The 144179-nt window shown below is 35.8% G+C and overlaps 7 protein-coding genes across 12 annotated transcripts in view; 1 reads left to right on the top strand and 6 right to left on the bottom strand.

Moving 5' to 3' along the window:
• The window catches only part of LOC125645609 (glycoprotein 3-alpha-L-fucosyltransferase A-like), an 11515-nt gene extending 8294 nt beyond the window's left edge, over positions 1-3221 (bottom strand). Inside the window, exon 1 of one of the 4 annotated variants that reach the window (XM_048871221.2) lies at positions 3088-3221. The gene's annotated coding sequence lies outside the window, so the exon portion shown is untranslated. Of the gene's footprint in view, positions 1-595; positions 949-3087 lie in introns of those variants that run through there. The other 3 variants (XM_048871222.2, XM_048871225.2, XM_048871223.2) reach the window with 3 other exon arrangements.
• Positions 3222-30637: 27416 nt separating this feature from the next.
• LOC125645601 (solute carrier organic anion transporter family member 1A5-like) lies at positions 30638-42531 on the top strand. Its single transcript, XM_048871197.2, has 10 exons — positions 30638-30978; positions 31084-31430; positions 31957-32043; positions 33568-33792; positions 34244-34408; positions 34796-34976; positions 37274-37397; positions 38147-38298; positions 38455-38519; positions 39055-42531. Exons 1-10 carry the CDS (start codon positions 30653-30655, stop codon positions 39345-39347), a joined length of 1965 nt encoding a protein of 654 aa, XP_048727154.2. The 5' UTR covers positions 30638-30652; the 3' UTR covers positions 39348-42531.
• Positions 40200-41543, bottom strand: LOC125645602 (uncharacterized). The gene has a single exon (XM_056141940.1). It carries the CDS (start codon positions 41541-41543, stop codon positions 40200-40202), a length of 1344 nt encoding a protein of 447 aa, XP_055997915.1.
• Positions 42532-47901: 5370 nt separating the features above from the next.
• Positions 47902-63946, bottom strand: LOC125647281 (protocadherin-like protein). Its single transcript, XM_048873967.2, has 13 exons — positions 63814-63946; positions 61783-61995; positions 61404-61526; positions 57827-58009; positions 56875-57065; positions 54389-54637; positions 53910-54155; positions 51859-52079; positions 51687-51761; positions 50892-50912; positions 50737-50780; positions 50623-50656; positions 47902-49522 (listed from the first exon to the last, which is right to left on the bottom strand). Exons 1-13 carry the CDS (start codon positions 63944-63946, stop codon positions 49375-49377), a joined length of 1881 nt encoding a protein of 626 aa, XP_048729924.2. The 3' UTR covers positions 47902-49374.
• Positions 63947-70036: 6090 nt separating this feature from the next.
• LOC125645604 (organic cation transporter protein-like) lies at positions 70037-85247 on the bottom strand. 2 transcript variants are annotated; one of them, XM_048871208.2, is made up of 11 exons: positions 85032-85247; positions 83388-83610; positions 82112-82215; positions 81778-81932; positions 79742-79910; positions 74219-74434; positions 72988-73214; positions 72601-72782; positions 71855-72006; positions 70662-70730; positions 70037-70544 (listed from the first exon to the last, which is right to left on the bottom strand). In XM_048871208.2, coding segments are annotated over exons 1-11 (1641 nt in total). In that variant the 5' UTR covers positions 85175-85247; the 3' UTR covers positions 70037-70543. The 2 variants fall into 2 exon arrangements, with proteins under 2 accessions (XP_048727165.2, XP_048727164.2); XM_048871207.2 differs by lacking the exon at positions 70662-70730 and having other exon boundaries at positions 85032-85244.
• A 10903-nt stretch (positions 85248-96150) lies between these two features.
• On the bottom strand, positions 96151-111550 carry LOC125645603 (organic cation transporter protein-like). The gene is made up of 10 exons (XM_048871206.2): positions 111360-111550; positions 107392-107614; positions 106662-106765; positions 106304-106458; positions 103565-103733; positions 100362-100577; positions 99369-99595; positions 98497-98678; positions 97645-97796; positions 96151-96695 (listed from the first exon to the last, which is right to left on the bottom strand). The coding sequence occupies exons 1-10, from the start codon at positions 111500-111502 to the stop codon at positions 96608-96610; spliced, it is 1659 nt and encodes a 552-aa protein (XP_048727163.2). The 5' UTR covers positions 111503-111550; the 3' UTR covers positions 96151-96607.
• A 31519-nt stretch (positions 111551-143069) lies between these two features.
• The window catches only part of LOC125645613 (E3 ubiquitin-protein ligase TRIM71-like), a 31912-nt gene continuing 30802 nt past the window's right edge, over positions 143070-144179 (bottom strand). For both annotated transcript variants that reach the window (XM_048871233.2, XM_048871232.2), the window contains one exon: positions 143070-144179. This exon is cut by the window's right edge and continues 390 nt beyond it. In XM_048871233.2, the coding sequence (XP_048727190.2) occupies positions 143776-144179 (404 nt within the window). In that variant the 3' untranslated portion in view covers positions 143070-143775.

Raw genomic sequence — 144179 nt, 5'->3', positions numbered from 1 at the left:
TCCGGAAGTGATAGGCACAAAAATGGCTATATTTAATGTTAAAGGACGCGAAAAAGAAGAAACAAAGTTAGAATAGTGATAGATGAGCAATACATTGACGGGAACGTGTACGCCCCACAATCCAATGAGTCGACATTGTACGAATGGAGAACCACTGCCAGCTACAAATTTGTGGCTGGGAAGTCCATATTCACATAATTATCTTTTCTAATATATCTGAATTCATTAGTACTAGATACATGTAATTGTGTTAAGACTTAGTATTAAAAAACCCGAAAGTATGTGGTTCGATGAATTGTTTCCGCACTTAAACATGATTGATTGATTGGATATTGTTTAACGTCCCCCTCGAGAATATTTCACTCAGACATAAGAAGATTAAACTAAAACAAAACGCACTTCATCTTCCATTTCATTTTTATTACTTAAATTACAAATTAGTTGAGACTGATCAAGAAACTATAAAAACAAAACCTATCAATCTAATCAAAATGGAAAACAATCCATTAAATGAAACAGGTAACACCACGCATCTCTAGGTTCGATTAGAAATAGACCAAATGCAACATATTTCGCCAAAATGTAGTTACATTACCTGAGAGTTATCAGTGTTCCATTTTGAAATGCATATTCGTCCACAATACTGATGGAAAAGGAACAGATGTTGTTTTGATTTCGAACAGAGCTCACTACTGCAGGTGAGATTTATAAAATGTCGCATTGTGAATACATTGAAAGTAAATGCCAAGACAACGCGTTTTATGCTTCTGATGCGAGCTTTCGTAAGTTGCTAGAAGAATGTCTGCGTTCCTCGACAGTACCAGGTGCACGCTCAGTGCGTCGCGTTACGGATACACAAATTAAAAAAAACGAGGGCAACAAGGTATCTTGTTTACGGAGTTCACCGACCTGTGAAGTCGATTGTAAATGGGCTGCCGAGAAAAACCTTAAATAAGTGAAAATTCAAGAACAACAGTGGGGTTGAGTCGTATTCACCTCACCCTGATTGTATATTGATAACTCTAGTGACAGGAACTACAAGTTTTTGCGTATTTTAGCATTATCTATGATTTGTTTTGTAACCCTACAGACACTGCTAGTTGTGTTACACCTGTCATACCTGTGGAATTTACGACTTCTTTACAAATTCTGAATTCAAATGTCAAAATTATATCTTGTCAATGGATATTTATAGAATACGTAAAATTGCTAAATTCAGAATGACAAATCACCGCTTACCAATAGAAACTGGGCTAGTATTCCCAGAGCAGATAGAAAGTGTAATTTGTGTTATTTTGAAATAGGCGACGAATCTCCTTATATTTTCATGTGAAAATTTAAAAAGATTTCAGAAAAATGTACTTACCGCAAAAATTTCATCAGACCAAACATTTTAAAATTTCACGATTAATTTTCTTTTACGAATTTCAAATTATTGTTGAATTTATCTAGATTTATTGAAACTATTGTAGCGGTCAGCCAGGTTTAATCGCCAGTGGCCAGATAGCTCAGTTGATAGAGCACCTGACTAGAGATTCTGGGGGCCCGGGTTCGAATCACGATCTGTTCCGTTGCATTTTCTCCCTTCCTGTTACATCTGATGCCGTAGACCAGCCCATGGAACTGACAGGTAAAAATGCCTGCCAGGGGATTAAGATCCTGGGTTGATGTCTTCAAGGGCGAAGACATTTAAGGAGGGAGGAATGTAGCGGTCAGCCGGTTTCGATCGCCGGTGACCAGATATCTAAGTTGGTAGAGCACGTGATTAGAGATTCAGTGGGGGTGGGGTTCAAATCCCGGTCTGGTCCGTTGCATTGCACTATAAATCAGGTGGTCAACCCTTAAAGTTGAAGTTGGTTTGCCGATTATATTCAGTAATCTTCATTACTGTATATGTATATGTACCTCAACACGCATGTATATATCAATTGTATTGTGATTATCTCTGTATGTTCTATGTCAGGTTTATGAATATAAATGAACTGAATTGGTACACCTGTTATACCTGTGCCAAGTAAGTGCACGAGTGTTCGATGTGTATTGCTGTGTGGTTTCTTTACCTAAATTACACAACCAAAATCCTTTTATAATTGTGGCGGTCAGTCGGGTTCGATCGCCAGTAGTACAGGTGAAGAAATATAAAAAAAAAATGCCCTCGTATAACAAAATTTCAAAGAGACAGTTTTGTTCATTCTAAAATTATTTTGTTTCACGAAGGCAGTTTGTCTGAAATTCAGGGATACCCCTGTACTTTAACGCTAAAAATCATATAAAATACGTATTGCTTTATCTAAAACTAAAATTATTTTAACTAATTCTTGTCAATACCCATCTTTTAGGCTTATTTTCAAAAATGTTTGAATCAAGACTTAAGTTCCAATTATTTTTATTATATATTGAAGGATTATTTACTGATCTTTCACGCAACTTAACATCAGAACGCAACACGTTCTCTATGATTCCCAGATTTATATTTATATTTTTTTCACGTCTTTTCCTTTGACTACTTTTATTTATCAATGTACATATGTTACTATTGTACCCCATGTACCAATAATTGTTTGAGAGAATATGCTGTACTTGAACTTGTTTCTTAAGGTTGGGTAGAAGTGTAAAACTAGTTACCATCGACCTTGCTTCTTGGACGGTGCCAGGCGAGTGCGTGCATTAAAGCGGATCAATGTGAAATTCAATGAATGGTGGAAATGCTTTTTAAAAGTAGGATTGCCTCAAACGACTCATTATACCAGATATTGAATAGTCCTTAGTGCTTCACACTTCAACCATTGCCGTCTTAATCAAAGTTCTCTAAAGCGCTTAACATTGATTAGAAGAAATCCAAGTCCGTGCTCTCCTACCAAAGCTGAACTGAAGGAAGGTCAAGTTCATTTATTTTCTCTAATTCACACTAGCGTGATAAAGGCCGGGACTGGGTATACTGTACTAATGATCTGCTTTTAAAAGTCAATGAACCTATCGGTAAATATCAGGGTTAAGGCCAGATGATATAAACACATTTTTCTACCTTAAGCACTGAAGAGTTCCCATAGTAAAAAATATTTTGGTTGGTAATAAATATTCACTTACCAAAAATGCTCTCAGATCTTCTCTACGTGTGACGACGTATTGCGAAATCTTGAAATATTCGTGTTTCGAAACATCCTATTCAATACTCAGACCAAGCTTACCTCCAGTCATTTAAATCGAACTACCCCATTGTTGACGTTAATTATCTCGAGGTAGGATGAATTTATAGACCGTGTGAAGGATTAGTATGGACAAAGTACAATTAATATCAAGAAAGATTTGTTACAGGAAGCCTGGAATGGAGTATTATGATGTCGATGACAATGGGTTCTTCATTCCTTTTGATTCGGACTTTTAAAAATTCACAATGATATATTAATATTTCGTATACCGCGTTCATAGATATAAATCTAAAATATTTAAGGTCTGGTTAGGCTGTAAACAAATACCGTATGTGTTTTGAGAAACTTTTTTCTCCGTTGATTTTATTGACTTGTATCCGAACAAGGTCTAATATTTAGTAAGAAGTCTCAATTAATAATCTGGAACTGGAGTCATAACCATTGAAAAAGTTTCAAGTTTCTTTATTCACTCAAACCAACAATACGTGGTACATGAGGTCAAGTACATGTGATACATTCCAATGGGAAAAGAGATAAAGGGAAAAGAGACACAAACATAATCATGTTCACATAAGGGCAGGACAGAAAAGAAGGAAGCGAGAAAAAAATAAATAGAATATATGTTTGAGTTATGGGGGACAGACTATATCGTATATTTTTGTTACAAACAAACATAGGTTTCTCAATTTTTAAACACTTGTAGTTTACATTATTTCAGAAAATTTAACCACATTTGGGTTTGTACAATACCTTGAATGTAAAAATTGTTTTCTTATGGCACACATTGATTTGCATTCTAAAATAAAATGAAACTCGTCTGCAATTTGACCTGAATTACAAAGTGTACAAACTCTTTGATTCAAAGGAATATTTGTCCAGCGACTTTCAATTCAAAATTGGGAATCTATATCAATTTTTGATTGAAGCATAATGAAAACAAATGTTATATGCAATTTCCGAGGTACTCAATAATTGTTTCCCTTTTGTTAGGTCATCTGAGTCACCCAGGTGACCTCCTATTGTCGTTGGACCTCATCCGTCGTCGTGTGTTGAGCGTCGTCCGTTAGGAATTTCCATTTTTAACTTCTTGAAAAAATACAAGGCTAATTGTTAACCTTTTTAGGGGATAAGAGAAATGTAAATTATGAAACTTATGATCTTAGCTCCCCAAGGGCCTCATGGGTTGGGGCCAAAACTGCAAAAAATGCCACGTTTTCAAAATCTTTATTCCCACATAAGTGGGAGAAAAACAAAGTCCATGAAGATCTCTTCCTAAATTGTGAAAATCACGATCCATGTGTTAGGGGTTTAGGCCCTAGAGAAATGGGCCAATATGGCTCTCATGTGAAGATGTATTAAATCTAAGAAAAATCTTCTTCACTATTCCTAGACATGTGTCAGAAAAACTAAATGCATGGTTATGATGTGCATGAAGCTCTCTATCTAACTTGTGTGGAATTCATTACCTCTGGGTCAGGGATTCACGCCCTGGGTGGGACCAATATAGCCTTAAATCTTAAAAACTCTTCTCTACTCTCATTTGTGCATGAGAAAAACTAAATGCATAGTAATGATGCCCATGAGGCTTTCTGTCTAAGTTGTGGAAATCATGGCACTTGGGTTGAAGGTTTAGGCCCTAGGGTTTCAAAAAATGCAATAAATCTTAGAAAATCTTTTTCTCTACTTCCTCAGCAAAACTCTCATATGTATTGTGACAATTGTTTTCTGTGCATAACGATTCTGACTATATCCATGGCCTTTATGGTCAGTTCAGTTGAGACTTGAGGGGAGGGGATAGCTGGACCATATCATAGTGAATATGTGCTCTGTTATTATAGAAAATCTACTTTGACTTACTGTGTATTGTAGATTTCACGGGTCTTTCGGACATGACCTTGAAAGCGGAGGTGGCGACAGGCGTTGGCATAATAAAGAGCCCTCACTGCTGCGGCCCTGAGCGCTAAGCATTGGTCTAAATTAGTGGTACTTCACCTACACCTGGTGACGTCTCAATATAAGTGAAAAATTCTCGAGGGGACGTAAAACAATCAATTAATCTATTCAACTACGTCTTGGAAATTTTACCTACAAAGCTAAGAAATAGGTCACGGTGAATTAGGTCACCGTGACGTCATGACAGTTTCCGAAACGGACTAGGCCTAAGTGTTTTTAGCTGACGAGAAAGGCCAGATGGTTGATAATACTACAGTAAAAAATATTACGCGTATTTAGTTCGATGTTGATTGATTATATTAACTGCATTGAATACACAGTCCAAGAAAACTACACATTCATGAAAGCAGATTATTTGTGCATCGCCCTGTTTGTTTACATGTGTATGAAAGGTGAAGATAACGAACAGTGATCAATCTCATAACTCCTACAAGCAATACAAAATAGAGATTTGGGCAAACACGGACCCCTGGACACACCAGAGGTAGGATCAGGTGCCTAGGAGGAGTAAGCATCCCTTGTCGACCGGTCACACCCGCCGTGAGCCCTATATCCTGATCAGGTAAACGTAGTTATCCGTAGTCAAAATCAGTGTGCCAAGAACGGCTTAACAATCGGTATGAAACACGTCAGACAGCATTTGACCTAATGATAGGTTGTATTGACGAACTAAATCGTTATAACGACTATAAAATTTGCGAAATGCTGACTTCAATCGAACAAATTCTAGACTGTTGAAGCTCTTGTGTCGATTTCGGAATGCAGATGATGATTTATATTGCATGATACAACATATTATATTATTTTTCATGATTATGAAACGGAATTATTAGTTATCGACTCTACAGCTGTACTAGAAAAACAGTGCAAGTCAGATGTGTATCAAATTTCCCCATAATCAGTTACTTCGTATGTAGATATATCGTAGAATAATGACCGCGGCATTCCTTTGATCTGACCAAAAACCGAGATAGAATCAAAAGGAATACATGTAAACCCTTATTATAACTAGAATAACAAATATCTGTCGTATACAAATTGATCCACGTCAATGCTCTTCTATACGGCCTACTAATATCAATTGCATATTTTGAAGTTTTTAGAGTATTCCTAGGTAAATATATCGGTGTAGTCAAGTAGTGTGAACTAAGCTTTCCAAGTGTAGATTTCTAAGTAAATCTATCGGTGTAGTCGAGTAGCGTGAATTAAGAACCCTGGCATAAACCTGTGCGTGTACATATTTTCAGTAATCGTTATACAAATAGTAGGTCTACCGGAGTTTTTTAGTTGAGAAAATCTCTCTTCAACACCAACAAAATTCTCTTGTCTGTTTAATCATTAGGCATTGGATTGGGTGTATAGGGATCTATTCAATAAGTCTATTTAAAGTGTAGCCGTGAAGCTATACACGATCCTTTACTCTGTTCGTTGAAATATGTCGATCATCATTCACTATTAAGACAAACAGTAGTATTAGTATAATTTTATTTGAAAAATTGACAAGACTAAATCTTTTTTTTTTTTTTTTTTTTGGTGTTTTATTAAATCTATCTAATTCTCGAGAGGAATCTTAAACAATATGTTTGTAATTGTTAATCTTCATTATTTCTCCACATGTACATACTATATACATTATTTACTAAGCATGGTATAAATGATACGATAGAGAGAACATATAACGAATATCAGCACTAATCCTGTACAAAACAATGAATTATTTACATCCATCTACAGGTGAACTGCGAAAACAGATATTAAATCACACGCGCTTCCTTCGACTAGCCTTGCACCCGAGACCTTCCGAGTGCAAGCACGAAGGCCTGGAATCCTCCCGTCCAATGGCTGAGCTCCATGTGAAAATCAACATGGCGGCTAGTAAGGTAAACAAACATAAACGCACTTAAGTTTTGACCAAATTGGCATTTTCTTGCTGGTTCACATGCAAATAAATTACATGAATACAATTTATGCCTCATATTCTACGCTGTAGAAGCATTATACGGCCTTGGACCAATGGTTAACAGCCAAACTTGAGTATTACAATATCACCATGACCACAACACGTTTGCGATTCATCTCCGTTTATGTTGAAACATGATCAATGCATACAGGCGTTATAAGTACGAGTAAATTATTCACTATGCTATATTGTGATTGTAAAGTTGTTTATGAGGTTTTCTTTCAAATAGTCCTCCAGATGGAGTGATGAGGAGAGAAAATACTACGCTAGTTTTATGCAGAAAAATATTCCTGAGTACTCATTTCCAATATTCCAATGAATGGAAACACTGTGCTCATGATGTGAATGCAGACTTAGGCACAAACCGAACTGGTGAGGTTAAAAACACATAACATAACGGTGTTAGAAATATGATTTAATAAAGATTAATATGACTTAAGGATTTCAAATGGAACATAAATTCTGTACTACCTCAGTTTAATTGCAATGATATATCTTTGATAATAAATATCAATTCTGGAAATTATTTACGGACAGTTCCAAAAATTGATTCTCTACTGTTGCCCTCTATAAGTTTTTTCTTTTCATATTTCATCATGAATACAATCTGTTATGAAAGGTACATCCTGTAAAATATTTTACCGGATATTTCTTGACCATGGCACCTTACATGCCAGTATGTTTGAGACAGAGAATGAAATTCTGGCTAAACCACTTGAACAAGAGACTGATCAATACTGTCAGACAGACCTATCATTTCCAGTAATGAGACATTTTTAAGGTCTTGTCTGTTGTGAAACAGTATAAAAGGCAGTAGAGTTGTTTTTACTTGTGGTTAAACATAGTACATTTACTTGCCTTTTGCTTGGCTGTATGATAAAAATACATTTGCAAGGAATATTATATTAAGGTTGATTGATCCTCATGTGCCTTGTCAATATGAATGGTTGAAAGTGGAAAAATTGTATTAATTTTCACTCAATATAGTTAAATTCAGTTAATGACCAACGAAAATGATGTCGGACATACAAAAACAGAAGTATACATTAATTACATAAAAAATCACACCGTTTCGGTATACAGTAAAATTAAAATAGATAAATACTTATTGAAATGACAAATTTTAAAAGTCAACAGTTTAAAAAAAATGCTAATTCATAAATATGTATAAATTAATTGTGGAGATTCGGAAAATCATGTATAATCGACATACAGTAGAGGGAATACCAGCATAGGAGTTATTGCCCTTGACAACATTTTTTTAAAATTATAAATAATTGATTATCTATGGAAAATATAAACTTTTCAGTATCAATAGTTTACTAGATTTTTTATTTGATGCAGTGAATAAAATTCCTATGAACGATATAATTCTATCATGCGCAAAGTTTAATTTAATAAAGAGTTTTGCAGAAACATATACATCACATGAGGATCGATCGACCTTAAGCAGTGAAACACCTTAATTGAGAATTTGTCGTATTTACGTGAAATTGCTGTCAGATATTAAACACGAATGAAATGTTCCCATTATTTATGTAACTTGACTTTTATAGAACTACCTGTACCATAACTTAGCTGACTGAAGCAGTTGACGACTGTGATCCTTGGTTAAAAGAAAGGAGTACACCGCAAAAATATTTAAATTATGCATTTAATCAGACAAAACATCCAAAAACAGAAATCGACTCAGACAATCAAGGGAAAGAAATTCTAAATCTCCTACCCTACTTTTTTGTAGTGGTAATGCATTGGACATTTGAAGGGCAATCAGATGGAAGTATTCCTTGGGGATCCGGGTTAGAATAGGTCCTCAGTACCCCTTGCTTGTCGTAAGAGGCGACTAAATGGGGCGGTCCTTCGGATGAGACCGGTAAAACCGAGATCCCTTGTCGCAGCAGGTGCGGCACGATAAAGATCACTCCCTGCTCAATGGCCATAAGCGCCGAACATAGGCCTAAATTTTGCATCCCTTCACCGGCAATGGTAACGTCTCCATTTGAGTGAAATATTCTAGAGAGGGAAGTTAAACAATATTCAATCGATCAATCAATCAGATAGAAGTCTTTATTAAGTGCTTATGGAGGCTCTTAGATTGATTGATTGAATATTGTTTAACATCCCTCTTAAGAATATTTCACTCGTATGGAGGTCTTGTTGACAGTTTGTACAAGCTCCAGCGAATCTGATGACGACCAACACTACTTACCTGTAGGCAAAGAATTAGGACATATATGGCATTCTCATGAAGAGGAGGTGCAACAAACTATCAAGAGTGCAACGCGTGATATCTATCTCCCCAGCAGATGAATGAGTACACTAAAAGGTGAAAAAAAAATTCATATGAATGAAAGGCGAAGATAACGAACAGTGATGAATCTCATAACTCCTACAAGCAATACAAAACAGACAGTTGGGCAAACACGGACACATGGACACACTAGAGGTGGGATCAGGTCCCTAGGAGGAGTAAGCATCCCCTGTCGACTGGTCACACCCGCCGTGAGCCTTATATCCTAATCAGGTAAACGGAGTTATCCGTAGTCAAAATCAGTCAGCCAAGAACGGCTTAACAATCGGTATGAAACACGTCAGACAGCATTTGACTCAATGATAGGTTGTATTGACGAACTAAATCGTTATAACGACCATAGAATTTGCGAAATGCTGACTTCAATCGAGACTGTTGAAACCCCTGTACCATCAACTTGTTTGTCAGTAGCTTACCTCGATTTAAAAACTGACTATACGCAGAACAAGCTCTTGCATATCGAATCAGTTGAGATACATAAATACCATATGCAGGTGATAATGGAATATTGCTACATAAATATGAGAAGTTGATGATGGAGAAGCTAAAATCATCCCGTTTGTTATGAATACTTCTTATCGTTTACAATTCTCATGTTTAACCAATTACTGTTGATAGTTTCTATGTTTTACATTGCTAAAAGTTCTCAAGTTTTGCAATTATTGTTTAAATTTCTTATATCTTGCTATTTCTGTTCTTTTCCCAACAGGTATTTTAAAGTACATTTTGGCTGAATTGATTTCTTTACATTTTGAAAAGTTTTTAGACAAATCCCGCTGTTTATCCTGTTGTTTTAAAGATCCATTCAATCATTTACTGTGCTTGCACTCGGAAGGCCTTGGGTACCAGGCTTGTCCTTCAACTTGAATGAAATAATAACATACCCGACTTCTATTCATAGGCGTAGCTTGGGTTCGACATTTTAACAACGTAAAAGGTGTTGTTGTTTTTTTTTTTTTTTACCGAGGCAGCTGCCTCGGTTGCCTCAATGGAAGCTACGCCGCTGCTATTACCATCTGGCCAAAGAGGAGTTCACGGGATATGTCGAGTATACCTTCATGTAAGCGAAATTTGTTTTTGAAAAACGTGAGGTTAACGCCAGGTTTTGCTGTACAGCTCAAAGTATAATCTTGAACCAATCGCAATTTCTCGGGTATTTCCAACGAACGTTCACCGGAAGTACGAAATTTGTACAAAATGTCAAATTATTGTCGATGTTTGGTTTGATAAAAAAAAATTCGATGCTATTTTTCCGCTTACTGCTTACCGAAAATAAGCAATTGGTCTTAGAACAGGAAGGCAATGGGCCGGAAATGGAGAACGGTGAGGGTCGATCAGCATCACACTAAGCAATGGTAGTTGCAAGGATAGTAATTATTTCTCTTTAATAAGGGGTATATGTGTCTCACTATTCGATATATTCAGAATTAATCTGAATAACTTATCGTAAAGGAAATGTTATATGAAGTAGCTGTCCTTGAAATTCAGACCTCTTGGGAAGGTAATCCAAAACAAAGAATTGTTTTAGTCAAGGTCAAGTAACTCCAGTGACCTTGACCTCTGCCCTTGAACATACAAACTGGTATAAGTTTAAAACCGGGACTAATAGCGACATGGAATCTTAAAAAATGGCAAGAGAATGACAGGACCTACAAACTAATTACATGTACTAGTATCAAGTTCAAGTGGCTCTAGCGACCTTGCCTTAGAACATGAATCTGGTATTACTCAACGACCCAATTTTAAGTTAACACCCCCAAATTTTACCTGTATGGTGATCAATGGTAAACCGCCTGTTAATCAAACATTTAACAATGGATCTCGGGTGGAGTGACATCTGCAGAGACTGTGGTCTGTAGGTACCCAATAGAAGTGTTTTGAGAACAATAACAGCCAATAATTACCGGCATTCTATAGATCTCGAGGAAGTCCAACACACCAAAGTTTTGGTAGCGTTGACCTGTCCACAATTGAGGGGAGGTGTAGACTGTGCGTCAGCTCATTATACAAACACTATGACCACAGAAACTCCGCAGACGGCCCTGAGACACTTCCTGTGTATATCAAAAGTATACACGGCACCCTGATCTATTGGCCAGGTAAATTCCAGGTTGATAATAAAGGTAATAGATAAGCTCTGCCCACATCCAATGATCTGTGAAGAAACCGTAGGGTATAATTTTTGGGCCTTTAAAAACAAGGTCTGATAGAGACATGGGGTCTTTAGAAATGAGGAAAGGATGATGAGATCTACAAATTTTTATCAAGGTCAAGTGACTCCAGTGACCTCTGACCTTAAACATACAAACTTGTATAATTTTAGAACTGGAATTGATAGAGACTTGGGACCTTTAGAGATGATAAGATCTACAAACTAGTATCATGGTCAAGTGACTCCAGCGACCTTGACCTTAGAACGTAAAATTGGTATTACTTAAGAATCAGGTCTGATAGAGATATGTGATCTTCAGAAATGATGACGAGATCTACAAATCAAGATCAAGTGACTCCAGTGACCTTGACCTCCGACCTTTGATCATAAACTTGGTATTACTTAAGAACTAGATATAATAAAGAGATGGAATCTTCAGAAATAATAAAAGGATGACGGCATATACAAATTGGTATCAAGGTCAAGTGACATCTGAACCTAAACATAAGCCAGGTATAACTTTAGAACTGGGAATGATAGAGACATAGAATCTTCAGAAATAACAAAAAGGTGTAGTGGTGACTACAAAGTAGTATCTCCATTGACCTTGACTTTAAAAACGTGTATGTATAACTTTAGAACAAGGACTGATACAGACATGGGATCATAAAAAATGATAAGAGGATGTTGGGACCTACAAATTAGGATCAAGGTCAAGAGACACCAGTTTTACTGAAGGAAAAAAGAGATTTGAAAATCAAAGCCGTCGTGATTTAGATCTTTTAAATGAAGTTAAAATTGGCATAGATTTTGTCAAGGGAGGAAAATACAAATGTAGTACTAACTCAGAAAGAGCCACTTTTATACAGCTACTACTTCGTTTGGGAGACTTTATAATCGGTAGATTATAATCATATATTGTTTTTCAGTAGCTTGCCTCGATTTAAAAATTGACCATTCCCAGATATGGCACGCCAAATTCACAAAAATGAGCTAAACATAGTTTCACAGTTGATAATCTAGGTTTATCGACTGTAAACTATAGTTTACGGACCGTAAACTATAGTTAACGACGTTAATCTATATTTCACATCTGTAAACCATAGTTAACAGATAATCTATGTTTCACAAGCGTAAACTATAATTAACAATGAAAACAATCATTAGCGATTGCAAAACATAGTTTATCTGATAAATACGGTTTCACGATTGTAAACTACGGTTTACAAGTCTAAACTATTATTAACGAATGTAAATGATAGTTTACGGTTTGTAAGATATAGTTTATAGTCATTTAATGTGCCGAATTCACAAAAAAGTGATAAACACAGTTTTGTTTAATATAGTTTATGAGTAAAAATGGCAGTTAGCTATAGTTTACGATCAAAAACTATAATTAACGAATGTTAAACATAGTTTATCTGATAAATTTGTGAAACTAGGATTAACAATTGTGAACTATAGTTAACGAATGTAAATTATAGTTTACAAATGTGAATCTGTATTTATCAGCAAAATCTATTGTTAACGTTTATTTAAAGACAGATAAACTTGGATTAGCATTTGTAAACTATAGTTTACAACCGTTAAATATAGTTTTACGGATGAAAACTATAGTTAACGAGTCGTTAACTATAGTTAACGGTCCGTAAACTATAGTTTACAGTCGATAAACCTAGTTCATCAACTGTGAAACTATGTTTAGCTCATTTTTGTGAATTTGGCGTGCCATACCCAGAACAAGCTTTTGCGTATCCGAATTTTTTTTTATGAAGGACAGTTAACTCTTCCAAAAAATAATTCAACTTCTACAAAGATTGGCTTCTAATCTTTTACTAGTAATGTGAATTATTTCACTTTCATTCTTATTAAACAGTAAACATTAATCTTGACTGCAACCAATCTCCTTCTGTTAAACATTGAGTAACTTAACATTCCTCATAACCTGTGCGATATTATTATTTGTGACAAGACCTCTCCCTTGTTGATGGGATTAACATTGACTGTCTTTGGCGGTTTTATCACCGGAGTATTTGTTTTTCACAAACACAATCATATTATGTCCCATAGAGTATAGATGGAATGGACACCCTCAAGTCACGCGATCCATTTACCGATCTTCCAACTAAACAGAACAGCGACAAGGACTTTGCTTTTTCTTTTTTTAAAAAAAAATCTGAATAGACATGAAATATGAGAAGGAAGTTTGCGTTACATTGTGTTTTTAAACGCCCTGAATTTATTTTGTATTTTGATAAAATGTTTTGAATGTGAAATATCTTATAATTCATTGTGTACATGTGTAACCAAACAACTTATTATATTCTTAATGTAGAAAGAAACTAGTTGAGTATATTCAATCGGCTTTGTGATATTTTTATTATAATCCTTGTTATACTAATGTAGCGGTCAGCCGGGTTCGATTGCCGATAACCAGTTAAGCTCAGTTGGTAGAGCACATGACTAGAGATTCTGGGGGCCCGTGTTCAACTCCCGGTCTGGTCCATTGCATTTTCTCCCTTCCTATTACATTTGGTGCCGTACACCAGCCCCTAGAACTGACAGGTGAAAATGTCTGCCAGGGGATCAAGATCCTGGGTTGATGTCTTCAAGTGTGAAGACATATAAGGAGGGAGGAATGTAGCGGTCAGCCGGGTTCGATCGCCGGTGGCCAGTTGGTAGAGCACCTGACTAGAGAAAATTCAGGGAGCCCGGGTTCGAATCCCGGTCTGGTCCGTTGCATTTTCTCCCTTCCTGTTGCACAACTATGGAATACTAACCGGTCACGATATCCCAGTGGTAGAGCGTTCGCTTTGTAACCGGGAGGTCGTGAGTTCGAGACCCGCTCGTGCCAAGGCCTCGTCAAACCTAAGACGTTAAAATGGGTAGTGATTGCTCATTCGCCATACGCTCGGCATTTAGAAGTGAGAATCACGGGTCTTTCGGATATGACCTTAAAAACGGAGGTCCCGTGTCGCGGCAGGCGTTGGCATGTTATAAAACCCTCACTCTCTGTCAGAAACATCCTCTAGAGACACAAATTATGAAACATGTGAGTTGGTTTTTCCAAAGCTAGCTTAGATAGACATAATGAACTTACAAACATTGTAGAAACAAACATTGTGTCTTCAATTTTTGCAAGTGCAAGGGGTGCAGAAAATTTGTACAGGCCATCAAGTTCCTCCATTTCCTTGTCAAAGGCATTTAATAAGTGATGTGAAAATTGTAATGAATTTGTAATCTAGAAATCGTTATCGTATTTTTTTCTGATGGCATTAATATTGGGGAGAATTTACATAAGGAGTGTGGTAATTGAGTTTTTCAACATATGCTGAATAAAAATCTGCTGATTTTCAACCGTAAACTATAACCTTTGACATATGTTACACGAAAGAGATATTTCCTGAAATTCTATATATATCCGAAGCGAGATCTCTTGAGACCCAACATTTGCATTCAGAGCCGTTTGAGCCGTTGGCAAAGATATACAACTCTCAATTATAAGTAAGGCACCTTGGTGTAATGCAGCAGGAGTGTTTAAAAAATATCTGACTCGTGTAACATTTACCACCTGCTGATTTTCAACCTTTGGCAAAAGTTGCACAAGAGAGATGTTGCTTAGAATGCTAGATATATTCTTAGCAACGAAAGTTTCAACTGAACTCGGTTTCATATGCTCGTCTTTAGACAGACGTATTAGGGTACAACGATGTATGACCGTCCGTTCAGGGTTTTCTGTTTCTAATTTCATTTACGTAACATATCAAGCTAAAACTTGCTATGTAGCTTCTCTCTGGATCACTCTAGATCATGTTGCAATTCTGATCCATTTTGAGTTTTGCCCCTTTATTTGAAAATCATTGTTATGTAGAGGGTACACAATTTGTCCGGCGAACTCCTCCTACAATTTTGAAGTGAGGACCATCTTGTTAAAACAGAGTGTATGTACGGATATTGAAGATGTACATGTGGAAAGGATTTTGATTTTCTTTGATTTTTGAGAAAAGTATTGTTTACTTAGTCAGTTTTGAGGAAATATTACACAGAGAGTACATGATTTGTCGGTGAACTCCATATCTCTTAGGACTAGTAATACTTTTAACTAATAGGTGCCCGATAATGCCTATGGGCCACTTATATTAGATGAATGCACGCTTTAAGGGGTTCCTGAAATTAAAACCAATTTTAACTAATTTTATTGTGGTTATTAATTAAGTGCACAACAGAGTGAAATATGGTTGAGGGGAAGTACGTGTAATTTTGATATATATATTATCTTACATAGCGAAGAAGTAAACAAGTGTATTACTGATTTCAGTAGTGAAAATAAATCCGGCGAACATAAAGTGGCAATATTGTATATTGTTTAACGTTCCTCTCGAGAATTTCTTACTCATATGAAGACGTCACCACTGCCGGTGAAATGAAATATACAGCATTCGTGATGTTCGTCCGTTACAGTCAAACCATTTGACGTCACAATGCAATGGGCAGATGGAGAAAATATCTAAGCTTATCGCCGCGCACGAGTTGAAACTTTTTTCAGCAGGGACTGGTGATTTTTAAAATTTAATTTTGTGTGTTATTTTCTTTTAATATAATGTTTATTACATATACAATATATACATATAATTTAACGCAGTCTTGTTCATAACGATGAAAGCACTGATATTAGGTCTAATTGTAATTATCGTTTTTTGCGATGACAATGTAGTATGCTTAAATATGCATAAAGAAATGGGGAAAGCTTTTTTCGTAAATCGAGTTTCATATACACATACAGCGTTTTCTTGAAATGTTAACCGTACAAATATGCTTTAATGAGTATGCAGATCACATGTGTGGTTGAATGAATGTTAAAAAGTTGATCTTGCATCAATATTTTGCCCCAGAAATGGAAACTACATGTTGATTGAAATCAGGGACTGCAATTATCGCGGGACTATTGCCCGCTCATTGTTCTGTGATCAGCTAAATTGATTATAAAAATTGAACTAATTATGTTCCTCTTGGTTTAAATCTCTTAAATAGGCCTCATACTTTCGTTTTATTAAATTACGATGATGGTAAAGATTTATTTACATGTAAGTGCAGACTGTCCAGTAGGGACGCTACACTAGGTTTGTTGCAGCAAGGCGACGATGGTGATCGACCCTCGGATCCCCTGGGAAGGGGGACGGGTCTTCTTGAAGATCCGGGGATGGCTAGGTCCTCCAGAAGGTGGTGGATGGGTCCATCTCCTCTTCCTCGAGTCGATCGCCCACGGATCCCCAAGGTATAGTCGGGGGAAGGGCCTCTTGAGGAATGCTTGCTATTCGTCATCTGTGGCTGATCGACCCTCAACTGATTCGATACGCAAGAGCTTGTTCTGCTTATGGTCAGTTTTTAAATCGAAGCAGGCTACTGACAAACAAGTTTACGGTGCAGGGGTTGCAACAGTCTCGCCTAAAGTCAGCATTTCGCAAATTCTATGGTCGTTATAACGATCTAGTTTGCCAATACAACCTATCATTGGGTCAAATGCTGTCTGACGTGTTTCATACAGATTATTAGGCCGTTCTTGGCACACTGATTTTGACTACGGATAACTCCGTTTACCTGATAAGATGTAGGGCTCACGGCGGGTGTGACCGGTCGATAGGGGATGCTTACTCCTCCTAGGCACCTGACCCCACCTCTGGTGTATCCCTAGGTCCGTGTTTGCCCAACTCTCTATTTTGTATTGCTTATAAGAGTTATGAGATTGATCACTGTTCGTTATTTTCACCTTTCATAAATGTGTTGAGAATAAAAAAAAAAAACATAAAAAAATCGTTGTTCTATAACGTATCTCAAAAAGATAGCAAACATTGATTAAGATGTTTCAAATATGTTTCATGCTATGAAACATAAGAAGAAATGAGCAGCACTGTTTTGACCCCCAAGACTTTCCCGTTCTCTTCGCAAAGTTTGAGTGGTGCACTCATTGCACCGTGTGTAATTTTTGCGTTATATTCTGGTGATCGTTAATGCACATGTGTCTTAAGTTATATTTCGTAATAAAGTTGTTTTTGTTTATTTTACGTTCCTTTCGAGACTTTTTCACTCATATTGAGACGTTGCCAACTGTAGTGTTGTTTATAATTTTAAAACAATGAAAGAAAGCAAACGTGAGCAAGCTCACATACCCCACACTCCAACATTGCTTGACAATGCCTCACATAATGAATGGTAATGCTATGCATTACTGCAAGAACAGGACAGATGGTCTCAAATTCTTAAGTTGAAAAGAGGCATAACTCCCAGAAAAATTATTGAATCAGAATTTCCTGGGAATATGCACATTACACAGTGTAAAACTTATACGGTATAAGTTTATCCTTATTAACTACAAAGTTTCACGAAATTCACGATCTCAGAGGAGTTGCACTGACAAGAACATGACAGACGGCTCGAAATTCTAAGTTCAAACGGGGCTTAAATCCCAGAAAAATTATTGAATCTCATAATTTATGATACAAGTACTTGAGACTTGGAGTTAGTTCAAATGTTGTAATTCATTGATTTGGTTGATATATTTTTCCAAACATAACACCAATTCTTAAAAATGTCTAGAAATTTTTGCTCGGAATTTTGTATAAAAATTCAGTATTTTTGCCAATAATTTGATCTCTTAACACCCACCTTTTTTTTAGTTCCATTTTAGATTTTTAGACATGGTCTTCAAAATTATGTGAAATTTTAGAAATTGACATTACTCCTAATATGTCTTAAACTCTCATATTTGATATCATGAATTTTTTCGTATACAAAAATGTATCGAGTGCAAAAAGGCCATTATTCATTTCCATTACTAGTAATAAACTTGCGTTTTTATCTGTATTGTTAGAAGACATGATAATGCATTTATTTTTATGTAACAATTGATTTGTCTTATAGTGTGATGCGCTAGAAGCTAACAGAATTTGCAAATGTCTTAAATTTCTTTTCTCTAGGATGAAAACCCATGCCAGTTATCAAGTTGGCATCTCCTGGTGTAGAGCAGGATGATACAGTAAATATATGGGTGATTTTTGGGAAGCAGATGATATGAGACCTATTCATGTTAAAGGAAGGAGATGCTTTATTGAAGGTTCTGAAGGAAGTAGAAAACAAACTGAAAAACCACAGGGTTGATACTTATGTAGACAACAAAGCTCTTATTTCAGTTTTGGATAAACAAGGTCGTAAAGACCCATAGTTAAATAGAGTAGCCAAGGAATTATATAAAATGACATATGAGAGTAATATTGACCTCAAGTTGATATACATGTACATCCCATCAAAACAGAATCCAGCAGATAGCCCTCAAGGTAACTACCTCGCGCCGACTGCACATTGTCAGAGAAAACTTGGGCCACTGTTCAAGAAATATATGGACCACATTCGATGGATCTTGTGTTACTAGATTCTAGCGCAATGTTAGTAGAAATGGTACATTGTAAGCGATTGCGCCATGTTCGAATCCCGCTCGCGCCGGTAAGTGAGAAAGTTTCCCAGTTTACTTTCGGAAGGTCGTTGGTCTCTTCCCAGGTACATTGTATCTGGGTTCTCTCTTCCACCAATAAAAACTGGAAACCATCAGATAACTGAAAAATTGTTGAGTGTGGCGGAAAACATCAATCAATCAATCATTCACCAAAGTCAGATGGTGTCAATGTATTAAGATATAGAGAAAGAAGAAAACCCTTACGTTTTTGCACGTTTTCTACTCATTTTACGATTGCTGAATTACTTGAATTTGAGAAAAGTTCATAGGTGTACAGATTGTACCTGTTCTCTATCCTGGGCCAGTTTGGCGCCCTGTTCTAAAAGCCCACCCAGTCACAAGTTGTAAATTGTGGGAGAATCAGGAGGTATTCTAATGTCCTCTAAAAGAGGTCTTGTGCCAGCAGATTTAAAATGGTCTTTAGCCGCTTTTAGATTACAGTTTTAAAATTTTCAGATAAATGATAAAGAATGGAGTGAATTTCAGTAGATCGAAGGGCGGCTGAAGTATTTGGGCGATTTAGTTACTGAATCAACGTATGAAAAACAGAAGCGATCATTAGAAAGGGATTTTGTCGAATTCTTACATAAATTTTCTTGAAAAGATGCAACCTCAAATGATGTAAAGCGTTTCTTAGAATATAGGGGTGGGAAAACTTGTTTTCATTGACTGTCCATGGATGGGTCAACTTAAAAGGGGTTGAAGTTGCTCAAACCGCTTAGCTGTAAGAACAGTTAGATCTACGTTGGGAAAACTTTCTTGTGTTTTTGATGGGATAGATAAGTGATTTTTTAAGGCCCATTTTGGGTCCGAATTTCGGCCCTTTCCCCTCCTAAAAATTGTCAATTGTTTCCCAATTTAGCTTGCATTTTCCCCAATAATAAAATTATGATAGAAAAATGTATTTGAAAAATATAAACATTCGGTGTTAGTTATGTACATACCACTTAACAAAGAGTTATGGAAATTATGATTTAAATCTTTGGCCCTTTTTGTTCGCCATCTTTTTGCTTGTTGTACACTTTGGAACAAGTTTCCAAGGTCTGTATTTTAACTAGTCATTGTTTGTTATTTGTGATAATCATGTATGGGGAAAATCAGGACAGATGTGTTGAAATCCTATGTAATTACATTGTATGTATCTACTGATTTTCCCCTATTTGAACTGGTCAGTACCATATTTATTTGTGAAATTATCTATATGGGGGAAATCAGAAATGATGGGTTGATATATTGTGCAAGATTATGACAGTGTTCGTGGATCACTGATTTCCCCCCTTCTTTGTATGAACCTTTATCTTCGTCATTTTGTTGTCTAAAATAAATGACATATTTCATTCTCATACATCTTTACAGTGTTGATTTTTAAAGCAAAAAACAAGCTTCGGTGAGCTGTCCTCTTGAAAAGGAAATAGTATGAGACATAAACTATGATTTAGATCTATAGAATATTTGAAAATTTTAAAAGGTTAAAGAAAATTAGATGTGTAAAATAAAGATAATATAATGTTTGATATGATTTTAAAACTTATTTACGATAAAATTGATTTTTCCCAATTTGACTGAAATGTCGACAATTTTTCCCAAGAAAGCCACAGAACCCTTGTAAAAATGTAGAAAAATCACTGACTTTATGGTACTCCTGTGGATGGCGAGGAAATTAAACTCTATATCAAATCTATTCAAAAGGCACAATCAGCTTCACATGTAAACACAAAACAGGCAGTCCAAATTTTCATTCAAAATCTCTGATTGATTGTACATTGTTTAAAATTCTCTAGTGGGGCGTTGAATAATATACAATCAATCAAAGTGAAAGGAAATTTCAGTACATATTTTACAAACTTTGGACAGTTCAGATATGAAATCAGTTGACATTTTTGTGGGTCTCAGAGCTCGGGTTTTCATTTTCTTTTTGCAGTATTTTGCAGGCGATAATGGTGCTGGTGATTTGGGGCGAATCGTCACCCAGGAAGTAAGACGAGAGATTATTTTTAAGCATATGATGAAAATCCCTTAGTAACGGCAGAGTAAATATATTTGCTGTCAAAAAAATAAAGATAATATATTTTGCCCGGTAAAATCCCTTGAAGTTGAGGACTGTATGGTGCAAAAAAAAATTGGGGATAAATTTGTCTGATGGGTATTTATTTAGACCTGTGAGTGCATCAAAGAAGGAAATCTTACATCATGATTCACTGAGTTATAGAGTAATGTCTGAAAGATTAAAGCACTACTATACCTTCCAATCTTGGATATAGGTGAGGGAGAAACTCCTTGCAGTCTTAGAAGTGGTTGTGCAATTACACTCTCTTTGTCAGGATTGCTTGATTTATATTGTTTAACGTTCCTCGAGAGAATTTTTCACTCATTGCCGGTGATGGGCTGCGAAATTTAGGCCTAAGCTCAGCGCTTACGGCCTTTGAGCACGGAGGGATCTTTATCGTGCCACACCTGCTGTGACACGGGACCTCGGATTTTGTGGTCTCATTCGAAGGACCACCCCGTTTAGTCGCCTCTTACGACAAGCAAGGGGTTCAGATATGGAAACACAAAACAGGGCACTGAGGACCTATTCTAACCCGGATCCCCACGGGGTCTTTATGAATAATCTTCATGTTCTGCATATCTAAGCTAAATTCTAATATTCAGAAGGAGTAGAAATCATGATGTGTACATGTACTTAGAACACAAACCCGAAAATATCCATACTAATGAATTGAATATTGTTTTATGTCCCTCTCGATAATATTTCACTTGTATGGAGACGTCACCACTGCAGGTGAAGGGCTGCAAAATTTAGGCCTATACTCGGCGCTTATGGACATTGAGCAGGGAGGGATCTTTATCGGGATGTTGCTTCAACGCGGAACGGAAGACAAAACGTAATCTAAGAAATAGAATGATTAATGTAGATAAGATAACACCAAAAATGGGGGGGGGGGGGGGGGGGGATCATTCATTTTGATTAAAATCAACAATCTGGGAATTGTTTACAAGCTTTAAAACAACTTTATCTTAAAATTTTGCATCATAAATTGATTAAGCGAATTAAGTTTTAACGTTTGTTTAAGAATTTACGAAGCGTTTTACAAGAATTTTGAAATTTCGGCATTGACAGGTGTTAGCGAACAGTGACACCTATGGGTAGAGAATGAAAAGAACACACGTGGTTTATATGCCCATCCCCACCCCCGTGGCAAAACGTCATTAACGAACATGTACATGTATTTACACATAATACCGTGTATGTGTGCGCTTGCAACAGGGAGTGTGATATGTATAAAACAACGATAACTCATGATCTTATTAAGTCAACAAGTTAAACATCTTGTGTTTGATTTATTGTTTTTTAACTAACAGAGACTTGGTGACCGCAGCACTCCAATCCTAAATAGGGAGGACTTCTGGCAGTTCATTTCTAAAATAGATACTTGTACAGTAACATTTAGATTAACAATGAGATGACTTTTAATTCCATTCAAGCATAAATTCTGTGTTGGCCTTTTAGCTATTTCATATATTACGAAATAAATATGTTGATTCCTTTTACTTTGGGTCGTAAACTTCACCCTAGTTTACATTGATTCTGTTTCAATTTTTCTTTCCGTTGTATCTCTTCAGTTTCAACACTAATCCGCAGGATATCGGTAAATGTACAAACTTTCACATAGGTTCACCCCAAATAAGGCAAACCTTTTTTCCACACCGAACCCGTTTGCTTTATTTGCTTTATGACAATTTATATTACATGTAGAAAGAAATTTATTTCAAGGCAGGGGGGTGTTTTAAAAATATTTTCTGTTTTCCATTGATTTCTATCGTGAAATACGCGATTTTAACCAAAATTATAGACTTATCTCTTTGTTTTGTCGAATAAATCAACTTTTATGAAAATTCATATAAAAATTTATTATGTCATAAAAATCATAACTTTTAAAAATTGGCCAGAAGGTAGGCGGCGAAACAATGTTATCGTTCGCAGTTCTTTACAACTTTCGGTAAAGGTGCAGGAATCCTGAAAACCATTTATGCCTCCCTTGATCCAAAGATACTCCATACCATTTGAAAAGAATTGGTAGAGAAGTTACCAAGAAGTTAAAAATGTTGAAACGTTAACACACTCGTGTAATCACTATCATGACCATTTTGGTCCCACCCCGGTACCAAAACCCCTATCCTTGGAATCATGAAATTTATAATTGTGGATAAGAGCCACATGTACTTGCGCCTTCTAAATATCCATTTAGTTTCAATTTATTAGCGTCAAATGTTTTGCACATATCAATATATAACTTTGGCCCTGTCCTGGAGTCAAAAACTCTACCCCGGAGACATTTACACTGTTGTTAGAGGTCTGTCTCCCTGCACTATGTGTACATGACTATGCATTTAATTTTCTTACAGATGTAAAACTTGTACGGTACCAATTTTGATGCACCAGATGCGAATTTCGACAAATAATGTCTCTTCAGTGATGCTCAACCGAAATTTTTGAAATCTGAAATAACAACATACTTGTTAGAGCTAATTTAGGGGAAAACAGAGTGCCAAAAAGTGGAGCCAAATTCGTCGAAGGATAAGAACTATGGATGAGGGAGATAATCCTTAATTTTGAAATGAATTTCTATATTTTATCACAGGAATTAAATATACATCCGTATTTTCAAGCTAGTAACGAAGTACTTAGCTACTGGAGATGTGTAGTTTTACAGAATATTTTTGAAACCTTGCCAAGTTTTAGCTCCGCCCCTAAGCCCCAAGGGGTGCAGGAGTCCTAAAATTAACAATTCCCTTGTTTCAAAGATGCTTCATACCAAATTTGAAAAGAATTGGAAGGGTTGTTATCAAGAAGATGGTAAGGGGCGAGATCAAAAGTTCAATGTCTGACAAAAAACTAAATGAAGATAATTTTCACCAAAAACCCCCACTCCTTAAAACTAAATATGCTGAATGTTGAGACTAATTGATTAACAAGTAAAGTATCAATAACACTCGGTATACCTTTTGTTCTATTTATACACAAATGAAAGTGTACACATTAAAACTATTAAATATTCATTAAAATGTAATGTTCTTATGTGTTTTTTAACAGTCACTTGTCTTTTTTTCTCTTTCCACTAAAGTTTAATCAATGTCGGATGAAAGAAACTTAAGGGAGTTTTTACTCCCCCTTTCCCTAACTATTTGAATTTAGATTTTCATCCGACATTGATCTTTTGATTTCGCCCCTGAAAATGTTCAATTGTTAACGCACGACGACGAACGCATATAGGTCACCTACGACCCTTTGGTTATGATTGCTGAATTCTCTAAATGAATAAAACATTCAAACAGAAGAAATACAGTTTATGCAAGCCTGTGGAGAATATAGTTACTGTTTGTCCTAAAGCATAAAACTCAAAACAAGCAAATGTTTATATGTTACAATATCGACTCGTCAGCTGCAGTACTGTTTGTTAATGTACAACCATGTGTGAATATCTTCTTCTACGCATACAGTGTACATTGTCTTACAGACGACCTTCCATTTTAAAATAGAAGCTTGGGCGTCAGATATACGACGACTAACTGTTCTGATGTTATTAGTGAATATCACAGATCATTCGGTCAAAACCAACAAACGTACATGTAGGCCCCATGTCATGGTAGGCGTGGCATGCTAAAGAACTGTCACTGTTAGGTCAAATTTATGGCTCTTCATCGAAAGCTGGTGACGTCTCTACGCGAGTGAAAATGGAACATAAAACAAATTCAAACGAATAAAAACAAACATAAGGAGGGGATGCGCATAGAATACAATCCACGGCGGGTTTTTTTTAATCGGGCGCCGATGTATTTGCATTACCAATCTCTACCCAGAGTTATCGTTCCTGACTCTCACTTACACCTCTGTCAACGTCTCAAGGGTTTTACAAGATTTTTGTGAAATGGCACGTATGCTCAAATAAAGTATGGTTTTGACTTCAGTTACAAAAATATACGTAAATAAATAAATATTGAGCAGATGTCAAGTCTATTTGTGACACAAGAAGCATTGATTTGGGTTGAAACGTGGATATTGGATAGTTTAGTTCTATTGCATCAGGCCTATACATAGGTACATGAAGAATATATAGTAATGGAAAAAAAATCTACAAATAGTTGTTTGTCCTACATTTTCCCAATATTTTATAACATAGTTCTTAGTTTTATTAGCCGAAAAAAAGTGGATTTGCATGTGGATTAACATTGCTTATTTTGAGACGTTAACAGAGGTGCAAGTGAGAGCAAGGAACGACAACTCTGGGTAGAGATTGTTTGCATTACATGTAACATTGATCCTAGAAAATGACGATACCATGCGCCATGTACATTGGATGTTTCAATATAGCAGTAGACAAGTCGTTGATGTACAAGAGATGTACTACAGATTACGTTCATTGATTTAAAGATGATTTAGATTTATAGACACACTGCAGCACGCTTTCATTCCAAAACAGTGTTTTCGAAATATGCTACTTTGATGTCGCCTTACGAAATTCATTTATACTTCAATGCTCAATAGAGGCTATTTTTGTGAACTAGAACTTGAACGCACTACTAAGCACCGGAACGCACACGGTATTATCCCCTCTGTCACCTGTAAATAAATTATGTAATATGATAGATTAACGTGTTCCGGTAGAGTTATTCCCCCATTCCATAACAAATTGACAGTTTGCACATTGCTAGTCAAATTCGCTCCAAGCAGTGATGGGGCGTTAACGCAATATACATAAACTGTTTAGTTCAAAGGTTACAAACGCAATTGTCGCTTTTTATGGTCTGACGAGTAGATTAAAGAGTTTCCTTCTTCACTTAGTACCGATTTTTTATTTGAACTTCTTTTTCATAAGCATCGTTTCCCTATGTTCATGACAAATTGATGGTCCCCAAGGACGTATACATTTTGTTGACAATTAACACTCGACAACACAAATTCAAAAGGTCCTGTGGAGATCCGGGTTAGAATAGGTCCTCAGTACCCCTTGCTTGTCGTAGAAGGCGACTAAATGGGGCGGTTTTTTGGATGAAACCGCAAAAACCGGGGTCCCATGTCGCAGCAGGTGTGGCACAATAAAGATCCCTCCCTGCTCAAAGGCCATGAGCGCCGATCATAGGCCTAAATTTTGCAGCCCTTCACCGGCAATGCTGAAGTCTCCATATGAGTGAAATAATCTTGAGAGGGACGTTAAACAATATTCAATCAATCAAATTCAAAAGTAGGCGTGACCGTAAGATGCAGTGTTTACAAGCAATTATGACTGGTAATTTTGACACTTTATAGTAACCGATAAATTAGGCTGACCTCTCTGGCTTAAAATGAATTTTGGTAATTAGTAAGAGGAAATTACAGTCAACTGGTGAAGACAGTTGAGAAACTACACCATCTTATTAAGAAAGGGGACACAACCCCCGAGTCACTGAGCAATATTAAATATGTCAAATGACTGAAGAGTTGTTGGGTTTTATTGACTTTCAGTCATAGAATAGTCTTTATTCTTGAGAAATAGGGAACCTAAAGAAATAGCATTCCAAAGACGTTGATGGATGACCTTTTTATGCTTCCCGAAAAATTTCGGGGGAGCATATACATGTAGTCGCCGTCATGTCTGTTCGTCCGAGATCACATCTCCTAAACCTATATCAGAAATTGATATAATTCATCACAAATGCTCCTTGGGACAAGGACTTTTGGATTGGACCAAGGTCTTTCAAGGTAATTTTGGAAAGGTCAAGGTCACTCAGAATATATAAAAATTCCTTATTTCAGCAGTGTTTGATATTAAAGTTCCCGTCTTTTTAACCTTCCATCATCATAATTTATCACAAATATTTCTTGAGACAAGGACTTTTGGACCAAGATCATTTTGTCAAGGTCACTCAAAACATATAACTTATGTACCGTAAGTAAAAAAGTTCTTTATTTTAACAGTTTTTGAAAAAGGGATAAATCATATATCACACAAATAAGTAATAGGCAAATGGCGTTCAGATAAAGGTCACTCAATGTCATTTTGTAAAGGTCAAAGTCACTCAGAACATATACTTTATGTAAGAAAAAAAATGCTTTATTTCAAAAAGATTTCAACAATCTGAGTTAGTAAATATAACTTTCAGCATATAAATTACTGTCCACATTTCTATGTCTTTCATTTCTGATATAAAAATATCAGCCTGATTTAAAGATTATTTTTCAGAATGTTGTAAGCTAATATCAGAGTACCAACAATGCGAGTTCTTAGATTGAATTTCTGATGTTTGGTTGCGGAGGGCAACACAGAAAAACATTTACAGTACCAGTTATTTTAACTCCTTATACAGTATTTGGATGTTTACTCAGTTGTCAGATTATCTCAAGTCATTAAATTATAACAACGGACCCGATATACAATGATATCGCAAAGCGTCAATCTCCAGGCACGTAGCAACGTAGCAACGGAGGGAGAGGGAAGCCCCCCCCCCCCCTTCTGCATTTTTTAAAACGCAAAGATCGATTTCATGGCTGGTGATTTTTTTGTAAAGTTACGGTTAATGATAGTGGAAACGAATGGTTAGATATGATTTGAGCTCATGCACTGAAGGAGATACACCCACCCCCTTACATACAAGTCACGATTTTGAGGTAGGGGCAGAAGTACTTTTTTGCTCGTCAGGAATTTTCAGGCAATTGTAAAGTCAACTTTTTCTCGTGGCGTTTTTGAAAAAAAAACTTATCTTTATTATACACACACTGCCAAATATGTTTCATACGCATTATTATTCCTTCACTTGAAATTATGTTGATGTAAATTAATAACTACAATTGTTTAACATATACTGTATCTATTTTGATTTCATGGTAAAATAATAACCATATCTTATACACATTGTATCTTATACATGTATTTCATTTATTTTGTATATTTGTATATGTTTTGTCTTGTTTCATTAAAAAAAACTTTTTCTCCATCTGCCACCCTACCCCCTCTCACAGACAAACACGACACTACATGCCTGTTTTGTCCAAGTTAACGCAGAAAATTTAGTTCTCGTCGGACTAAATGATTTACATTTATTTACCTACTTTATTCTACCCAAAAACAAGTACAATGTATATATACAAACCAGTTTTGTAAAGTAAAGATTTGTTTGGATATCATACACTTTATAATACCTACATTGAAAACAATTTTGTTGACATATTCAGATTAGCTGGATTTATTCTTCACTCTTTTCCTCTTCATAGAAGTTATAAAAAGTAAAATTTCAGTACATGTGTTGTACTCGTTTTCTTTCTTTCCCTTCTTCTGTTTTTTTCTCAAACAATAATGATAATAATAGTAATAATAATTGTCGTTATCGTATTATACATAGGTGTTGGACTCGTTAGATAAAACGTTCACCCTCCACAATAATATTTGAACAGCAAGAAATAATTTTTTGTTTTCAATTTCTGACAGGTCTACTGAGTTCTGTAACAAAAGGTTTAAAGATATTTGATAATGTAGATTACACATTGTGTGATTACGTTCTCGGATGTATTGTGGACAATTCAACAATTATGTCTTTTCTCCACAGGCATAGCTTCAAAATGGCGAACAGCGTGCATTTCTATCCAATAGATGTGAATGAAGGTTAATGCATTCGAATCTGAACTTCTATGTAAAAATTGAGCTAATCTTGTTACCTTTGTAAAATTATTTGGCTCTTGAGGGGGATTAAATGTGAGAAACGTTCGAAAGGATGGTAACGATCAATTTATTTTGTTGTGATGGTGGTAATTTGTCCTCTTTGTAAATAGTTGAAGGAACGAAAGATTTGTGGTGAGTCCGTGTTCTTTTTGGATTTCTTGCAATGTGTTTGTCTTTTAATATAGTTACATGTACAGTATGTGCTGCCATTGATAATATTTGATACATGTAAATAATTGGGTGAATAAGCGCATTTGTTGAATTGAATGAACCTTTAGTTTTCACGACGCTTACCTGTAGTTTGGGTATCCTACCCTGTTTCATCTATTATCATTTGCAACTATTCTTACAGCCTCTAATTTTATCTCACATATATTCGGGAAGGTTTGTCCCCATAATATCGGTATATTCGAACTTTTGTTTTGTAACTGTCAACACACGTACGACCTGAAGCGTAACGGAATACACGTGGGATTTCACGTGTGACTAGAGTGTACATTATATTGTATAACAAGAGAAGAGCTGCAGCTTGTTAACAAATTCTATATCCTGGCAGTCGGGCATTCTACAATTGGAAGTAAGTTTTTTTTTAATATATATGAATAGTTGAAGTTTAATTTCAAGAGCTGAAAAACAAAATTACGATTCATGAAACATGAATATCAGAGAATGCTGAATGTGGAGATTTTTAGATATTTTTTATTTATATATATAGAATTGTACAATCATTTTCAGTCAAGAATTGGACAATTGTAATGAAGCAGAAATCACTTTAATTTTTTTTATATCAATCGTTTGATTTCAAATATTGAGAGTATTTCACAATTCTTAATTTTACATGTATTTTCATGAAGCGGGACATTTTTTGTTCATCATTATTAAGATCAACATGCATTTCTCCCCAGTAATTACTTATAAGCTTGTTCCTACATTTTGACCTCTTACATGCTACTTGTTACCGTCCCCTAAGGCTAACTCTGACATCAAACCACAAAAACATATAAAGATCGACGATTCATACATTGACGTACTTGCAGTTCTGTACGAAATGCCTACTTTATTTTGAAACTGTTCACATCGCCACCTATTTGAACGATACGTAATTGTGAGTATTTCATAGTGACTTGTTTTCCAACATTTACGGTCGTTTAGTTGGTACAGTATCTCCTGAAACTACTAGTTCACCAACGCTATGATCTACATTTCGTGTAAACTGTTAACAGATTTGTTGTCATTATGATAACACATATAGAATTGCTATTTTGTTTGCCCCAGCAAAACACAGATTTAGACATGTAAATCATGAAAACTGCATTAAAAATTCAACAACTAATATGATCCTAGATTCATTGACCTCTAGTTCCAATTGTTTTTATAATGATGATTAATAATAATTAATTTTGTCCCAGTGAGAGAATAAAGGTAAATCGGGAACTAATTAGCTTCACTTAATCAAAACGCTATATAAACCTGGACTGTGACGGATGTAATGGTTAATTAATTGATCAGGAAATCAACAAGCCACCATTATATGTATTTCTGCAATAGATTTTGGGCCCCCGTTTCGGACTTTTTTCGCATGTGAAATTAGTTCGAATTCATTTTGAATTGATCAATAAATATAATTTTTTGCATTAAGAAATACATATGGCACATTTTTAAATACGAATCCTGAAATAATTTTACATGTAAAGTTATGAACAAAATTAAAGTTCTTGCGAGACGTAGTCTGGTGGACCAACTGACGATCTCATGTGCATGTGTTTTAATCTACATGTATTTTTGTAGAATTTATGTCTACAAAGTATTGGTCTCACTGACACGCGCAATACGTTATAGGGCTCTACTGATATGATTTCACATCATTGCAAGGATACAAATTACCTATTATTTCAGGGAGTACGTCTTGACCTTTAACCTAGAGCATGAAGGCGACAACCACCAACGATAATCACTTCCCTTCACAGGAGGGAAACAGATCTAAAGACCCCGCCATTCCAAAGGACAGCTCCTGTGGGGTCGGGTTTTATCGCCCAAGATATCTCCAATGCTGCGCCCATCTATTACCGTTTTCGTTTATTTTTGGATTCCAGACGATGTTAACACAATCTCTGTCATTTTACCTGTCTTCCCAAATTACAACGATGGAGAAACAATTCGATATTTCCAGTACAGACAGTGGAATCATTCTCTCGGGAAATGACATAGGATTTCTTGTTTCAGTTCTCTTCGTGAGCTACTTAGGTCGTAGGTAATATTTTATTATGAAATGTTCGATATATTTGCTGTGTGTAGTAAACGTCTTTCCTGTAGATCATCACTTATTATTACGCACAATTATATATTTATATTTCAGAGGCAACATACCTCGGATATTATCAGCTTGCGGCATAATGTTTGGTATTTCAGGACTTCTATGCAGCCTTCCCCATTTTCTCTTTGATGGTCGTTCCACTGTCGAGGCACCAAGGATAGAAACCAATACAAGCAACGGAGGTTTTCTTTGCAACTCCGAAAATCAGAATATGACATCAAACTGCGATGACGCTGACCAGCAAAGATACGTCCCGCAGTCAAAATGGGTTGTGCTATTTATCACAATATGTTACGTCATTCAAGGGGTTGCTAAGTCCCCGAGATCCTCCTTAGGAACGGTCTATTTAGACAGCTCATCCGACAAAACCAAAACTGGACTATATCTAGGTACGGTATAGATGCCAAAAATTAAGTTTTAAAAAAGTAAACGGTGATGTCGATTGAATACTAAAACGTCAAATTTCAGAGCCTATTAAAATCGGCTTGATATACTCAGAATTCTATTTGTTGTGATTCCCAAGTTTGGTCGCATATTTTGTCAAATCTACAGGAATGGTTCTTTAGAGATGTATCTAGTTGATGGTTTCTGATAAATTGTCTTAATCCATTTCCATTCATTCCATAAAGGTGTGCACATTTAAAGAATGCAGACAATTTTAAACTATTTTCTTTGTTTGCTACGCTTCACGTCCACTCCTGTTTCGACCTCTTTCACAGAAATAAATGTTTTTATATCTTATCATCCGTTGAAATTATTAAAGATATATATAAAGATATATATAAAAATGCATATTAAAGATATGTATTATTCTAATCACTTTTGAAACATTATGTCTTGGTTGCAATTTAGATTATTGTGTTTAAAACGGTTTAATATCGTAAACTCCATTCTTTCCTTTCATATTCTTTTCAGCTATATCCACATCATTTGGAATTTTTGGTCCCTTTGTGGCACTGATTATTGGAGGTGTCTTCGGAAAGATACCTGTTAACTTACAAGGTATGGAAGAGCACCTGTAAACTTACAAGGTATGGAAGAGAACCTGTGCTTTGAGAGATACAATGTATAAACATTACACTTTGCGTCATCTTCACAGTATAAAATGTACAGACCAGCTAGCAATAAATCATAAACGTATCGGACAGAAACAAACTGGTCAACTAGGGCTTCTTGAGACCCCGATTTTCAACCATACCGCATAATGTCATGTACCCCCCCCCCCCCCCCCCGAATCCGAATATTTCAACAAGTTCTCTGATGAATATGGTAAATTGGCACTCATCCATTTATCCTTTGGTTGAGTAAAAAAATTCACTATTGATAGAGCGCAAAAATCTTTTTTTGGGTAATTTTAAAATTCTGGTAGGATTTTGTTAAATGACATTCACTTGCCTCTGGGGGAAGTTTGTTTTCATTCGTAAATTTCTAACTAATTTTGTGAAATTCTACAGTGAAAAATACCTTTGAAGTCTGTAAACAATGACGAATTAAATGACACCTTTGAGAAATAAAAGAAGGATGGGTAACGATGAATTGCCATAATTTTATCAAAGAACATTATTGTCCAAAAATCAAATCACTTGCATGTCGATGCCTGTCAAGATATTCTTGGTTAAACTCTGACGAAAATCCATAAGTTTGCAAAGTCTTGTTTTCAGATAGATAGAAAAACGGGGATAATTCAAATAAAGACACATCTTTGGATCAGCTCTTTGGACGAATAAGGCATGCCCTAATTCACTCCACTTTTAACATTGATTGGCAAGCCTAAAGACCAAAACACATGTAATCTGCGTTGTAAATACGTTTGTAGATTAGTGTAGTTGTAGTGCTAGATGTATTTATATGTAGTTTTTGTTATTATTCTCTGTTGATATTGGCCACATTATGTAATTCTTTTCGTTTGTCCTGAAGAAGGGAGGGTCGTCCCGAAAATTTGACAATCTGGTTGTTCGTGTCGTTGGTCATTTTAGTGCTTTGTATAATTTTTTGTATTTGACCTTGTATCCATGTTGTGGATCCGACACTTTGAGGTATCGGGTGTTGTTGGAACTTTATTGTTTATATATATATATATATATATATATATATATACATTGTGTGTATATATATATATATATATATATATATATATATATATATATATATATACACCAACATGACTGGAGTGGCATCTCTCAATTCTTGTTACCTGTGCAGACACTTCTGTCTGTAATGTTTTGTTTGGTTTCTATGTGTCTTCTTTCATACCTCTTTGCTTGCTCTTTCCATGAAGATAGCTAGCAATATGGATACGTACTTTCATTAAGTAAATAATTATGTCGTTGTTGGTATATCCGATAAATCATTTTTGTGTAGACTGCGTGGATTGTTGTTTTGCGACCGACAGACAGGAAAACAACAATATTGTGAGAGATGTAGAGTGGTGTGTTACCATAAAAAGTCCATATTTATTCATATTCTTGAATATGAAAAATCCGAATTTTTTCTTCACTTATAAGCAATTTTGACCTAATTTGGCAGAAACATCAATGACCCCGGATGACCCCCGTTGGATCGGCGCCTGGTGGGTAGGGTTCCTGGTATTTGGTTCATTGGCTCTTATTCCGTCTATCTTGGTCCTCTTCTTTCCTAGAACCATGCCTAAACCGGAAGAGAAAGAATCGGAAGACCAAGAATCGGAAGACCAATCGCACGACAAAGAATCGAAATCTACTACAGATAATTCTATTCGTGAACTAATCAGAGGTAAATTTGACATTTAGGTACAGAAGTATATTTCTAAAGTACTCCCAGCTAATTGGAATACTATTTTCTGTTTTCCCCATACAGTATTTAGAATACATGTATTATGAAAGGATTTGACAAAATATAATATACACTTTTATGAAGAAATCGCGATACACATGATCAGTAAAGGTTAAATATAAAGCTCACGATCAACAGGGGATATTTACTCCTCCTAGGCACCTGATCCCCCTCTGGTATATCCAGGGGTCCGTGTTTGCCTAACTCTTTAATTTTGTTTTCTTTATAGGAGTTATGAGATTGATCATTGTTCGTTATCATTACAATAAAGAGTTGCAACTTAACTGAGTTTAATTTCTGTCATTTTAATTCTTGCATTCTAGACTGATGCTAAATGCGTAATAGATGTCACGTTTTAACAATATACAAGTGTTTATGATCAAATTTGCAGATTTTCCACATGTCTTTAAGAGGCTATTGAAAAACAAAGTGTATTGGTTATGTGTCGCTGCTAATTCATTTCTACTGTTTGGATCCATTGGTACTGGTTCATTTGGACCTAAGTATATGGAAAATGTCTTCAACATTCCATCTTGGAAGGCGAACACCATTCTAGGTAAGATTCAATTGGTGTTTGGAACTTGTATGATGTAAGTAAATCAGTTTCTTCAACATAGTTTTGTATGTTCCATATGCACCATGTTTCAAAGTTATACATAATACTGAGACCACTAGACCGTGTATCTTTAAAGAAATCATCCTTTATGAAATTGATTTCTTTCTTGAATGCAATGATGGATCCAAAATAAGATAATGTATTGAGCTATGTTATCACGTGGTTCAAATTAAGCGCAATCCTGAAACGATATTATTATTATTATTGAATATTTAATAGATTATAATTACATGCAGATGTAGTGAGTCTATCAGCGACATCGGTACGTCATCAATCTAATTTTGCTTTCTAATAAAGGTTGTATTGAAAAGATTTCTCTAATAACAGGTGGTCAGATTTTGGTGACTGGTTGTATAGGAACACTGCTTGGAGGGTACATCGTGTCACGCCTCAAACTTACCAGGAGCAAGTGTTTGAAAATGATTCTTATTCTGATGGGTATCTCTGCAATTTGCCAAATGTTGAACATCTTCATGGGATGCGATAACTATACAATAAACAGAAACAGGTAACTGAAAGCATGAATATCTGTTTGAAAGGTGACCTGATTCATAGTATTCCATTTGCCCAAAAAAATGGGCAGGTCTCGTAAATTTCACTGCATTTTTCAGGATTTCAATGAATCATACACTTACTAAATACATCTGTAATCTAAAAATAAATTCTCACGTATAATGTAGTACATGGATTAATTTTATGGCGGAGGTATATTTTCCTACATTCATTTCTTTTTCATAGCGCGTTCTGTTTGTGATTTATCTTTCTATCACATACAAAATATAAACTTCAAAGTTAATATTGGATATTCTGTTTTCAATTTTGTCCGACAAGTGAAATATAGTTATACTATGGAATAAGGTTTAGTTATGCAAAGAAATTTTCTATAAAATTAATGCTGTGAGAATTTTATCTAACCAATAACACTAATACTAGTATGGAACTCCATGTTTTCTTTTCAATATTATTGAATTTCAGGATATAACTATGTAAATTAGACGAATTGAAAAATGAATAAAACTAGGTAAAAACGATACCATGAAACAAAATTTATATGCATAGAAACTAACTTTCAAATTCAGGAACCAACAGTGCAAAATACTAGGTCGAAAACTAATTATTGTAAATTTTTAGCGATAAAAGGTCGATAGATTTCTTCTTGTGCTATTTTCCCAATGATCTCTTCAAAGAATGATAAAAATTAGTGTTTTATATATTATAGATCATTTGTATTCCGCGAGAATTTATTTTGCTTTTCGCGTGGATACAATGAGGTATTTATTCATGAGACTTAACTTTCGCGATTTTTATTACTAGTCTTCTATGCATAAGAGTATATTTGCGAGAACTAAATTTTCACCAATGGATAGTCTCTCGAAATTATTCGTAAATAACGTTCTAGCGAATAAAATGTAATTTACAATCATGTATTTTGAATGCAGTAATTTTATATTCGTACATGTAAATGTATCTTTAGTTTTATTTTAGTTCCAATTTAATTGTCATTTCGATACCCTCTTACTAACGAATCCGTTATAGATTTCAATGTTTCTTTACATTATGGTTCTCTCTTATTTCAATGATATCAAAACATGCAAAGAATATTATTTTCATTTCATTACATACATGTAATACCTTAAGTTTTATACTTTTCACTGCATAATTAGTGGATTTTCTCCACGTATGCAAGTACGAGTACTTATTTTATTCGTAGCGATTAGCAGACGTGCATTTGCTTGGATATTTTATGTTCGAATTTTTTTATGTCTAATATTGTAGATGCATTGCAAATCATAAGGTTCCAAAAACAGGAACAAAAATACCTGTAATGATAATAATAGAATCTTTGTTGTGTGCATATCAGAATACCTTTACAACATAATTTTATCAACGTTGTTTAACATAATTAACTTGATTTATTTTACAACCTTTTCAAATTTGAGACTAAACATCACATGTTCTGATTCAAATACAGTGAAACTTCTCCAAACCGGCTCATTACAAAACCGGTTCTCCGTCAATATCGGCCAAGAAATCTTAAGATTTCCTTACCGGATATCGGGCACTTTTTATAGAACGTTTGTTTCAAATCAGATGTAGATGATTTCAGCGAGAATATTTCTGGTACAAGCGGATTAATTTGATCTCCATCGATAATTGATTGATTGATGTTTTCCGCCACACTCAACAATTTTTCAGTTATCTGGTGGCGCCCAGTTTTTATTGGTGGAAGAGAGAACCCAGATACAATGTACCTGGGAAGAGACCACCGACTTTCCGAAAGTAAACTTGGAAACTTTCTCACTTACGGGCGCGAACGTGATTCGAACCCGCGCCGACAGAGGTGAGAGGCCGTGTGATTTTGAGCGCGATGCTCTAACCACTCGGCCACGGAGGCCCCTCCCATCGATAATTAACTAGATCACAAGTTAACTAGATCATAAATATTTACTTTTTGAATTAATTACAGTATCCATACAGCTGAAGGGTGTTGGATATAAACATGTTAGTCTTTTTTTTTTAAATTTCCAAGAGGAGATAATATTCCTTAAACACAATATCATATGGTTTGTGTTATGAAGAAGACTTATATAATGAAAATTTAGATAAAATGTCTCTAAATGCAAGTTCTTGGTAAGCCGACCATCCCTCTAAACTGGCAATTTGGTTTTCATTTTTTTTTTTGGTCCGAGTGCTGACCGGTTTAAAGAAATTTCACTGTACATAGATATATGAATAAAAATTTCAACCTAAACGTTTCTCTTATCCAGTAGCCTTATGTTTATACAGATAAAACTTGATTTCCAGATCAGATGATATACCGAAGAAGGATTGCAATTGTGACATGACGGAGTTTTTATCTGTTTGCTCGGAAAGGGGGGATACCTTTTACTCACCATGCCATGCTGGTTGTACAAATATGACCGAAAATGCGAGTATAAATTAACGTAGATCAGTTTGTTTTCTTGATGTGTTTGTGATTCTTGGTGCATATTCTTTAGCTAGTTGTCCTAGGATTTATTTATATTTCCAATTTCTAATCTTGCACTATAAACCCTAGTTTTATACTGACCATAAACGCATATGTCCGCTTCATTTCATAGAATTACGCAATGCAATTACAGGACAACCATAACTGCTATCAGTTTTACCCAATCTAGACATTTGAAAATGATCGTCTATTCAAACAGTCGGTTTGTAACATGTACACACAAAATCTGATTGGTCGGCCTTTCACTTACTACATGTACATGTAAGCATCATGTATATGCATAATTATTCATATTAATGAGGCCGAAGCAGGAATTCGTTAGATTTATGGCAAAGATACGAATAATTTTGTGGGCTGATTACTTGAGTATATTCATACTATATACAGCTTTTTGTTTATATTTTGAAATATATCATGTATTATGCTTGATAAGCCGTAAGGCTTAAAGCCAATAAACAATACAATGAAACTCTAATATATGTACATGCGCGCCAGAACACAATGAAAAAGTGAAGTTAACGAACAGCAATCAATATGTATGTACATAAACTGGAACAATAACTGTCAATAGCGATGAATTACTGTTAATGAGAAGAGCAATAGTAATTCTCAATCATGCCAAGCTGTAATGAAATAGGTATATATCAAGAAATGAGAAATATTAGATTTTATATTATGTGCGATTTTAGGTGTTTTCCAACTGTCAAGCAACCGAAGGCAGTCTTTCCCCAGGAATCTGCGATACTGGGTGTCAGTATTTGGTTCCCTACCTGATAGTCTCAACAATAGGAATACTGTGTGCAACTCTGAGACTTGTTCCTATGTTTACAGTTCTTCTAAGGTACAATTCAATTCTATTCTCAGTAGATAATAATACTGACCGATATATAAATTGATACACATGACAATATTTTCCAGATGAATAACTTAAGGGACAGTATCGTATACATGCAGTTATTCCTCCACAGTGCAATATAATTTTGATATTTTTGTGTAGATCTCTGGATGAGGAAGACAGATCAATAGGCATGGGCTTGCATTCCTTTTTGTTGTCTCTATTAGGTAAGATATGCTTGGTAACAAGCCTAGAATCGCTCTAAACCGACAGTTGTACATGTTTGATTGATTGTTTTACTTTCCGTCGAGAATTTGTCACTCATAGTCAGACGTCACCAGATGTAGATGAAGTACCACAAATTTAGAACTATGCTTAGCGCTCAGGGCCGTATCAGTGAGGGTTCTTTTATCGTGTCAACGTCTGCCGCTAAACGGGACCTCCGTTGTTAAGGTCATATCCGAAAGACGCGTGATTCTCACTAATAAATGCCGAGCGTTTGGCGAAGGAGTAAGCACACTCTCAGTTTTGACGCGAACATTGCACGCGCCGGACTCGAACTCACGTTTATGAAGCGAACGCTCTACCACTGAGCTACCGCGTCCAGTTCAGTTATACATGTGAATACAGGACAAAGTCTGATGTGCTCTAGAAATACCTTTCGTTGTTATTGCTCTAATATAACATAATGGTACATGTTCTTGTTCATTTTCACTGTTTCTTCATTTGACTGATTGTCAAACATACATTTCTTGATTTTAGTTTTCCTGCCAGCTCCAATTGTTTATGGAAAGCTGTTTGACAGTACCTGCATAATTTGGAAAGAAACGTGCGGATCTACAGGAGCGTGCCAGTTGTATGATATCGAAAACATGCGTTTTACGTTAAAGAGTACAGATTCGTTGCTTGCGGCTATTTCTTTTCTTATGAATATACCAGCCTTAATAATTTCACAGAAGGAAGGGGAGAAGGGCGATAAGAAAGACATCAATCTAGAGGAGATTGAATCAACGAATGGGGAATCAAAAACCGGAGTTATGAATCCAGAAAAATAACGACCACATTTTCGATTCCTGTAGCATTGAAGAAGCTCTTCGGCCATTGAAGCTGAAAATAATCGAACCTTAACTCGAGTTGATATATATACGATCAGTGTGATGTAGAACAGATGCAATGTGAGAATTAAAGCACTATATAACATTGTAACATTAAAAGACAAATGACTAACGGGATCGGCGGAGGACTATATGTCATACAGTACCAAAAATAGGGTCCAGTGCAAGCAAGCATTAATTTTTATATAAACACAGTCAATTCTCCTTTGAAATATCTTTCTAAAGATTGCATTTTGGTTGTTGTGTGCTTACCTGTATCGTGAAGAGTCTGAACATGATCATTTTCCAAAGTACTAATGTCCTCTATTATAACAACAAAAAGTTAGATCAAAATGTTACTTGCATTTTTGTGTGGTTTAATGAGTGAAATATTGCAAAACGTAATCCGCTCAGCGACTTATCTACATTCACATAATGCATTTTATATCAGCCTGTGATATTTTCGCATTCTTGGAATATAATATACATTGTCTGCATATTACATCCCTGTATACAGTGAACTGTTACAAACATGCATATTACATCCCTGTATATAGTGAATTGTAACAAACATGCTCAAAATATCGTAATGTTTGATAGTTTTTGCTTTTATTTCATAAAATGTTTGGTGTAAAATATTAAATAACAGTCTCAAATGAGTCACATAGTACAAGCATCGACGACACGGGTACCACAATAACGATTGTTTCTGGAGAATCCGGATCCTTAGTATAAAGTTCGAATATTTTATACATGGTACATGCATAACGAAACAAAGGTCTAAATGGTAATTACAAACATTACATCCTTTTTTTATTTCATGTACTTGATCACTTTTACCCTTCCTGACTTTGCTACCAACCATAATTTGTTTTCATTGTCAATGCTTATCCCTCGAGGATCCTCTAACTCAGGGTGTTGAAGGACTGAAAGCAATTCCCCATCCATGTTAAGGACGTGAACGCAGTTATTTCCCTTATCAGACACGAGGATATTACCATTTATGTCTGTTGCGACGTATTGCGGATCAAATTTGTGGCAAAAGTTTTCAGCTCCACCGTATCGACTTCGAAGACGACCATCTTGGGTGAAAATTACCACGGCTTTAGCGTTTAAGTCTGCAATGCATAAATCGCCATTTATGTTTTCTGCCAAATACAAGGATAAAAAACGACCACCCTGCAACTGCAACAAGTTAAATTTTCTTACAGCCCTTCCGCTCTTTCCATCAAATACCTCGATTTGAAATATTCTTTCACTTCTTAAGCAGGTAATCGCTAGAACATTGCCAGTCGCACTGAAACACATTCCGGAGGGTATCCACTGTGTTTTTATCATAGCTCTGGGTTTCCCGTGCTTTACCAAGTATATTGTGTTCTCCTCAGAATCGGAGTACAGTAATTCTTCATCGTTGATGACCGTCAGGCCACGAGCAGGTAAATTATTTGCTGTGTTGATTTTATCAAAAATATTTCCTTTTACGTCAAATCGCGTCATCACGCCCTCACCATTCACCCATGCTTGAGTTCTGCCAAGACAAGCGATGTCATAAAGCGAGTTACATCCTGTTGAAATATCAGCAACAATCTCTAGGTTTTTCGAGATTTCTTTCATGGATAATCGCTGCAGAGACTGACCGATTTCTGTGGACACATTCATATCGAAGCGTACATCTCTTGAAAAACTGAGATCCCCGAATATTTTGGAGATCATCCACTCCTCAGTATTGTTTGGGACGAATGCGATGTCGGAGATATGAAGAGGGGGTACACTCCTGTATTGCTGAACGGTTGAGCGATAGTGAAGGAGATTAGAGTCCCATGATAGTAACAGAGCAGTATTTTCTTGAATCGTCTGACGAACGGTGTCTAGATTGTTTCTGAACGTTTTTAAGCTTTCCTTCAACTCGTCAAGATTCTTTTGTTTCACACTGTCAATTTTATTAATGAACTCTCCGACAACTTTCTGGACTGATTCGCACAATTTCTTGCCTCTTGACTGTATCTGTGATTTCAGAATTGAGTTACTGTTGGGCAAAATTTTGATCCACTCCTCAAGTTGCTGTATGACATTTCCATATTCCGGAGCAATGGTTTCTTCTAAAATCTTTGTATCTTGTGCGATTATTTCTTTTCTTGCACGATATACATCCTTCATTTCCAAAAAATCGTGGTTTTTGTGGGACGTCGATACAACACATTTATCGCATACTGGGGTATCACACTGCTTGCAGTAAATTCCACATTTTTGATGAATGTGCGCTTGGCACGGTGGATTCTGGATAGTGTCGTACTTTTGGGAGTATCTCACTATGTTATGCTTCTGTGATGAGCTTGTTAGCATATGTTTTCCTACGCAATCACCACAAAGACTAACACCGCACGAGTTGCAGGAAAAATCAACCTGATTTTGACACAAGCTACAGCAAATCAAATCCTGCGCAAATGCACGATCTGTCTCGATATTATGACAAGCCATGGCAGACAAAGTATATGAAGAATCCTTTTTTCCTCAGTAGAAGATAAAGATAACCATACACCCACAGTACAAACTGTCTTCCAAAAATATATGTCATTAGTTTGCAAACATCATTTAGCATTCATAACACATGTATAGTGTAACACTGTGCGATCTGCCTTGTTGCAATATATTAACGACCTACTTCCTGGGGTCGGCATTTTAAAGTATCAAAGATATATGTAACTTTCATTAAAACGGAAGAAATGCATATGACTCATTTCCGCGATTTTCTGGAGAGCTTAGTAAACAATCAGTTTGTATCATAAGAAAAAGAAAGAGGAAAAAGAAAGTGAAAGGGGAACAATATGAAAAAAGTCTTGAAGAAACATTAATTTCGTATTCAAAGGCATATCAAGAGCGAAATTGGATCAGATCACAACACCTCATTACGTAATTTTTTAGAGCAGTGAAAACATTGACCCCGATTGTACAATGAACTGACTTTAAACAACCTACGTTGTCTGTTGTAAAAAAAAAAAATTCACAGAATGATAAACAAAATTGATATATTCTTTGTATTTTAATTTATTTCTAGCATTTATAATTAATAACATAAAACTCTAACAATGTGTTTTTAACAACCATAACCACAAGAACTAATTGTTTCATAAACATGATGAATACTTGTAGTTTATTTGTTGTAAATACTAACAACATAGTTACTAGTTGTTAAGTTGAAATTGGTGTACATGTGCTACATGTATTTGACTTGGTACAATTAATATTGACATTATTCATGTAAGAAGTACTTAGGTGTCTTTTGATTACATGTGCTTTATTGTTTTTGACTCGTATTTTCTACATTTTTTAAAACTCTCAAAGCAAATGTTGCTTCCAACGTTATTTTATTTTCATTGAAGTGGTCTGGTAAATCCTTCCTTTTTTATCATCTTATTGTCTGAATCCCGTGGGGGATACGGGTTAGAATAGGACCTCAGTACCTCTTGCTTGTCGTAAGAAGCGACTAAATGGAGCGGTCCTTCGGATGAGACCGCAAAAACCGAGGCCCAGTGTCACAGCAGGTGTGGCACGATAAAGATCCCTGCTCAAAGGTTGTAAGTGCCGAGCATATGCCTAAATTTTGCAGCCTTCACGGGCATTAGTGACGTCTCCAAATAAGTGAAATATTCTTAAGAGGGACGTTAAGCGATACTCAATCAGTCAATCTTATTGTCTGAAACACACACACGCGCGCGCGCACGCACACTTTTATTTAAATCAACGAAACATAATTCTGTGAAGTAAAAGTTCATAGTCCCGACACTCGGCATAACAGTGACCGGGCACTATCACTTATAGAATAGACGACGTTATCCAATGAAATTCTCTGGATTTATCATGTGATGCACTAATTATTTATTCATTTATTTTTGTAAATCTACGAGTATACTTTGGACTACATGTACAATGTAGGTGCTTTTGCCGACTCAGTTCTAAATGTGTTTGGAAATCTAAATTACATGGACACCATTCACACCCCACATGTAGCATGAATATATAGTGTAATATAAAGTTTCATTATTTTGATAACATGCGTTTGTACACACACACACGCACGCACGCACGCACGCACGCACGCACGCGCGCGCGCGCGCGTACATACCAGAACAGATGAAAAATAGCTAAAATTGCGAAAACATCTTGTTGATTGTTCAGGAACATTTTTACGGTTATGGACGGCTTGTACGAGACGAAACTTCATGCAACAATTTCCTAGGCTTTTCATTCTTGTCACAGATATATGATACATGTACATGTAATTCAATTACAGATGTATTTCAGCAACAGTAACCTAAATATTTGCAATCAGTACATTCGAATTAGATCAGTGCATAGTTGGGTACTTTGGGTTTTTTATTATCATGGGCGCCTCTAGGAAAACGGGGGGAAATGAGAAGACCGAAAGGATGGGCGTCCCTGTAATAGAGTACCAACTTTGTGTAATCAATTCTTCTCTCTTCTAACTTGACATTCTTCAAACTTTGTACAGTTATTATGGACACATTGATGTGTATGTATCTTTTTGAAAGTGATAAGACAGTTTTCGAAAAATGTACATGTAATCGAACTTTGTCATTTTTATAAGCATGGTACTTTGTGTAACCAACTCCTCTCACAGCTTTTAGTTGACATTTTGTAGACCTTGTGTATGCACATTATAGTTGTTATAAACACATTGAAGATATACATGTGACATTATAAAAGTGCTTCTGTTTTTTCAAAACTTCTACATTTAATGTCTTTTTTCCTGTATGTTTTCTACTGCTGTCTCTATGATAGATAACATATTTTAAAGCTACCCGGCCATTTCTGTTCTTGAATCGATTTTTATAGTTTCTATGAGGCAGAATTATTCAAAAGCTAAAGATCTTGAACTGGGGATTTATGTTTCCCCCTTTCTTCTATGTCCCTTCAAGAATATTTCATTTATATTGAGACATCACCACCTGTAGGTGAAGTACCAGAACTTTAGACCCATGCGTAGCGCTCAAGGCTATTGCAATGAGGATTCTTTATCGTGCCAAAGCCTGCCGCGACGCGGGACCTCCGTTTTATGGTTATATCCGAAAGACTTCTAAATGCCGAGCGTTTGGTGAAGGAGCAATCATTACCTGTTTACGTGTTAGGTTTGGCCCGCTATCTAGATCTATCGACGACATTTTATATATTCACAGTCTATGTCGATTCGATATCCCCCGTGAAGACACAACAGTCTTCCATATCACTGGCTTGAATGTTTTCTGACGTTTTTCATGCCGATTGTTAGGTCTTTCTTTACATACTGAATTTGACTACGGATTACTCCGTTTACCTGAAGAAGATACAGGCCTCACAGCGGGTGGGACCGGTCAACAAGGGATGCTTACTCTGCCTAATCAACTGTATCACTACTGGTGTGTCCAGGAATCCGTGTTTGTCATACTCCTAATTTCGTATTCTTTCTGGTATTTATAAGATCGTTGTCTTCAGTTTTCATAAATTGTATGTAATGTATGATTAGACCAAGTCACCTTTTTAAAGTCAATATTGCTCAGCGATTTGTAGAATAGTTAATTGACTTACTAAGTACTGATACGGTAGAGGCAACTTGTCGTCGTGAGCGTTGATGTGCATAGATTTGACGAGTCCCTTTTACAGAGAACTAAGGTTACTTCGGGCGCTTTGTGGGATCGCTTTAGAGCGACCGTGGTGGAAGCGCCAATGGCTTCAGTGATATTCTTGTATATTATCAGTTGTAAGCGCCCTGATGATAATTTTGATGTTCATTTAATAGTTTATAAGGTACTAGTTAATTGCTAAGAATATATGTATATATTGGAAAATTAAGTATCTACGACAATCAAATACCCTAGCAAGCTATCCGGGGGAATCCAAGACCCGAGATATATAAGTGTCAAGTAGACACGTTACATTATTTTGAATTCCTGAACAGATACGTATAATCATAGACATAATACATACATCTGTACCTGGAAATTAGCATTGATTTTATCTATATGGCGACCATGAACATTAACGCTAAGTCGAATTACGTCTAGGGCATGCTTCACATAAAAAGCTAGCTTTGAATACTATTTTGTTCAATTTGTATAAATGAAATGTTTCTTCATGCAGAAAATGTAGCTGAGCGCTTAATAAAAATGTTGATATACAACATGTAGGCATCACCATGATTCCTAGCATATAGATGGGTGCAAATACGAAACTAAGACACGTGGTCAGTTGCTGAAGAAATTCCGGTGAAAACATGCATGGTCCAGCCAAAGGTCTGTAGCTGAGAGGGAAGGTGGGTGGCCCCATATGAAAGGTAGATTTTTAAGAAGGGCAGACAGGGTTTTTGATTGTGCACAGTGTGTAAATCCCCACGCTTGGTACTGTGACGGTATGGGGATGGTGCAGATTAGCCCAAATGAGAGAAAAGCAAACAAGAGGCCCACAGGCCTTATCGGTCACCTGAATACTAGTGAAAAAGTATCACTACTTCCATGGGCTATGAAATCTAGAAAAAAATTCCTGTTCTGAATATCTAAGCTAAATTCTAATGTTCAGCAACAGTATAAAACAAGATGTGTTCTTAAAACTTCACTGTCCTCAAAAGTGCATACACTGACGAAAGGCTTTAAATAATATGTGTATTAACATTAACACATCAAAAGATATGACTAATTTGGACTCATCATAAAGTCATAACCCTGGGTTGTGAAATTAACCATTTTTTGTACATCCTTTTCTGCTATTCCTAAGTATGCATTTATATTTTATACAGTAACAGCACTTACACATAAATACTATATACTAAGTTTGGCCCCACCCTGGGGTCAAAACCCTTACTCTGGGGAAAATCAAATTTATAATTTTGGTAAAAGACTACCTGCTTTATCCATTTAGTTTCAATTTAGTATCAAAAGCACTAAAGAAAATGTCATTTAAGTGTTTTACATATAAACACTATATAATAAGTTTGGCCCCGCCCTGGGGTCGGAAACCCTATCCCGGGGATCATGAAATTTACAATTTTGGTAGAGACCTTCCTGCTCTACATCAATATGCATTTAGTTTTTCTTACATGTGTGTGGTTCTTGAGAGGAAGAGTTTTGAAAATCGGTCATTTTGGACAGTTTTTGCCCTGCCCCTAAGGCCCCAGGGGTGCAGGAATCCTGAAATTTACAATTTATGTCCCCCTTGTCCCAATAATGCTTCATAACAAATTTGAATTGGACTGGTAATTATTAAGAAGAAGTTAAAAACGTTCAATTGTTAACGGACGACGGACGAAAACCAATTGCAATAGGTCATCTGAGTTTACTCAGGTGACCTAAAAAGGGACACCTGCTCAGAGCATGTTTTGTGCACCAGCTCCAGTATGCATAAATTACATGTAATTAAAGGTCTTAATTTATCAACTACACCAATATGAAATACAAGTATTGACATAAAAGGGAAAATGTCTGTCATAATCTGACTTTGATGTATACCCCCTACCCTCACTATATATATATATAAGCACGAAAACCCAACAACACCCTAGATTCTTAAAGTGTCGGATCTGAGAAGATAAAAGGCCAGTAAAGAAATTTATAAAAGCACTGAAAAGGCCACGACACTGTTGGTTATTTTTTTTAAAAACTCAAATTTTCGACGCAACCCGCGTCTTTATCAAGAGACATATATTACATAAACAAATAACACACCACGAAAAAACGACAAGTATAAATAATCTACATTGGTAACAAGAATGATACACTGTATCAACAATCGAGTTTTTAAGAGTAAAAAATGATGGTCTAAATTATCTGTTAACAATATTCAATTTTTTATCAAATATATTTCAGCCGGTATACATATGAATATTTCAATATTAAATCGGGTTTGCAATTCAATTTTACCGATAAACAATAGATTAGTTAAATTGAAAGAATTAGTTAGCGGTATGTAAATAATTTTCAAAATAAATAATATACACTTAACTAGATAAAAATATCAAAATATGTAAATACTTGTACTTTATACATAATTTTAAAATACATAAACAATACGATATGTCTAGATATTTGTGAACAATCATTTGTGTGGTAGTCCATGGTAATCGTCGGAGTTGTTAAGAAAAACACTACATTACGCCGCCCAGAAAAATACCAATCTTCTTAGGACACGCCTATAAGTCGGACATAGAGTTTTGGACCAAAAATTGACTCCCAAAAATCCTAATTATAGGCGAGTATATACGGTATTATATTCAAATGATAACAAAATGTGTACACTGTATGAATATAAAAATCTAAGAAACCCTTTTCTTCTCAAAATCAAGATATTGTGATGGGAAAGTCCTCTCCCCACAGTAGCACTGCCACCAGCTGGATGTCCCCCACCAGTAAGGGAAAATAAATACTAAACACCTATCTGCCCTACTCAACCTCAACCTATACTTAAACCTGGGTTGTGACTAAGCGACACGCCTAAACAGTGTCTTAACAAGTCAGAAATAATACTCGAATTCAAAAGTCAATTATTTATTCATTTCAAAGATAATCAACATAAGCAACATGAAGTTAACACACCAGAGGACTTCACTCTTTCGCGTTGAAGCTAAACAATCAGTGCAATATTCACAATAACCAGTTAAAAGAAAAGCGGATGACAAACGAGTCAATAAACGAGATCGACATGCGCACGAAAATATTACTTAAAACAATTCTATAATTCATCTTCCGAAAACACATTCAAGGGGAATCTCTCGGGACAAAATCAGATATGAATAATGAACGAAATACTCATATCAAGGGTATTCACTCTCGTGAGTTACTCATAATGAAAACAATAGCTTACTCACAAGTAAAAATGTGCTATAACTAGAATCTTTAATCTGTAGATTTCTCGGAGGACAATCACTCTTGAGAAATACCCTACCATAAGCCTTAAATAAATATCAAACTTCAATCTCAAATAAGAAAACAATCCTATGCTGCATTCAATACTAAAATGAATCTACATCACAAGTTAAATTGTGAAATCTGTCACAGATTGAATTACTATACTCTAGATAAGCAATAAATCAATTATATATTCCCAAAGAAGAATTTCCCCCAAACATTCCCTAAGATAAATCTATTACACTTATGAGAATCAATTTAATAACTAACTTACTCTATAACACAAATAATAATCCAAATGATTTCTAAAGTTACCCAAAACAATAGAAAAATAGAGGAGACTCAAAAATAATTAAATTAACATATAACTTCTTTCAGAAATAAATCCTATTCTTGCTCAAATAATAATAATAAAACAAACAGACGACTTACGTCGCTTCCAAATACAGAACCAAAAGAGAGCGAGTCTGCGCAAGTACAGCCTTTTATACTAAAAAAATACAGAATTCTATATTCCACACGAGCAAATCATAGAAAAATACAGAAAAACACCGAAATCTGTATATGACACGCGCTTGACACAGAAACTCTCAACATAAAATTCTATACCAAATAACGTAGAATCTCGTCCTTACATAATGAAACAATAAAGAGTTAGGATTGAACATTAAAACATTTACAATAAAAAAAAATTTATCAATACACATCGTATGTACAGTGGTAAACCTTTCATATTTCCCGCATTTAAACAGATCGATAATTCTGACATACGGAACTCCTCAGTATGCTTCATACAGTCAAATGTAAACACCAAATCGACAGGAAATTGACATATCAAAGTGAAAGTAGCTGTAATGTTTAAACACGTGTGAAAATTCATCCGTAGAGCAATATACAAGTAAGATATTCAATAATATATAGCAGCAAGTCAATTCCTTAATCACATGAGAACTATCGATAACGTATGTACAGCAATAATACAAAAAAAACAAAAACACAAAAAAAAACCCGATCGATACGGGGTGAAATCCTCACAATATGTTGTAAAAGTGAACCAACATGATTGTATATACTAATCCCAAACAATTGAGTACGGATTAATAATAACTAAGTGGTAGTGGTGGTCTTGTGATTGGATATATCCGTCCTCGTGATCCAAAGTCGACAGGAATGCTAGATGGAGAGATCCGGTCCATTTGTGACCCAGAGGCGTGTGGAAAATCGGGATACTCTCGTCTACCATATCTATCAAGAGGTGTGTTTTCCTCACATATAATAAACTGTTGCATGTTGTTATACGTATACACATGATTTACAGAAAATTCTTAATTGAATATTAGCAAGCCTAAATAGCACAGACACGTCCCTGGTACTAGTCTTTACATGCTACACATCTGTGTTAAAAAGCATATAGCTTATGGTTTCACTATTAAATATTGTGTGTTATCTATATCTCTAAAACGATAGTCATGTACTAGTAGCTGACCTGCTTTTATATTCATATGAAGCAGAATTTATTAAAAAACTTCTACGTGAGAAGAAAAAAAACATCTCTTGCTGTGGCCTTTCAATTCGACATTTAGATATATCGACGACGTTTTATCTATTAACAATAATAACTTTCATTCATATATCGATTCGATATATCCCTGTGAACTCGAAATAAAAGACACCACAGAGTCGTGCACTTCTACTTCATAGTTAGATATTTTAGTGAAAGTAGATATTAACGGCAAACTAACAACTCAACTTTATGACAAACGGGATGAATTCAGCTTCGCTATCGTCGACTTCCCATATTTATGTAGCAATATTCCTTTATCACCTGCATATGGTGTTTATATCTCTCAACTGATTCGATACGAAAGAGCTTGTTCTGCGTATGGTCAGTTTTTAAATAGAGGCAAGCTACTGACAAACAAGTTGATGGTTCAGGGATTTTAAGAGTCTCGTTTAATGTCAGCATTTCGTAAATTCTATGGTCATTATAACGATCTAGTATTGCAAATACAACCTATCATTGGGTCAAATGCTGTCTGGCGTGTTTCATACCGATTGTTAGACCGTTCTTGATACACTGATTTTGACTACGGTTAACTCCGTTTACCTGTTCAAGATATAGGGCTCACGGCGGGTGTGACCGGTCGACAGGGGATGCTTGCTCCTCCTAGGCACCTGATCCCACCTCTGGAGTGTCCAGGCGTCCGTGTTTGCCCAACTATCTATTTTGTATTGCTTATAGGAGTATGAGAATGATCACTGTTCGTTATCTTCACCTTTCATTCTTAATACATGGATTATTTTTCATGTATATCATTTTTATACCGTTATTATAATCAACTAACCTTGGTGGGATTTCTTTTTGGTAGTCATTGTTCTCTACAAAGTAGAGAAAGTTTAGATAAGGTTTCGTGTTGAAAATTTTAACATTCATTCAGAACAACGTTTTGTGTACCTACCATTTTTCCAATAACTCATCTCTTCAGCAGAATCAATTTGGATCCTATTGAAGAAAAAAACTCAATGAAAACAAAACATTTTCCGTTTCCAATCCACCTATGCTCTATCATGATTGAGGCTAATTAATTGATGAATATATTTCAATAATACTTACCTCTTCAATGGGTATTTTCCCCTGAAAAATTAGAAATCAATTTTGAAGAATATATATTGAAGTGAGTTCCCCAACTTACAGTTAAATAAAATGATGTAATGTAAAATGCAGTTCATTAAAAATACATATTTATAAAAGTATTTTCTAAAGTCATCTCTTCTTCAATATTGCTGGTATAAAAGCACTGCTAAGAAATCTTCAGAGTATCCAGTAATGATTCTAGAATAATTCTATTCTCACCTATTGCAAGATACCATTACAATTCTAAAGCTTTAATGCTAGAATACTTTCTTTAAGTAAGAATTTCAAGATTTAGAATAAGTACGAACTTTTTGATTAGATTTTTATTAGTAGAACCTACTAATAAAGACATCAGATTTTTCAAAAACATGACATAGACTGCTGACATTTCTAAAATTTGAGTTTAATTAAAATGGAAGGAAAATTGCTTTATGGGGAAACTTTAGATTTTGGAAATAAATGATTTTATGTGACATATAATGAGAAAATTTTCGTTGGGAACAACTGTATATAAGTATGAGGGCGATTTTCACTTATGATTTTCAAGTAAGACAATTAATGTGTATTACACGTACCTCAATTTAGAAAGGGTGTCATAGATAAAAAACAAAATATATGTTAATCTTTTCTATGTTTAAAACATTTTGAAATTTCCTTGTATGAACCATTCTGTAAAATCTACTCATAAGTCAGTGATTACTATCAAGGGACTATTTACATTAACATGGAACAAGGGAGATAATAAAAACAAGACACCTGTGTAAGAGTACTTACGCTTTACTTCTGTTTTTGCAGCAGTTCATGAAATCACAACGCGCAGATCCTAAACACGCACCGGTGTAACACAACCTTGTATTAAAAGAAAGTGATAGTGACTACCATCTCCACACTATCGCTACATGATTATATCCATTCCTCAATCTGTTATTACATGTTCAATGTATACCTCATGAAAAAGTACAACAAGATTCCCAAGATAACAGCACCGAGAAGAGATCCAAGCACAACGGCAGCAATGGCTCCATCGTCCAGAGCCCCACTGGTGGCAGCTGTGGTGGTTGTGGTTGAAGTAGTGGTGGTTGTGGTCTCTATATAAATCATATTGACCGTCGTGGTGGAACTTAAAGCTGGAGTTCCTTTGTCTGTAGCTGTTACCAGATACTGAATCTATAAATGAACGTGACATTTTACACTAACCATAACTTAACTGTTCAAAAGGTAAATAATTCGCAATGGAATTTGAATAGGTATTTGGCAAGTAACATATAACTGCGACTATTTCACAAACACAACACACAGGTGTATATAATTACATGTATATATTTGTATGAAATATATTGTGGATATTTTCTTTGAGAAAATACTTATGGCCAAGTGGGTGCTATATTTTTCTGCATACGTGTATGTTGCATGATATACATCTATTCTAAAACAAAAATATATACATATTCTTATGTGAAAATATTATAGCATTGAACTGAATGAAATTTGCTTTGAATAAGTTTTTTCTTAAATTGATGGGGGGGGGGGGGGGGGGTATTTCAAAGTTTGCACTAAACCATCGGTTATTTGAGCCATTGATTACAAGACAAAACTAGATGCTGTCACAAGACAGTAATACCCGCACACAAGTGTTTGCCTTTAAATATACTCTTCGTCATATTGGTGTTACTGGCAAAGAAGCCACAATCGCTATTATATAATTAATTAATGCATAAATTGTAAGAGGAGTTCTGGGAACCAAGGTTTTTTGTACAAAAAGCATCATTTTCGACCCCCATTTGGCCCCCAGGGCAAAAATAAAAATTCCAAAACCTTATTGCGCATCTACAGGACACAAGCAACCAATTTCCTAAAGATTATTAGGATACTGCTTAAAACGTAAACAGAGTTCTGGGGACCTGAGTGTCCTTTTGTGCAAAACTGTCATTTTTCAACCCTCATTTGACCCCAGGGGTGAAAATAAAAATTCCAAAACCTTATTGCACATCTACAGGACACCAGCAATCATCATCCAAAAGATTATTAGGATACTGCTTAAAACGTAAGAGGAGTTCTGGGAACAAGGGTTTTTTTGGTACAAAATCGTCATTTTTCGACCCCCACTTGGCCTCCAGGGCAAAAATAAAAATTCCGAAACCCTATTGTGCATCTAAAGGACACCAGCAACCATCTCCCTAAAGATTATTAGGATACTGCTTAAAATGTAAGAGGAGTTCTGGGAACCAGGGTTCTTTTGTGCAAAAAATGTCATTTTTCGACCCTCATCTGACTCCAGGGGTGAAAATGAAGATTCCAAAACCTTATTGCACATCTACAGGACACCAGCAATCATCTTCCAAAAGATTAGTAGGCTACTGTGTAAAATGTAAGAGGAGTTCTGGGAACCAGGGTTCTTTTGTGCAAAAAATGTCATTTTTCGACCCTCATCTGACTCCAGGGGTGAAAATGAAGATTCCAAAACCTTATTGCACATCTACAGGACACCAGCAATCATTTTCCAAAACATTATTAGGCTACTGTGTAAATTGTAAGAGGAGTTCTGGCAACCAGGGTTGTGTTAAAAAGCATCATTTTCGACCCCCATTTGGCCCCCAGGATGAAAATGAAAATTCCGAAACCTTATTGCACATCTACAGGACCCAACCAATCATCTTCCAAAAGATGATTGGGCTACTGCATGAAATGTAGGAGGAGTTCTGGGAACCAGGTTTTTGTTGAAAAAACGTCTTTTTTAAACCCCCGTTTTGCCCCCAGGGTAAAATTGAATATTCTAAAACCTTATCATATATCTACAGTACACCACCTATCATATTCCAAAAGATCAATCGGTTACCACTTGAAATAAAAGAGCAGTTTGAGGAAGAAGAAAGTGTGACAGACGGACGGACGGACCAGGGTAACAACAATATACCCGAACTTTATTTAGAAAGTGCGGGTATAATAACATTTTAAAGGTAATCGTAATTCCCCCTCATTTTACATGGATACACTCACCGCAGTTCCGTACGAAAGACCAGACCGGGACAGGAAGTAGACCCCGCAAGCTGTGCCCACCGTATAGTAAGTGTTGGTTTGGGCGACGCTACTGGTCAGAGTTCCACCACAGGAAAATTCGGCGTTACTGCCCGCGTCTTTGTCCGTTACCGGCATCTGACCAATAGTGCTTCCTAAACCCGTATATTGATCGGCATAAAATGTGTAAGTGCCTTGAGAGAAAACCGGTGCGTTATCATTTGCGTCCTAATAATTAAAAAGCAGTATGAGTGATCAATGTGATAAAACAGCGAAGAGTAGGACTACTTGATTCAGTACTGATCTTGATTAAAAAATATACAGTGTAGTTACATCGTAGATTCATATAGAAAAATGATCAAATGCATGTTGATGTATAATAAAATTTGGGGATTTTTTTCTAATGGCAAAAATGTTAATAATGGAACCATCTTCATCATAATTGAGAAAACAGGGTTTACCCGAATCGTAATGATAAGTAAAGTAGTTCCAGTTTTGCCAAGTGAATCTATGCATCGAACTGTCAGCTGAACAGTGGAGGGCATGGTGTTCTGATCTACGTCATAATCCACAGCATACGTCATAATGCCAGATGTGCTGTCGAGATGAAATCTCTCACTGTTGTTTCCATTCACTAACGATAGAGAATACGGCTGTACTCCGTCATAATCCCGAACAACAAAGTTAGGATTGAAGGATTGACTTCCGGTCTTTTATAAGAAAAATAACATATTGAAATATGATACATATATACAATGTTAGTACCATGTTCATCAACGGAACTGTTATGATATTAATGTATTTTGATATGAAACGATAGAAGAATGAAGCATAATTATCAATTAAATTGTAAAATGTGTAATCATTGGTCAATTACAACATCTGAGGCCAAGTCTTATTGAATTGATTCTGAACATTTTATCCATTAAAGTTTAATCACTATAAATTATATAGGTATTAGAAATTAGAAATTTAGCATCCTCTAAATATTCAACCTGGTCACTCATCCAGAAAATACAGGTAAACTGTAGCATCTGAAGCAAGTCTGATTGAATATATCCTTATAGATGTCACGCAGCAACGTACCACTACTGTAGATAATTAAGCTATTGGGATCAGAAATTGCTCACAAAATGTTAACATGGTCACGTGAAAGATAGTTCATTTGCAGCATCTGAAGCGATTGTGATTGGGTATATATTTACAGTTATCATTCATGCGAGTTTCATCAGTGTAGAATAAAGTAACAAGGAATTCAACTGTCCTGATATTATCAAATCCAGAAAATGTAAGTTGTAGCATCTGAAAAACTACTTTTGAATGAAAGGTGAAAATAACACACAGTGATCAATGTCATAACTTCTATAAGTTATACAAAATAGAGAGTTGGGCAAGTACTGACCCCTGGATATACCAGGGATGTGATCAGGTGCCTAGGAGGAGTAAGCATCCTCTGTCGACCGGTCACACCCGCCGTGAGCCATATATTTTCAACAAGTATAAATGGAGTTATCCGTAGTCAAAATCAGTGTTCCAACAACGGCCTAACAATCGGTATGAAACACGCCAGACAGCATTTGACCAAATGATAGGTAGTATTGGCAAAATAAATTGTTATAACGACCCTAGAGTTTTGCGAAATGATGACTTTAAACGAGAGTGTTAAAACCCCTGCACCATCAACTTGTTTGTCAGTAGCCTGCCTTGATTTAAAAACTGATCTAACGCAGAACAAGTTTTTGTGTATCGAATCAGTTGAGAGATATAAATAACATAGGCAGTTGATAATGAAATATTGCTACATAAATATGGGAAGTTGACGATGGAGAACCTGAATTCATTCCGTTGAGTTGTTAGTTTGCCGTTAATATCTGCTTTCAATAAAATATTTAGGTATGAAGCAGAAGTGGACGACTCATTGGTGTCTTTTATCTCGGAGTTCACAGAGATATATCGAATCGACATATGAATAAACATGTGTCCTTCCAAGTATCATAATGCATGCAAGTATAATCATTGTAGAATACTGGGTTGTTTTGTTTTTTTTAAATTTGGGCATTATTTTTCGTGAAATAGTTAAAGAATAACAGTAGGTTTTGAGCCAAATATATACTTTTTCGTATGGTGGTACACTAAATAATCGAGATTTCCCAGCCTGGTGAAATAAAGGTATGATCATTGTAGAATACTGTAAATTTCTTATTTTACACTAATACTTAATATCGCAAAATGGCTCGTAGATGTCAAATCCTGTGAACATGAATTCGCGAGTGGTCTGTTGATCAAAAGATTTTACATGAACATATATTGCAGCAATTTACAAATAAAAGCAAATAATTTTATTTCGTGAGTGATGCTTCTAGCTAAATTGCAAAAGTATAATAATAATAAATGAATTCCTCGCATATGTTTAGGACTCTACACTATACAAGGAAAATTAAATCTGTAAATGGAAAATATGGTTCAATTACAGCGTATGAAGCTGGTTGAATATCATGGATCTTCACAGATGTTATTCTGGTATTTTTGATTATTCAAAAACAAAATAACAAGAAAAAATAAAAATAATAATAATAAAAAAATCATCAGGCACTTGCATTCAAAAATTCAATTTCTTTATTCATCCGGAAAATATAGGTCAATTTCAGGATCCATAACGCACCTTATTGCACATTTACAGACTTAACATCACTGCTCCATCACCGAGTTGGAAAAAGTTACAAAGATAAGCATCCATGACAATTCGATCCGTTTTTAAATATTTACAAACTATGCCCAATCATGTATTAAGATATTTAGTTGCTACATGTACCTCTTGAAATGTAACAAGAGTTACAATGACAAGAATGTTTCACATACCGACGGATGGACATGAATAACGACAGCATACCCGAACATTCCATGGAAGTTCCGGGTATAAGGAAGGGTAACTATACCGGTCACTAACCGTGCCTTCCAGGACGCTGACGTAGTAGGCTTGTCTGTCAAAGTAACAATCCTCGTTAACGTTGACGACATTGACAGTCAGTAAGTAGAGCCCATTAGTGCTCTTTCCATCGGATATCGTGAATGATATGTTGTAGCGAGACAAAGTTTCGTAGTCTAATTTTCCTGTAGAAGACAGTGTAATCTGCCCACCTAAAATGTATTATATAATTCAGGAATTATGCGTAAAAATTATGGCAGCTTTATCTTGTTTACATTTATACATTATCACTGGTTTGTCTGCAATAAGCATTTGCTGTTTTATTATTCTCATTTCTCAATATAGGCACTGTAACACACAAGTGCACTTTCGCCAAAAGTCTGTATGTTTTACCACACAAATTGTAAATGTAAGAAATATATGTATGGGTTCTTTGCATTTGAGGGGGTACCTGTAATATGCGAAACGAAACAAAACGGAATCTGCCGAAACGAAACCTACCGAAACGAACCAGATTGTATAACCGAACTGTGTGATCATTTCTGGATCCGAAACTATTAATGGTATAATTGAATTAACTTCGGATATGTACTTTGTGCTTACTCATCCCCCTTTCCAACTTTTAAAACTTTGTAGCAGTCAAACCGAAAGACTACATAATTTCATTTATATGTGGTAACTTACACAGGGGCCTGGTATTACGATTTTTAATTACAGTTACTATAATTAAAAGTGTTCGGTTATACAATCTGTTTAGTTTCGTTACCGTTACGGTAGATTTCGTATTGATTTTGTTTCGCATTTTACAGGGACCCATTTTAGGAGATGTAAAAACATGAGACAGTTTCTGCAAATTTCAAATTACTCCGTGATTCCATTATATATATATATATATATATATATATATATATATATATATATATATATATACACTAAGTATCTTCTTTGTAACATGTTTAAATAATCTACTTACTTGTTGAGTCAAATGAAAATAGTCCTTGAGCAGTGATTGGGCTAACTGTGAACGTGTAGGTCAAAGAATCTGTGAGGTCAAGGTCCTGTGATGTCACAGTAAAAATGACGGTGCCTCCTGCGATGTCTTCATCAACAGATACAGAAGCTGGGAGGTTGGTAATGTTTGGTTGGTTGTTTAAATCTGATAGATTTAGAAGAAATGTTGAGTTACATTTGAGATAGATTTGATTTAATCAATGAAATTATAAAATAACATTTTGCAGAAATCAGTTCAGGATATGATATTTTGTATTGTGTTTCTTGTTAGATGATTGACTAATATCTGAAAAGTACTTAGATATCGTCACTGTAAGCTCGAGGAAATTGTAGTAACATGAAATGTTTATGGTTTAAAGATACACGAACTTACAAATAATATTAACGTTAAGATTTGATTGTTTTTAAGATCATATCCGAAAGACCCATGGTTCTCACTTCTAAATGCAAAGCGTTTGTCGTAGGAGAAATCACTACCTATCTTTACGTCTTAGGTTTGACACGGCCATGGCACTAGCGGGGCTCAAACCCACGACCTCCCGATTACGAAGCGAACGCTCTACCACTGAGCTACCACGACGTTAAGTGAAAATGAACTTGTACAGAATATTAACGCTGAGAAGAAATTAGTCTTTAATTACATAACACTGTGGTTTCATAATTTTTTGTGGGCATTAATTTTCGGGAAATAGTTAAAGAATACAGTTGCTTATGTGCAAGATATGTACTTTTTCGTATGGTGGCACACTGAATAGTCGATACACGATAAATCTCTCTCTTTTTGGTCGATATTTTGAAGTCTAGTAAATTAATAATATCAGCAATTCAACTACATCGAGAAATGTATATATTGTGGAAATGTTTTGGCATTTCCACAGAATCATGAGACATAATCATTAACAAATATCGGAGATATTCTAAATTCAGTGAAATATCGATAGTATTAACTTCCACACAATCGAATTAAATGATGTGCCCTAAGGTTTTGTAAAATAGAAAATATTTTCCTTCAGTAAACTGGTTTGTGAAGATTTTACATCGAATACATAATATACGAGTCCGCAGTGGGGCCCCACCAAGACACCGTTGTATATCTACTGAATGATTCGAAAAATCATTATAATTCAAAGGTGATGTTAATGATAACAAACTAGCCATCTAATGTTTCCCATATCGGTCTTTGCTTACTTCGGTACACAGTGTACCTGTGAGCCACAGAGCTCCTTTGGTCAATAAACAATTCACGGATCCTAGGTCTCGGAGACCAAGCCATTTATGTTTGTGTCATGCATTAGCAAAACATTATATAAAATCCAGCTCCCAAAATTTTGTTTGTCAACACAGTACTTTACATAGCCAGGAAACCAAAGCTGAGGTGAGAACACCAATATTTCTGAAAAACAGTTCGACGAGTCAATTTACATGTAAGGGAACTCCATACTCGCAGTATTATCTGATAAAGTATAGAAAGTGTTTTTATTTCCATTTATTAGAGTTAAAACTAATAAATTGTCAAATGAAATATACAGGTCATCGCACTTTTTAAGATGCGAGACATGCATAAACAGAGTTATATATCAACATCAGAAATTTGCATTTTCCGTAAACAACATCATCAAAATTCCACAAAAACTGGTGGCAACAATATGATATTATTTAAAACAATTTCATGAAACTGTTTCTTTATAAAAATATACAAACTTTCCGTGAAAAATAACGGAAATATATCGCATAATGGACTATGTGAAGAAATCAATGTAATATACAATTATTGCTGTTTTTGAGGTGAATACGATGATTTAGACACCTGAGGAGTACAATATTCACCTCGTCCTTCGGGCTCGGTGAATATTGTACTTCGAAGGTGGCTAAATCATCGTATTGATCTAAAAACAGCAATAATTGTTTTATTATATGATTAAAAAACCCTTGAAGATTGTTCTTTGCTTTAATTGTAAGTTTCTTAGCCGAACCCAGTGAGAAACGCGGAATTTCATTGGACGGCAAAAATAAGTATAATCGATCGCGTCAAATTGGAAGTTTCCGACCTATTTTTGGTCCTATGTGGAAAAAATAATTCCTTATGTTCACCTGGAAGGTCACGTGCAGGTAAACATAACGTAGTATGATTTCTACATTGTTGGATCTCAGCCAATTAGAGAGCAATTATTCAATCATATAATAAACAGAGTTGTTGCCCATTTTGAAACGTATCATTGATTTTTCACATATAACTTAGACTTTTGAAACAATTTATGTTGAACAATTTTTTTCCCCAACAACTATCTGAAAAAATCTTTGTCTCTATCATACATACATGTAAATCTAAATAAATCAATGATTTTGCAAAATCTTATGACATCACATGAGGATGGAATTACTTTAAAGGGACTGATTCACGATTTTACCCAAAATTTTGTTTTCACTTTTAATGATCAAAATCTACTGTCTAATGTGTTTGAAAGATTTCACATGAAAATTAAGGTTATACATCATCACAGAAGCTCATTTTAGAGAGTTTATTATTTGTTTTGTAAACAAAGATTGCGGTATGCTATTGTTTACGAAATTTTCAAACGAAATAAATATCGATCTAAGTATTATTATATCTTTCACATTTCAAGCATTTTTGGGGTGAAATGTGTCATCTAAAAGTTAAAATTTGTGACTATGCAAAATTAAGATGCATTATATTACAAAATCAATATTTCACTTGTTTGTTTGTTTATATAAAAAGACTCGAGTCTTTGTTTACATAACACATATTTAAGGCTAAAATATTGCTTTTATTCTTGCATTCAAAAGGTCAAAATTTTGGCTGTCAACATTAAATAAGTTATATTTCTAATATTTAACATAAAAAATAAAAAAATATTTTTATCAAAAATCGTGAACCAGTCCCTTTAAGGAGCAAGCACAAAGAAGAAAGAACAGAAAAAAATTGTTGTAAAAGCTTTTTCCATCGAAGCCATCAACTTTGGGCCCGTGTTGATAGTTGAGTCAAGTGACATGTAAACATAAACAGGGTTCGGGCCTTCTTTTGAAAATGAAAAAAATACATATACATGTATGTACATCTTTGCGTCAGATTATGAAATTTAGGTTTGTTGTTATGTATTACACGAGTCAAATACTATCATATATTACATGTATTAATGAAATATCCAAGTATGTTTTGGTAACAAAATCGTGTCCATGCCCATTTAACGTTGAAAGTGATTTTTGTATGATATTGTGAAAATTGATAAGTGGTTATAACCTCATACAATCAGTGCAATGGTGTGTGTATGTAAGCCTAGTTTGAACACGACCATGATGAGCGGTTGGGAATTACATGGACTCCCCTGCACGATGACAAGTGGAAATGTCCTTACTTTCGAACATATTATTACTGCTTAGAGTATCGATACTGAGAAGTGAACATTTGCTTACTTTGCATGTGAACTTTGATAAGTCAACATTTTACAGCCAGGATGAGAAAAGAACAACTACTTCAATGAACCTAGGATGTGAGGATGTGAATACATGTATATACTTACTCAGGATATCAACGCTAAGCAGTGTTTGGACAGAGATAAGTCCATCGGTAACAGAAATATACAGGTCTACAGGACTTTGCGTCTCGTCCAATAAAGTTCGGGTGGTCCTCACCTGTCCGCTACCTGTCAAGTTTTATTCGTGGTTCCAATCATTACTTACATCAGCATATATTGTAACAGTTCTTTTTCAAACAAAAAATAGATATCGTACTAATTTTCTCTCTCTAATCCTTTGACCAAAAATGACATACTGGATGTTGTGCATATTATATACATGTATGTTAATAAGGAAATAAAAACCAAACAAGAGACTGTCAAAATAATCTTTCTCCAGTATGATTATCAAATACATATTCAAAATCAGGACTTTAATACTTACTTGAGTCGATCGCAAAACTACTCGTACTTGGGACAGACTTCAGAGTATACGTCAGTGGTGAGTGATTCAACAGGTCACGTGATGAAACTGTATAAACAAGCTGATTGGCAGTCGCTGTTTTAGCATCCACAGACACGACATCTATTTTAAAGGAACAACCAAGCTGGGTGTACTTTTCAGCGAGTATCTTGCAGCGTGCATATGGGGCGAAGACATTTCAATTTTTTAACAAAACCCCACAATGTTCAACCTCATCCAAAGCAGAAACTTATGGTAAATGGTGAAATCATGGAATAGAAGCATTGTTTACTTATCTAATGCGATATTAAGAAGTTGAGACATTTTATGCTTTTATAACTGCACATTTGTCACTTGTAAAGAAAATATAGGTCAATTGCAGCATCTGAATTATATCTGGTTAAATATACTCATACAGGTATCATGAAAGTTTCTTCTTTGTTTTGTATTCCTTATAGGGGTTATGAGATTGATCACTGTTGTTATTTTCACCTTTCATAGACTTGAGCAGAGACGCTTGATAAGTCGGAACTTTTGAAACATCGTCATTGCAGGGGCATCAGCAAGTATTTGACATTGGGGAGGCGAATTGGATCGAAAGGGGGTCTAACTAACGTGTTTTTACTTAAATTGAGATTTCCACTCGAATCTTGATTTTTTTTCTATTTCCTATATTTGAACCTTCCCCCAAAATGAAAGTCACTCATTCGGATAATATAGGTCAATTGAAGCAAGTGTTCTTGTATATGTAATGGTATCTATTATGAATTATGCATACAACCTTCGTCACTGTAGTGAAGCGAAAGTATAAATCGGAATCACGATATCCATTCTTTTTGTTGGAGATGCATTCGGATTTTAGAATCTCTAAAAGGTCACATGAATAGAGAGTTTATAAGCTGAAGAATCTGAGTTCTCAGCGAGTTCAATGTTGGCTGTCGACCGGTTCAGGGTTCAGGGTTCCTTACCTGAGTATTTCTCAGAGTTAATGGTTATATATTTAGGCTATCACAGTGTTTATATTTAATTTAGCCTTGTACTGTGTTACTTTGAGGTATGTGGGGGCCTGTGGGTGTTAGTAACACTGTTTGTTTTTGACAGTGTATAGAAGCTCGTTAGATTAAGATTTTTCTTATTTCAATATACATTTCTCGTAATTCTGGTGATTTATTTTGGGTGAATTTTACGTTCCTCTCTGGTTATATTCATTCATTTTTTTTGGGAAAACTTATTATTTGTTATCAACTATTCTTAAACCATATTTACTTATGCTATGATAAATTTGTAAGCTTTACAGGGCTTTTCTTTTCAAACCAGGTGTTGAACATAATCTAAGAATCACAACCGAACCCGGGTACAAACGGAAACAGTGTTTCATAATTGATTTAGCATAAGTCTTTCTGATCCTAAGTACTATTGACAGTGAGTTCTTTTTATTTGACAAATAGAACTTGTACTTTGGGAGAAGATAGATTTGTACTTTGGGAGAAGCTAGACTTATTTCAGTCCCAGCATACAAACAGGATTCCAGTTACGGTACAAAACTATTGTAGCACAGAGTTAAAAATGTAGACCGAGTTCCAATGAAATGCAAAAACAGAAATTCAACCCCCTTTGACACTTTGACCCCCTGGTCCCAAATCGAAATTCTCTAAAATGATCGCGCAGATACAAGTTATGAATTATGTACAAAACGAAAGTTTGCCACCTTTCAGAATGGAAGAGGATTTCCGACAAGAATTTGTCCGACAGACAGCTGATTGACAATTATAATAACAATATAAAGGCGAGCTTTCTTACACAAGAAAGTCCTACTAGTTTACTCTACAAATCAGTTTCTATATTGTTTACAAGATTGAAGGGGTATTGTTTCAATTTTTCAATTGTTAACTGAACATTGATCAAATATTACTTGCACACAACGGTTATACACGTGTATCGTTAGATTACCCGCGAATATTAGGCTGTTTAATTAACAGAAGAGTTTGGTGGTTTGTTATCTCCCTTTTTTACCAGAAGAGTGAGTAAACTCTAAGCGATCCCCTGAGATAATGTCGACCTCCAGCTTGTCCTCTCTGAATTCTCCATTGGAGTCCGTACATCTTATAGTTATCTGGTAGGAAGACTGAGTGGCGAAGTCAAACATGGCGTTAGGGGAGGCCGCTGTGCCGGGGGACGCGTTATGGGCGTAAATACCGTAACCTATAAAATTGTTAACAGAAATTGAATCCCACGTTAGTCTCATCGGCTATTTAAAAAATATGCTATCAAATATTAAGGACATACGCGAAGTTTCTGATAATTTCTCTAAAGTTATTTTTTCATCTCCTCGATATGAGGAGCTCTTGTATGATTTCCGAAGTAATTTTACCATAGCTTGCATAGCAACCTGGGTAGCTCAATGATTAGTTCACCTAACTATTAATGCAACGGGTCCCGACTTCCGGGTTAAATACCAGATTTTTCCATACCACTTACATAACAGCAAACTTTATATTTTTATTTACAACAACCAGAAACTATCAAAATATTCTAACTTTAACACAGACATGGTAATATATCCAAAGAATTTTCTTTATAGAAACGAGATAGAATGCAAGTGAATTATACGTGAAAAGTCACGAAAAATTATAAATTATTGAGAATCTTCGCGCATGTCCTTAACTAACACATCAAAGTTGATGTTACCTGTATTGTTTTGCAAGGGTTCATATAGTCTTCAAATCTATGAATTTAAAGATAGCTTTAATTGCTTACTTCCCGTTTTGGGATCAATTAACACTCTGAACTGTGTCTCCGTGCGCGCAGGGGTCGGCGTTGTTCCGGCCGAGTTGCAGACATAAGCGTCATTGTTGACGTCACTGACAGTGAGGGTATAGATCAGACGGTTTTCGTATTCTTGTTCACCAACGTTCACAGACGTAGGCAACCCACTAAAAATTGGAGGCTGCAAAAGTCATGGAAGCAATGAACCTTTATATCTACGGAAAGACGACTGTTATCACTTTTTTTGTATATTTGAAAAGTTTTTCATCCAGGTTTGTAAAGATAATTAATGATTATACCAAATACTGAATACGTTTTATTATTCACTCGGCACGTAATTCTGATGAATAACATTGAAATAATAACTACCAAAACTTGTTCTTGACATGTTTTGCTTTACAGATTTGATACTGATTATCATATAATACACTGTAGATTCCTAATTTTATGTGAGTACTTTTTAAATATGGTAAATGACTCGTAAACGTCAAATCGCGTGTACATGAATTCGCGTGTCGTCTGTTAATCAAGAGTTCTTGCATGTATTTTAACAACAACAAATTAAAAGCGAGTAATGTTATTTCGCGACTGACGCCTCGATCGCGAAATTACGCGATAATAGATTCCTCGCGTATGTTTAGGAATCTACAGTATATCACTATTCTACAGTAGTGCATTTGGAAAAATGAAGTTTTTTAGATAGAGGATTCTAAGCATACTTACCGTTGCAATGCAAGGAATTGTGCAACACAAAATCAAAAATAAAACTGAAATTTCCATATTTTCTCTTCACCGGATTTTTCCTATTTGCTAATTTTCCTAAATCTGTTTACTTTTATATTTTCAACAACATAGACACGACATTAATTCATTTCTGCTTATTCAAAGAAATTGGCTTAATGCGTTAATACTTTCAACATATCTTAACAATATTTACAATTTTGTTTTATTTGCCAAAAAGACCATAAGAAATAAATCAACTCCAGTCACTATATTTAGGAAACGCATTTAATGAAAAGGGGATCTTTTTAAACCTTTATGATTTTCTAGTCATGAAGATGTAATTTTAAAAAAACACGTTTGAATCCTATTTATGTGAATCGATTTTGCAAAGGCACAGGGGAGTCTTCTATATTTTCTCCTTGATTGAATTAGTTCTATGGTGCGAAACTGTTTTGTTGCAAATAGCAGGTTGAACGAGGAGCGGAAATATCGAGTTAGAGACATTATATTTAGAAGTAATAAGTCTGCATCGCTGCTTACATTAATATCAAATACTTTGAAAATGTTTGCATGATTTTTCTTTTCTTTTTAAATTGAAAAATACAAACATTCTAATCTTATCAAAATATCATAAATGTTCTTTTGGGTGATTTTGATTTGACTTGAGCATTTATTTATGGATATCAATATATACATAAATGTACATTTAGTTTGTATTTATGTAGACATTTTATCAAAATTCACTATAGAGATTGTTGTTAATTATTACAACTAATTGGATTTAAAAAGGTGTAAGGAACTGTGAATAGACAATTTAATCTCGCAGTATAAAACAACAATGTGATGAAACATTGTGAATGCATATCCCCTCGCATTGAGTGTCTGCAAGCTTTTTCTATGAAGTCTCGTTGTGACCTTGATCTTTGGATCCCAAAATCAATATGGTGCTCCCTCTCTTGGTAGCAAAGCTACATATCAAGTATCAAATCACTCGAGCAAAAAATGTGGCCCGTAGAGTGTCTACAAACTCAGTGTTAGACACATGTGTGTACACACTCACACACGAACGGCCCCGTTACTACATCCTACTTCCTGATGAATAGCGAGGGGATAATTAACATATCAACTCAACCAAAGCAGTTTCACTTTTAGTAATCTTAGGCATGCAATTAAAAAGTACTTGAATGCGGGATTTTCGAGATACGGATCCACTCTGACTCTTACTCTTATCGCGCGTTGAACGTAATTTGTAGGACATGTCACTTCCGGATACAATAACAACTAAGTAAACAAGCATGGGATACTTCAATTGCTATCAAATTCCTGCATTCAAATGTTATCTTTGAAAGAAAGGAATTACTACAACCATTTTACAGGAAAATGCATAAGATTAAATTGTGTGCGTTGGCGAGGGAAACAAATCTTGAAGATATCAGTAAAACTTCACGCCTTGCATCAAATGATACGCGTTTAAATACGCCTTTTCCCTTCCGTCTAATTTACACCCAGATACAAATCACTAATAGTGACTTGCATCGTCATCGCAGGACTGCGCATAGCTCTTTACGGACCGTCTGCTAGCGAAACACCATTTGTATTAATGTCAGCTTTACCCTACAACTGGTTATTATCACGTGTCCGTGGTGTATATACGTTAAATATAATCGGTCGTTCCGGCACATCGCGAAAGTTCCGTATTAAACACGTTATTTGATGTGTTTAAATATGTTCTATGTACATGAAAGGGAAGAATTACATTCGATGACTTTGAAAAAAGGTAATTATACAGAAAAAATACAGTTACTTATTCCATTCGATCCCTGATCCATACGGTACATAAAATCAATATTATGGAACATAATAACATTTATGTTTAAAGCGTATATATGTGTCATTTACCATATTGGGGACCTCGCAGAACTTTACCCCGTTGGGGGCCTCAAGTTTGGTAGCCAATCACTGGCTTGGATAGGCACGCAATAGTTTGTGTTTTGCACACGTTAGCCTTTCCATATACATGGGATTCAGTGAATACAAATTGTAAATTGGGTCAAAGTTTTTTCATTTTGTTCAAAATTGAAGGATCCAATTTCTATAACAACAAGTAAGTTGAATTTTTTCGCCATCTTTTTGCTCTGGGTTTGTTTTGATGAATTTTTTTGTGTCATCTTATAGAGTAGCATTATTTAAGTTATTTTGTCTTCTTTGGGGGAAATCAGACTTTGAGTAATTTAGCTTTGCAGGTACTTTGATTTAGAATGTATTATCTGATTTCCCCCAAAATCTTATGTTGAAGATTGCTTTCGTCATTTGGTATGGTAATAAATGACAATTTTTCAATCTCAATCATTCTTTTGTTCAGATTTTTAATGACGGCAAAAACGAGCTACGATGAGCAGAGTTTGGGTAATAGAAGCTGATAAACATAAAAAGAAATACTTTAAGAAAAACGCCTTGACTGGAAAGAAGAGACTACAACCTCGTCATTGGGAGATAAATGTCATTATGTTGATTGGGAACATTCCCATAACTTAAATGTTACTCTGACCTATAACGCTACAATGTATCAATTTTATAACGCACCAATGTATCAATTTTATAACGCACGGATTTTCCCCAAACCATTTGATATCACATGCTTATTCTTTTAAATAATTGCCATATGAACATTTCATTTCAACAATATACTATCATTCCAAAAACAGTGTGTCTGTTCGTGGTGAGAAGTATATAAAAATGGCACTCGTGAACTGTCATCTCACTCACTAACTGGTCGTATAGTTTCATTAAAAGAGAGTTTGGATGTCCATGATATGTCATCCTTTCACCGTGATTGGTTAATGAGAAGAAATGCTAAACCTGTTCAATAAAACCTCGCCCCAAAATATATAAGCTCGATAAAAGCGAAGTGTAATGTTTTTATTATTGCAACGATAGTTATATCAAATTGCATTTATTTACCTTAGCTGGATTCAAAAACTCATATTCCCGTAGGGATCCGGGTTAGAATAAGTTCCCAGTGCCCCTTGCTTGTCGTAAGAGGTAACTAAATGGGTGGGCCTTCGGATGAGACCACAAAAACCAAGGTCCCATGTCACAGCAATGTGGCACGATAAAGATCCCTCCCTGCCTAAAGGCCGCAAGTGCCAAGCATATACACAATGTAAACCTAAATTTTGCAGCGCTTCATCGGCAACGTACTGTGCCACAAAATATGCCAGAAGTAGTGTACCTCAAAATTATTAATGTGGATTTTAAAAAGTCCAATTTGAAATTGAAAAACTTTTCTGAAATCAACATCAAAATGTATGACTTTTCAACACTTTATACGACCATTCTTCACGATAAATTAAAGATTAGACTTTTTGACATCATAGACAGTTGCTTTTTCAACAAAAATGGAAAAAGGGAATATTCATATCTAGTGATCAGTCATCAAAATATTACTTTGTTAAACACCACTCTGATTCCACGTATAAGTACTCTGATCTCAGATCTTCCAACAGTCAGATGGAATTCCCATGGGTATGAATTGTGCTCCCTTATTAGCTGACCTGTTTTTATATTCTAATGAAGCAAAATTTATTCAAAAGCTTCTACATGAGAAGAAAAAATCTCTTGCTGTGGCCTTCATTTAGACATTTAGATATATCAACGACGTTTTAACAATAACCATTTTCATTCATATGTCGATTCGATATATTCCTGTGAACTCGAGATAAAAGACACCACAAAGTCCTCCACATCAGCTTCGTACTTAGATATATTTTTAAAAATAGATATTAACGGCAAACTAGCAATTCAACTTTATGACAAACGTGGTTATTTAAGTTTCTCCGTCTTCAACTTCCCATATCTATGTAGCAATATTCCTTTATCACCTGCATGTGTAGTTTACATCTCCCAACTGATTAGATACACAAGAGCTTGTTCTGCGCATGATCAGTTTTTAATTCGAGGCAGGCTACTGACAAACAAGTTAATATTACAGGGGTTTCAACAGTCTCCTTTAAAGTCAGCATTTCGTATATTCTATGGTCGTTAAAACGATTTAGTTTGCCAAATACAACCTATCATTAGGTCAAATGCCGTGTGACGTGTTTTATATCGATTGTAAGGCCGTTCTTGGCACACCAATTTTGACAACGGATGACTCCGTTTATCTGATTAAGATATAGGGCACACGGCGGGTGTGACCAGTCGACAGGGGATGCTTACGCCTCCTGGGCACCTTATAGCTCCTCTGGTATATCCAGAGGTCCTTGTTTTCCCCGACCCCCTATTTTGTATTCCTTATAGGAGTTATGAGATTGATCACTTTTCGTTATCTTCACATTTCATCTAAATGTTTTTGAATATTTTATCGTTACAGATATCTTCTTCCTACAATTCTTTTTGAATCACAGAAAAGGACCCCATTCTGATGAACATTAACTTATAACTTGAAAGTAATAAAACTTGAGTAAACCTTAAAAATCTTCTTGCTATTTTAATGCCTGTGATCATCCTGCGACCATATGAAATTATTTATCTATTGCTATCGGAGAGAGGAGCTAAATCGTGATTACACCAACAATGCTACGATTGTACCAACTATTAAACTGCAGCCGATTATTCTGGACCGGTAGTTACTATAAACATGATCATTGACCTGTGCTTCGAGTGTACAGTTAAAACCAGAAAACACTTTCCATATTTTCTGAATTTGCATTACAAATCATATGAATTCAAAAGCAATGCAAATAAATTTGACGTTAATTCTAGACGTTTATTAGTTTGTATGTCTTATACCGGGTATTACATAAAGATGTGCTAAAACCATGAACTGACAACACGGCACTAGAATTAGGTGGGTTTATGAGAGATATTTCATCACATACAAAGGTATTAGTACAATTGGAATCCACTGTTTACAGCTTTGCATTTGAACTTGCGAATTTCCATCTTGATTGTTAGGTCCGATTCATATTAAGTAGAATGTACATTTTTGTATACTTTCAGCTGTGTAGTGAAACTGAACAAATAAAGCTGTACACATTAAAGAAAAGGGTCCCCTCTTCAATGGTAATGTTTGTATATTAAGAATTATCAATTAAAATGCTGATATCAGGATGTTCAAAATTTGTAAACATTAACCAATTGTACTACATTTTCTTTAGGATTATTTTCGCTATTCGTCTGTGAATTTGGACATAACTAGCAATGATTTATCTTCGTTATCATTGGATGGCTGCCTACTGTCAATCTCTTCAGCTCTGTAAAGAGATAATCAAATCAAAATTAAGCATAAAACACAACAAAACGACATGTAACACACAGATGGGTGCGTAATGATAACGACACTGTGTAAAAAGTTTTGCTTCTTTACATACCAATTTTGTTTCAAATTATTTAGTGCATGCCCTTGCGTGGAAACTGTTTGGTTGATATCATGGAGTTTCCTAAATAGTAAGCGATACATGATATATTGCAAATTTCTCGTCCAATTCTCCTTCCTTCCACTTTGATGAAATATTCACTATATGCATGGATTTAATTTGAACAATGGTTTTTTGGAATTTTTAAATATGATAGGTGGCGTTAAAGTGTACCGGATATATGATGATAAGCGATTACAGTAGTTGGAGTGCAAAAGGTTCAATGTTGCCCTGGTTCATATTCCCATGACGTATATTAAGTACAAAAAAGATTTAATTTAATGCGTTTTGGAAAAATGACATTGATCTATTTTTTCATAAAATCAGAGAAATGTGTCTATAAAATAGTGAAAACGGGGTATTACGTAGTAAATTTTCATACACATGTATTATTGGTTAAATCTTTGCCGAAACCACACAATCGGAAAAGATACTGAAAAGTATTGAAAGGGAATCCATTCCTTATGGTCTGTGTAAATTTCAGACAGAAATTTTGGAAAAGTTAACAGTCCTATGGTCTAAAGTTGATAGATATTTGGCAAAAATAAATTTCAGTTTAGCAGATTTTCATGGGAGATAACTCTTTCATGCCCTTAACTCCCAACAATAACAAGATTCCCTACATGAATGGTATAGATTTGTATAGAGGGTCTCCATCACTAAAATTTCACCAAGTATGAAGAAAATTTATTGGAATATGAATTTTTCCATGCCACTGTTCTGCTTATCGTTAACCCAGGGAAAGTTTAAAACTGCAGACTTTTATTAAATGTAGGCATGAAAAAAAATTGTCAATATTTTTTTTTTTATACTTGCATGTAATAAAATCGTAGTATGGGGGACCCCCGATACAAAAATGTCCAAATTATGTGAGGTTCTTGTCAATGGCATGAAATAGTTACCTCCCATGCAAATCAATAAAAAGCTAGTAACGCGACGACAGCCACTGTTACGAGAGATAGTCTTTGGCATAATATATATGTATTTCAATCACGTGGCCAGTTTCCAGTCTACCCTTAATTCAGACGCTTTTTAAAGCTATATAATTTTCGTTTTATTTCTCAGTTATTCTAATGATTTTTTGGTTCGGTACAATATATATTATGTTTATATACTGTGGTCGTATCTCCACACTGAATATTACTCACTCTTTAAACTTAATTCCATCTCGAACACTCTCAGGTAACTTTCTGTGCTGACTTTCCGGAACGAATAGAACTAGTATCCCAGCCGATGTCGATATAACCCCAAATATCACCAGTGGTAGAGCAGTGGAAAAGTCGCCATCGATCAAAACACCCTTGTAAGGAAAATAATCAACAAATTAATCTATGAGGTGCCAGTTTGGTATTTCTTACATTGATTGATATCACGTAATATCAGGGGTGGGGGGGGGGGGGTGGGGGGTGGTAGGGGGCTTTGCCCATCCTTCACTTTTTTTAACAATGACAATTATGTGTTATTACAGATATATTGGGTGACTGACCCCTTCCTCGCTATTTCTGGTAGTAGTTGTGAATGAGAAGAATGTTGTATTGAAAGTTATAACAAATAGAACAAAATGAAACCATCTAGCGAAGGGTTATCCCCTGTTACGATTTTAGAAAATGAAGTTTTGAGGCAATATAATAGAACACCTTCCACACGTGTTTAGGATTTTAAAGGTCGAGGGAACCTTTATAGTTTGCTTGTCAAGATTTTCTGACAAGCCAACTTTCATACCGCCTTATGTTACATTTGTCACATATATTGTCTTATCTTTTATCACGAATAGGACAGTTTCGGAACCACATAGACATATTTTGTCTTTACTTATTTTTAAGACCATCATATTAACAGGTATATACTGCAAATAATAGAACATTCGTTTCCATGAAAAGAGTAATATACATACAGAAGATGCAACATAAGGAGCCAGCATGCTCCCCACCCTGCCCACACAAGATCCGCCCCCTAAGGCTGCATTTCTAAGCACAGTCGGGTAAAGTTCTAGAGTCATGACGTAGATCACGCAAAATGCCGCCGTCGACCCCACTTTTCCAAACAAAGAGAGCGTAGTTGTGACCCAAGTGAAATCTGTTACAGAAATACATGTAAGTACTGTAATTGCATGTCTAAATATATCAGTTCAGGTAACGGGAATTGCTTAAGATGAAGCGATGAATTACAGTTGATAAAAGCTACTCGAATATACTGTACTTCGTTATCTCACTAACTGAGCATTGCTATATAAAGGAGATCGCAGTACTTCACCATTGCAAGACAAGTTTATTTCCCCTACCGTCTCCTCCAAAAATGATTGTGAATATTGTACATATAGTCGCCACGCCTCCGAATACCATGCATAGACACTGAAGTTTCTTTCTTCCAATCCTGTCCATCGTCAATATCACAAACACAACCGCCGGGAACTCAACGATTGCGTTCAGAAAAAAATTGAAGTAGAAATTCCCACCAATATTCCCAGCGTGCATAGTTACGCCAAAGTACATCAGTGCCACTGCAATCCTAAAACAAACATTCAAAATTGGATTGAACAATGTATATAAATTAGGTAAAATGTCCGATGTGTTTCATACCAAATGTTATGCCATTCCTCAAATACTAATTTTGACTACGGATTACTCCGTTTACTTTTGATCAAGATACAGGACTCACGACAGATGTGACCGGTCAACAGGGAATGCTTACTCATTCTAGGCAACTGACCCCATCTCTGATGTGTCCAGGGATCCGTGTTTGTCATATTCTTAATTTTGTATTTTTGTGGGAATTATGAGATAGACCACTGTTCCTCATCTACGCCTTATCACAATGTAGATTCGGGATCTTTGCTCGACTACATTATACAAAAGAAAGATTTTGGTTGGTTGTATATTGTTTAACGTCCCGCTCGAGAATTTATTACTGATATGAAGACGTTAACATTGCCGGTGAAGGGCTGCAAAATTTTGGCCTATGCTCGGCGGTTTAGGCCTTTGAGCAGTGAAGGATATTTATCGTGCCACACTGCTGTGACACGGGGCCTCGGTTTTTGCGGTCATATCGGAAGTACTGCCCAATCTAGTCGCCTCTTACGACAAGCAAGGGGTACCGAGGACCTATTCTTATCCGATTCCCCACGAGAATTCTGGCACCCGACTGATATACATGTATTGTACTAGTACATGTATATAACAAATAGAATATATAATGAAAATCGTCATTATGATGTCCATACAAATATGAAAGTCAGCATTAGTCATTTTCGCACATAATTCTACACACAAATTATTCCTGTTTTTGAAATTAAAATGCGTTGATTTGCATTTTCCGATTCCTTATATTTATTAGATCGTTTAAATTTCCTTGAACGAATTCATATCAAAGAAAGTTTATACAGAAAAAGAATGGGTTTACCAACTTATGTTAAACAGTTTTTTAAATTCCACCAAAATATACTCGATAGATTTACATGACTTCATGCATAACTGACCCTTTGAATTTAGAGGATTTTATACATGATGGCATACCAATTGTAGAGAAGGATTGTAGTTCGAGAAAACATTTCTTTCGTGGAAAAGAGATGCCACAACTTCATTTCCGTTTCTTCACGTTCGATTGCCGACGGATTGATCATTTTCTCTGGGAGTTTCACTTTGTTGACTTTTCCCGCCTTTTGAATGATCTTTTCCGCCTCTTTATATCGTCCTTTACTCATAAGCCAGCGCGGCGATTCGGGCACCAACCTGATCGAATAAGTGTAATTATGCGTGAATATCTATAAAATATTTAGTAAGAATATACATGAGATGATGCAACGTATGTTAAAAGGTTAAGAGCTGTGATTGTTTCTTTTCTGAAAGAAAACAAATGATGCAGTTAAGTAAACTGAAAAGAATTTCCATTCAGTACATTATCAATCATCCGGTCTACACTAACAATTGATCGGTGTACCTTCACCAACTATGCTTATCTATGAATCAAATTATTTAAAATTATCAGAAAAATATACAAATCTTGCGTTTTCTTTTTTCTTATCTTTTATAGTAAACTATGTTTCCGTACAAAAATGAAACATATGTATATACAACGAAACTGAGTGCAAAGTGTTCATTATATTTATTACACATTCGCGTTGAAAAGATACATTTTTGAGTAACACGGTAAAATAACTGCATTTACGTTTTCCTCTTATGGTTGTGCGATGATGGTTTTGGGGTGGGTTTTTTGTTGTTTTTTTTTGTTTAAAAAATAATAATAATAAAATTCAAGATTTTACATTCAGGTAAAGAGGTTACCAGTTCTAGGAAGGTGCCACAATTCTGACCTGTGGATGACCCTAACCTCAAATCTATCACCACATGTAAATACATTTTACGTATGGATGGAGCCATGTTTTATGAAAGATGAATTAGAGCTAAGCATAGAGATATATAAAATCGTTCTTCGGCTTTATGTCATTTTATCCGCATTATTGTACATGTTTAATGAAAGTTAGTAGGTTTGTTATAGCGGAGATGTAATACGATCGGTTTTAACAGTTGCACTACATTAAGATCCTGTAAATGAATAAACTTGATACATGTACTAAAACAAAAGTGATGTGTTTGTTTGCCCTCGCCTTTCCAACTGAAATAAATCTCTCCGATTCTGATATTTTCATCATCACGTTTATTTTACTCAATTTATCCTTGTCATTTACTCATTTTTATAGAAACCATTGGAAAAACAATTGAAAGCAAATATTTGCCTTTCCAAGTAAGAAAATTAGCCCAGCAGATATGTGGGGAAAATGTGCTATTGGTGATACAAGCATGCAATTTGGTACACTGATAGAGGATTCTGCTAGGAAGAATTTTAGATATAGGGACATTCCAAATTTCTCCTAGGGCCAAAATGGCGTCCATTTTTAGAAATGATTGCCTTTTGGGTAGTACATGACACAGGATATAAGTCAATTAAGTAGATTTAGTTTTTGAAGAAGTCCACCAACGGTGTTTTTTCACTTAAAAGGGTTTTGGGATGGCATTAAATGTGAAAAAGCGTACATAACATTTATTTGGTCCTGGTTTTGAACTTTCTAAAAACAAACTTAGGAAATGCCAAGAAAATGAACGGGAAATATCACTTTAACACACTGAAGTGCTTCTATTTGACCATTACATATGACGCACAGAAAAAATCTTGGATGCAAGTGTTATAGTCTTCCATATGATTGTATACAAATCTGCAATCCCTCCTGTAAACTATTGTGTGTACTCTCCTTGACAGTAGCACAGAGCTGTGCACTGGAGTGCTGTCTTAACGCACTTGGACTGTCCTCTGCAACTCCTTTTTGCATCCACATGTAATCAATTGATGGCATACCTCAGTTACCTCCGGAAGGGTTGTCCAATATATCCCCCAGCCATTATCACTCTGATCCCAACCCCATTTACCAATCTCTACCCAGAGTTATTTCTTACAATCACATATACCTATGTCAACTTCTAAAAATTAGCAGTGTTATTCCACGTGTAAATCCACTTTTTTCACGGTTAATAAGAATAAATCTAAGAACTAGCTTACGAAATATCAGGATAATGTAGGGCAAGGAACTTATTGTAGTTTTTATCTCTCATTACAATGCATGTCTACCTACATGTATATAGTGTATTTAAACAGTATCCGCGTTTCAACACAATTCGATGTTCCTTGTGTCACAGATAGACTTGACATCTACTTATTATTGATTTGTTTACGTATATGTTTGCAACCATACTTTATTTGAGCATTTTTACCCTTTTACAAGAAACTTGAAAAACCATCGAGACGTTGACAGAGATATATGTGAGTGTAAGGAACGATAATTCTGGGTAGAAATTGTCCCATTTAGGCGAAGAAAACTCTAGTGTACAAACCATAATCTGGCTTCAACAGAAGTCGGCTTGGTAGGCAGCTCTCTTGATGTGTTGTCTGAGAGTTTCTGGAGTTGAAAAAATGGCCTCTATTGATCTGTCACTCTGGGTGAAGAGATGCTTGCGAGCCTCGTTTGACATCTTCATGGCTGCAGGTTCGATCGTAGAGCAGGACAACACAACGTTCCAGTGGATCCATGTCGTAATCTACATTTGAAATGGTTGGCATGACAGCCAATGCACAGAAAGCTGTAGTGATCTCACCACAGGCTTTCCGTGTTTCCCATGTTGTTTTTCCCCTCCCACTGAAGCATGACAAGGTGTCACACCCAATGAGGGCGTGGAAGAATGGCAACCCTCGACACTTGTTCGGTCCCAGTGTCATAACCATCTTGTGAACTGCCAAGTACCTGAAGTTCTTTCCTGAGGCAGAAGCAACCCAAAGTTCATTGATGTCCAGACTTCCAGCTGCTGCCACTGTAAGGATCAGATCATCTATGTGCTATGACATCTTGGTTTAGCCCTTCCTCACTGCATGTTGGACATGGAGTAGTGTTCTCGTATCTGCCTCCTTATGGCTGTACGTGGCGAGACCAGCCGCATCTCCGGGCTGTGTATAAAGCACATCTTTATGGTTTGTGTTGATGATTTGCTTCTCTGTCTCCATGATTGCTATCCTCATTGCAAGGAAGGCAAACAGCTCTACCTTGTTTTCGTCTAAGCGGAGGAATACCTGCCAGTTTCCAGAGATGGAACTAGATGGCTCAATTCGTCTCCTGATGCATTTTACCCTCTTCCTGATGTCTGTTTTCAGCTGTCTGGGAAGTATTCATCCCATACAATATCCACCCTGCTCATATGCTGGAGGTGAGATGTGATGTACGTCAAGAATATTATTGATGCGTACGCAGAGGTCTTCGTATTAGTAGGTATCAGAATGTTGACGATAGCTGTTCCATCCAGGATCATGACTTCAACAGAAGGACTAGCAGCATAATTCCCCGGTGGAGTGATCAGATCTCCTAAGCACCAAACCAGACCAGACTTTGTTCCATGTCTCATTTTTCCCATTTATGACAATGCAGGGGGACAAACCTGGTTCTCTTGTGTGAAGAATTCATCAAGATCCCCACCACGAGTCTGCAACGCAATAAACAACATAGAGAACAGGGAGCAGTCATTCTTGAAGGATGACAAATGAAACTATGTTCTTTACTTCTGTCTGATTGGATGTCGGTTGAAGAGAGGGAGGTTGTTTCTCATTATTGGAGCAGTGATGAGCTTTGTTTGATGAACAGGCCTTTCGTTGATATGTGTCATACTGTTCATGTCCCTGCTTCTCGATCGATGTAGAGTGTTAGTGACTGCTGGGTCTGCCAGGTCTATGTTGTCTAGCACCAAGACATTTTTTCTGTCTTCACAGAATGGGTTCCCAATCTCTCCAATGACATGGGTAAGTGCTTTCACATCTTGAGCAAAGACTACATACGTGTGTTTGTTTGCTCATGGACTTTGAGTTCAGTTTCTCCATTATGTACCACATACAGTGCAATTTTGTTTTACTGCAGTTTGCACGAATCATGCCACTTAGCCTTGTGGCTCTGGAAAGTCGACTAGTTACCCTCACCATTGTCCAGCCGGAAAAGCTCTAGAGATTTTGGCAGGCAGCCGATCTGACTGAAGGTGTGGAGATTGTCTGCAAGAGATTGTTATTTCGCTTGGAATCAGCTGGACAGGAAATGGTCTCAGCAGTGTCATCTTGACATAACACACGCACGCACTTGTTTCAATATGTCAGATAAGGCAAGTTTGTTACAGATGTACCACGCTGTAGGGGATACAGTACCTAAATGTTTATAGGTCATTGTCATTCAGGTAATACGCACTACCACCACCCAGTCAATATACAAATTGGGAATCAACACCAAGCAGCTACAGTCTAAAAGACAAGATATTGTGCGGTAGGGTTGTACATGTAACCTGAAAACAGGAAACAGAATAGCATAGGTATATAAGTAGGTTGTTACCAACCTCTGCAGTTATGGAGTCATTGCATAGTATGTGCATAACATTCAATAATATGCTCACTGCATTGCGTTTCATACCCAGTATATATGATAGGATTGAGCTAGTAGGCAAAATACGTAATTCATAACCGCCATTTTGTAAAATGGCTGCCATTATAGCCCTATGAGGAATTTGGAATGTCCCTACATCCAAATTTTATTGTAAGGGTATGCCCTAACTGTGTACCAAATTTCATGCTTGTATCATCAAAGGCACAATTCTAACAGAATTTTCACATATCTGCTGCGCTAAATGTCCTTCCTAACCAGATTTGCAGTAAAGAGGCAGGAAAGGACAAACAAATAATTTTTTTATAGGTGGCCTGATAGAAAATAGAAATATACGAATGAATTATATATATATCAACATCAAATTAAAAACATCGTATTCAACATGATACAATCAAACCAGAGTGAATCAACACACCATCAGTGACCCACCGGTATCCTGGTCGATAGCATTTACCCTCTCTGCGCCTGAATCTTGTCGGTCATCAGTGACTACATTTATTATGAGAAACAAATATCACACTTCAGCTGAACAAACCTGGGTAAGGAAAGAAATAAACATTTCTTCAATAAAATTACTCAGATTTAAAGTGTATGGAAAAGATTTTCCTTTAAGAAAACCTGAATTGAAAACATACTGTATAAACTGAAATGAAACACAGTACAACTGAATACAGGAGACAAAATAGAATGATCATAAATAATAGACATGCTTTAAACTAGTCCCAAGTGAACACAGTTTGATGTGTATAACTGGAAAAACCTAATCAAGGTAAACTCGTAGACAAAAAACACATACATTGTTATCTGACAATAACTGGACATAGATTGACAGGCAAGTATACGTATTTAAATGAAAATATCAAACAGTATTGCAGATATACAAAAAATATTGGATATAACAGTTTTAAAGTGACTAATTATATACATATAATTATTTATACTTATATGCAATAATGTAGAAAGTTAAAAAAAAAAACACGTTTCAAGATATAGAATTGGAAGTAGAATAAAAAAATGCAAAGTTTGAAAAATTAAGCAAAAAGGATAAGATTTGTATTTGTAGATCTAACATATTTACCAATAGTAAGCTATGTAGAACACCAGTGGAACAGCTATGGCCAAGTCGATCCATTTCCAGTGTTTAATGAAGTAAGCGGCCCCCGACTGGTACAGTAATCCAAGAGTAAAGAATCCGTGGATCAAAGTTCCACACAAAACTCTCTTGTTAGGACCAACTAACTCTAGCGCTGAAAAAGTTAGCAGTCATCTCACAAAAAACTGTATTTTCTTTGGTTGTTATTTCTACGCTCCATTCGAGAATTTTTCACCGAGTTAAAGGCTTTAGTTAATATGTGAAGCTTAAGCAATTTTACGATCTGAAGAGACAAAAGTTCTCTCTCTCTCTCTTTCTCTCTCTCTCTGTGAACATTTTATTATACTGACCGTTGGTACATGTATCTCTTGAGGCGACATTTAGATATGTCGACGACGTTTTATCAATTAGCAATTTTCACTTTCATTTATATACCGATTCGATATATCCCAATGAACTCAATAAAAAAAAACACCATAATGTATTCCAAATCTTATTCATATTTGGATGTTTTACTGAACGTGAATGTTAACGGCAAACTAACAACTTTATGAAATGACAAGCTAGAACAAGCTAGATGATTTCAACTTCGTTGGTTCTATAGCTCTCTGGTTTATCCCAATTTTTCCCAGAGAGCTACAGATCTGCGGCCAGCTTCAGACAAATATGTTAATCTTACACGGTTTTCAACCGTCTCGTATTTCAGCATTTCACCAGTTTGATGGTTGTTATGATGAAATTATTTGCGAATGCAACCAGTCATAAGTAAAATGCTGTCTGATGTGTTTCCTGAAAGGTGAAGATAACGAACAGTGATCAATCTCATAGCTCCTATAAGCAATACAAAATAGAGTTGGTCAAACACGGACCCCTGGATATATCAGAGGTGGGATCAGGTGCCAAGTAAGCTTCCCCTGTCGACCGGTCACACCCTCCGTAAGCCCGTATTTTGATCAGGTAAACAGAGTTATCCGTAGTCAAAGTCAGTGTGCCAAGAACGGCCTAACAATCGGCATGAAACGCTTCAGACAGCATTTGACCCAATGATAGGTTGTACTGGCAAACTTGATCGTTATAACGACCATAGAATTTGCGAAATGCTGACTTTAAACGAGACTACTGGAACCCCTGCACCATCAACTTGTTTGTCAGTATCCTGCTTCGATTTAAAAACTGACCATTCGTAGAACAAGCTCTTGCATATCGAATCAGTTGAGAGATATTAACACCATATGCAGGTGATAAACATACTAATTGTTCGCTCATTCCTTACATGCCGATATTGACTGCGGATTATCCCGTTTACATAGATCACGGCTTGTGTGACCGGTCAACAGGAATGCTTACTCCTCCTAGTCTCTGGTGTTTTCAGAGGTCCGTGTTTGTCCTACTCTTAATTTTGTTCTTTTTAAGGATTTATAAGATTGATCACTGTTATCTCCACCTTTTTTCAATGTAAGTGTATATGAATTTTCTACGGTCATTAAAACACTGACTTAAATCTTTATAACGTCTGATATTGAGATAGGAAAGGATTTCCATGTTATAAAAATTTAGCGTCTTACTTCAAAGTATGATTGTATGTATACAGTGAGGGTTATCAGGTATAAGTGACATATTGGATGACAGATGCTGACGCGTTTTAAAATCACACCAGTGGTCTGTTTTCGTCTGTAATCTTTGCTTATTGCTAACCTCAAGAGACTCTTCCTTCAGACGTCTGTCATGCAATTTCCAATTCGGGGGTAATTTGGTAGTAAAACTTGTTCGGCAGGTCAGACTCGTTTATTATCTCAAGGCATGTAATGGAACAGGAGGTAAATTTCCCTATTAAGACTTTCCAGAATTATCCCTAATTGCTATATCGTGAGTAACTTGAGAATTGCCCTGCATTTCATGCAGAAGGATGTGTATGTTTTATTGTATTTGTACAACGTTTGATTGTTCGCGTATCTTATGAAACAATTGCAGTTCAAACATTCATAGCAAAACTCACCAAGACTTAATCATTTAAAACTTACACATGACATTGCACACCATGAAAGCGCCATGTTGAGCGGCAGCAACAATGAACTCTAAAATGATAAAACTGATGTACTCCGGGGCCCAACATACTGCAAAACCAGACACATTCCACAGAAGGACAGACGCCATCAATGTCTTCCGTCTTCCTATACTGAAGAAAGAGGCGGACACATGTAGAGTCATGTTTGTAAAATACTATTCTTTAAATCACCAAGTCAGTGGAATTCATTGAGGGGTAATGTCTTAAAACAACTTACTAGTATGTTTTCACAACAACAAAAAAATATAATAAACTCGAAAAATTTAGTGGTTTTCTAATAGTTTACTTACAGATCCGCCACCAGACCGAAACCAATGTCCCCGACAAGTACTCCAATATAAAAGATAAGTTTGATGTGGGACGTCCAGGCAGCGTCCTCACACACGAGGTTCGCCTAAAGGGAGACAAGCAAAGAACACATTCATGATACACACATTCAACCGTGTGACATCTTGTTCTCATATGATGGTTCTGTATTTTGGAATCGTTTTTCCTGTGTACTCCTAATTTATCAAATTTGTGAAGTAGTGAATGGGTCATTTTATACTTGCAAGGGGAGGTTTGATTCAACGGCAACTTGTACCAACTGCTTTCGACCTCGATCAGTCATACACTGCGTACTGCTTGTATGACGTCACAACCACCTACTGACATTGAATTGATATTGAAGTATTTGAAGATAATTACATATTTCGTTAGTTCATTAGAAGGCTAAATGCCCTAGTCGTACTTTACTCAGTCAAGTATTGTTTGACGATGCAATCCTCAGCTAGTGAATGACGTCACCATAAAAACAAACAATATCAAACTCGTACCAGTAACCGCTTTGTTATATGGATAATGTATACTTTTAAAGTATCAACGTTGAAGATTAGGATTTTGCACCGCTATCATTTATGATAAATATCATACCATTATTAACATTTTAGGTCAATATGATACTTAGGATTTTAGTGTGCAATATCTGGACCATTATTGAACATGAAATATCCAAGGATTCGCTAAATTGTAAACAACGATTACAGACCAGCCTAGGAAGGTCTAGATAGCCGGGTTCGGTATTTTATCCATTAAGCATCAATTAATTAAAAAGAAATTATTGAACTTATTTTGGTGAATATTGGCACTCGTTGGGTGTGGAAATTCGCTCACAAGTTCACGAGTTTTTCTAACCCAACATTGCCAATATTTTCCAATATGAATAAAGTTCGATAACCCTATACCATATTTCTAATACTCTCATGTCCCTTTCGTGGTGGTGACGTAAGAAATTGTAATGATTTCCGTGCCTCCGTTGAATACCCCCAGAACCAAAATTTAAACTTGGGCCTATGCTGACAGAGCCCAAGGCTATCCGCGGGAAAGTTGGTTCAAGTTTTCAAATGAATATTTAATCAACCAATCCCTAATTTGACCTCGTATCTATATTCAGATTCGACACTTTTGGATGATGAGTGTTGTTGGTTTTTAATATATATATTACTCGTAAGGACTTTTAATGAGAATATAATGATCCGTTATTTTCAAAATATTTTATAGTATATTGTTATGTTTTAAAAGCAACACCTTTGTCGTAAACGTTTCCAGAACGATGCTGCGGTCATACACCCATTCGTTGCATTTGATCCGCTCCACTGTGTTGGTAAGGTTGGAGTGCTGGTAGAGGTGACACTTGTCATACGGCTGCTTCTTGTCTTTAAGGTCGAGTGGTATGGTCTGGTTAATGAGAGACTGGTGGTAGGACGACTGGATCTCGTACGTATCATTGTCGTAGCCGGGAATCTTGCACCTGTCGTGAATTAATGGATGCATGTGTTACACATTGGAAACATAATGGAAGCGTGCATCACGTGGCATATTACCATGCTGGCGTTGATTCAGGTCACAATTAGTCTACTGTGATTTATCAGAGTTATTTACCGTTTCACATATTGAACTGAAGCGTACACGTACAACATGTGGTGTATTGCTTCTAGGAGGGAATTTCTGGTATTCAGTCAGGTCACAATCAGGTTACTATCACTTATCAAGATACTGAGTCTTATCTGATATTGATAAAGAAGAATGTCATAAACCATTACATAACATTGTTAATTCAATTCATCAAGATTATGACAACCATTAGGTTTCGTCCACTACCCTTTACAAAGCAATGTGAACACTTTCTTTGGGTGAAAACAATTATAATATGCCTTCATCTTTTTCTTAAAGATGGGGGAGGTTTGCAGATTAGGGGAAAATCAGTACATAAAAGTTCTTGTTTTTAACCAAATGCCCGCAGCTGCCATATAAACACTCTCCATGAAAACTAGTGACAGAAGTATTGCGCTAATTAATTTGCTTAGAGCGCAAAACTTAGGAAAAAAACTTACAGATAAATAATCAACTGTTAATAATGAATGATATTTTTTAGAGGTCGACGTCTTAGGTCGAGAGAGCATGGATGTCTAGCACCATAAATCTTGTTCTTCCTCATGAATAATGCAAAGTCAACAGTTTAACAGGTATACGTACTTCAAAATGAATTGGAAAATGTGATGAGTATCAAAATAGAATACCATCTTGTTTTGTTTGTTAGATTATAGGTATACACTGTACATAGTAATGTCAGTATACAAAGCCAAATAATTTCAGGTTACGGTATGAATCAATTCAAAAGTTGAAAATAAAACTCCGAAAAATTATTAAAGATTCTATCAGACTGAGGAACACGTGTTCATCACAGACTATATTGCTCGTCAATCAATAAATCGGGCGATACCTACATGTATATAATTCATTGCAGTAAAAACAATGTACGATGTAAAGCGATAGAAACCGGGGGTGCATATCTATTTCTTATCCCCAGTGGAGCTAACATTAGATTGTGTTCCTCAGCGGAGATTAGATATAGAAAGGTTCGGCTGTTTAGAAACATTGAAGAAACTACAATATCCCATACCGAGTCGTGTGAGAAATATACAATGTGAACTACAGCGACCCTCAAAATGCGCCAAAATACATATTACATGGGGAAAAATTAGTTATAAAAAGTATGCTCCTGGTTTACAAACACACAATTGTATGTTTATTCGCTCAAAATTTACTATTGAACAGGAAAAGGCAATTCGATTAAAGATATGGTATTCTGCATGTTCAATATATATATATATATAATTATACGGAATAAAAGAGATCGATGATTTTCTTACAAATAAGAATAAAACATACCTGTGGTGTGGGGTTTCTAAAATGATCACAAGGTTTAACATGTAACAACCAACGCTTATCGCTGGGATACATAGTAAAAAGTAAAGCCGTTTTTGGTACGGACCAAATTCTCCCAACTGCAGTAAAACATCGTCAAACTTCATTCCAATACCGCCTTGAAGTTCACTACGCGCTACAGTGATGTGTGAACCTGAAGAACTCCTCAACAGAACTTGTACAGAAACTCAGGGGGGTCAAAACGAAAAGTAGATTTGCCAACGCCGTCCTTGTGGTCCTGATCACCGGAAGTGTTGTTTTTCTTGTATTATGCAAATATTTAAGGAATTGAAGAGGAAAGCAATAGTCATAAACACATTTCTTTGTACTGTTTAAACCATATACATGTATATCCACACCAATTTCAATAACAAAAAAAAATTGCTTTGTACATGCATGTACAGTGTATGAAAGGTATAATGAAGAAAATTTACTTCATGATATAAAGAAAGGTGAGGTAATTGTATAATTTTCTGAACTTGGGCATCTTAACACACCAGAGGTATTTTACATGGATGAAAAGTGGAGGATATGTACAGTGTACGATAATATTTTGAAATTGAAAACTTTCAGATTTGCTTTATTTAGACAAAGAATGCAGTTTTAGCAAAAAGTAATCTGAATTTGTTTTTAAAACACTTGCATGGCTTGCACTTACGGTCTGCAGACCAGCAGTCGATACGTTAACTGAGTGAGTTACCCAGCTAGGCTATCAAATTCAAAAACAAATATTGCTGATATTTATATTTTCATTCATGTTTTAAAAGGAAGTCCGCCAATATGGCGATCTAGCATAACCTCCTTAAAGGCAAGCTGTTAAATCCAGCTAATTCTATGACTAACTTTGCTTATTTTAGCACCTCCTACATGTAATTTCTTTATAAACACGTGTACACGTGTAAAATCTACAATCATGTCCCTCACAATAAACAATACTGGCATTATAGCCCTGTTTATAGACGATAAACAGGGGAACACGGAAAAAAATTTATCTTTGTTATAATTACGTCTTTTTAACGACATTCCGAGCTTAAGAATAAAATTGCGGAATGAGAAATAATACACAGATACGGTATTATATTCAAATTCTATTAAAAGGACAAAGTGAAGAAAGATTGGTTGAAAGGTTATTATCCAATCCATCTAATTTTCTTAAATTCATACATGAAAGGTAAACATAACGAACAGTGATCAATCTCATAACTCCCATAAGCAATACAAAATAGAGAGCTGGGCAAATACGGAACCCTGGATATACCAGAGGTGGGATCAGGTGCCTAGGAGGAGTAAGCATGCCCTGTCGATTCATCTAATTGCATATATGATAAGGCAGGGAAGTCACTGTTTATTTATTGATCGCGTGGACCACCATAAGTTAGAAATAGATGAAAAAGTTGTTAACATGCATATTTTAGGCATTGTTTTCTTAGGAGGTGGGCAATGTCTACTGGAAGTAAATCTGAAGACCAGTGTACCTTTAATCTAGGGAATTCGTTATCAGCAGTGGACTTAAATGTATTGAAGACCGAGAACTAATGATTTTCCTATTCTTTCCAAACTTTCTCCATAGCTTCACGTTTGAGACTATCTGCTACACAGACATTATCGAAAATACATTACGCAAAAGGTTAAACAGTAAAATTCCATTTATTGGAAATGACAAAGTAATTGATTCCATCTAACATTTTCCCAGTTTTTATAAACTTTTATTGATATTATATATTCAAATCTTAGAACAATCTTGGTACAGTATTGGATTTGACCCCAACGTAATCAATATGTCAGATTTGAACAAAACAAAATTTCTTTTATTAAAATTTCCTAGACAAACCGCAAACTTCTTTTACTTAGCATATACTTACAGACAGTGTATTATATATTCTAAACGCCATGCGTAAGGCCAATGTATTTTGATTGAATGTTGTACTGTTAAAAGTGACAGAAGACCGACTGGCCGGGTGTTTATTTTCCTACCATATGTGTATGTGACTGCTTATAACACATGTTACTATAATAAACCATTTACTTACTCTATATTACTACTTTTGTTTTGAATTGATGGAACGTTAGCCATTGTCAACAATGGACATTTCACTGTCTTCCATGTGTTAGTTATTCAAATCACACTGAATTTTTTTTTTGGAGGAGGGGGGACCTCTACAGTGATATATGTACACTCACCGGCATGATAAGATTTCCAATAATATACAGGCTTGATAAATACAATGACACCATACCAGAATCTTTTAAAAGGTGGAGCAGGATTAGATAAAGTAACATTATCTTTCTTAATTTCTTGCAGGCATTGTGGCGTGCATATGGTTTACTTCGAGAAGAAGATTTCTAAAGGGAGATAACTAAAATCCCCAGGCATGAAACAACTAAGACCAGACGTCAAAAAGAAAATATTTACATTCACTGAATCTTATCTCTTATATTTCTATTGAAATTGACATAGTTTTCATCTGGGACAATGAATGCATGTTTGTTACAAACTAGTTTGATCCGGTTTTTAGTACCACCTGCATGTCTCTGTAATCATCAACAAATATGGGGCGTCATCAAGGTTGAAGGGTGCATTGGCTGTTCCGTTTAGCGTAACGAATGGGTCAACCATATATTTTAGTACCTAAATCTAGTTTATATTTAGAAACAATCCATATAAATATAAACAATAAAATGTCTTTCTTTGTTGTTTCATCGGGTGATGAAGGTAGTAATCATTGCAGATTTATTTTTTTATTTTTTTACATAACCTGCTTAAGCGGTCATGATTTTTTTTGCAATGCTAGGCTACCTTCATCACCCGATGAAACAACAAAGAAAACATTTCAATGTTTAATTGAATACATGTTAGTTACAAACTAGTTCAATCCGGTTTTCTAGTACCACCTGTCTGCAAAATCATGACCAAATATGGAGTGTCATCAAGGTCAAAGGGTGCATTGGCTGTTCTCTTTAACGTCAATAGGTCAACCATGTGATATTTTATAACTTAATTCTAGTTTTTATTTCATATATATATATATATATATATATATATATATATATATATATAAACAATAAAATGTCTTTCTTTGTTGTTTCATTGGGTGATGGAGGTAGCAATCATTGCATAAAAGATTTCCGTAATATGCATTTTTTCTGCAATGTTAACTACATGTACCTTCATCACCCGATGAAACAACAAAGAAAGCATTCTATTGTTTAAATAAAGATAGTTCGAACCAGTTTTCTAGTACCACCTGTCTGCAAAATCTTTACCAAAAATGGAGCATCATCAAAGTCAAAGCTTAAGGGTGCATTGGCTGTTCCATTTAACGTAACAAATGGGACAACCACATGGTATTTTAGATCTTATGATTGATTGACTATTGTTTAACGTCCCTCTTAATAATATTTCACTCATATGGAGACGTCACCATTGCCGGTGAAGGGCTGCAAAATTTAGGCCTGTGCTCGGCTCTTATGGTCTTTGAGCACGAAGGGATCTTTATCGTGCCACACCTGCTGTGACACGGGACCTCGGTTTTTTCGGTCTCATCGGAAGGACCGTCCCATTTAGTCGCCTTTTACGACAAGAAAGGGGGTACTGAGGACCTATTCTAACCCGGATCCCCACGGCACTTTTAGATCTTAATACTAGTTTATATTTCTAAATAATACATAAAAATATAGATTAAAATATCTTTCTTTGTTGTTTCATTGGGTGATGAAGGTAGCAATCATTGCAAAAAAGATTTGCATAACTTACGTAACAAAGAAAGCGTTTTATTGTTTAATAATTTGCTGTCAAATATAGACCTCCATTGATATTTGACAGCAAATGATATCTAATCACCAAAGTAAATGACGGTAGTTATAATGCTGCTCGGGCTATATTGCAATGTAATGATAAAATAGATACATGGGTAACTTTTAATCAATTTACGACCTTACATATGTTACATTATACATGTGTACGCACATTGATCTATTCGCATTTATTGTTTATTCACATTTACAATTACGTGATGACTCTTGAGTAGACCTGCATTCAATAATTCATCATTTTCTGGTGAAGTAAGTTCTAATATATCAAGTAAACCTGATAATCAATTTTCTTATTTCCAAAATCAAAATTTACTCTCCTGATAACTACCACTTCTATTCGTGGTTTTGTTACCCTTGTTTTAGAAAATGATGGAATTTAAACAGAAATCTAAAACTTTCAAGTTTCGCCAGATCACAACAATGTCAAACCTAAACTACACGTGCATTTGGTAATTCACATATCAACCACACCAGATCAAGACAGAACTTTTCACATATCAACCACACCAGATTAAGACAGAACTTTTTAATTTTAAATCGAATTGTAAAGATGCAACCTAATTAGATCCATATACTGAAAATAGACTTCGATCAGCAAAAAATAAGACGCTGTATATATCCTATAAATATCTCCACATCAATTTTATTGACTTATAAATATCAATACTTTATATTATGGATTAGATCAAAATTTTACTACAGCCTCTTTATGGTCATGGTGGCAGGTCATTCTCATGATGATACGAGTTATATATTATACTCCATTCAAGAAAAACAAACAAAAAACCGCAGTAGTTAAAACGAAATACAATGTGTTATCTTGATGGATAGGGGAGTGGTACTAGAATATTTCATTGTATAATTCATACACTGTTCTTTGCCTATCGTTGTTTTTATGGTCCCCCAGGGATAGATATTCTGAATAACGTTTTTCTCATTATATTAATGTTCTAAGTGCAAGCTTAAGTGGACTTGCAAAATCATGCAGGGTGGAAAGTATGACCTTGCCGAAATACATTACTGTTTCACTAAAAATTGCTGCACACAGAGGAAGCATATATAGTCGTAAACGGCGATCAAGGCGGGATATATCGGGCCAATAGTTATGTTCTGTGTCCACCATCCAGATCGTGATGTCTGTGGGATTCTTAGTACTACAAGGTCAACATATGGTACTTCACAAAATGCTGCTATCGCGGTACCAATGCAGTCATGCTATTTCTTATTTTAAAAATACCCAAAATTATATATTCAGCATTTCTGTGTGGTTTGATGTATGTGCAACTCCGCGCGCACTATATATAACAAAAGGTTTCTGTTCATTTTTCTGCGAACATAATTGATGTGTCGCAATTCCTGGGACGTTGAAGGTTGTGAATTTATTATTTTATTACTATTGGAAAACACTTCTATCGACATAATAAATAATCAGGTCTTAATATAATCCCGATGTCTATAAATATCCAAAATATTGATTACTTACGTGCAGTGCAGTACAATAAAACTAGATACAAAACACACACCAGATGTTTGCCTCTAAACATATCAAACCTGAAGCTCGTATAATGAAACACACATTTTTACATATATTAATATCACCCTAGTCAATTTCATAATGAGATAATGTGTGTATATATATAGTGTATATATATAGTTATGTGGAATGGTAGTTTGCCCGAGAATTTGATATTACGCTCCTGAAAGAATATGTAAATTGCAACATCTGGAGCATGTTTTCAACGTATTATCTGACAGCTGGCAATAGAGTTCGTCCTGCAATCTATAACACTGGTCACTCATTCATAAAGCATAAAAGTGAAGCACCCGAAACAACTCGTGCATGAAAGTTTCATCACTAAAATATATACCGGTATTAACTGGGAATTGAACCTGCTCACAAAACATTAAATTTGATTACTCATCCTGAAAATACTGGTCAAACTGTAGTACAGGTATATGAAACAAGTCTAATGCAATGTAACCGCACGAGTACTACATGTATATGAATATGATACAACTCGCACAATAATTACCTCATTCTCTCATCTAATGCTTCGGTTAGCAGGTCAAAGTAACGTTTTTACGAAGAGCATGAGATCGCCAACATCAGTATACATTTTACCAACGGTTTCCCAGCGCTAATATTTCCGCATTCATGTTCTGCAGTTATCTTTTAAGAACGCATTCTATACTTAACAATCAGAGGTTTGAAACATTTGGATGTTTCCTTTAGATAAAACATCTTCCGTGGTCACTGATATCAGAAATTATCAGAAATCTTCTAGGAATTGATTTGCAAAGAAAAAAATGTTAAGATGTTGAAGAATTCAGAAAATTTATATAGAGAGTTGGAACCTTGATCAAGGATTTTAGTATGAGCAGGAGAACTAATTGTTTAACATGCCAATACAATTAAAAATAATATGGATCTGATTTCAAAACCTGAAGAGGACAAAGATAGACACCTGCTTAAAATTCTCTTGTCATTAGTGTTACTAGTCTATACTGTTCGATGTTTCATTAATGCATCATCTGCGATATCAAAGTACCTCCGAAATTGTTCTTTTGCATGGAAGGGGGGGGGGGGGTATAATTTCACTCTAATTACGATAAATGTTGAGAGCAAACAGAAAATATTTGAGATTATTATAATAAAGTTCTGTCTTAATTGCTTGTCGAAATCCGCTTTGAACAATTCCAATATGTTTGCACTTGTTCATAATTTGATGAAAAAATATTTTGTTTTATTAAACTTTAAGGTGTTACATATTTGTAATTGAGGGGATTTATTCTAGTAAAATTTAAGGTTGATCGATCCTCACGTGATGTCAAAGGTTTTTGCAAAATCTTTATTTAATTAAATTTTGCGCATGATAGAAATATACCGTTCAGAGAAATTTTATTCACTGCATAAAATAATAATAAAAAAAGGTAAAAAAAAAAAAAAGATAAAGTTTTGATACTGAAAAAGTTATTATTTTCCATCAATTATTTATAATTTTAAAAATGTTGTCAAGGGCAATAACTCCTATGCTGGAATTTCCTCTACTGCATGTCTATGACACAATGATTCCCCTAATATACACAATTCATGTTTATATATCTATGAATTAGCAGTTTCCTTAAACTGTTGACATTCAAAATTTGTCATTTCAACAAGTAATTATTAATTTCCATTATTCTGTTTAACGAAAATGTGATTTTTTTTATATTGATATATACTTCTGTTTTTGTGTCTGACATTTTTAAAAAGGTGGCAACATACACATTTTCTTTGGTTATTAATTAAATTAAACTATATTAAGTGGAAATGAATACATTTTTTCCCCCATTTTTAACCATTCCACCCTTCTAGAATTATAGGTTCAGTCTTATATTTGATTGTTGATTCTTCAAATAATAAATCTTAGTAACAAATAAAAATGATAAAATTAGTATGTTGCGGTATTAATAATTGATACGGGATGTTATGGAAACAGAGTTATTGCCATTGAATTCAATATTTTCAAACATATAATTGATTATTCATATAGAACTTGGACGTTTGGGATAGTTTATGGTTAACAAGATTTTTTACAAATTGAAAAAGACTCCAACAAAATTTATATTCCTGTCATGCATTAATCTTAATAAATCACTGACTTTGCGAAATCTTATGACGTCAAAGGAGGGTGGAACTACGTTAACAAATCAAGTAACGTTTTTAATTTTCATCAATATTTTGTAGTTAGAAGACCTGGGTCTTCTTAGCATGTTTTGTTAGATATTAATTTGGACTCTGAAATTTCTTATTTGTAACCAAAACCTTTTTCATTATTCCAACAACAACAAAAACAAAAACAAAAAAAACACTTAAAAATTATGTAGCCACAATGGGGGATCAAATTGTTGTATGCTGATATATGGGGGAAATCTTTAAAAATGTTTCTTGAACAAGTTAGTGCTTTCATATTTTCTATATACATTTTTTACGGCAAGATCTTTTCCAAGTGATGCAATGGTGTGTGATCGTGTGACCTTGACTTGGAAGTTTGACCTACTTTTAATAAAAATTTGATCTATTTTAATATGTTCTGAACTATTTAAGGTCGATTTTTCATATCTTGTTTATAAATTTTTTGTGGCAAGACCTTTTATTTCATCATGATCTTTGACCTTGTCACCTTGAACTCAGAGTTCGGCCTACATTTAAGAAAACATAACTTATTAATAAATATTTTCGGAATTGTTTAAGGTGGGCTTTCATATTTTGTGTATATATTCTTTATGGCAAGACCTTGTGCACAATGGTGTTTGATCTTTTGATGTTGGAGTTTGACCTACTTTTTAAAAAAGAAATCCCTGACCTATTCAATATCCCCTGAACTATTTAAGGTAGAGCTTTTATATTTTGTATGTAGGTTCTTTATGGCAATACCTTATTATTTTGTGAAGCTTGACTTTGTGACCTTGATCTGGAAGTTTAACCTAATGATAATAAAAATCTTACCTATTTAATGTTTCCTGTACTATTTAAGATAGAGCTTTCATATTTTGTATATAGATTTCTTATGACAAGGGCGTCCTATCATACCATAATCTGTGACCTTGGTTTTTATCAGAACAGCAAAATCATGTTAGTCCTATTGGTATTGAGGCATTTCTGTGTTATGTAAATTAATTTTCGGTTATGTTGTGATCCTTTGGCGCTAGGTTGGGACCACAATATGGAGTCAAAATTATTCATCAAAACTGTTGAACAATGGCAGGGCCAAGGTGACTCAGGTGAGCGATGTGGCCCATTGGCCTCTTGTTTTATTTTTCTCCTCTTAGCCTATGTTTGATGATTAATTTCATACTATAAAAGGATTAACACTTTTCATTTTTGACGTTTTCTTAAAATAAAATCACTTGATCTTTAAACACCATATGTAGATGTATTCATTGTCATTCTTTTTCAAAGATACGAAGACGTGATATTTTGAGGAAAATGTCAGTAAATAACTATGAATAAATACTGCCTCAATCTATTGATTCAAATGTCTATTATGAATGAAATATAGTTAAATGATGTTAACATTTTGTGAACTTTAAAATAAAGTTTTGTTTTAGTATCTAGGGAATTTTTTGTTCACATGAATGACGGATTCTCCGCGTCTTCATAAGCCTCTGATTAAACGTTGAATTTGATGTGGTATAGCTTGCCACTACTGATGCAGTACCTGTGTCAGTTCATATGCAATGTAGTTAATCTGTCTGAATTGGCGACGTCCTTTGATGAATTCAGCGACCAGTGATGTCCCAAATGCGTTTAACATGGTTCAAATCGGGACTTCGAACAGGCCATGGTAGTATCGCAACCGACTCTGCACAAAACATCCTGCACAGCACGAACACATTATGGTTTTGTATTGTCGTCCATGAGCAATGACCTTAGTCAGAGAGGGTGATTATCAAAATGAGGTACAACACTTGCAGCCAGAATGTCGCTTTGGTAATTTTGGTTGCCTTCAACTGTGATAAGATCCAGCGTACAATCGTAGGAAACACAAACCCCAAACCGTAACTGATCACAATCCATCACCAAACGGGATCATTGCTGCAATATTTCTTTTAGTACATGCAGTTCTAGGATACCAACATACACGTGTTCGTCCATCTGTAAAATGTAGCAAAACGCGACTCTCGTCCTACCGATGGACTTTCCTCCAAGAAGCTAATTTCCAACGTTGGAGAGCTTGACACCATTGTATGTGTGCTCCTTTGAGGTTGGGTGTAAGCAAAGGTCTCTTTATGAGTCTTCTTACACGATTGCCAAATTACTTAAGGCGATTACGTACTGCTCTCGTTGAAACCAAACGATGTGGCAACCATCTTCTTTTTAAAACTGAACAAATGGTAAAAACGTTTTGTCTAACCATTCTTCTGAGTGCATTGACCTTATGAAGAAATGTTTTACAGGTCTTCCAGATCTTGCACGATCTTTGACATCACTTGTTAACTGCTACTTCCTGATAATTTTACAGATGCTTGAATGGTTATGACCCACTTGATGACCAATTTGTCTCAGTGACATACATGGACCTGCTTCCCTCATTCCAATAATCTGTCATCGGATTGCATTTTAGAATTGCGGAGGATCCATAATTTCAATACGCAAGTAAAGTAAACCTTTGTCAAAGCTGATTAGTTCAGCTCAGTCTTGACCCTCGATTAGAAAAGACTTATTACACTTGATAATTTTAATATGTAGACGTTTTGTTTGTACCAGCTTTTGTAGTCTAGTTGTAGCGTTAATTTCCTTTTCTATTTAGTTGTTTTCCCCAAGTAAATATTCTATCGTCCTGAGGAAAGGACAGGTCGTCCCGGAAATTTAACAATCCACTGTTGTTTGTGTTGTTGGTCAGTTTTAGTGCTCTCTCTCTCTCTCTCTCTCTCTCTCTCTCTCTCTCTCTCTCTCTCTCTATATATATATATAAAATATAATTACTTTTCCCAATGATCGGTAAAAGTATTGTTAAAAAATGAAAGCGCTAAAGCTTTACTAAACGTCTTCGTGTATCTTTTTTTATTTTTTAACTTTCTCTCTCTCTCTTTCTCTCTCTCTCTCTCTCTCTCTCTATATATATATATATATGAAATTATGGATCCTCCGCAATTCTAAAATGCAATCCGATGACAGATTATTGGAATGAGGGAAGCAGGTCCATGTATGTCATTGAGACAAATTGGTCATCAAGTGGGTCATAACTCTCTCTCTCTCTCTCTCTCTCTATATATATATATATATACAGCCGCGTTGATAGTTGTTAGAAGGTATTGATAACTTCTACATTTGCTTATGTGTATGCAATAACAGTATATTAAGAGTTACCGTTCGTATCTCGCATCCAACTCTGCCAACGGACACATCGCCGTCTGCAGATGGTAGGATTTTTCCTGCACTAATTTTAAATCTTCATTTGACCATGTTTGAAGCATGCATCCCCACTGACTTTTTTCTATGTTAATTAGTTAATTTGTAATCGATTATTATTAGATTGCGAAATAATTACATGAAATGAATTAAGTAAATTTCATGGGTCACTATAAATCAACAAGTTTTCTCAAAACCTAAGAATGTTTTTTATAACTAATTTTGGGGTATGAAAATACATGTATGTACTAAACCCTGTGTGAAAGTGGATTTTACAACAATCCTGTGACGTTAACAGAGGTATACCAGTATTCTTACGCATCCATTCCGTTTTGATGTTTTACATACACAACAAAAATCAGAATAACACAGGTATAGAATCAGGTTGCTTTATTTTTAAACCTTTTTTCTACAAGCTACAGTATTAGTACATGTGAACAACGATCCTTACAGTTTTGTATTTGAATATGCAAACGTTTGTAACTTTATGGAAAAAACCCAGAGACCTCCATTTTGGCTTCTAATTCTAAAGTGTCCATTTCATCTCCACTAGAGTTGACTTTTTTCAAATGATTTTCTGTTCATTCAAATGCTTTGTTTTTGTAACGGAAACGCAACGAAATTGACAAGATGGTTTCAATACATGCAGTAATGAAACAATATAAATAAAATTGGTTATCATTTTATACATGTACATTTTTTATTGTAAATACTGCATTTTCATATCGCTGCGATTCCGTTATGACAGAAATGATCACGACATAAAAAACGATGCAAATACTGTAAAAAAAAAAAAAAAATCAATCGTGCTACATTTTGTTTATGGTTATTTTCATTCTTCGTCTGTTAATTTGGACATAACTAGCAATGATTTATGTTCGTTATCATTGGATGGCTGCCTACTGTCAATCCCCTGAGCTCTGTAAAGAGATAATCAAAATGAAAGGGAACGTAAAACACAGCAAAGCTAGCTATTGCCATTAGAAAGTACATATAGAGATAGAGATAAGTACATATAGAGATAAGCCATATTCTTACTCACCAGACCATAAACTCACATAGTTAATAAATGTCCCGTACCTGCACTAAATACTCAATGTTGAGACCCCTCTCCCCCCATCACACACACACAAAAGAAAAAATGTACACCGACAATTCCATTGTTATGTTTAGTTGGCTTTTAAAAGCAAGCAGCTATTTTTATACATAATATAGATCACACGCTTTTTCTTGGACAAAACCTGAGCAAACTTGTGTATATAGTATAATAGGGAAAAAAGAGACTTACAAGCCGTTATCAAATTCTCGGTTGCTCGTTTCAAACTCTCAAAACTTCTGTATTAATCGTGATAATGCATTAAAAGTTTTTCCAGTCAAAAGCCAGAATACTGTTCCTCTTTGTATACATAAATCGATTACCCGACTTCACAGAAACTTTTTTCAAAAAGTCCAACTTCCGAGAATTATGTCACTGTCGTTAACCCTACACCATTTTCTCCATACCATTTTTGAATGAATGTTGAACGCCATCAGCTCTTAGCCTCCAAGTTCAAACAGGTCAACCATATTTAAATTGATTGTGGAGTTCAGCACTGAATAAAGTGCAAGACGATTGGACAATATTAATATTTCACCGGAAATTGAAAGTTAAATATGGTTGACCCGTTTGAACGCGGAGGCTAATAGCTGGTTTCCTGAAGCAGACGATCAACATGCATTCAAATATCGTGAGGATGACCACAAGTAGCGATGTTTTAAAAGTTAACATTAAGATGGACTGCAACAGATGCGTAAAATCCAACGTAATGAAGGAAACATTTCATGAGTAAAACAAGTTCGAATGGGAGTTAAAACAGCAAACAAACTCACTCTTTAAACTTAATTCCATCTGTTATACTCTCTGGTAGCTTTCTGTGCTGACTTTCTGGGAGCAGTAGAACTAGGAGCCCAGCCGATGTCGATATAACCCCAAATATCACCAGTGGTAGAGCAGTGGAAAAGTCTCCATCGATCAAGGCGCCCTTGTAAGGAAAATAATTACAGATATTCTTTCAAACCTCTGAATCACAGGGGTGTTAAGAAAACTACAACCTACCTCACTTTGTAATAAAATCAGATATGTTTAACGTGAACTAGATCCATGTACATGTATCAATGTTTCATATAATATGTAAATAGTACTTGGAACTCAATCAAAGCCTTTCACATTTAGTGAAGATTACTTTAACATTTAACATCAACTATGTAATCGGTGCAATACTTAAATGTGTTGATGTTACAAACATTTAAACATCTCTTGGCTTTTCCATATTCGCTAGATGGGTTTTTCTAGCCTGATCAATTCTAAGAATGATTTTAGTCATTGACAAGAATTGGTAAAACTTTGATTTATTCCTTTAGCACCATTTCACATATTGAACAGTCTCTGTTATTTAAAAGTCATATACATGTACTGTTCAATTGGATTAGTAATATATCGCAGTGATCTTTTCTCTTATATTTCTAAAGTATTTCCCCTATACCCGGTAATTACAACATTCGAAACATTTAAAATTAGTAATAGTGACGTCATAGAGTTTAAAATAGACTGTTTATATCGACTTATAAATACTACTTGTATTACAACTATATATATTTTGATTCTGTGCTCGTATCGTTTTATGTTTGCTTGATAAAACCTGTATGAGATTTGTGTTAACTTCACCAAGGTGATATACATACAGAAGATGCAACATATGGAGCCAGCATACTCCCCACCCTGCCAACACATGATCCGCCCCCAAGGGCTGCATTCCTGAGCACAGTCGGGTACAGTTCAAGAGTCATGACGAAGATCACAGAAAATGATGCTGCCGCTCCTACTTTTCCCAAGAGAGAGAGCGTGGTTGTAAGCCACGTGAAATCTGTTCGAGAAATACATGCTGGTGAATTTTAAATTAATGGTAAATCTACTTACATTTGTAATATTATGGTTACTTGAAATTTAGAACATGCAAAATTCTACGGTGAATCGTTATTATGATTATAGCAGGGTGTCAAGCCACTTTTGGTTAAAAAAAAAATAATATAAGATTATAGGAATTTTTTGCAGTTTATAGGGCAAATATAGGGCTTTTTATAGCAGATTTATAGGAATCAAGAGGGTTTTTTTAATTAAAGAATTTGTATAAAAGTTTATTTTTTCTGCATAAAAATCTAGCAAGCATAGTATCTTACTGGAGAAGAAATAATATTAAACATAAACAAAGACAAAATCCTTTAAGATGTGAACAGTTTTCCATCCAACAGTTCTTATACAATCATCATTGTTATTCTCTTCATAACAATCTGATTAAATAACAATCTAGCATAAGCTCCGGGATTTTTTGTGTTTTCGGGTTTTTAATTTTTTTTTTTTTAATCATTTTTGAAAATAGGACTTTCATTATTTGGGGGTGGGGGGGAGGGGGTGATATATAGGGCTTTTAATGATTTATAGGAAAATATAGGAATAAACAGGAACTTGACATCCTGTTATAGATAAATAGAAAAATATAAGATTCCAAGTTTTTTTATTCGGCAATTGAACATTAGAAGTCAAATTTCACTCCTACCGTCTCCTCCAAAAATGATTGTGAATATTGTACACATTGCTGCCATTCCTCCAAACACCATACACAGGCAATGAAGTCGAGTTCTTCCAATCCTGTCCATCGTCAAAATCACAAACAAAAGTGCCGGGAACTCAACGATTGCGTTCAGGAAAAAATTTAAATAAAAATTCCCTCCAATATTTCGAGCGTGCATAGTTACGCCAAAATACATCAATGCCACTGCAATCCTAAAACAAACATGAGAAAGAAGATTTCATCAAATGTTCTATGAATTTTTACTATTTAAACATTTAAATTAAATTAAAGCACTTGGATTAATTTTTTGTATTTGTTTGGTGATATTAACCACATTAGAGGCAATATCAGCTTCTCTGGCACTTGTGTTGTCTGAGATGGGAATGGACAACAAAGCTTTGTTTTCATTCTGCACACGTGCGACCGAGCACAGGAACGGGTAATTTCGTCTGATTGATTGATTGAATATTGTTTAACGTCCCTCTCGAGAATATTTCACTCATATGGAGACGTCACCATTGCCTGTGAAGGGCTGCAAAATTGAGGCCTATGCTCGGCGCTTAGGGCCATTGAGCAGGTAGGGATCTTTATCGTGCCACACCTGTTGTGACACGGGACCTCGGGTTTTGCGATCTCATCCGAAGGACCGCCCCATTTAGTCACCTCTCACGACAAGTAAGGGGGTACTGAGGATCTATTCTAACCCGGATCATTTTAGTAGCGGTTTATATCATACCACCCTATAATAAGGGGTAATGATAATCTTATTAGGAGGTGGTATGGTATAGACTCCTACTATTATTATTACAAAATCACCGGTTCCTGTGGGCCGAAATGCAGACGACATTCTCAACAGTGTTCATACGCCTGACAGATTCGATCAGTGCATGTATAAGCAAATATCTTTCAAAACTCTCTAATGCATTTTATCACAAGAGTAAAGAGTAAATGTAAATATAAGTTCATATGATCAAATACCAATTGTAGAGAAGGATTGAAGTTCGACCAAACATTTCTTTCGTGGAAAAGAGATGCCACAACTTCATTTCCGTTTCTTCACGTTCGATTGCCGACGGATTGATAATTTTCTCTGGGAGTTTCACTTTGTTGACTTTTCCCGCCTTTTGAATGATCTCTTCTGCCTCTTCATATCGCCCTTTACTCATAAGCCAGCGCGGCGATTCGGGCACCAACCTGATCGAATAAGTGTAGTTATGTGTGAATATCTACTAAATATTTACTTACAATATACATGAGATGATGCAACGTATGTTAAAAGGTTAAGAGCTGTGATTGTTTCTTTTCTGAAAGAAAAAATAATGCAGTTTAGTAAACTGAAAAGAACTTCCAGTTAGTCTTTACACATATAATGGGCTGATTTCTCCTTGACTATAAGTATGGATTAGACAGTTTGAATGCATTGGTGTAGACTAAATAGAACACTAGCATTATTAAGCTTGTCTCTTTTGTTTCTAGATAGATAAGCTTCTGTATATTGCATGTATTGATAGAAACTTTATGTTCTTAAATGGATTTCTATGAAAATGTTCCGAAGCGAGGCATTCTTGATTAACAGGTGTTAAAGTATTTGGTAAAGAAGGATCCTTGCTATTGACTTCATGGACTATAGTTAATCATATACAGTGGAGCCTCGGTAATCCGGACGCCATTAATCCGGACGCTTCACCTTCCGGACGATTTTTCTAGGGAACAGAATTTTTATACATTATTTTGCATCATTAATCCGGAAATTCGCGTTCCGGATCCGGACGGTCACTTTTTACTACAAAACGTTATAATGCATTGAAAATTGTACCGTTAATCCGGACGGTAATTTTGTTTAGGGAAGGTCTGTGTCGGACAATTTTAGCAAGGCGTAAATTATAAAGAAAACAAGCCAAACTGTCTAATTGAAGCGATTACCTGTACCCTGGCAACACCTCCCTCCAATTAGGTGGTGTGTGATGATAAGTCCGTTAGATAGCACGTGCCGATCGAGACATTGTATTGCCAATTTTCGCACATAAGATCTTTATTGCGTGTAGTGTTGAATTTTGTAAATAAATCTGTAGCATATTATTTTATAGTCTTGATCAATACGCTAATAGTATTAATAAATTAAACATCATGCCGTAATGATAATTTTTTAACTGCTACACATATCAGTTGTACTGATTCGTAAATTGATATCGGCTTATTCAAATCTAAAGAGTGTAGATTATACTTCTAGATTCTGGATTTTATACTGTTGATTGGCGTGAAATATACATGTATGTTCATGCACATGTATATGTAGTAAGTTTTTAATGTTTAGAATGTCACGCATGCAGAATGTACCTGTGTACGATTGATTCTTGTTACGATGTTGTAGAGCTTTATTGCTTTCGAATTTTTAAACTCTGGGTAGAAGTGAGAAAATTACCATTTTAAGGAAAATGACAATTAAATTCTGTATGTACCCGTAATGTTAGTTTCACCCGAGTTTTGTTACGTTATTATCGCATCATGAAAATAATAGGTGCAAGTGACTAAATCAAAGCAGTAGTAGGTCTTAATATTACGAGCTTAAATGATTTTGTTCTCCCGATATTGTCTTGGATAATTATAGAATAAGAAATATAAACTCTGGCAGATTGAATTTTGGTTAAAGAATGTTGTCAACTGACATGATAATCACGAAATTCTTATATCAACTTTGGACGATGAAGATTGTTTTAACAGACCGCCGAACCCGTGAATCGTGACAGGTGGAAATTACCGGCCTCTTTAAGAAGTAAAAGTGTGATGAAATGTTTGAAGTGTAAATGATTATGTTAGTTACTAATGATTTATTTACTTATAGTTACATAAAGTGCTTCATTATTTGTTTTAGTGCATACGGTACACAGTTTTGTATATTTATTTGTAGGGATCATATGTATGTACAATGTAAGCACAGGCAAATACACTGAACACTTACAATTTTAGTGCTTTGAAATACATGTAAATGTTAATATTATCATAATTTATTTACTAATGCAAATGGTTAAATCCAATGATAGAATGTATTTAATTCACTATGCATCAATAAAGTAGGCACATATTGGTTACTTATGCAAAGCTAGAAAATATGCGATTCAATTATCCAGACGCTTCATTTATCCGGACGATTTTGCTGGGAACCAAAGTGTCCGGATTAACGAGGCTCCACTGTAGATATATACACGAGTAGAATATCATCTATGAACGGTTGTCACATTTGTTGATGATTTGGTGTCAAATTAATTCATTTTATTCATAGATTTAACTTTATTCATAGATGTTATTGGTTGAGTTTTATGATAGAGATGTACTATATTCTAATATGAAGTGTTGGACTATATTACGATCCTGTAATATAAACAAATGCATACAACCAAATACACATATATATGAATGAATTCATGAGGCAAAACATCATATTCAACATGATACAATCAAACCAGAGTGAATCAACACACCATCAGTGACCCACCGGTATCCTGGTCGATAGCATTTACCCTCTCAGCGCCTGAATCTTGTCGGTCATCAGTGACTACATTTATTATGAGAAACAAATATCACACTTCAGCTGAACAAACCTGGGTAAGGAAAGAAATAAAAATTTCTTTAATTAGAATTGTTGAGATATAAAAAAAAAATGTGTATTAATAACAGTATTTTCCATAAGATCGCCTGAATTCAAAACATGCTATTTTTAAAAAAAAACTGAAATAAAGCACAAAAGAATTGAAGACTAAATAAATTATTTTTTTTTAACATAAGCATGCCACAAACATGAAGTTTCATTTGAATACAGGGTGACAGCCGTGTTTGGCTTGTATTACTGGAAGAATCACGACCTGACAAAGTCGTTAAAATATTATCTACATCGTTATTTGAGAATAACTGGAAGTAGGGTGGCCAGCATATCTTTAAACCAAAGTACCCGGATGCATTGCAAATATTATTCGAAATTGCATACTTTTAAAGAGAGAATCAATATACATATATTTAAGACTGGACGTTAATACACAAGATACGTAAAACACATTTCAAAGATAATAATTGTGAAATCCATTTACAGTTTATAAAAAGGAAGGATATCAAGTGTTAAATATTAAACTAGATAATAGAGTAACATCTGTTCCTGCAGATGCCTTTGAAAGGAACAAAATATTTACCAATAGTAAGCTATGTAGAACACCAGTGGAACAGCTATGGCCAAGTCGATCCATTTCCAGTGTTTAATGAAGTAAGCGGCCCCCGACTGGTACAGTAATCCAATAGTAAAGAATCCGTGGATCAAAGTTCCACACAAAACTCTCTTGTTAGGACCAACTAACTCTAGCGCTGAAAACGGTATTGGTCAATTATTTAAAAACAAGAGATGTTTGTAAAACACATATCCCCCCCCCCATAGTGCAAAATTGAAAAGGGTTATACACACACATCATTTAATTGATAGTAGTATCATCAATTCAAAATATTGAGCAGACAATATCTTCCTATGTCAAGAGTGAATTGACCATGTGACCTAAATATCAATAGGGGTCATCTACTCCTTATGCTGTACCAGTGTACCAAGTTTGGTGTCAATCAAGCAAATAATTCTTAAAATATAGGAGACAATATATTACTATGTCCAGTTCAACAATTGACTTTTGACCTCAAAATCAATATGGGTCATCTTCTCCTGAAGATGTACCAGTGTACTAAATTTGATGTCCGTCAAGCAAAAGGGTTATCAAGATATTGAGTGGACAGTATATTACTATGTTCAGTTTGACCTTTGACCATGTGACCTCAAAATCAATAGGAGTCATCTCCTCCTGAATATACACCACTGTACTAAGTTTGATGTCTGTCAAGCAAAGGGTTCTCAAGATATTGAGCGGACAGTATATTCCAATGTCCAGGTTGACCCTTGACCATGTGACCTCAAAATCAATAGGGGTAATCTTCTCCTGAAGACGTACCAGTGTACCAAGTTTGATGTCTGTCAAGCAAAGGGTTCTCAAGATATTGAGCGGACAGTATATTTCCATGTCTAGTTTGACCCTTGACCTTTGATCATGTGACCTCAAAATCAATAGGAGTCATCTTCTCCTGAAGATATACCAGTGTACTAAGTTTGATGTCTGTAAAGCAAAGGGTTCTCAAGATATTGAGCGGACAGTATATTCTAATGTCCTGTTTGACCCTTGACCATGTGACCTCAAAATCAATAGGGGTCATCTTCTTCTGAAGATGTATTGGTGTACCAAGTTTGATGTCTGTCAAGCAAAGGGTTCTCTAGAAATTGAATGGTCAGTATATTCCTATGCCCAGTTTGACCCTTGACCATATGACCTCAAAATCAATAGGAGTCATCTACTCCTTAGGATGTACCAGTGTGCTAAGTTTAATGTTTTTCAAGCAAAGGGTTCTCAAGATATTGAGCGGACATTATATTCCTATGTCCAGAGTAGATTGACCCTTGACCTTTGACCTGAAAAACAATAGGGGTCCTCTTCTACTCATAACCAACCCACATATGAAATATCATTATCATCAAGTGAAAGGTTCTCAAGATATTGAGCGGACAACATGTGGTCTACAGACCGACCGACCGACAGTTGCAAAACAATATGCCTCTCTTTTTCAAAAGGGGGGGGGGGGGCATAAAAATCAGTAATCTTATAAATATGTCTAATTCTGAAACTGAAACAGGTGTCAGTGTTCTTATTACATACTTATCATTACCTGCCTTTAGTTCTACATCATATTGACATGCAACCATTAATCTCCCATTACAAATATTTAATTTCTGAGCTATAGTACAATTATACACGATTATACACAATTATACACGAGGTTTGTAGAGCCAAACAAAGCCAGGGTCATGCGATACTTTGAATTCAAAAGCACTATCCTTCGAAAATAGTGACATAGTGAAACTTACAAGCATGAACGTCATCCGCAGAAAACTCTGTCACAGACTAGAGTATCTAAATCAATTTTTACTACATATCTGAAAACTTCCACTGGTAGACCGTGCTCAATGTTAATGATCTTTACAACAGGTCAATATATTTATCAATTCTGAATCAAGAATCAGTGGAAGAAATTGCATCCTTCTTTTAATTTGCATTGAAGAGCAAGCAAAATAAAAACAATCTAATTGAATGGTGTTACTGTTTGCTCGATGTCAGAAATCATTATGATGATCATCATACCATATGCAATCGCAAGTTAATTATGATCGAAAATAAATTTTTGAAATAAAGATCTTGATTTTAATGATAATCAGTCCTAGTGTTGTCACTTTATATATTCTGTAACCGCTGCTAAGTCTGTCCATGCTTGTGAAGCGTGCACGGTGTGATCTGTGTTGAACGTCAAGTAATATGACAAGAAAGTGTCTCCTTGTCATCGAAAGTCCTCGTATTTTAATTCATGTCTGCATAAAGGGAGTGTAAAATCAAACGACACGTCAACAGATAACGGTGTAGGACGAGACTTTGTCCTCACTGACTGTTGTGACTACCATCAAAACTGGTTTACTTGACACAGTGAATTTACGAAACGATGTGGTGTTTAAGTAGGCTTTTGTATACTAGTACTTTAAGACATTTTTATTTAATGTTACTACATCATTCAGTAAGTGTATGCCTGTCTAGACCAGTTTGTTTTGTTCACACATTTCACATATATGACATCATAAAACAGTGGAACGTGTGTACAGTAATTCCGGAAGACAGTTCTGGTCCAATTGAAAAAAAAATGGACTGTGCGTTCTTAAATCCTAATAGTGTGTGTCATTCAACAAATAGAAAATGTGTTTCGTTCATAATTGATATACTCTGTGGATCCTTTCCGCATACACCCGAGCAATGTATTGCAATAATCGCCAATTAAGTATGTCTTAATAATTAACTTACACATTACGTTGCACACCATGAAAGCGCCATGTTGTGCAGCGCCAACAATGAACTCTAAAATGATAAAACTGATGTACTCCGGGGCCCAACATACTGCAAAACCAGACACATTCCACAGAAGGACAGACGCCATCAGTGTCTTCCGTCTTCCTATACTGAAGAAAGAGATTGATGAATATAGACCTACATCTCGCGTTCGAACACTGGGGTACTAAATAATTTATTTTCCCGAGATCAATTCTTCATGGTTTGAAGTGAAAAAATAAAGGGACTCTTGATGATAAACGCGCAGTTTCTTGTTCATAGTAGAAATGAATTGGCCGTCACGAAAAAATAAAGTTAAACAGTTTCAACTTACATATCTGCCAGCATACCAAAACCTATGTCACCGACCAGAACTCCAATGTAAAAGATGAGCTTAATATGGGACGTCCACGCAGCGTCATCACACACGAGATTCTCCTAAAGAGAAGACAAAAAAGAAACTTGATAGATGCAATGCACATCTGATATAAGTAAAGTAGTATTTTACGTATTTTTGTTGTTGACCTGCTTAAAGTTTAGACACACTATATTGAATAAATAAGAACATTCAAAGATTGTTGTAAGTTTGTTTAAGGATTTTTCACTCATACTGAGACGTCACCAGCCGTAGGAGAAGTACCATAAATTTAGATCTATGCCTGGCTGTTAGAACCTTAGCAGTAAGGATTCAATTTATCGTTCCAATGCCTGCTACGACACGCCCCCCTCTTTTCAAGGTCATATCCGAAATATCAGCGACTCTCTTTTCTAAATGCAGAGCGCATAACGAAGGAGTAGTTTTTACCTATTTTACCTTTTACATGTAGGTTTTAACTGGAGGCCGTGGATTCGTGCCATAACCGTCATGAACCTACGACCTCCAGCTGAGAAGTGAACACACTACCCACTGAGTAACAGCGATAGAACATGTAATATGTACACTTACAATATCCGTTAGTATCTTGTCAATTAAGCAATTTGTTAATTATGTACATTATAATGAAGCTCTCTGTGAAATATTTGTGTGATATTGTTTAAAGACATGTTCAGCTTGCAAGTCAAACCTTTGTCGTAAACGTTTCCAGAACGATGCTGCGGTCATACACCCATTCGTTGCATTTGATCCGCTCCACTGCGTTGGTAAGGTTGGAGTGCTGGTAGAGGTGACACTTGTCATACGGCTGCTTCTTGTCTTTAAGGTCGAATGGTATGGTCTGGTTAATGAGAGACTGGTGGTAGGACGACTGGATCTCGTACGTATCATTGTCGTAGCCGGGAATCTTGCACCTGTCGTGAATTAATGGATGCATGTGTTACACATTGGAAACATAATGTACATCATGTGACAAATTTAACGTTTGTATTGTGGCAAATATATACTTTGCAAAATGCAATCTTCAAGATTTCAGCTTTACTGCGATGAAGGAACATTTGTTAGTCCCTTCAAAACTCGCTTCAGTACAGACGGTTTGGGATGTTGTAGATTAATCTATATATGTTAGTGTACTTAATTTGGTTTACATCGTTTCGCGGGACACATCGAAAGTGACATTAACATGACATTATTTATTATTATTAAAATTTATAAAGCGCACAATTCTACAAACAACAATGCAATCAATATCGCTGATATGTTTTGATAAAGTTTAGATATATAGAAGTGACATTTTACTTCCACTTTGTTTCAATCTGCATATTTTTTAAACAAAGGCATTGGATTTGATCTTCACTTAAACATTCTATCCCTAAGTGCTCATGCACTTACAAATGTATTAAATTTGTGTCCTGCGCAGTTCAAGAGGTCACACAGCTGGCGATCCTCCTTCAGGCAATTAATGACCTTTGTGGTAGACAACCTACCGCATATGTACATGTTTATATCTTTGCGCATCACATTGTGGTGAAAGGTGGAGATAACGAATAGTGATCAATCCCACAACTGCCATAAGGAATACAAAATAGAGAGTTGGGCAAACACGGACCCCTGGACATACCAGAGGTGGGAGCAGGTGCCTAGGAGGAGTACGCATCCCTTGTCGACCGGTCACATCCGCCTTGAGCCCGATAAGATAAAGGGAAACAACTACACTTTTTGGTAACTCAAAAATTGCGTTTCATGTCACAGTGGAGTAAATATTCCATGGACCGTTACAGCAGACGTCTTATTCTGGGTTTACTGGATATAGAATTGTATGAACTTTTCAAATTCAATCTAATGCCTTTTATCAAATATCAGAGAACTGACTTTATCCCAACCTTTCAAATGAAACCACCATTTACATTTCGTGACACACACAAAAACCCGACACTAAGGTCATTCTTCATATGAACTCCAGAAAAGCTCTTCGTATACATGGAATTCTATAATGCCCAAGCTCATATTGGCTTTGACCCTATGGACCTTCATTTTATTTTTACAAAACAGTTAAATTTATAACATTATAGTTCTGCACGACAGCCGTCTTTAGGTGATTTCTCAATAAATGTCGGAAGTTAGGGGGGGGGGGGAATAGGAACATTCATTTGTAATTAAGTGTAATTCACATACAGCTTTTTTATATCCATTATTGACGTCAGATACACTATACCGAGATCAAATCACAAAGCTGAGGAATATTCTGGAAACAGAATTAATCCAACAAGCACTGCACCCATGATTATCGACTCCGAGAAACGTACTACTTTACATGTAACAAGTAACTCGATCTTCTTTACAAGGATATCATAAATGCATTATTTCACACGGTAATTCATCCCACTCATCCCACTCAATTAGGGAGGAAGTCTACATGTATTTGATATAGCGCAGAGTCCAACAGATGGTATCTTAGTTTGCGTGAACTATTCTGAGAATGAAACAATAATCCTTTAAACAACCGGTGAAACTTGTCAAGAGACACAACAAGAGCGTTAAACATAACAATGACAACATTCATCAAATATGGTCAATGGGTAGCCTTTAGTGAGGATGTGACCGAAAACGGTCAGATGGTCAATCACTATGGAGTTGGTTATCAAACACAACTAAAAACTTGGAATCATGACAATTATGTAAGTACATTGTGTCTGTTCAAACGAGAACCCGTGGGGATCCGGGTTAGAATAGGTCCTCAGTACCCTTTGCTTGTCGTAAGAGGCGACTAAATGGGGCGGTCCTTCGGATGAGACCGCAAAAATTGAGGACCCGTGTCACAGCAGGTGTGGCACGATAAAGATCCCTCCCTCCTCAAAGGTCGTAAGCACCGATCATTTGCCTAAATTTTGCAGCCCTTCACCGGCAATGGTGACGTCTCCATATGAGTGAAATATTCTTGAGAAGGACGTTAAACAATATTCAATAAATCTCTACAACCGATAACTCTAGTACCTAACACAGCCTCGAGGTATTCTTATTTTCTAAAGACGTACGGGAATTTATGGGGAGAAATCATTCTTGCATTGCAATTTTACCCTCAGCCTGTATACTGTTTTTGTATTTTCACGCACAGATCAACATTGTAATTTTTTAAACAAAATATTTCAGTTTAGAATTATGTAAAGACATTCTTGAACAGGAATGGCAATTTGATTTGAAATTTAAAGTAATTACATTATTACGTGAAATGAACGTTGAATAACGCGTGATTTGGGGCGAAGCGCGAAAAAAGTTGTGTCAAATAAAACGTTATATACATGTAGTGCGTTTGACCATTTTCATGAAGAAATCATACTCTGAAAAAATTATTTTTAAAATTGGGATTAATAGAAATGAAAATAAAATTGATAGACAAGCATCTGTTATCATTGTTTTATAAACGAGAACTACGGGATTCGTCTATTGCCCGACAAAATAGGAATTGTCAGCCATTTGTTACTCAGGTTCATTCAAGTCCTTGAGGAAGATACTTTTTCTAAGCTATTTATTGTCATATTGCTGTCGTTCTTTGAGAAAGCGTTACACAGTTACAAACATATAAGATAATAAATATGATTTATTGCAAAATTTCAATTTTTTTTTGTATTAATGTTACTTTCCTGACTGACTCCTATGAATACTGTCAACAGATTTAAAATAAGAACATTAAAACATCCTGACAAAATACTTAACTGACCACAGTATTCACAGGCCATTAACCCTGGTCGTTGCCCAAACGAGCATGACCATCTAGCTGTAGGCAGAACAATACAAATATGTGTTGTTATATATATCCAACAGAACATGCCATGATTGAGGAGAATTGTTGTATTGCATGTACTTGGGTTTCATTTCGTTCCGTCACAACAACATATTTTCTGTCATTCTAAAATAATTTCCAAAGCAGCGCTGGAGTATTTTTAGAATCCGGATTTGGTTTCAAAACTTCATGTAATGTCTGATCAGATTTGGTGAGCAGTAGTGACAAATAATCTAAGTTAATAATAAGCTAATAATAAATTATTATTTACAGGTACATTTTGTAATCCACGTTGCTTCAAAAATGCTTATTATAACGCAGATCGCACGATACCTGTATGAAGCCACGACAAAGAAAAGGAAGTACATTGTTATAATTACACAGTTATCTAACATGATATTCATCTACATGTATCATATATAGATTAACGTGTTAGTAGCACATTGTTCTGAAGTCAAAAACTTCGAAATTGGATCCATGGTGATCGAATTTTTATCTAACTGCGGAACATGTGCTTAAAGTAATCAGGAAATGCCGATTAATCAATAGATGTTATAATAGTGTAGGCGGAGTGCAACGATGAACACGGAGTATTTGATGCCTTCAGTTGAGCTAACATTGCATTGTGTTCTTTTCCTTAGAGAATCAAAAGATTGGGTTTAGCTGTTTTGAAACAAAGCCTAACGTACAAAATGCGTAAGATAAATTAGACTACCTTTAAATTCGCCAAAATACATACATACATTAAGAATATCGTTTATAGAAAAACAAAATCTTTACTATTGATGAAAAGAAGAACACAGGTAAATTTCAGAGAGTTATACAGTACCCATTAATTGAAACACAAATTTTCTTACAATAAGAATAATATAACATACCTGTGGTTTGGAGTTTCTAAAATGATCACAAGGTTTAACATGTAACAACCGACGCTTATCGCTGGGATACATAGTAAAAAGTAAAGCCGTTTTTGGTACGGACCAAATTCTCCTAGTTTGAGCAAAATATCGTCAAACTTCATTCTGACAACGTCTGTAAAGTATCGGTACGCACCTTGATAACGCCTCAACCAAACTAGTATGGAAACTCGGGGGGGATCAAAACCAAGACTGGATTTGCCAGTTATGTTTTGAATACTTGAAAAATTCTTTAAGCGTTATGAATGATATTCTTTTACATTTTTAAAGCGCTGAACATAGATATAGGGCTTTATTTTCATCAGTGGGATTTCTACTTTTGTTTCGCGTTTCCTGGTAACCGCCAAATATGAACAGACTTGAAAACAGCAATATCAGATAGGATTAAAGGTGAAATGTCAATCTGCTCAGCCTACCAGACCCAACATTATAGAAAGCGGACTTAAAGAAAAACCTGGGTCCGCCTGGTTAATTATTAATATCTTTTCTTTTTTCAGATCAGCGTTTGTAAGGTCTGTCGATGTCCCCTACGACGAAACAACTCAACAACTCGTAGATATAGACTAGAATTACGCCCTTTCCTCTGAAACTTTACAGTGTTAAATTTATTAAACTTAAAATATAAGTACATCTACATATGATATATTTTTTCTGTTTTAAAGACACTTGATACAAAGAATTAAGGATGCGTGTGTTGTGATATATATATTGCTATAAAAGAAATTCTAAATAAATAAAGAAATGAAAATAACAAGTTATACGTTTTATTTCATGCGTGGATATGTATAAACACAGAAAATGTGTCATCCAAGCGGGGACAGTGTCAAAAGTAGTTCGGACCGGAAGTGCTTTATCAAACGGGCGTGTGATAAAGCTAATATTTTATCTCACTTTCAATATACACCACATGTATGAGATAAAAGTGATAATCTTTCTTGTAATTGCAATCATGAAAACTTTTCAATAAAAAGAACAAAACTAATGTAAAAGAAGGAGTATAAAAGAGAAAAGATATTATGATTTGTGTGGTTTGGAAACACAATTGTAATACAGCGGGAGTAACCCTTGCACATATACATGTACAATACAATGACAAAATTAATAATTGATTCTATATTGTTTAACGCCCTTCTTGAGAATTTTTCACTCATATGACGTCACCTTTGCCGGTGAAGGGCTGCAAAATTTAGGCTTATGCTCGGCGCTTACGGCCTTTGAGCAGGGAGGGGTATTTATCGTGCGACACCTGCTGTGACACAGGACTTCGGTTTTGCGGTTTCATCCGAAGGACCGCCCCATTTAGTCGCCTCTTACGACAAGCAAGGGGTATTGAGGACCTATTCTCACCGGGATCCCCACGGAAAACGATGACAAATAGAAGTACATAAATGAATGAGGGAGACAAAAGGCATATTGTTCAAACTTTGTTTTAAGGATATAATTTTGTGTGAATGCCGACAAGAATGGCTGTTTGCAGGATAATTTAAATGAATCGTATTATGTTAATTTTATTTTTTGGATTGAGGGAAGCATTCGAAATGCTAGTACTTTCTGGTATTTATTACTATTTCATACACCGTATGGCATATGTTGGAATGAAATGGGGAGACAACTTATTTTTCATTTTTAGAGTACATAGGCTTCCATACATTTAAAGTTAACACCAAAACAAAACGTCTTGCGGAATGCAGATTTCAGATTTTCTTCTAACGTTAATGGAGAGAAGAGTGCTTGCTATTTTAAGATTATTTCAAGATCAGCATAACTGAGATAATTTTTATAAGTATATATATTTTTTTAATCATCAATGGACCTAACTAAGGCCTCTATTGATTTCTAACCTTTTCTCTGTAACTTCCCGTTTGAGGCTAGCCTATGTGTACATGAAGATAGCTTCACAGAAATAGATCAATACAACAGTGCTCCAAGAAATTAGGAAAAATCGACAAAACTCGCACTCTTCGTGAAATCAAGCCTACATAGTATACACGTGTCTCAGTTCCCCATTTTAACTTTCGTTTGATTTAATAGCATTTTTTAAACTTCGGGTTTTATGTACTGTAAAATCGACATTGGAAATCATATATCCATACGTACCAGGTGTGACACGTACGTATTTACCTGGGTCAATCAGAAAATACATTTACACGTTATGGGTATCCTTCAATACTTCCGGTTCCGTTCACACGTTACTGTAAATGTTTGAATTTATGAGTTACATTGTTACCCACATCTAAAAATGCTGCCAATTTTAAAGTAAATTGATCAGGTCCCTCTCGAAATTTTTTCAGTATTATCGCATTATTGTGGGTATTTTAAAGTATTATTGTAGTTGTGTGGGTATCTTACAGTATTATCGCATTATTGTGGGTATTTTACAGTATTATTGTAGTTGTGTGGGTATCTTACAGTATTATCGCATTATTGTGGGGATTTTACAGTATTATTGTAGTTGTGTGGGTATCTTACAGTATTATCGCATTATTGTGGGGATTTTACAGTATTATTGTAGTTGTGTGGGTATCTTACAGTATTATCGCATGCTGTGGATATCGTACTGTGATGGTGGTGTTTTTGTGTATTTCACAGTTACATTGCTTTATATCTTTTTTATTATATATTTTATATAATTATCATGGTGAGGTGAAGATTAGAGAATTATTGTAACATCGGGGGTATTATTGTACTGCTGTGGGTATTTTATAGTATTGTTGTAATGTTATGGGTATTTTACAGTGTTATTGTATTGTGGATATTTAACAGAAATATTGTAGCATTGTGGTTATTATATTATATGTCCCCTACCGGTTTGTAAAACTGACTGGTACTATAGCTTTTATTCTCCATTTGCCCCTCTGTCTGACTGTCAGTTTGGCTTTCCAAACTGTTTTCTGTTATGCTTTTGTGATTCATTTGAAGCCTTCAGTGTAGTTTCAAAGTGGAAAACTACAGATCAAATTCGAATTTCGTAGCGTTTGACTGACAAGTTTTTAAGAAATTGATTTTTTTTTTTAAATTTTACGTTGTTTTTTTATTCATCAGAATTGTCGTCCGACGGAAATACAGTAAAAAGTATGACGTCTGAATAGAGGCAGTATAGGAACCTCGATCGCTGATTTTAAAAAAAAATTCATTAATTTGACATTTCAAGCTCGTGAATCACAAAAGGAACACATCTGTTAATTAATTACGCTAATTTTTTGTGTAGTCAGTGACGGAAGTCTGATGCGTCGGCAGTTTTCAATTTACCGCAGTCGCGAGTATTCAAAATCGGTCCTCAAACAGTTGATAGTAAATAGTATTTTGAAGTATTTTATAATTCCATCCCTAATAAAAACTACATGTGTCAACTGTATGAACAACAAAACTTTAAATTAATTCAACACTAGTAAACATGGTGACTTGGTACCAATGTATCGTGTCACAGTTCAAGGTCAAACAACATCAAAATGTACTTTTCCTTGAATATTAATTACTGTCGTCAATTAATGAGGGCGTCGGTAGCGGACATGTATTGTGTATGTAATACTTTCAGAACATTGACTCTGGCTACGGATTACTTCGTTTACCTGATCAAGATATAAGGCTCACGGTGGGTGTGACCGGTCGACAGGGGATACTTTCTCCTCCTAGGCACCTGGTCCCACCCACCTCTGGTATATCCAGGAGTCCGTGTTTGACCAACTTTCTATTTTGTATTGCTTATAGGAGTTATGAGATTGATCACTGTTCCTTATATTCACCTTTCATTGTAGTGTTGTGGGTATTGTAGTGTGGTGAGCATTGTACAGTATTACCCAAGTGTTTTAGGCAAGTTACAGTATCATCGTTGTATTTGGGGCAATTTACAGAGTATTATCGGGGTATTGCTGGATATTTACAGATAAAAATTTAGGCACATCCTCACAAAACCCTGTTCTGAATTTCTTTTGTGATGATGTCACTGTTTTATCACAACAAAACTCTTTTGAATGTAAACAACAATAATTTTGCAACCTACAAAAATCTACTGATTTTCTTTATTTTATATTCAATAGGATGTGCCCAACATACTATCAGGTACCCTGAATAAAAAGATACATCTCATGTCTCAACGTTTTACGACAACCTCGTATGCTACAAATTCACAATAAATTTTGATAGGCTGTTGCCAGACAACAACACCTATTTTCTACCGTTTCACGACGAACAATGAATAGCGATTTAAGACATTTAAAGTATCAAAATCGCAAAATATCAAAGTTAATTAAAAACCGTTGATTACAGATACAATGTACAATAAACAAAACACGGTTTACTGTGGCACATTTTATTAGCCGATTCCATTGATGATAAAATATCCCGTAATCAGAATGAATGAATCGTCGCTTTACTACGTATCAAAAATTGTACTCGCAAGATGACTATTCACAATACCCACGGTATAAATGGCCATTATCTGGACTGCTTTCAGCGCATGATACGCTCTAATAGGGCCTAATTACACAATACTGATGGTTCGGTACATTTAACCCCCCTTTATACTCTGAGGAGAACGTAAACCGAGACCTAACATATCCCCATATTAAGACTACGAAAGAATTTCTTGTGAAATAATCCGAGATTACGTTTAATTTTTTTTTAAATCCCCAATCCTTTTGTGACAAAACTGTTATAATATGATAATACTTGTAAAACATTTTGCTCCATTTCTTATAAATTATGCATTTTATCGTCTGCAGTTGTATTTGAAAATGATCCACTACATCGGAGAACATGGTTTTTTTTTTCTCTACCATTGATCTATCGTTGAGCGATTTTTCGAGCGATGGATGTGTACAATGTTATCACAACTGATGGCATGTTTGCGCTCTATGATATTAATATTCACTTTTCGTGTTTACGGAAAGGAAATCGAAACAAAAGTGTGCAATTTTTGGTCAAAGACTGTTATAAGAATCTGGGGAAGTCGTACATTTATGGTGGTTGGTTGTATGCAAGGTGAAGATAACGAACAGTGATCAATCTCATAACTCCTACAAGCAATACAAAATAGATAGTTGGGCAAACACGGACCCCTGGACACACCAGAGGTGGGATCAGGTGCCTAGGGAGGAGTAAGCATCCCCTGTTGATTGTTCAACGTCCCGCTCGTGAATCTTTCACTTATATAGATATGACACCATTGCCGGTGTAGGGCTGCAAAATTCAGGCCTATGTTTGGCGTTTATGGAGGGATCTTTATCGTATCACACCTGCTGAGGCCTCGGTTTTGCGGACTCATCCGAAGGACCGCCCCATTTAGCCACCTCTTACGACAAGCAAGGAGTACTGAGCATAAAAACCGAGGCCCCGTGTCACAGCAAGTGTGGCAATATGTAGCAATATTCCATTATCACATGCATATAGTGTGTAAATGTATCTCAACTGATTCGATTCGCAAGAGCTTGTTCTGCGCATGATCAGTTTTAAAATCGAAGCAGGTAACTGACAAACAGTCTCGTTTGAAATCAGCATTTCGCAAATTCTATGGTCGTTATAACGATATAGTTTGCCAATACAACCTACCATTGGGTCAAATGATGTCAGACATGTTTCATACCAATTGTTAGGCCGTTCTTGGCACACTGATTTTGACTACGGATAACTTCGTTTACCTGATCAAGATATAGGGCTCAGGGCGGGTGTGAATGGTCAACAGGGGATAAATACTCATTCTAGGTACCTGATCCACCTCTGGTTTATCCAGAAATACATGTTTGCCGAACTCTCTATTTTGTATTGCTTATAGGAGTTATGAGATTGATCACTGTTCGTTATCTTCACCTTTCACAATAAAGATCACTTCCTACTCAAAGGCAATGGTGACGTCTCCATATGAGTGAAAGATTCTCGAGTGGGTACGTTAAACAATAGTCAATCAATCTCAAGAACCACCACCGTGGCCAAACGTCATTTTGATGCAACCATTCCTACACAGGATACAATCGCGCTTTTAACACAGAGTACAACCAACCCCTACGGCAATTTACTATGAAAAGTGTATATTTTCTTGAGGAGGGGTTAGTAAGTGGCCCATTATTTTTTTATACAGATAATTTTAAAAAATTATATAGCCTAGCAGGTGACGCAATGAATTCTTGTTTGAATGATATATAGCATTCGGTCAGATCCCATACCACTTGTTCAAACACTTCAACACCTCTGTGGCCGAGTGGCTAGAACATAGCGCTCAAAATCACACGTCCTCTCACTTCTGTCTGCGCGGGTTCGAATCCCGCTCGCGCCGGTAAGTGAGAAAGTTTCCCAGTTTACTTTTGGAAGGTCGGTGGTCTCTTCCCAGGCACATTGTATCTGGGTTCTCTCTTCCACCAATAAAAACTGGGCGCCACCAGATAACTGAAATTTTTTTGAGTGTGGTGGAAAACATCAATCAATCAACACAATTAGAAATGATCGTGTAAATTGGTCTCTGTTTCATTTTCATCAGGGTTTTTTTTTTTTAGAAAACAGAAAAACTCACCTAAATTCAGTTACATCGGTAAAATGCCAACATCGTTACAAATGTATACCATACACATCAGGAAGAAAACCATAAACATCAGGAAGAAAACTGTGCAGTTTAGACGATTATTAATGATAATTTAAAAAATAGAACGCTGGATACAACCATTCTATGAAAGTATAACGTAAGCTACTTCTCTATAACAGCAAGGTCATAATCAATCAGAGTAATATGCAAGAACATGGGGATCAAAATTGTACATGGGGATATATTGGGGAAATCTTTTAAAATATTACAGCAAGACCATGAGTACTCATATTAATGTACAAGCATCCCCAGTATTGCAGAGTGAAATTTCAAATCATGACGCCCGGGGGTAGGATGTGGCCACTGTAGGGAATCATTGTTTTGCATGGGGATATAAAAGATAGCTCTTTAAAAATCTTCTTCTCAAGAACAGCGTCATGGATACTCAAATTAGATTATACAAGCTCCGCAGGTAGTGCATATTCATTGTTTAAACTGTAGTCACCAGGGGTAGAGTAGTGCATGGTTAATCATGTTAATATGCAAGCATTCCCAAGTAGGTAGCGGTATAATGGGGCCATGTCAATTGCACAATTGGGAATCGAAGTTTTATATGGGGATGTATAGAGAAACATCTTTAACAAGATGTGTTTGTGAAACACAAATGCCCCCGATAATGACCAATTCCAAAGATGGCCAAGGTCACAAGGACAAATATCTTGGTACCGGTAGAAAGATCCTGTCACAAAAAATGCTCATGTACAATATGAAAGCTCTAATATTTACCATTTAGAAGTTATGACTAATGTCATTTTTTTAAAAAGTAGGTCAAATGTCAAGGTCAAAAGGTTTAGTACCAACGGAAAGGTCTTTTCACAAGGAATACGCATGTGAAACATCAAAGCTCTATCACTTACTGTTCAAAAGTTATTAGCAAGGTTAAAGTTTCAGACAGAATGACAGACAGGACAAAAACAATACTCCCCCCCCCCCCCGATCTTCGATCTCGGGGGCATAAAAATCTTCTCAAGAACAGAAGGGCCATGGTTAGTCATAGTGAAAATCAAGCATCTTAGGTAGTGCAAATTTAAAGTCATTGTCCCAGATGTAAGGTCGGGCCGTAATAAGATATCAAAGTCTGATATGAATAGGAAATTAAAGCATATTCTATTCAGGATTAGCAGGATCACACTAGATCATATCAAAATGCAAATGTCCCGAAGTTGTATTGATTCAATTTTTATGCCTTCGTGACTAAAGGCAGGGGGCACATATAGTTTTTGTCCTGTCTCTCTGAAAGTTGAAACTTGCTCTTAACTTTCCAATGGTGAGTGATAGGACTCTCATGTTTAAAGACACACACAATCACAATAGCTGAACAACAACCAGGCCAAAGTGACTCATGTGAGCGATGTGACCCATGGGATTTCTTGAATAATGCATGTGCCGACACTGACACCTAGTGAAAGTGTTTGTTCTAGCTGACCAGGTTTATTGCTATAAATCTTAGTCAAATATATTATTATATCGAATGTTAAAAGCCTGTACACACACCTAATGCAGATCTACAAAATCAACAGGTTTAAATCAATTTTCACACTTGGAAATATTTATATTATGCACAGTATGCTGTTATGATGTACGCCTCACTAATGTGCACTATATGACAGGGTCATGGCCCGCTGTCGAATTATTTGGAAATTTGGTGACAAATGTAAGTTTAGTTTTCCATTTCAAAGCCACATGTATGACATGCAACAAATATGGCAACAAGCTGAAGGTGGTAACGTATTGCTGATCACAAGTAACCCTTTTCAAAGTCTTCATATTAACACTGAGATACTTGTATGTCCTTTAATAACCGGTCTTGTCCAAAAACTTGTTTTTAATTTGCATTTTCCCCCATGAAATATATATGTATATATGATCATATAACTTAGTGTGATACCACTGGAACGTTATATTCCCCACCCACTCAAACACATTCACACACAAACAGTTCTACATCCATAAAACTTCAGTACAGGTAACTTACAGGTTTTAGATATATTAAATAAAGCTCTTGGTAGTAAGTTTTCATATTTAAAGTCAATACAAAATGTAATACGCAGTGTACAAAATATAAATACATGTATATATTTCTACAAAATAGTTGAATTTTACATTATTGTGGTTCAAAAATGTTTTTGCAGTTTGTCCGTTGATTTTCATATAATAAAGTTATACATATGTAATATGATAAAATATCAAAAAGCTACTCAGTCTCAGTCTTCTAGACACTCATCTTATAACAGAATCCGAATCATTTGTTGAGGCGCAGTGGGGTTACAGATGTGTGTTCAATTCCTTCAAGTCTACCCCAAGAGGTGTATGTTTACTCTTCAATAATAATTTTGAATTTAAAAGTTCTCAGAAAAAAAAATAGTGGTGGAAATTTATTAGCCTTGAACCTTACAGTTGAAGGAAATAAAATAACTATTGTCAATGTTTATGGACCAAATGCTGATACGCCATGTTTCTTTGAAAAAGTCCTAGTCATCTTTCTAGAATTTGATATAATGATTATTACATGTATTATCGGCCGTCCGGAGGCGAGCGATTCATATATGTTATGGTTTTAGAAAACGACCGTGATTAACTGCGGACCTACGTTATATCATAACCCATCAAGGTGATTTGATCATTGTATTAAATCAAAATATGGTAGTTACATATATTCAATCACGATTTAGGGGGGGGGGGGGGTCTTCAAATCTAATTTTGATAACTCATGCTATTTAAGGAGACAATTCAACTTCACAGTTCTTTCAAATAATCAGTTTTGTAGTTTATGTTTTCTCTTTGTTATATGATTTTCATCATTTAAATGAATAATAATATTCACCCGTTACCCTTTTTTAAACAACAGTCATATAGGTATGGTATTGATTTATACATGTGGGGACATTCTCATTGACTACATTCATATTTATAACCAAAAAATGAATTGGTATTATGATTTTTAATATGATTAGACAATCTCTTTAGTCAACAGCTATTTATTACAATGGGATTATATATAACGGAATGAAATACATATCTGAAATAAGAACAATGCTTTTAACCTACCAGAATGAACTATATAGCGAAGGAATTTGACGCTTGTGACAATTCGTTTTCTTGTATACTCTGAGGAGACTTAAATCATGCACTAAACCCTTTACGTGATACTTATAATTATCCAAATATCAATAATCCTAAAGCAAGGGGATAATCATTAGAAGTCATGGGAGATATGCATAGAATTATAATTCAACCCGTGTTTTAGAGGACGTGGTCTCTGGAAGTTCAACAGTAGTTTATTATATGATACAGTATATATCAAAAATGTTAAGCAAGCAATACAAGATGTTCATGACCAGTATTTTAAGAATATAGCGAATCCTGGGGACGACTTAGTTATCGAAGGTATTTCTTACAGTTCTTTTAATGGAAATAAGAGGAGTAACAATCTTATACTCTTCTCACCAAAAAAATAAATAAAAGCAGAAAGAAAAGTTGGAAAAGTCACTGTATGACGAAATAGATCGTCTAGAGTCAGAAGATGGACATCTAAATGAAAAAAAAAATCTTCTCTAAAAAAAAACTAAGAAAAGTCAGAATGCAATGTCACCTTATAAGATCACGTGCAAGATGGGTTGAAAAGGGAGAAAAACCTGCAAAATATTTTGAGGGTCAGTACTGAAGAAAGCAAAATTATTGATGACCAATATGAAATTCTGAAGCAGGTTAAATCATTTTAATAGCCTTTATAGGCAAACAGGGTTTTACAACTAATTGATATTGATCTCGATACAATTATAGACACACCTGATCAAACAATAAGATAAACATTGCATCTGACTCTCTGGAAGGTAGTTATCTAGAAAGTGAAATTTTGTAAGTCTTAAAAAATATGAAAAATAATAAGTCCCCTGGTAGTGATGGGTTTACCGAATAGTTTTTAAAATATTCTTTTGAATGATTTAAAATATTACATATTAAGAGCAATTAATTGTATTTTCACAAAAAAGAGCTACCTACTTCGAAAAGACTTTGCATCATTTCATATTTACTTGTTAAGGTGTCTCTTACGAAAAGCAAGGATTATTGAGAATAGGTCCTCAGTACCCTTTTGCTTGTCGTAAGAGGCGACTCCTTCGGATGAGACCGCAAAAACCGAGGCCCTGTGTCACAGCAGGTGTGGCATGATAAAGATTCATCCCTGCTCAAAGACCGCAAGCGCCGAGCAGCTCTTCACCGGCAATGCATGGTAACGTCCCTCTGTGAGTGGAAGATTCTCGAGTGGAACGTTAAACAATATACAATCAATCAATTTATGTATCTCTTCCAATTACGTGTGTGGAGGTTAGAATTATGAAGATTGAACACTTGGAGTTGCATGAGTGAAGTTCAAATATTACATGTACTTGACATATTGCAAAGGAAATTAATTAGGGCACCGTCATATGGCGGGTGCCCTATATTAATCACTGTCTGTTCGGCAACGCTCTCCACGACACGCGATCTTGAATTATACAGTGGAAGATCCCTTTTCATTTTCAGATTCATCGACATTGTCTTTATACAAAGTAACGGGACTTGAAATTCTCTGTGGCATGCAGTAACTTCACACTACTAGAGAAGATTTTATAGAATTCAGATACCTATAGTAGCCACTCTGGCCGCCCGTCATCATGTTCTACGGCACACGATAACTTAAGTTTCGTTGGGAATATTTTCATAAATTTCATACATAATACTTGTATGAGGGAGTGGAAGACCCCTTTTATCTGACTTCTTAATTACTTAGTGAAATATTGATATCCGGACGCCAATGACAATGTTACGTACCGAGTTCAAGGTCGTCGCAACTCGGAATGCTTTGTTTGTATGTTGTTTACAATGTACGTCAATTTCGATAATGCTCCACTCATTTCGAGATATCACCAGCTTTGAGGACAGATATGAGATTCTAAGTAATATTTCCAGAATAACGGTGAGTCGGTTGTTTGCTTTACGTCCCGTCGAGAATTTTTCCATTGAGACTACCGATAGCAGTAATCCAGTGTTTAGAGCATTCGCCACATGGCCGAGAGGTTGTGGGTTCGAGCTCTGTCCGTACCTTGGTCACGCTAAACCGAAAATATATGAATAGGTTGTGACTGCTCCTTTGCCAGACTACATGTATATGATAGTCACAGGTCTATCGGACCATAAAAACTGACGCCTTGCTGGCACTGTAGATGATCCTCACTGCTACGGTCCTGAGCGTCCAGCATAGGTCTAAGCCTGCTGTACTTCAGCTACCCACATTACTGGTCTCCACGTGAGTGAAAACTTCTTGAAAGGACTTTAAACAAGCAAAATACTTTTAGGGTTTTAGAATATATCGTAAGAAGGTCGACAGCCCTCAAAATGCCCACTTTCCTCTCAATTGTGATTAAAAATATGTGACATGTATACATTTTTATTTTCGCTAGTTATACCCCCCGCAACAAGTTGGGGGGGGGGGGTATACTGGAATCGGGTTGTTCGTCTGTCTGTCCGTCCGTCCGTCTGTAGACACAATGGTTTCCGGGCTCTAAAGCATTATCCTTTCCACCTACCGTCACCATATCATATATATGAACTACCCATGGGATGAAGATGTTCCCTATCGATTTTGGGGTCAAAAGGTCAAAGGTCAAGCGCACTGGACATCGAAGTAGCAATATGGTTTCCGGGCTCTAAAGCGTTATCCTTTCTACCTACAGTCACCATATCTTACATATGGACTACCCATGGGATGAAGATGTTCCCTATTGATTTTGGGGTCAAAAGGTCAAAGGTCAAGCGCACTGGACATCGAAGTAGCAATATGGTTTCCGGGCTCTATTCTTTAATGGCTTTTTTCATCGCATGGAGATGCTGTGTTCCTAGATACCTTTTGGATCATAATACTGAAGTTTTACCTATTACCAACACCCTTTGGGAGATTGGGGTAAGCGGGGGGTATTCTTAGTGAGCATTGCTCACAGTACCTCTTGTTTTATTCAGCTGTTTTCGTAGAAGTAAATGTTCAATGTTGACATTTACATAAAAAGGTCAAATATACCACCATAGGTCTCAGCCAAACTAGGACTGTTTCTTCATTTTATGTTGCCATGATTTTTTTTGAAAGTTTCCGTGATTTTGCTTGAGTAAGGCGAAGAGATGAACAGTCCTAATTTTCTCGGAATTTCGTTACATAAAACGATAAACTGCATTACAAAGGGAGTCACTTTACCATTAAATTTAGAGTTTATTAACATCACGTGGTCAGCCAGAGGATAATTTTTCAGAGGGGGGGGGTACTCCATATTCCTGAATGCTTCAAACGTCTTCTTTAGTTGATATTTCCAGATTTCATTACTCAGCCCTGTATTGTTGAGAAAGGTTTTTATAGTAGGTCACATCATCGTCCCATTTAAATTGTTCAGACCCATTAGTAATCGGCGTTGCGAATTACTATTTTACGTTTTTTGATCGCTCACAATACTTGTAATCTCCGTTTACAACGATTTTACCCAAATCTTTTCAATACCTGCATATCTTTGCAACCCGGCCTTTAAATCGTTTACATCAATGGCCATAGAAAAGCAAACTTATTTTAGCAAAGGGGCATTTAAATGTTCCAAACGTTTGGTCTTCAAGAAAAACAATGCATTTATCAATGTGAAAGACTGAGGAGCCGTGTGCAGATTGTTTAATTAATGCCGTGTTTTAAGAATTGGAGCTTATTGGAACGCTACCTTTCGGGATTAATTTTTGCGACAAGTCGTGTGATACATGTACTAACACCATGCAGTGTACAGCTTTGTATATAAGTATGAGAATTTGCATAATTGCCTTCGGAGGAAATTACCTCCATGCTTCCATCGTTTTTAGATACCGATGATATAAACAAAGTAGATAATTTATTTGAAGATATTTTTTCATAGAAAGTTAGGATTGTATTTTTTATAAAATTGAAAGGTCACAATGCCTTCATCGAGAAATGTTGATTTATTACAGAGTATAGGTGGATATCAGTTATAATATCCTAGAGCCCTCTTAGCCTTCACGCTCACTACTCATTAGTTAGATATATTATTTGAATAACCTGGATGATGTATCCTTAAAAGTAATGTATGGAAAAGTCACACATTACATTGTAGTTTCATCTTAAGGATTTTTTTAAAATTAAAAACGAATACCTCATATTGAGTCTTAAAAAGCGTGAATTTTCTTATAAATCAGGTTTTACTTTTTAGAGAATAAAAACGACTTACAAATTCCGTAAGTTCGTAAGATACGACACTTCTATGCTAATTACTCAACTTACGGAATATTTATAAGTTAGGATCCTGGAAATCTGCTTATTTGAGGTTAGAAACGCAGCGCATACTATGAAGTTACTTTTGTTTCTTAACGATGTGGTCAAGACGTATAATTATTTATCGACCGTGCTACTCTTTGGGCAAGCACAACTGCATACATATACACGGATCCATACATGTATATATACACGGATCCAGAATTTTCACCCACAGGGGCTAAGCCCATTTTGGGCCCGAACTATGTGATACCATAAATATAGAAAGGGGTCTTTAACTCTGACCCAGATATAAAAAAAACTAACCACTCGCTTCAAATGCATAAAAAAAATCTTAAACTAGACACTCTATGCGTAATTTGTCGTTTTCCTTGCATAGATTACTGTTTCGACTACTTGCATGCCAAACGTCAAGCCACGGGTTCTTAAAATAACCAAGATATACAGTACGTCATCGTTCTCTCGATTTCACTTCTTTATTTTTACTTGGACATTTACCGGTCCAGGCTCCGGGATCATGAAACTGTCTTAAATTTTAAGATTGTCTTAAATCAATAAAGTTGCACTTAAATCTTAAGACTGGTCTTAAAGTGGATCACAAAAAAAAAAATCACTTAGACTTCAGATTGGTATTTTGTCTTAACTTTTAAGACTGCCTTAGAGCTGTCTTAACTTTCTAAGACTGTCGCTAAGTTCGTTCAAAATGGCCGCGCTGGTTGCATTTTTGAGGCGAGTAAGAGAAAATGAGCGTGATATCCCGACCTAGAAGCGGACAAATCATTGGTTTAAAAAACAAGTAGACCGTCGGTAGATCGAAATCACAGGATCTTGACGTTGAAAATCATAATGAAAAAAATTTTTACTGGTCCAGGTTTCTCGCCTATGACAGAAGCGTAATTCAGACTAGTGGGGAAGATTTCGGACCTGTCAATTAAAATTTCACATCAATTATATCACCTTGACAATATCCATATGACCTTAATTTAGGGTCATGTCACACCCTCAGGTCTTGGGTAAAGTAGAAATATTTGATATTTTTCTGTTTAAATATAGCAAGGCTACGACCGCAGAGAGAGAGAGAGAGAGAGAGAGAGAGAGAGAGAGAGAGAGAGAGAGAGAGTTATTCATATAAACAATAGATTTGATTTTGTTGATGCATTGGAGTATGACTGATGAAAGGTGATGATAACGAACAGTGATCAATCTCGTAACTTCCAAACGGAATACAAAACAAAGAGCTGGACAAACACGGACCCCTGGACATACCAGAGGCGGGATCAGGTGCCTAGGATGAGTAATCATACCCTCTCAACCGGCAACACCCGCCATGATCCCCGAATCTTGATAAGGTAAACGGAGTTATCCATAGTCAAAATCAGTGTGTCAAGAACAGCCTAGTAATCGGCATGAAACACACCAGACAGCATTTGACTCAGTGATAGGTTGTATTTGGCAAAGTAGCTCATTATGATGACAATAGAATTTGCGAAATGATGACTTTAAATGCGACTGTTGAAATCCCTGTAACATCAACTTGTTTGTCAGTAGGATTTAAAAACTGATCCTACGCAAAACAAGCTCTTGTGTATCGAATCAGTTGAGAGATATAAACACCATATTGCCGGGTCGGATCACACATCACTGCTTTACACATTTTATGAGTATCTGTTGAATGTAGCTATATTAATATAATTTAATTCTTGTTGAATCCTTGTCTTTCACAAAGCAATTTCCCGTATTTTCTCAATATCGGAGATGAGCGACTTCAAAGTTGATCTCTAAAGGGCAGCGAAATACACATTGCATGCATAGTCTACACATATTTTCTGTCATGACAAACTTCACCTTCGATACAATAATTTAATAAATAGGCTAGGCTCTGTTGAACTAAGACAAATTGACAACGAGTTAAGATGGCGACCTTCATAGCTACATGAAGACGCTTCGTCGTTGTTGCTAAGTGAATCATTGCGCGGCTCAGTTGACTTGTATTTTTCCGAGTTTATGTACATTTTGATAAACGAAGGTTAGTATCTTTGTCTACTGCATTAAATTATAAGGAATGACTTTAATTAAAGTCATTCCTTAAGTATACCAACAACTTTCGTTTTTGGGGTGAATGTTATCAAGCAATCAAAACCTTATGAATACTTAAATTAGATATGTACACCAATAATATATTAGGAATGTGCTTTTATTGAAATGTATTGTACGTATAAGGTATTCAACATTCAGCATGAAATGAATGACTTAGGTTATCTATGTCCATTACAAAAGACATTTGTTCCGATCAAAACCACAATCTCGCCAGCTCATACGCTCCAGGATTTACAGCATAAGCTGTATTCATCGAGAAATAACACGAAATCTCGTATGACCTGTACAAGTGTACCAAACTGAGTGGCACTTAAGCAAACATCGTCAAAAACACAAATCCATTTATACGCAGTATCACGCCGTTCTGAAGTAACATCCTCTGACTTTGTTCCAAAAAAGCCTGTTGTGTTGCAGCCGACGCCACTAACGAACTTTTCTCCAAAGCCCGACTTTTCTACGGTAAGCAATACGGTATCCACGCCATCTTCGACGTTATCTTCCAGCGAGGGTTCACCACTACCTCCACCATCTAATATACCGCTGTATTCTAGTTCCGCATCAAAGAATGCGAATGAAAACGAAATTTTGCTCTGTTCATTTTACAATTTCAATCCTTTTTGACAATTTGCTCGGTTTTACACTTACATATACCTAAACTAACAAACATTTTTTTTTAAGAACACCTTGTCATTCTCGCTCGTGATTTAATTCACTTCTAAACGTGTCAATTGGTGCAGTTGTAATTTGGTTTAAATAAGAATTACCATTGACAGAATTTATTCAGTTTATCATTTGAATCCGCAGTTGTTTTTCCTGTCAAAACAATGCACTTCGCAACCTACAAACTTATCGGGAAACAGTAAGAGTTTTAGAACTTTAGTCTGGTATTCAGTTGTCAAATCTTGTGTAATATATAATAGTGTTGCAAGTGCAATATAATCGATTGATGTAAATAGATATTTGTCAAGACGAACAATAAACTATGTACGTTTACTAATGTTCCGCTAGTAATAAATCTGATGTTTTAAAGTTCCCAGTATAACGTACCGATATGACACGTAAATGACCTTTCATTTACCGTACTTGGACAAGAAATATTTGAGAAACATACACGCCTCCGTGTGGCGGTATTGAAAAGGGTTCAGAATGACTGTAATAAAAGTGAAGAATGTGGGCTATCTACGAGTCCGAGGCAACTTCGATACTAAGTTTGACCTCTTAAGTGAAATTGGTGATGAATTCCACTACCTGTTTAATTACTATCTCTGACTGATGTCAGGAAACAATGTTTTATCACCAAAACAAATACGTTTTTCAAATATTATCACATTTAAAGATATAACGAATTCAAACAAGCAATCACCTCCCAGAAAGTTGCGCTCCTTTATAATAAATCATTCTCCCCGACAATTTCTTAATTCTGTTAATACTACTCGAACCTTAAATTGCAATATGTTGTCAATCTCCATACTCAAACATCCTTTTATTTGAAATACTAAATTCTACATACAATTATGCAATTGTGATGATATACATTTCAGTTCAGGTGACTCAAGATACTGAGCAGACATTTCTATGTAATCAATTATTTGAATCATGATCTTTGGTCTTGTGACTTGAAAACCAAGAGGGGGGGGGGGGGGTCGCTTACTCTTTAGGGCAACAGTGGACTGACTTTGATGTATTTCATATTATACTGAACGGGCAAGATTTTCTTAGAGTAGTTTGAAATTTGACCTTGTAACCCCAATATCAATAATTTGGGATATACCAGAGTACCACGTTTGATGTCTGTCAATCAAAGGGTTCTCAAAATATTGAGCCTTGGTCTTTGATCTCGTAATTTCAAAATCAATGGGGGTTAATTACTCTTTAGATAGGTAGAATTACTGTACCAAGTTTGTAATTTATTTCTCAATTAAATCCATTAAAACGGTGGGAAAATTTGTATAGAGATATATAGGGAAGTGAGCACTATAAACAAATTCCACAAGCCCCGTTTTTCTCTGTACTTATTACTATCAAACTAAGCTAAAATATATATCAGTCCATGCGCCCATTATATCAAGTGCCCTTAAACAATTTTACAAGATTCGCAGTCTAAAAAAAGAGAGAGAGGGAAAACGAAGAAAAGAAAATTCAATTTATGAAATTGACACTAACATTATTTATAGCAACAATTAAGAAACATGCCTATGTAATTGAATGATTAACAGTATGTTCTTATTTGCATGCATTCCCGTGGGGGCGTTCCTTCGGATGAGACCGCAAAAAAACGAGGTCCCATGTACCTGTAAGTGTGGCACGATAAAGATCCGTCCCTGCTCAAAGGCGGTAAGCGCCAAGCATAGGTCTAAATTTGCAGCCCTTTACCGGCAATGGTGACGTCTCCATATGAGTGAAAGATTCTCGAATTGGGACGTTAAAGAATATACAATGAATCAATCATATTTGCATGCAAACCTTAAAATGGGAGGGGAATTCTTTACTGTAAGGGTATATCTTCTAAACGCTGTTGGAAATAGTTACATAAGAATAATATGGGCTGTCTACAAAATTGAATTTCCCAACCCCTTTGAATAACTTGCAAGCTGCTGTCTGTCTATATATGTTATTCTATTATTGGTCCTTTCAAACGTCAATTTTTCATGAATTGCATAGTAACAAATCGTCTTGCTTCAGAATGTCTTTATTTTCTATGAAGTGCCCACATTGAAAGCATTATTTTATCAAATACTTTGAATATAGGTTCTTCGTTGTTTTCTTGAGGTTGGAGCATTGAGACGATACTTCTTATATTCAGTACAAATACCCTGCCCACTTTAGGGTCAAACTTGTAAGAAAAGAGCATTATTAACTATACAGTACTTATGTTATCAATACATGTACATCAGGTGTATGATACATTTATGTCAGTTTAATTGAGAGTTATCTACCTTTGAGCATTTGCTTAGAGTGCACATGTATTACACTACTTGTTCACGAATCTCTTCATGTGATATGAAATGTCAGTAGAGGATTGCCTCCATAGTCACTGGGAAAGCGTTTACAATTTCACTCTGATCATCAAACAAATAATTTAAGTTGTCTACATTTATCTTTTCATCAAACAGGGGCGTAACCTCAACGGTGGTACAAAAGCCCGGGCCTACACATAATTTTCACACACAAAATAATTAAGCAGTGAAGAGAAGATTGGCATTCATTTTCAATGCACAACTTTGTGAATTAATAAAGATTGCAAAATTTGTTTCTTTATTATTGTTAACTTGTGAGAAATAATTGGTTCTTAACAAATTGTCAGAAAGTAATACATTTGTCCTTCAGAAGTTGCCTAATTGATGAGTACCCAGCCAGGACCAAACGGTCCACGGCGACCTATGGTTTTTCAATGAACGGAGAGTTCACCATAACATCTAGGTAATGGTACAAAGCCCGAACGAAAATAAAGTTCAATTATAGTTCATGCATATTCAAAATTTTCAGTATCCTGTCTGTAATCTTAGACTAGGCTAAATCCAGGGGATTAAAACATTTTCTCAAGTCTGAATCAATATGAAGTTAAAACAGCCATCTTATGGCATTTCAGAATGCTTAAATCCGTTTTCGGCTCTAGTCCGTTTTCTACCAGGGCCCTGTCCTGAACCTAAAGGGGTCCCCAGACCCCTTGGTGCATACACTTCCATTTATCAATTGTTACACCCCCGTCGAAAGTATTTCTTGATCGGCTCAGTTATCAAATCACCACACAGGATCACAGAGAAAATCATCTCTGTACATGGGTATGTACCTCCTCATTGAAAATCGCCAAACATTTTGATAAGTCAATAAAACATCTTAAAATAATCAAACATAATACCGTGTCTTTTCTCATTCATGATTGACAATTTAACTCTAGGAATCACAGGTGTTACTGGTAAATGTGTGGAATTGTTCAGTTGACACGTTGTTTAAATATGACTCACTATTCCGTCTATTAGGTTGTGTTTTATTACAGCACTGATTTGGTAACCTACTAATCTAAGCAATAAGGATTGTAGAACTTTGGCCATTTAAATGTTAAATTTCCTTTTGTACACAGTAGTGAAGCAAGTGCAAATCGATTGAGGTAAACAGGTCAAGAACTCAATATAATTCCCTTTATTGAAAGTTGTTGGCCTTTTATCAAACATAGTATGTTCTGTCTTATACTCCATTGTAAACTGCTTTTTCAAAAGTCTGAATGACCTTAAGTTTATGTACCGTGCCAGCGATTTGTGAAATCAAAATCTGGTAATTATCTTTAGATTTAGAGGTACATCTATTTGTATACCTCAGTACATGTGTATGTTTTTGTTTTACAATGAATTTGTCGTTGGAGAATATTGATATGGGTCTATATATATGTACACTGTACCGATACAGTGTCAAACTTGTATCACTGTGTAGGTAAAGGCTTGGAGGAGAGAAAAAAAAGAGTCCCATCGGCCACATAGCTCACCTGAGTCACCTTGGCCATGTCGTTATTCAGCTGTAGGGATTTTAACAGATTTTTTGTATCAATCTTTAATCCCATGAAAAAGTTTGACCCTATATTGTGGTCCGAACGAAATAAAGAGCTGGACAAACACGGACCCCTGGACATACCAGAGGTGGGATCAGGTGCCTAGGATGAGTAAGCATACCCTCTCGACCGGCCACACCTCTGCCATGAGCGTTAAAGAAAGTAGGTCAAGGTCACATGATCAAATACGATTGCATCACAAGGTCCTGTCATTAAAAAATCTATATACAAAATATGAAAGCCCCACCCAGAATAGTTCTGAAGATATTTAACAGGTTATATTTTCTTAAAGGTAGGTCAAATTTGAAGGTCACAAGGTCAAAATATGAAATAGAGGGTCTTGCCTAAGAAATTATATACAAAATATGAAAGATCTGCCTTGAATAGTTCAAGGGATATTGAATAGGTCAGAGATTTAAAAAGTAGGTCCAACTCTAAGGTCAAGGTCACAAGGTCAAACTTTACAGAATGATAAGGTCTTGTCATAAAGAATCTATTATTTAAAATAAAAGAGTGAATTAAAAAATGTGTACCTTTTGTCACAAGAAGGGGAAACAATAGAACATGTAATATCGGAATGCAATTGCGTTCAATCATTTCTAGATGATTTTGAAGTTTATTTAGAACAGAGAACAAATTGTCAACTAGTCTTTACAAAAAAAGTCTTTTATGATAGGCATCCTTGAGAAAAATAAGAGTATACAAAATATTCTCATCCTTTGGTTAAAGTATTATATTCATATAGCAAGGTATACAGAGAAAAATTTGAGTTTTGCGTTTCGCAATATCATTTTTAAAGTTATTCTATGAAACACAAAAAATTATTTCTTATAAAAATGGTAATACTAAAAAAATTGCTGCCCTTTGGAACAGATGGAACCAAATTTTTCATAGCTCTCTGTCTTTCTTTCTTTCTTTCTCTCAAATAAAACATTTCCGTGATTCTATATTGCATGTATATTATAAAGGTATACCATGAAATATTTACAGAATGTTTGTTGAAAAATAATACTAAATTAAAAAAAGAACCTATATACAAAATATGAAAGCCTTACCTTAAATAGTTCAGGAGAAATTGAATATGTCAGGTTTTTGTTTTTTTAAAAAGTAGATCAAACTCAAAGGTCAAAAGATTATAACATCATTGTGCACCAGGTCTTGCGATAAAACAAATTATATACCATATATGAAAGCCCCACCTAAATACATGTAGTTCCCGATATATTCAATAGGTTATGTTTTCTTAAAAGTGGGTCAAATTTTCAAAGTCACTAGGTCAAAGATCAGGATGAAAGGTAAAGATAACGAACAGTGATAAATCTCATAACTCCTATAAGCAATACAACATAGAGAATTGGGCAAAATAGACCCCTGGATATACCAGAGATGAGATCAGGTGCCTAGGAGGAGTAAGCTTCTCCTGTCGACCGTTCACACCCACCGTGAGCCCTATATCTCGATCAGGTAAACGGAGTTATCCGTAATCAAGATCAGTGTGCCAAGAACGGCCTATCAATCAGTATGAAATAAGTCAGACAGCACTTGACCCAATGATAGGTTGGATTGGCAAACAAGATCGTTATAACGACTATATAATTTGCGAAATGCTGACTTTAAACGAGACTGTTGAAACTACTGCACCATCGACTTGTTTGTTAGTAGCCAGCCTCGATTAAAAAACTAATCATACGCAGAACATGCAAGCTCTTGCGTATCGAATTAGTTGAGATATATACATCAAATATCATATGCAGGTGATAATGGAATATTGCTTCATAAATATGGGAAGTTGACGATGGCGAAGCTGAATTCATCCCGTTTGTCATCAAGTGGAGTTGTGAATTTGCCGGTAACATCTATTTTCAATCAAATATCTAAGTATGAAGCAGAAAAGGATGACTAATAATGACATATAATGAAAGGTATTGCCATAAGAAATATATATATATACAAGATATGAAAAATCTGCATTAAATAGTTCAGGACATATTAATATATAGGTCAGATTTATATTAAAAGTAGCTTAAACTTTCAGATCAAGGTCACACATCATTGCTTCAGTCGAAAAGGTCTTGCCGTAAAAATGTATATACAAAATATGAAACCCTTAGTTTAGATAGTTCAAGAGATATTTTCAAAGATTTCTCCTACATATGTATATATCAGCATCTAACACTTTGATCCCATATTATGGCCCCCAACCTACCCCTGTGAACTATGAATTGCACAAACTTGGATTTACCCTATGTCTGGAAGCTTTCGTTTAAATTTGAACTTGTCTGGTCCAGTGGTTCTTTAGAGGATTTTTAAAGATTTTACCTATATATTCACAGGTAAAACTTTGAACCTCTATTGTGGCCCCACCCTACCCCCGGGGGCCATGATTTAAATAAACGTGGATATGCACTATATCAGGAAGCTTTCAGGCAAATTTCAATCTTTCTGGCCTAGTGGTCCTTAAGAAAAAGATTTTTAAATGATCCCACTCCATTTTTGTATTTTTTTTATTATCTCCCCTAGGAAATGAGCGTCGCCCTTTAAACTTAAATCCCCTTCACCCAAGGATACTTATTGTCAAATTTGGTTGAAATTGGCCTAGTGGTTCTGGAGAAGAAGTCAAAAATGTGAAAATTTTACAGACGGACGGACAGACAGACGGACGACAGGTGATCAGAAAAGCTCACTGAGCTAAAAGTATAGAACGACGACATTTTGATGTAACAAAAATATATTATTTATCTTACTGCCAGGCACGACCCACAGTCAGCATGTTGCTTTTCGCTTGGTCCACAAATTGTATCTTTCTAGAAGACATGTTTTATTCGTTATTGTTTAAAATGCGCTTCATAAAAAATATGCCGTTGTGAAGTGTTGTAGTGCATACCCTCATGTATTTTCAAAATTGAAGTTTCTTTCTTATATTTACATTCAACTTTCATTTCTGTCGGAATTCCCACCCGTTAAAATAGACGATCTTTAATTAGGCAATTAGAATCAGAGAACATTTGACAGCGTTGCAAACATCGAAGATTTTTATGGTGGAGTCCTAGCGGTCAACTACCACCACCGTGAAAAAAGTGGTGATGGCACCATCTCATGTTTTTAAGATCCGCCCCTCCAATTTTTATTGATAATGTAAAACACTTAGTGAATAAACATCAGAATCAGAAGCATAGAAGACTTCTGCCCCGGGGACTGAAATTTTGAGGGTAGAGCTCTAGTGGTCAACTACCACCACTGCACAACCATTTGTTACCCGATACATTCTGACAATTCTACAAATGGTTGAATGCTAATGACCCACTTGATGAACAATTTGTTTCGATGGAAAACCTGCTATCTCAGGTGGCAGGGAACAGGTTTTTTTGTTCTGAAATATGTGGGTAGGGGGTATATATGAAAGTCAGATGATGACAGACTAATGAAAAATCATACTTCCCTTTTATGTCATTACTTGAATTTTGTATTGGTCTAGTTAATAAATTATCAGCCTAAATTACATGTACTCCATACATACTGGTGCGCAAAACATGCTCTGAGCAGGTGCCCCTTTCCCACTTTGATTTTCTCTCATTTGGGCTAAACCTGCATCACTCAAACCCCATAAGAGTACCATGCGAGGGGATTTAGACACTGCACAACCAAGACCTCTGTCTGTCCTTCTTAAAAATATACCTTTCATCTGGTGCCATCCATTTTTCCTCTCAGCTACAGACCTTTTGCTGGGCCACGCATGTTTTCACCATTATTTCATCAGCAAATAAGCACGTTTCTTAGTTCCGTATTTACTCCCATATACATGTACGCTAGGAATCGTGGTGACACCTACATGTTGCATGAAGCACTCGGCTAAACTTGACATGTTTCTACAGATGTAATATCACTTCAAATATGGGGCATCACCATTTTATAAGAATGGGTTTATAATGCGAAACTATCCCCTGCTATCTCATTCCAATAATCTGCCATTGGATTGCTTTTGAGACTTGAAGAGTACCCATAATTTTGATGTCCAAGAAAATAAAACCTAACTTATCAAACTGTGCAGATTAAATAAAGAGCTAAAACAATGTGTACCAACCTCGCAATTCCGTTGGAAGTGAGTATAATAGTCGCATGGATAATTCTCGGTCAATAAATTAGACAATTAAATACAGATGCATTGTAAACAAAGGTACAGGATACAGACTGAATTGCCCTACGGAATTCAAAATTATTGCTGTTTTCAAATTTTTTTTATAAAGGAGTAACTTTGGTGTTGTAATATTTTTTCCATGTGTATACATGTATTTGAAATTTGAATCACATATTGGAGAATAATGTACGTACATATTATGTAAGGGTAGTGAACATTTTAGAACACAGCATTGACTATCTTTTACTGTAGACAACGTGTCCACGATTTTACAACCCTTGTAATTCTTCAGAAGATTTTCAGAAAAGCAAGTTGATGGTGCAGGGGTTCCAACAGTCTCGTTTAAAATCAGCATTTCGCAAATTATATGGTCGTTATAACGATTTAGTTTGCCAATAAACCTATCATTGGGTCAAACACTGTCTGACGTGTTTCATGCCGAATGTTAGGCCGTTCTTGGCACACTGATTTTGACTACGGATAACTCCCTTTACCTGATCAAGATATAGAACTCACGGTGGGTGTGACCGGTCGACAGGGGATGCTTACTCCTCCTAGGCACCTGATCCCACCTCTGGTATATCCAGGAGTCTGTGTTTGCCCAACTCTTTATTTTGTATTGTTTATAGGAATTATGAGATTTATCGCTGTTCGTTATCTTCACCTTTCATTACCAATATATATTTTATGAAAAGCTTTTAATCTCACTATCATGTTTCCATCAAGGTCCCAGGGATCATGATGTAAGCAAACTTGAACCTACACTATATGTGGATGCTTGTATATTAATTACTTTGTAATTATCTTGCAAAAAGATTTTGTAGATTTACCTTGATACATTTGATGCAAAACTTTAAACTCCTCTTCAAACCTTGGGAACAAACCTGATTCTTCAACCCTCTAAATTGATATAAACAATTTGTTTGTTTATTTGGTACAAGCGAGGATGGAGTGAACAATCTCCCTGGCATGAAGCGAGCGACCGTCTTCTGGCATTTTAAAGGTTTATTCAAAGGGGCTTAACAATTTCCATAAAAATCAACTAGTTATAAGTAGAATTTATCAAATGCTTTGAATCCATTTTCGGATATCTGAAACTTTGATTACTGCAGTGAAATTATGAAACACCGTATTTCATCAATTAATTTGAAATAATACAAGAAAGTAGCATATTTATGATCAGCATGATAAAAAGTAAATTCATTAATATTCTTTCTGAATGAGTCTACGCTGTTTGCTTTGCAGGTATCAGACAACCTTGCAGTGTGGATATGACCAAATGATGCATAATGATGGATCACAAAATCTGAAGCCCATTACATTCTCTAGAGTTTAAAGATGCACTCATGACACCTTCAACATGCAGCACATGCACATATACATGCAAGGTGAAGATAACGAACAGTGATCAATCTCATAACTCCTACAAGCAATACAAAATAAATAGTTGGGCAAACACGGACCCCTGGACACACCAGAGGTGGGATCAGGTGCCTAGGAGGAGTAAACATCCCCTGTTGACCGGTCACACCCGCCGTGAGCCCCATATCCTGATCAGGTAAACGGAGTTATCCGCAGTCAAAAGTTTTTGTGTGTAATTCTCAGGTGGCCATTAATACCCATGGCCCTCTTGTTTATTTAACTGGTCGATCAATCATTTATCCCTTTACCGTACGCCTCATCAGCGATTAGCAACAGATGGGAAATCTCCCATAGAACTCAGTACAGACCTTTAATCCTTTGTTTATATCTATTGATTTGCAACAAACACCCACCTGGCACCAGTATTCGATCGTTCATTCCAAGCACTGATATCAATCTTCCCTACATATTAACAAACTATTTGTAACATTAATAACAAAAAACACACAAAAATATTTAGAGTTCCATTTTCATGTTCTTAACATACAGCGATCCGTAATGAATGTTTCTCTTCATTATAAATATTAACTTACTGCGAGAATTCCTCTGCCGTTCTCTCGCTTTCAGAAAATGATATCTCATCCTGGTAATGAATTCAAACACGTATAAGACTTTTTTCAATTGAATTAAGAAGAATTCTTTTTTAAATTCCATTTACACCTATTAATTTATATCTTAACATCCTGGGGTTTGGTACTCTTTCAAATCAGAATGGCTCAATGAACTTACAACGATGTAGACATCAAATTATGGTTAATATTGAACAATAAATGAATTGCATATTTGCTGAAATATTTGTTTTGGAGACATTGAATCTTAACACTCCATATTGAATTCATCTTAAGAATATTAATCAGAGTAGCTCTTTGACAAGGCAAAAGAGAGAAAAAAGCTTTGAAAATAAGCTGATTTTTATAGATAATAGGTATATTTTTTGTATGTACATTGTATTTTATTATACGACATGAGTATGCATATACTGTACCTTATTTCATATACAACAAACAAGTACGATATTGTTGTACAGAACAAGCATTTTGTATGGTACATTTATGTTAAAAATCAAGTATATTGCAAATTGATAGATCAAATGTATTAAACGCATCGAAAAAATACTGTAGGATTCTTGAAATTTCAGGATGTCCTTTCCGCACAAGCGATTAAAATTTATAATTGGAAATCAGATTCATTCTTGGCTTCGAACAGTCACACAATGTGCTTAGTATCCATGGGCTTACAAAACGCTCAAGATTAACAAGGCTGCAAGAGTTACCGCGCTGCCCAGTAATCGAAGACAAATATTGATAAATGCCATTACATGCATTTGTGATAAGCTAAAAAAAAATGCTTTAGATGTATGAAAACAACAAATGGTACACGTACAAATGTACATGAATGCGAATGCATGTTAAAACACGTACATGTGATGTATTTGTGAACACTCATACATGTATATTAACGTATGATTGCATAGAACATAAGGTAACCAAATGGAACAAACATAATTTATAATGTACATACGTGCATCTTGCTCCTATGAATATAATATGTTTCTCAACATATACATGTATGTTTAACATATCATTTTAAAAAACGCGTGTAACACACACTTTGAATGCACATTTATTTTGCAGTGCATGTTTGACTACGGATAACTCCGTTTACCTGATCAGGATGTAGGGCTCACGGCGGGTGTGACCGGTCGACAGGGGATGATTACTCCTTCTAGGCACCTGATCCCACCTCAGTCCAGGGGTCCGTATTTGCCCAACTATCTATTTTGTATTGCTTGTAGGAGTTATGAGATTGATCAGTGTTCGTTATCTTCACGATTACCGCCGCGGTGGCCTATTGATTAAAGCGTTCGCCCCGCATGCGGAAGGCCAGGGTTTGAATCCCGGCCGCAACAGACCTAAGTCGTTAAAACAGGCAGTGACAGTTCCATCGCCAAACGTTCGGCATCAGGTGTGAATGTCACGGGTTCTTGGAGATGACCTTAAAAACGGATGCCCCGTGTCGCAGTAGATTTGGCATGCTAAAGAACCCTCGCTGCGCCGAGCAAAGGCCTAAATCTTAAGCCCTTCGTCAGTCTTGGTGACGTCTCCATATGAATGAAAAATTCTCGAGAGAACGTGAAGCAAGATACAATCAATCAATCAATCAATCGTGTAACTGGTTGATTTGAACACGTGTGTAACACACATGTACGTTGCACTTGTTGCTTTGTATGTGACGAAATGCGAAATTGAATCGACTATTTTACAGGTTTGTTGTCAATACGATGAACAGATTTTCCCTTTAGATTTCAAACGTACTTAATTTTTAGCAATCAGTAAACCAAGTATGTATTTACCAATATTTAAATGCTGATTCATTGTATTTCAATTCTAGATATAGTCATAGAACTTTCAAATTGACATAAAACCGTTATTCACAATACAAACATTTAGACATACGGAATGAATACGATCTCTGGATGAAGATTAACTGCAGAACCAGCCCCTTCCCCTCGACAAAGGTCTTCCTTAAAAGTGAGTTAGACTCCACCCCCGTAATTTGGCGTTAGAGTGGGAATTCAAGTTTATCTTCGGAGTGGTTCTTCCCTTCACCATCCCAATGGCGCTCCTCAGTACTTACTGGTTTGTATAGTCTACCTTACCGGAGCAGTGACTTCAAGTAATTCTTTAATTATAGTAATTTGACTGAATGACCGTTTATTACTGCATCCATATATAGTTGAAAGTTTGAACAGTGCGTGATCTCAAGGATCATTTTAAAAATGCAACTATTTGTAACTTTGACTTTTCTTTTCTAGTACATTGCATAAGAAAAAGTGAATTTTTACATGTTTTCTTACGTCTTTGAATGCAAAATTAGATTTTCTGTTGACTTTTATAGGCCTAATAACATTGATCGATTTCATACACACACAAAATAATGTTTCCTTTATATATGAATAAACGAACTAATGAGATTAAAAAAGAATTCGATGATTACGGAGAAAGTAATAAGTAATAAAATCCCAAGTTGTATGAAAATGCTTATGACGGGGGAAAACTAGCGACGCATAAAGTAAATATTTCCTATTCCTAACTGTGGATCGAGGCAGTACCCTGTTTTACAAAAGAACTTTCGATTGAGACTAAGAATGTTGCATACATGTTAATTTTGTAAAATCATACTTGTATAAAAAAAAATTTGAAGTCCTTAATACCTCGGAGTGACTGAAAATTGTAAAACCGTCTGCACTTTCACTTATCACAGCCATTTTGACCGGGGCCACTAATTACCCAAACTGACTTCACTATTATAAATCGTCAAATACCTGTGTTAATGTGGTTTGGATAAAATTAGACATAACAAGAGCTGTATATCTTTATAAAGACTTGTTATTAGCTCAATGTACATGTATGTACTATAATGAATTATTGTTAATCAAAATTAATATTTGAGTCTTTAATTCGTTTTGGGTCCTTGAATCCTTTCGAGTAATTAGTGGCATCGGTCAAAATGCTGTGATAAGTGAAAGAGCAGACGGTTTTACAATTTTCAGTCACTTGGAGCTATTATGGACTACAGTTTATGAATTGGGGTAAGAAAGTAAACTTTAAAAAAAAACCTCTATGTAATTGTTTGTTGCAATGCACGAACATTCTATTTAGTGATACAGTGAGGGGGCCCAGCTAAAATTCGAGTAAAATTAATAGACATTGCATGTCGTGGGAAGCATACGGGATGTACTTTGGTAATAATGTAGACTGTGTGGAGATACTAGAATACAGACTAGAATTTTATATCATTTTGGTTTATTGTTTTTTCATCGGCAAACTTGAGTGCCCTTTATTTAGAAATCTATACCTATAGTAAATTGGAACCCAAGCGATATATTTTGTGGTATAATGAAGGTATTTTTAAAATCAACGTTCAGCGTCAATTTGTGAATACCTATATTCACAAATGCTACATGCATACTCCTACAGACTTTAAAATTTGGAAAAGTATTTTAATACATGTATTTTTTTAGTAGACAGGGTATCCTTTAAGTTATATGTACTGATATATTATAAATGGCGCAATGCCCAGTAGCGGATAATAATGAAGCAGTTCTATATACTACTGTTCATAGAGCAGCGACAGTAGCATGCCCTCAGCAACATGTCAGGGCCTGGTACTGTTCATAGAGCAGCGACAGCAACATGTCAGGGTCCGGTACTGTTCATAGAGCAGCGACAGCAACATGTCAGGGCCTGGTATTGTTCATAGAGCAGCGACAGCAACATGTCAGGAACTGGTATTGTTCATAGAGCAGCGACAGCAACATGTCAGGAACTGGTACTGTTCATAGGGCAGCGACAGCAACATGTCAGGGCCCGGTACTGTTCATAGAGCAGCGACAGTAACATGTCAGGGCCCGGTACTGTTCATAGAGCAGCGACAGTAACATGTCAGGAACCGATAATGTTCATAGAGCAGCGACAGCAACATGTCAGGAACTGGTACTGTTCATAGGGCAGCGACAGCAACATGTCAGGGCCCGGTACTGTTCATAGAGCAGCGACAGCAACATGTCAGGAACCGATACTGTTCATAGAGCAGCGACAGTAACATGTCAGGGCCCGGTACTGTTCATAGAGCAGCGACAGTAACATGTCAGGGCCTGGTATTGTTCATAGAGCAGCGACAGCAACATGTCAGGAACCGATACTGTTCATAGAGCAGCGGCAGCAACATGCCCTCAGCAACATGTCAGGGCCTGGTACTGTTCATAGAGCAGCGACAGCAACATGTCAGGAACCGATACTGTTCATAGGGCAGCGATGTAGCAAGCCCTCAGCAACATGTCAGGACCCAGTACTGTTCATAGAGCAGCGACAGCAACATGTCAGGGCCCGGTACTGTTCATAGAGCAGCGACAGCAACATGTCAGGGCCCAGTACTGTTCATAGGGCAGCGACAGCATCATGTCAGAAACCGATACTGTTCATAGAGCAGCGACAGCAACATGCCCTCAGCAACATATCAGGCCCTGGTACTGTTCATAGAGCAGCGACAGCAACATGTCAGGGCTCGGTACTGTTCATAGAGCAGCGACAACAACATGTCAGGAACCGGTACTGTTCATAGAGCAGCAACATGTCAGGAACCCGTACTATCAATAGAGCAGCGACAACAACATGTTAGGAACCGGTACTGTTCATAGAGCAGCGACAGCAACATGCCCTCAGCAACATGTCAGGACCCGATACTGTTCATAGAGCAGCGACAACAACATGTCAGGGTCCGGTACTGTTCATAGAGCAGCGACAGCAACCTGTCAGGGCCCGGTACTGTTCATAGAACAGCGACAGCAACATGTCAGGAACTGGTACTGTTCATAGAGCAGCGACAGCAACATGTCAGGGCCTGGTATTGTTCATAGAGCAGCTACAGCAACATGCCCTCAGCAACATGTCAGGGCCCGGTACTGTTCATAGAACAGCAACATATCAGGAACCGGTATAGAGGGACCGGAATTACTCGTGAACAGTTGGAAGATATGCCAGAGTCCCTAGATCGGTACCGGTACTGCTCATAGAACACTGGGAGTCGGTAATGAGTAAAAACTTGTATTTCTTATAGGTACACGTATAGTTTTTTATGTCAAGTTGAAAGGAACATTTGCATGTCAGAATTTTTTTTTATCGAGAAATACAGTGAAATATTGAAGGTAAACAAAGCATTAGATAAAGTAAATAATCACAAAAAATCTTCAAATTTTTTCTGATCTGTTTTATTTTTCATTTCATTTTATTTTTCTGCGATTGGCAAATTCAAATACGTCTATGAAATGCCACACTAATACAATATACTAACTTCATAAAGGGAATACCGACATGCATAATTTAAAAAACCACATCAGATTCGAACTGAATTTCATCCAACAAATGAATTTCATCAAAACATTGACCAGCTTGTGTTTAAAACGGTAGTGTAACGTTCAAATACACGTATGGTGAGTGCTATTTCTCTGCGAGAAGTACATGTACCAAATTTATTTTCTCTCATAGTTTTAAATATATTGATACATTCAGATGTAATATGATATGCATATCAATTAAACATTTGTTTGCGAATAAAAACAATTGTGCTGTGTGCTTGGTATACATGCAGCAATCTTTATATTAAAATCACTGTTTATATGACAAAAACATTGTTATTTTGAAATAAAATTATAAAATACTTTGGTTTCTTTTTTAAATATCTACAAAGTTAAAATCTTGCACCAAACTCAATATCAGACAATTTGACACATTAATTAAATGAATAGTGTAAAAATTATAAAGAAATTGCATAGAATTGCGCGGAGTTGAGCGAGCGGAAGTCCTCTTTTTTGTACCGAAATACCGTGACTTCATGATGTTTCCCCGTGTCGTACTGAGTTACAACTAAGCACCCGGCAGGAGAATAAGAAAGAGATTTTGGAGAAAATACTCCATCGCTCATTGTCAGGATCTCCCATAATCTTCCATTCTTGATTAAAATGTATATTGTGCTATTGCATATAACAAGAGTATTTCCGTCTGCATCTAAACACAATCCTTGTAAATTTAAAAATGTTTCATTAAGAAGTTTGAAATCATTCTGTGAAAACATTCGCAACAACTTTCCATCAAAATGAAATAATTTAATGCTGCTGTTTCCGGAATCGGACACAATAATTTGCTTACTTTGATCAACTG

The sequence above is a fragment of the Ostrea edulis genome, chromosome 6 (assembly GCF_947568905.1).
Source record: "Ostrea edulis chromosome 6, xbOstEdul1.1, whole genome shotgun sequence".
Taxonomy (NCBI): Eukaryota; Metazoa; Mollusca; class Bivalvia; order Ostreida; family Ostreidae; genus Ostrea; species Ostrea edulis.
The sequence above is the reverse complement of the archived record's forward strand: the minus strand, read 5'-3'. Positions and strand labels throughout refer to the sequence as shown.

What these genes read in the sequence shown, in the direction of transcription:
- LOC125645601 (XM_048871197.2), top strand. Translation starts at nt 30,653, where the DNA reads ATGAAGGCGACAACCACCAACGATAATCACTTCCCTTCACAGGAGGGA. An exon ending in TATACAATAAACAGAAACAG is followed by an intron (nt 34,977 to 37,273) that starts GTAACTGAAAGC and finishes CTTGATTTCCAG; the next exon opens with ATCAGATGATATACCGAAGA. An exon ending in CTTTTTGTTGTCTCTATTAG is followed by an intron (nt 38,520 to 39,054) that starts GTAAGATATGCT and finishes TCTTGATTTTAG; the next exon opens with TTTTCCTGCCAGCTCCAATT.
- LOC125645602 (XM_056141940.1), bottom strand. Translation starts at nt 41,543, where the DNA reads ATGAAGGATGTATATCGTGCAAGAAAAGAAATAATCGCACAAGATACA.
- LOC125647281 (XM_048873967.2), bottom strand. Translation starts at nt 63,946, where the DNA reads ATGTTTGACTTCGCCACTCAGTCTTCCTACCAGATAACTATAAGATGT. An exon ending in TACTTATCATTACGATTCGG is followed by an intron (nt 54,156 to 54,388) that starts GTAAACCCTGTT and finishes TTTAATTATTAG; the next exon opens with GACGCAAATGATAACGCACC. An exon ending in GATGAGTTATTGGAAAAATG is followed by an intron (nt 50,657 to 50,736) that starts GTAGGTACACAA and finishes TCTACTTTGTAG; the next exon opens with AGAACAATGACTACCAAAAA.
- LOC125645604 (XM_048871207.2), bottom strand. Translation starts at nt 85,174, where the DNA reads ATGAAGTTTGACGATGTTTTACTGCAGTTGGGAGAATTTGGTCCGTAC. An exon ending in TGGAAACGTTTACGACAAAG is followed by an intron (nt 82,216 to 83,387) that starts GTGTTGCTTTTA and finishes GTCTCCCTTTAG; the next exon opens with GCGAACCTCGTGTGTGAGGA. An exon ending in ACAATCCTTCTCTACAATTG is followed by an intron (nt 73,215 to 74,218) that starts GTATGCCATCAT and finishes TGTTTGTTTTAG; the next exon opens with GATTGCAGTGGCACTGATGT.
- LOC125645603 (XM_048871206.2), bottom strand. Translation starts at nt 111,502, where the DNA reads ATGAAGTTTGACGATATTTTGCTCAAACTAGGAGAATTTGGTCCGTAC. An exon ending in TTAGAAACTCCAAACCACAG is followed by an intron (nt 107,615 to 111,359) that starts GTATGTTATATT and finishes AATTCACGACAG; the next exon opens with GTGCAAGATTCCCGGCTACG. An exon ending in TTCTACATAGCTTACTATTG is followed by an intron (nt 100,578 to 103,564) that starts GTAAATATTTTG and finishes TTATTCGATCAG; the next exon opens with GTTGGTGCCCGAATCGCCGC.